The sequence below is a fragment of the Serinus canaria genome, chromosome 5 (assembly GCF_022539315.1).
Source record: "Serinus canaria isolate serCan28SL12 chromosome 5, serCan2020, whole genome shotgun sequence".
NCBI lineage: Eukaryota > Metazoa > Chordata > Aves > Passeriformes > Fringillidae > Serinus > Serinus canaria.
In genome coordinates this window covers 22,967,813-23,087,585 of record NC_066319.1, presented here as the reverse complement: position 1 = coordinate 23,087,585, position 119,773 = coordinate 22,967,813, and the positions used below count along the sequence as shown (strand labels likewise).

At 41.5% G+C, this 119,773-nt stretch overlaps 6 protein-coding genes across 25 annotated transcripts; 3 read left to right on the top strand and 3 right to left on the bottom strand.

Annotated features, from left to right (window-relative positions):
• Positions 1-3,736: 3,736 nt before the first annotated feature.
• CELF1 (CUGBP Elav-like family member 1) lies at positions 3,737-61,578 on the bottom strand. 15 transcript variants are annotated; one of them, XM_050975645.1, is made up of 16 exons: positions 61,492-61,571; positions 50,716-50,800; positions 45,880-45,920; positions 31,925-32,112; positions 31,058-31,140; positions 30,605-30,653; positions 27,345-27,479; positions 27,069-27,148; positions 26,520-26,681; positions 25,104-25,185; positions 21,972-22,100; positions 15,646-15,759; positions 15,269-15,454; positions 14,259-14,402; positions 12,447-12,615; positions 3,737-6,725 (listed from the first exon to the last, which is right to left on the bottom strand). In XM_050975645.1, the coding sequence occupies exons 4-15, from the start codon at positions 32,100-32,102 to the stop codon at positions 12,488-12,490; spliced, it is 1,470 nt and encodes a 489-aa protein (XP_050831602.1). In that variant the 5' UTR covers positions 32,103-32,112; positions 45,880-45,920; positions 50,716-50,800; positions 61,492-61,571; the 3' UTR covers positions 3,737-6,725; positions 12,447-12,487. The 15 variants fall into 15 exon arrangements, with proteins under 15 accessions (XP_050831602.1, XP_050831607.1, XP_050831608.1 ...); XM_050975650.1 differs by having other exon boundaries at positions 3,737-12,615; positions 25,104-25,173; positions 61,492-61,578; XM_050975651.1 differs by having other exon boundaries at positions 3,737-12,615; positions 15,646-15,756; positions 25,104-25,173; positions 61,492-61,578.
• A 94-nt stretch (positions 61,579-61,672) lies between these two features.
• PTPMT1 (protein tyrosine phosphatase mitochondrial 1) lies at positions 61,673-64,017 on the top strand. The gene is made up of 4 exons (XM_018908025.3): positions 61,673-61,977; positions 62,048-62,128; positions 62,640-62,831; positions 63,708-64,017. Exons 1-4 carry the CDS (start codon positions 61,807-61,809, stop codon positions 63,837-63,839), a joined length of 576 nt encoding a protein of 191 aa, XP_018763570.2. The 5' UTR covers positions 61,673-61,806; the 3' UTR covers positions 63,840-64,017.
• Positions 64,018-64,131: 114 nt separating this feature from the next.
• On the bottom strand, positions 64,132-77,345 carry KBTBD4 (kelch repeat and BTB domain containing 4). Of its 4 annotated transcripts, none has more exons than XM_050975644.1 (4): positions 76,851-77,345; positions 70,035-70,655; positions 66,174-66,280; positions 64,132-65,771 (listed from the first exon to the last, which is right to left on the bottom strand). In XM_050975644.1, exons 2-4 carry the CDS (start codon positions 70,624-70,626, stop codon positions 64,911-64,913), a joined length of 1,560 nt encoding a protein of 519 aa, XP_050831601.1. In that variant the 5' UTR covers positions 70,627-70,655; positions 76,851-77,345; the 3' UTR covers positions 64,132-64,910. The 4 variants fall into 4 exon arrangements, with proteins under 4 accessions (XP_050831601.1, XP_018763318.1, XP_009100375.1 ...); XM_018907773.3 differs by lacking the exon at positions 76,851-77,345 and adding an exon at positions 73,154-73,294; XM_009102127.4 differs by lacking the exon at positions 76,851-77,345 and adding an exon at positions 73,092-73,237.
• Positions 72,412-77,601, top strand: NDUFS3 (NADH:ubiquinone oxidoreductase core subunit S3). 2 transcript variants are annotated; one of them, XM_050975657.1, is made up of 7 exons: positions 73,217-73,356; positions 73,475-73,537; positions 74,322-74,419; positions 74,677-74,826; positions 75,634-75,759; positions 76,039-76,158; positions 77,352-77,601. In XM_050975657.1, the coding sequence occupies exons 1-7, from the start codon at positions 73,311-73,313 to the stop codon at positions 77,517-77,519; spliced, it is 771 nt and encodes a 256-aa protein (XP_050831614.1). In that variant the 5' UTR covers positions 73,217-73,310; the 3' UTR covers positions 77,520-77,601. The 2 variants fall into 2 exon arrangements, 1 of the variants encoding a protein (XP_050831614.1); XR_007777791.1 differs by lacking the exons at positions 75,634-75,759; positions 76,039-76,158; positions 77,352-77,601 and having other exon boundaries at positions 72,412-73,356; positions 74,677-74,825.
• Positions 77,602-77,731: 130 nt separating this feature from the next.
• Positions 77,732-86,885, top strand: FAM180B (family with sequence similarity 180 member B). Its single transcript, XM_009102128.4, has 3 exons — positions 77,732-82,666; positions 84,444-84,511; positions 85,093-86,885. Exons 1-3 carry the CDS (start codon positions 82,474-82,476, stop codon positions 85,534-85,536), a joined length of 705 nt encoding a protein of 234 aa, XP_009100376.2. The 5' UTR covers positions 77,732-82,473; the 3' UTR covers positions 85,537-86,885.
• A 1,294-nt stretch (positions 86,886-88,179) lies between these two features.
• C1QTNF4 (C1q and TNF related 4) lies at positions 88,180-108,665 on the bottom strand. Of its 2 annotated transcripts, none has more exons than XM_030240838.2 (2): positions 108,601-108,665; positions 88,180-89,713 (listed from the first exon to the last, which is right to left on the bottom strand). In XM_030240838.2, exon 2 carries the CDS (start codon positions 89,706-89,708, stop codon positions 88,605-88,607), a length of 1,104 nt encoding a protein of 367 aa, XP_030096698.1. In that variant the 5' UTR covers positions 89,709-89,713; positions 108,601-108,665; the 3' UTR covers positions 88,180-88,604. The 2 variants fall into 2 exon arrangements, with proteins under 2 accessions (XP_030096698.1, XP_030096697.1); XM_030240837.2 differs by lacking the exon at positions 108,601-108,665 and adding an exon at positions 89,936-90,050.
• Positions 108,666-119,773: the final 11,108 nt, after the last annotated feature.

Sequence of the window (119,773 nt, the reverse complement as noted above, 5' to 3'; positions counted from 1 at the left end):
CCTCAGTTGGCATCATGGACTGTTTTTATGGACATAGGTCAGCTCTGTCACAGATTTGCTGCAAATACACCTCTGACTTCCTAATTTTAGAGACAAGAAGCTAACCATGCTGAAAACCTTTGCTCTTGACTGCATGTTGCTCTCTGTCATCAGATGAGTGTGGCAGTCCTCCAAAAGTTCCCAACAGAAGTTGTCAATGGCACTGCTTAAGTTCTGCATCCAGAACTTGATCATTTATGATGAGTAACAATAAAGACACAGAACAACAGGTATCTGCACTTTTTGGTTGCAGCAGAGGTGTTAGCCCCATTAAAAGATAGCTTTATGTTTCCCACACTCTGTTGAAAAAATCAGACTGGTTCCTCTAGGAGTCACATTTAAGACTCTCACCAATGTGCTGCAGCCTTGGTGGTCCAGAGATTTATTCAGTCCTTCTTAAGAAGTTACATAAAACCTGGGAGGAGGGGGCAGGTGGAGAATGCTACAGGGATATTGAATGTTTTTCAGATGGAGAAGTTCCAGGAACCAGTTTTGTGATCCTTTAACTGGGCAAAGAGAAGCAATTTGAAGTTTTAATAGACCTGCCTGCAAAACCAGTCACGTCTCCAGCTGTCTCCCTGATTCTTGGTGAATTTGGTGGCAATTTGTCTCCAAGCAAAGGTAAATACCTACAGAGTCACCTCAGAGGGTACCAATCAGACTATCATGGTCTGTCAACAAAAACCCAAGGGAGCCTTCCTGAGGTAATATCTTAAGGAAAGCAGGACACAGAATAAAGAACGATAGGCTACCTAGAGGCTTTTACATCATAGCACTCATGATCCTAAGGGATTACATCTGTTCTTTATCCAAAATTCCCTCAGAAAAATATTTCAAAAAGAAATTGTAGAAGGGTTTTGCTACAGTAAGGCTGATTCTCTTTTTAACTTAGCTTTGTTTTTCAGAGATGTAACGTGATAGATGATATTTCAGCATAGACTATATGTAGTCTCAAACTCTGGAAGTAAAAACTATGGAAAAATCTACAGAAGCTGAAGTAAACTAATGGTGAGGCACTGCAGGTTAATGTGCAAAAATCACTTCAGCAGCACTGTTGAAATTATTAGCTAGCTACTTTATGGATTTTAGGACTTGCATAAAAGTCTGATTCAGAATATTAAAAAATCTCTCTTCCTTGCAGTAATTCTTTTATGTCTCTCTAGATGTAGGTGGTGGGATGGAAACAAGATGCAGAAGATCAGTCCCCATGGAAGGCATTGATAATCATAAAGCCATTCAGATTTCCAGACTTAGAGAAGTTAAGAGGCCAGGGGAGCAGTCACTTGGAGCCTGCTCTGTAAGAGAATCAAGCCAGGACTCAGGAGTGGGGAAAACAAAAATTTTATCATTCTTGGTAGATCAGACTATGCAAAATTAACCTCCCACAAGTGAGCTGCCTGTAACACAAACTCATCCTGAAATTCTTTTGGACCATGTCAGCAAAGCACTGCTCCCTTCCCCACACAGCATAGCCAAAACAAAGAGGGTGCCTTGCAGCCTGACAAAACCCATCTAACAGAAGATGATCTGCCCTGCATTTTGTTAATCTCACTTTAGCTCCTTGCTTTTGAGCAGTATGAAACAGTGCTTAGTTTCTTAGCAATCAATTTGCAACTCACCTGTTGAGGTAAAAACACCCTAGTAAAGTGGGGGCTAAATCCATCAAGTTCAAATGGGTCATTTTGAAAAAACCAGGAACATGCTCTGATATGGAACATACCACGCTGAGCCCAGCTGCAGCTGCCTAAATGAGGAGGGATAAAAGATCAACATTGCCTGCCTGTGCTACTTCAAAAAAAGCAATGGCATCTGTCTGTGGCTCAAGATAGCTGTAATTCATTCAAGATTCAGGTACAGCTTCTACAGTTAATGAGTCACAGTTTCTCCTTCAGGAAGTGCAAATAAATGAGCCTGAATGGTGCTCAGCAACATCAAATTAGGGAATCTTACCTGTCATACATGCAGTGTGGCTCATCATGCACTCACTTCTTCAGAGTGACCCCACTGACCTGCTTCTCCTCCTCCCCCCTGCTCTCCGTAATGCCCCCGGTGACTCCTGGCCACATGAAGAGAGCAGAATGTGGTGGGTAAAGTCAGGAAGACTGGAGTCAAAACAAATAGTGAAAGGTGGAGGTGGATGTGAGAGGAAAAAAGTTTCTCCTAGAACACTGAGCATCAGGATTTCATCTGCAACTTTGTGTATTTCCTAGAAATGCTGATAAATGTAATGTGAAACTGCTGATTATTTTCAGAGATTAATATACTGGCTCTTAGGTGCAGTTTGATTGTGTACAGATTGGTGGTGGCCTTTTAAATTGAAGGAAAAGCCTTGCAAAAAATAAAAAACCCCTCTGACCCTAGAGAGATCTGGTGTCAGTTCTGTAAGATGTAGCTGGCAAAGCTTTGATTGTGTGAGACAAGGTGAGTGAACTTTCTGCACAAGCTGGAATCTTCCATTCAGCCTAAACAAACCCTTTTTCTGATTCAATTGTTTCTCTCCATCCTTGGCCTCAAGTTGTATCTAAACTGAAATCCCTCCAGCCTCTCTGCTCAACAGCTGCAAATTAACTGCAGGGATCCCAGCACAGTCTGCAACAGGTGGCTCCGTGCCTCGTGCCGCAATTGGTGCGCTCAGGGCAAGGAATGCATCACTGAATCCTGCTGCTTTGCAAGTGCTCTCAGATTTACAATCATGTAGGAAGTGATGGGGTGAAACAGAGTATCCCAGATAACACAGGAAAAGGACATGGAGGAGAAACATAGCTGTCCTGAAAACCCTTGCAAATCTCCAAGATGCAAGACAGCAAAAGGGAGGAACATCAGGGAATTTTAGGAGCTCTCAGAAATGCAGCAAAATTATGGCCATTGTGGTACTTTCCTTCTGAGAGAGGCAATATTCATGTCAAACTTGTGGCAGGTTTCTAAATGCTTTGGCTACGCCAAATACTTTTTATTAATTTGAAATGAGATATCATAAAAGATATCTTAGTTCTAAGAGCAAAGGAGGTAGCCTTTGCTTATCACTAGGAAGTAATCCAAATCCATTTGCAGTTTCCCTGTGTAGTGCTTCCAGGATGAGGAGCGCTGAGGGCTGCAGGTACCTTGATGCTGCAGAACCAGGACAGATTCAGCCAGCTTGGCTGTGTTCCTGGAAGGGGAAGGAGGTGGTGGCGAGTGTGCAGCTTGTGAGGGTGGCATAAGCTGGTGCCTCTCTAACCCCACACAGCACCACGCACTGGTGCTGCTCCTGCAGAGCTGAGGGCTGCTGCTCTGCCCAAGGTATTGAGCCCTGAAACACCCTGAAGCACAAGTGCATGGACAGGGAAGTGGCTGCATGGAACCAGTTCCGTGAGGCTGGATATGCCCACTCCTCACTCCCAAGTGCTGCACATATTTGCATTATCCAAGATCCTCAGCTTTTCCAAATCTAAGGGGGACTTGACTGTCAAATGATCCAAAATGGACGTATATCAACCAGAAAACCTTTTCTGTTTCTACCCAAAGTAGCTAATTTACACGGAAATAAAAGTCCAGGGTGATATTGTACATCCAGAACAAGTGGTACTGGGCCATGAATATTTTTGTGTCTCACAGCTAAGAAACTGTAAAATAGTTCTCTCGTCTTTCTCTTCATCTTCTCACACCTGGACCCCAAAAAGAACCTCAAGCTTAAGACACAAATACAACACACAAGGACTCTTCTCAAACAGTTTAATAGCAAATAAACAAAGGAAGGTACCACACTTGGCATATACAAAATGACTTGTTGTCGGTGTGTCTGTGCAATTAAAACAGCTTTAAGTTGCCCTTTGGGACAAAAAGAAAAAAAAACACACACACAAAAGGAAGAAAATTCCTTTAACACATACTCGCTTGTTCCAAACTTGTAACAAATCTTTTCATTTTTAAATCCACTACACAAACTCTGTGATCAGATCAGAAAAGCAACACGCGCTCCTCTGCTTTTTAAACCATTAAAGTAAAATCTGTAATTCTCTACAGAGTACAACACAATTTCACACAAAAAGACATTGTATTTTGCAAATCAAAACAAGAAAAAAAGGAACAGCTCAAACAAGGTAAAGAAAAGCAGTTCTACGACTGAACCACGACTTCGAGTTGATTAAATCCCGTTAACTGCAGAACAGACTCTACATTTGGTCATAGTGGCAATTTGTTTTCTCATCACATTGTGAATCACTTTACATTGTTTTCTAGTAGAAAAGGCAAAAAACTGTACAAAACCCCTAGTGTTAAATACAATGTTTGTACCAATAAAAAAGCCCACAGGTTTGTCTCCAAAATGTAAATTTTCTTTTTAAATTATTCACAAAAAGCAGCCAAAAATCAGAAAGGCAGCTGCTGCTCCACTGTCTCAAATCCATTAAAACCACCACAGAACAATTAAAACGACCAAAGGAAGAAAAGGAAAGAAGAAAGGAAAGAAACACCCAACATTTGGCATTTTGGTTTTCTTCAGATATTTTTCCACAGGTTTCCCCAAGGTTCCTTACGGAACCAAATGCACACGTACAGAAACGTACTGGCAGCTCCTCCACACACTGCAGGGTATCAGTGCCCCCTGGCACGCAGCCCTGTGCATTCAGACTGTGGGACTAACAGCAGCCAGCCCCCAACCCTACTTCCCAAATAAACCAGTCTCTACCCTTTTTCATTCAGCCTCACGATTCACTCCCAGGTACATGTATCATATTCCAATTGCTCTCTTTTGTAAGCAGATTAAGGACTGTCTACACAACTCTGGTCAACACCTAGTCAGGATACAGTATCCTCAACCAACTCAGAAGTAGGATAGAAAACAATCTTTGCATCTTTACATTATCCCAAACACTGGACAAAATGAAGATTTCTATCCAATCAAACTCTACTTGTTTTCTCAGCAAAACCCCTTCTCCTGGAATTCCATTTCACATTATTTCAACTGTTAAGATACCTACACTAGCTTGCTGCTGCTTCTGACTGAAATTTCATCACAGCACACACTCTTCAGGTGCCTTCATCTAGAAGCTACTTCCCAGTTTCTACCTGTGCAGATGGTACGTAGGGCAGGGAAGCCTGCTACCCAGAGAGCAGTAACCTGTTCTAGTTCATCCTGCAAGCCATCAGAACTGCTCAGCTCATTACCCAATTAAAAACAAAACAAAAACTAAAAAAATCTCCGCAGAGATTCCCCAGCCAAGGCCCTTGAAAAGAGAGCTGGGGATGGTACCCTGTTCAGATAACAGCTCCAGAGGCTGTTGTATTGTGCTTGTCATTTGGGAAAAGAGCCAGCAGTTGTAGGACCAGTGTTACAAATGCTTTCTCTGGGAAATTTAAAACACTTTTTCATGAGCTAACCTGGATCCTTCTAGAATCCTGCCACCAAACTCTGACTGATGGTATTAGACTGGGGCTGGACTTCACAGAAATAGCCCTGAGTTGTGCAAAATGCTCAGTGTTTGAAATGAGCCCTCACTTCAGACAGCTTTGGAAACAGAAATACTGTGAGTTCCCCCACCTTCCTGCTCCCAGCTATCCCCTTCCACCAAAGCTTCCACTAGGGGAACAGTGTAACCAAGCACCCTCAGAGCTTCTGACAGCACTGGAGATGGAGCAAGGTCCAGGTGCTCTGTCAGGCAGACAGTCTAAGTGCACAGGTAGATGCCCTCAGGTGGCTTCTGATCAGATATTTGTCATACCAAAACCACCAATTTAAAGGATACCTTTGAACCCATCAAATTGCTCAGTTTTTGCACAAACTATAGAAAACAGAGAGGTGAAGGTGATATATACGAGGGTGTGAAGAAAACAGCAGGAAACATGCACAACATTTTTGGGCACTATCTTAGTTTGAAAGATTAAAACAAAAACATCACATTTTGCTGAGGAGATTGTAGTTACAAAAAAAAACCAAGCATGCCAGAGCTTAACAAAATACAACATCAATTTTGATCAAATTTTCACTGCAGACTGATAATCACACCGGGAAGCAGGGGAAAAATAAAAATAATAATTAAAAAAAAATCAGTAAATGTCAGGGCAAAAATGTAGCTACAATCAGAGGAAAACGTAGTTCAAGTGTTTTCTGTTGATGCCACTTCAAGTCACAAGTTTGAACTCATAAAACACATGCTGTCTCCTCAAGCACAGAAACCAGATCAGCAAAATGTGACTAGGAAGTCTCCTGAAAGATTGAGTCACACCATATAATTGACTTTTTCTTTGAACTGTGTTTTTAAAACTAAGCACACTGAAAAAAACTAAGCCTAGAAAGTGATTGGCTGTATGTTCACAGAAATACAAATACTCCACAAGGTATGCTAGCAAGGCTGCTCTGAAGACAAATTACAAAGAATCAGATTCACAAAATCAAGTGGTTATCTTACGAAGGTCTAGAAAAATAGAAATTCTTTAATATTCAAATGCAAGTTTAAATATTCCCCTTCAGCAGTCTTTCTAGCAAAACCAATTTGGCAGCACAAAAAAAAAAAAAAAAAAAAAAAAAAAAAGAAAAAAAAAAGAAAAGAAACAAACATAATAAAAATACACATCAGCATCAAAGGTCAACACAAGGTCAAAGGTGAGAGTTCAAGCATCAGAGAAGCTGAAGAGACAAGGATTTGGACGATGTACTTGAACGCCACATCGACATGCTTTAGGCACAACGATGAACAAACGGCAGGAATCTAGAAAAAAAAACAAACCAGAAAGAGGGAGACCCACTGAGTTACACAGAGCAGTACATCCAAACACGGAGAGAGAGAACAAGAATGGGCACTGTACAATGAGATCTCCTGGGGAAGGGAGTTGACAGGGAAGGGCAGTACATGCCAACGATGGACAAGTAAAAGTCAAAGTACATGAAGGACACCAAGTAAACATCAAACTGCCAGAAACCAAATGGAAGCAGAGGCCTGGATTTCCCTCTCAGCACCCAGTCTGTGGAGCATTCCACAGCCTAGTGACACACTGCTTAGAATGCAGTCACCTTGCCCCATGCCCAGTGTGTCTACTACCTCTGTTTAGAACAGAGTAAACTCCCTCCCCAGGAGACCGATTCCAAAAAATGTGACTCCAGGGCAAACACTTGCCCACAGAGACTGAGACCATGAGAGACAAGACAGAGGACACAAGGGATTCACAGGTGGTTTGACGTTTGAGACTTTTCTTGCACTCTAACATGGGAAATTCTTAGGCAGTAGTAGCCCAGCAAATCCACTTTCTTTCCTTTAGCTACAGTTTCTTCTCATTCCCTAGGAGCCCATGTAACTGGGGGTGGGTGATTTGGAAAAGGGAAAAAAAAAAGATTACACAAGACAAAAAGCCCACACATCAGAGAAGAATTTCTTAAGACTTGACTGCAAGTTAAGACTTGTCCTAGCTGAGCACTTGTCATACCATTAGACCTGCACAGGGATTTTCCATTCCCAACCTTTTATGTAACAGCCCTCAGCTCCCTGGCTTCATGAGGAGGAGATTCTGGGCTCTGAGAAGCTCTACAGTCACTGTTGCCAGTTTGATGAGCAGAAAAAAATGTGTTTCCTGAAATTTTTTTGAAGAGTTTATAAAAAATAATTCTTATATTAAGTGACATAAATACCTCTGTTCCCTCCCTTCATGTTGTCAGCTGCAAGTATCAAGGAACATTATGGGATGAGAGTAGGAGGCAGAAGAGAGAGGATATGGTTTATTTTCTTATTCTGCCTCCCCATACCCCAACTCCCCTTTAGCTCCTGTTTGGCCTTAATCTTCATCACATCTCAAAGCTTCTGGTTACAGACCAGAACAAGGTGAGATTTGCATATTATCTAACATCATTTGAGAATAGCAAGTGTCGCATTCTCATTCCACTGCAACAAGAAACACATTGTCTACTAAATCAGCAACACTCCTCTTATTAGAACTGCTGAGATTAATTTGCTTTTCATGCTTTCCAATAAAGGGAAAAGGACTCCAGAATAGAGTTTAAACCAACTCCAGCAAACAGAGTACAATGCAACTCTTGCACTTGTTTCTGTATTTCAAGAAATACTGTAGATAATTTGCAGATAGGTGCAAGATTTCACTCTTAAACCAGAAAAGCAAATTCATCATGAACTGAGGGATGAGAAACAACAAGAAGCATGAAATCAAGTGACATCTTAGCATGCACCACTGATAAACTGTGTGATTTGTCTGGGGATTTTCTTGATATGGGTTTTTCAAATATTCCTCTCAGCTATGTTGAGGGCAAAGACTGAGTTTTATCTAAGCCCTATGGAAAGACTGGCCTAATAAAAACAGAACCATGAGATGCTGGACAAGGTCTTAACGACTTGGAGAAAGTTATTCCAGTTTGTCCTTGTTTTATTCTCAAAATAATAACAATTCTGCCTTCTGTGTTTTATATTTTGTGGCAGGTATGCTAGGGATATCAATCATCTTTAGGTTTAAAAGTCTGCAACAAGAAGCTTTCAAAGCATTTTACCTGTTCATAGTTGCACCCTTCATTTGCAATTTCCTTTATCCAAGTTGGTTTTAGGTATTTCCAAATAAAATAGGAACAAATTCATTCTGCTTTGTTGCTCTTCCCTAATCCACAGCCATTACCAGTTCAGTTAGATTCAGTTTGCATAACAGAAGTATCATAATAAGTGACTTTCAGTATTCAGGTGAAAAGCTTTTTCCTGATAGATGCATTTGCCAGCGAGATTCTTCTGAGCTGGAAGTTTTTAATAATGCCAGCTTTGTATTATAAAAAAACTAAACTACAAAGAGCTACCCTGTTTTGGACTGGTGATTATCTAGGGGACTGAAGAAACGATGATTTCATTTATTATAGTATTGACACTAAGCAGTATCAGACTAAGTTCATAATTCTTTCACCTTGTTACAGCAGTAAAATCAAATATCTCCTGAGAAAAAGAATAAATCTATGAAGTAGACCATTTCCACCTCGTAAACTAAGACTATTTGAAGTATTTCCTGGTGGCACATGTAATAAGGAATTCTATTTTATCAGAATTTCTTTTAGGTTTTCTTGTAGAAAATCAGGTTCTTTGGTTTTAAGCATATAGTACTCTTTGTCCATGTGGCTGTATCAGCAAACCTTCTGGAGTTTATTTGAACTCCCCCAATTCTTATCTTACTGTCCAGGAAATAGAGCATTTGACACTGATTTGATTTGCACTTGAATGAGAGCATGATTTGATACTAAAAATTTAAAAGCCCCAAGTCCCCAGAATCCCAGACTTTCCTGCTAATAAGTGAGGAAGAAAACTGGCTTAAGACTGAAAGGTAAGAGCAGCCTAAATCCCCACAATCAGCAGCAGCCACCAAACAGACACAGAAATGTTGACTTTATCTGATCAGTTTTGTTATTAGAAAAAAAAATCTGCCCAAGTCACAAACTTGATACATTTATTAACTTTGGCAATATACACATTGATACACCAAGAAAGGGAAATCTGAAACAAATACACAAAAAGGGCAACATCTTCAGCTGGTGAAAATGGATGCAGCTCTACTGCATTCAGAGAACTGCATTGATTCAAACCATCTGAGGATTACATCTTTTAAAATTTAACCTGCATAGATTTCTTTTCTTTTTCTTTTTGGCAATACTTATAGTTACGCCAGTAAGGCACAAGAGCTAGCCCAAGTTAGGTGTCTTATGTCTGGTGAAGGTGATTATGTCTGGGAAGAGTCACTCATCAAACTAAGCCACAGTGTAAACTGGTGAATCTCCTAAAATTAATAGGAGTCACATCTATCTGCAACAATGCCAAGCTTGATCTGTAAGTTACAGTATTAAGGATGCAGTATGGGATGAAGAAGCTAAAATATCCAATTTTGGGCAACTGAAATGACTAGTAAATAGGCCAGAGCATCAGGTTAAAAGAAAAACAGGACAAAGGTCTTGGATGGTACAGTAGGGTAGGATGCAAAGAAGGTAAGAGTGACTGTAGAGACCCCAGAGCACAGTGCTCTCCTCCACTGGTTCACAGCATTCATCTTCCTCGTTTAGCAGTTGTTGGGCTGCAAACAGGCCACTGAAAATCAGTAGTTTCAATCATGCACATCATTATGTGTGTAAAACAATCACATTCAGGATTCTACAAAACCCTGGCCTTTTTTTCCAGTGAAATAATTTAGGTAATAAATATTCTCCACCCTGGAGCGGTATAAAACTTCTATAAAAATAGAAACAACATTCTTGGTTACAGCAGGTTGCACTTGGAGCAGTTGCTCCCAACTATGTTTTTTTATGTTTTTTTTTTTCTTTTTCTGAAAAGTATATAATTTATATATATATTTATATATATATAAAAAAATCCCATTATCACCCTGGAGGCCTTCACACTCCAACACTCTTTTCTCAGAAAACCAGGACACATCTTTCCTATGGTGCAGAATTCAAGTGTACATGGTTCACTTCAGTGTATGTTTACGTTTCTAGAGAGATTCAAATAATTAACATAGAAGGGTACCACATGCCAGCATAACTGGGAAATTTGGCAATCTGGCCTTTGAAACTTTGCCACCACAAAATTATATAAATAATACTGAGAGATTTATCTGTCTGCCATCAATATGGACAGACTGACATCAACTGTTTGATTTTCAGTCTAAGAACTGGAAAGGGCTCCCCCTCAGATGTTATCAGGCCTTGAAATTCAGAGGTTTGAGATCCCAGGGGGCCCAGTCCCTGGAAATGCCCAAGATTCCCAACGGATCACAGCACACAAGTGGGGATTTGGAACCGAGATCTCAGGTTTGATGGGTTTAGTGCTCCTCCTGGTGGAGCAGAACACGAAATCCTGACCCCAGGTCTGACCCCCACACATCATTTAGCAGCTGGCTCCCAGACTGCAGCGTTAGCTGGAGCCCTGGGAAACAGCCTTACAACTCAGGCATACAAAGAAAACAAGGAAAAATAAATATTATGAGGTAAATCGAACTTCTGTTAAAGACAGAAATTGTAAACTTCCTCTTGTGACAGAGGTGGATTTTGGTGGTTATAAAATGGAACTCTACACAGATTTCTTGAAACAGCTCAGGCCAGAGTGTCAAAAGTCCTTTGAGCCCCCTAAACCCAGTGAATATCAAAGGCCCTTAGCAAAGCACTAGCAATTTCACTGGTGCGGTGGAGAAAAAGTGTGTGTTCAGTTAAGGGGTGAGTTCCATTTCCTTCAATATAAAAGATAACAGCTTGTACCAAAAGGCAGAAAAAGACTGAATGGCTCAATACTCTGGTTCTGCAGCTCCTGGTTTAGCCTGTTTTGCACTGGTACACACCACCTTAAAGGAAAACTGCAGCAGAGAGATACACCTTATTACTAGACCAAGTCACTGCATGAATTTTGTTCATTAAAAAAACCCAACAAAAAACCCCAACAAAACAGGAAGTTATCATTTCAATAAACAATCAGCACTTACATTATGCTTATGAAAAGGAATTCATAGCAATCTCTGCAAAAAAAGGACATTATTCCACAGAAATGGGCAATGTGATGTGTCAAGAAGAAAAATCATCAAAAATTTCTGCAGGTTATCAGGGATCTAAAGTTTATTGTTTTCAGACCCAGATGTATTCATCCAGACTAAGCTGCCTCTACCTTTCCACAAAACCTAGATGAAGTACACAGGTTAAGTTTTCTTATACATGGAGAAATTCACTGTATCTCATTAATATTCCACTGTAGACAGAGAGTGAAATTTTCTGGGCAGAGACATCATCTAATAGTTTTATAAAGTGCTGTGTACATTCACACTGCTATATAAAACCTAGTTTATATACAGCAAAGAAAATAAAAAAAAAATCACTGCAGTTTTCCTTTGGCTTGTTAATGTGTTCACCCATTTAGCCCGTCTCCTGCTTTAGAGATGATTTAATAAATGCCCACTGTGGCATATAGCTAAGGAAATTTCAAAGAGCGGATGGGGCATGACAAAGGCCACGCGGAGTTGGTTCTTTCTCACCCAGGACTCTGTTCTCCTTGCCCATCTTTGTTTTCATCAGCTGTTCTCTGTTATTTCTGCTTTCCCTTCTCCTCTCTACCCCAAGGCAGTGTGGTGTCAGTTTCTGCTGCTCCCTTTAACCTTCTCTCCCCACCCCCAAGGAGCTGGCATTGGTCCTTCTCAACACACACTCGTTACAAACACAGCAAACTTCAAATAAGGGAGGGAAAAAAAAAAAAACAAAACTAAACAAAAAAACCTCAGCGATATGGCACCTAAACTCCAAAGTAAAACACTGGAAACAAAAGCACAAACTTGTCCTCCATCCGAAGCAGGATTCTCAGCAGAGGCTGCAGCAGAGTCTTCCAGGGAAGATGTGCCAGATAGAAGGCATGGATCAGCTTCCAGGACTGTAAAAACACAGCCTTAGGGCTTCGAATCACTAAGTGCGCTCCTCTCCAACTTACCAGAAGATCCTTCTCACTCCAGTCCCGGAGGGGAGGGGTGCTCAGTATGGCTTGCTGTCGTTCTTGGAGCGCTTGAGCTGTACTTTCAGCCGCTTCATGCCGATCTGGAAGCCGTTCATTGACTGAATGGCAGCCTGCGCAGAGACAGGATTGTCGTAACTCACAAAACCTGAGGAGAGGAAAACGCACAATTACTCCATGCCAGAGCTGCCCGCAACGGCTACTCACAGCTGGAAACACAGGCACTCACAAGGTCAGAGAGGTTTGCATCAAGTGCCATTTTCAGAAGCTCACAACTGTTTCAGACTCCTCATAATAGCTTCTAAAGGCTCTCATTGCTTTCTGACAAATGGAACTTTGGCCAGAAGATATACACAGCTCAGGAAATTAACATTTTTTAGTCAATCAACAATATAAGTACTGCTGTTTATAAGAACTCATACGTGGGAGAAAAACAAACCTGGAAAATGTTCATCCAGATGCAAAAGCTCAATGAAGATACAAGATGGAAATCACCCTCATGACATTATGGGAGCAGATTGGTTTGGGTTGAAACAGCTGCTAAGGAAGGGTAGCACGGGTATCACTATTGTGTTTAGGTTGCTCTCGGATGGGAGGTTGCATATCATTCCTGGAAATAATTATCCTGAAAATAAACTTCTCCAGTGTTATGAAGGAGCCTATTTTAAATAACTCCACTCAATGTCTGGAGTGAGAATAACTCCCACTCCAGTCAATGGCTATGTGTCCACATATAAGTGTTATAAGTGAATGATCAGCATATTTTTGTGCTCACACAAAGCATCAGATTGTCCACATCTTTTGGCTCAAATAGGAAAAAAATCAGGATTTTATGTAGACACAAAACTATCAAAACCAGAGAGAAAGGTGCACCTCTCCTATTCTATCACAAGAAATCTCCATCTATCAAAACAGTCATGAGAGGTTACAGCACCACAAAAATGCAATATGGTACACACAATAATTATTTATAAAGATATTAATAGAAATAATTCATAATAATAATGTACTAAGTAATTTATACAAATTATTGAAAAAATAGAAAGAGGTAAGAGGAAGAACTATCTCAGGATTAGAGTCTGCAAGCACAAATAATAATCACATATCATTCTGAATTAGAAGGGATCCAAAAGGATCAAGGAATCTAAATCCTAAGTGAATGGCCCAAAAGGGGTTTGAATCCACAACCTTGGTATTATTAGCACAGTGCTCTAACCAACTGAGCTAATCTCAGTGAGAAATATCTAGGGCCAGAACACTATAATAGGGCAAAATAGAAAGAAATTGTGAAAAGCAAAAAGTCACATTGAAAATCAGGAAAATACAGTTTATTGCTGGAAGCATTTGGTTTATTTATTTATTAGGAATACACAGTGATTGCCTACTTAATAGTTAGACTAGACAATATACTGAAAAAGAGATTACTATTAAAGCCACCTTTTTACAGACAATGATTTATTAGAATGACAAAATATCCTGAGTTGAAATGGATCCATAAAGATCACTGAAGTCCCTGCACAAGACACCCTGAGAATCACACTGCTCATCTGAGAGCACTTTCCAAATACTTGTTGACCTCTGTCAGGCTGGTGCTGTGACCACTTCCCTGGGGAGCCTCTTCCAATGCCCATGCACCCTCTGGGTGAAAAACCTTTTTTTTAATATCCAGCCTAAACCTCCCCTGACTCAGCTTCAGGCCTTTATCTCAGGTCCTGTCATTGGTCACCAGAAAGAAGAGATCAATGTCTGCCCCACTGCTTCCCCTTGAAGGAAGCTGTAGATCCAACATACCAAAACACTTGCTTAGATTGGTCTGCTTGTCAATGAAAACCTTGGCAGAGACGACATTTCCAAACGGCATGAACATCTGCAGCAGATCCTGATCCCCAAACTCCTGGGGAAGATGGTAGATAAACAGATTGGCTCCCTCTGGACCTTCAAACAAGTAGGAAAATAAATTCAGAAAGAGCATGGATACCACATACCCACTGCACAAATAAAGGTGGAAGAGCCAGTCAAGACAAATTTTCTAGATAAAACAATGAAACTACTATTTACAGTACTGCAGAGCACCTGATTCCAGAATAATTGAGCATGACCCTTTGCTGGGATTGATCACTCAAATAATTCTAGCTCTTTCTGGCCACTTTTGTTTGTACTTTACACATTGTGCCAAAACCAGTTCACAGATATTTGCTGTAATGCCAGCTGAACAGCAAGTTTGAATGCTAGATGTTGACTGAACAAAAAATGGCTATGCAAAAATTGTGGTCCCAAAGCAACTAAGTAAACTTCCAAACAAAATACAAATGATCACATTGCTTGTAATCTGACAGATTCTCTTCTAAACATTCAACATTTAGCTGGAAACCTACTCCTACATTACTTTACATTACATATTAAATTTAACCTGAATCTGTAGAGTGAAAAGACTGACATAAGTAGCTGTTGGAAAAGGTGAAGGACCCAGAAAACAGCATTAACAAAACCACATCTGCTTCTCTGAAGGGATCTGTGGGATCTGTCAGGCTGTGGACTCGTATTCTCCTTCCCTCTGAGAACATGCAGGAGTGCAATTAAGGAAGCACTTAAGACTAGACAAACCCCGTGAGAAACATCCTGTATAAAAACTACTATGGGAAGCCCTTAGTAGAAAGATCCCACAGACCTTTTTTATCTTCAGTAACTCCTGGATTCTAAAATATGACACCAAATGAAAAATCTGCAGGTTAAGTAGGTGCAAGGGCTAAGCCTGCCCTTTTGAAACCCATCTCAAGTAGTTTCTACAACTTTCTGCCTACCTTCTTTTTGACTTCCTGCTGCACCAATACTCTGCTGTGTTAAGAGACTCTGGTTATAGAGTGTGGGCAGTGCAGCAGCAGCATATTGCTGGATTCCAGAATAAGCCTGTGTGAGGGCTTCCATTGTGCTACCTGTCCCATTTGAGAGACCACCACTGCCAAGTCCTCCATTTAAGGCTGCCATTCCTGTATAAGAAAGAGGAAATAAAAAAGGACTGAGTGCTTCCACTGAGTCAGATCAATAACCTTTCAAATGCTCTGCACAATTACAGAAAGCAGGGAGCAAAAAAAAAAAAAAAAAATCACCCCAGAGACCTATCACAGGCTGAGGAATGAGAATCAGCTATTCCCCCAAGGCAGCACTACACATAACTTACCTGCTAAAGAGCTGACGTTGAGGCCTGCTGTAGCACCTGCCAGTGTCTGCAAAGCTCCAAGAGAAGCCATTGGATTAACAGAGGAGCTGCTACTGGAACTTGGTGAGGAACCTGCTATTAAAATAAAACAATTAAACTTCAACTAATATTTTTTAGTCCTGATGATTCAACTTCTTCATTAAGTTATTCCAGTAGAAAAAACTAGAAAGGAACAGATCCAGGCAACACAGGATTCTTTATGTAAAAAAACCCCCAAACCCACACAACTTGATTGATCATACTGCTTGTATGTTCTTATATAAGAACATATACGTTATGTTCTAAGCCCTTCCTTATACATTTTTAAAAAATTCTACTTCATCCTAACATCTACTCTTTGTAGCAATAATAATGTCAGTGGGTGTAAGACATGTATGATTGAGACATTATACAAATGTTGGCTCTGTATCTCAACATAAGGTAACCAGCAGTGATGCCCTGTTTCCTGCTGCCTAAAATAAGAGTCAGTTGCTATGTATTAACATATATCCTTGAAACACCACTCAAAGTGAAAAAGACCTGCAACATAGATACTAGGGACATTAAAGAAAGCTGGACATATGGTTTTCCCATACTCCCAGAACAGGAACACTACATGCTCAGATTATTTGGACACATTTAATAATTTTCTATTAAAAATCCTGCTGCCACAGCTGGGGCTAGGACTGAGAGAAGTCTTGAAATGTACATCCAAAAATAGTCTGTCCTCTATTCCAGAAACATCATCAACTACATTGACTCAGAGAAGTCTACCAATATAGTACCTAGGACAGTAACAGCTTACATGGCTCACCAAATTCTACACCAGGTAGAGTTAGTTCTACAGAAGTCAACATCAAAATCATAAGAAAAAAAAGCTGGTATATCAAAAGAAGTTCATATTGTGGTCAGCTATAAAGATTTATGGACATGATAAAATAAGAAATGCATAGTATTTTTATGATTGCATAGCAGTGGTTTTTTTTTACAGGTTTGTATACTACTGCAGAAGAAAAGCTATGTGTATTGCTATTAACCAAGATGTTTATATTTGCTGCACTAGAAAATATTTATGGCTGCTAAAAATTAAAAGATGGCTAAAAAAATTAATTGAAGACTGATGCTGTAGAGGCATCTTGTAATCTGCTTGCAAGAGGAATTTATCAGTTTGACCAAAAAGGTAAGAGAAGAACTGAATGTGAGGCATTTTCAGTTTTCCTCATGTTTTTGTGATTCTCAATTATGTGGCATACATACATTAAAACTTTTAAAAGACCTGTTAGCATCTTTCAAGCAGTTTCACACATGCTACATATTTACCATTTCATGTTTGTAGCACAAAGTCTCTGCTGGGGTGGGATACTGGAACAATTTAAATGGAATAAAGCCTAACAACCCCCTAACTAAAGTAGCTGTACCTAACCAAACCGGGGAGCTGCACTTCATACCTCTTTTTGTAATAGCAGATGGAATGACAAACCTACTCCAGTACATGTTAAGACAAACTGTCCTAATAAATCAAAAACTGAAAAGCAATGTCCCAAACTATTTTAAGATGCTTATTCTGATGAAAGGAGACACTTCCTGTCTTATTATCAGTAGTATATTAAATGTTGGGAAAACACAGGGAACAAGTTACAGTAAAACCCTCAAGCTGGTAGAAAAATTAGCACAGCTGGCTGAATAAAAGCCAGAGTTCAGAAATCATACAGTTACCTTGATTTTAGAATATCATTTGCTTCTGCAACATTTCATTGCTGATCTTTATAACTCAAAAAGATACTATACTTGACAGATGAGAACACCATTTTAAAAACCCTTTCAAACCTATCCCAAATAAAATACCAGCAGCTAGGGAAAAAAAAGGCTAGAGAATAAAGTGAGAGGGAAAATGGATATCTTCCCTACTTTAAAAGGTTGTGATTTTAAATAAAGTTAAACCGCTATAAAAAGCTGATCACACAGTTATTTTAGTTTAGCTGCCTTTATCAGAAATTTCTTCAGGAAAAACAAGAAACGTTTAAGTACTGAAAATGCCAAGAAAACCAAAGACTTGTCTGTATTTTGTTTATCCTGTGTACACAGGAATTGAAGATAGCATCCAATTTCTGATGATGACAAAAGGCAGATAAGTAATGGTAGAGCAGAAATACAGGCCAATTACAAAGGAATGCTTCATGTGTATAGCCTATATAACCAACAGAGCCATCTGTGAATCTAGGATTTTTTCAGCCAAAGGCAATGTCTTTGTAATAAAGTTACAATTTTCATTCATTAATTTCAGTGCAATGTGAAAACCAAATTTCTAACGCACAACTTCTGCAGTTTATTCATGCACTATGCTAAGAAAAATCTGGTTTTTAGTTTTAAATGATTAGGTGACTTGACCTGATATCCTGCAATTCTGTTCTTGAAATATCTAATGCCTGTTTTTCCTTATTCATCTTCATCACACACTAATGTATTTGTAGGCTGTAATCATATCCTTCTCACACATCAGTCTTCTATTTTTCAGAGTATTCCTAATAGTAAAGGAGTTCCACTGTTCTAGTCATAATTTCTGTTCTGTGTTTTTCTTTGTGTTATATTTTAGATCAGAAAAGAGAACAAAGCAATGGGGAAGGGAAATCAATATTGTTTTATACATGTTTTTTACTCTATCCCTAATTCTTAACATTGTTTCTGGTGCAGTTTTTGGTGCGTTCTTGGAAATTTTTCTTGCTACTAAGGTTATGTTTTCTTAGACCTATATACTGAGTTATATCTAGTAAAAAAGTGAACTCCAACAGAAGTAGCTGAAAATGCTTAAGAAGGTTTTAAGAAAATTTGAATATGTAATAAAGAACAGCTTTGTAGAAAGATAAAGACATTATTAGAAAGAAAACGAAACTCAGACAAGGACATCAAGTAACAACTTGTGGAAGTAGGTAAACTGAGAGAACACTAAGTCTGTCCTAATTCAGTCACGTAGCATCCAATCAATGACCTAAAGAAAAGTTAAATTCAGGCGATGAATCTGACTGAGCTGTACCTGAACTAGTTCCAGTAAAACCAGAAACATTCTGCTGTCTCTGAAAACAATTTTGCCAGAGACACATCAAGGCCAGGAAAATCATCTAAGCTTTGAGGTTGCCTTTAGAAGGAAGAGAAATAGAAACATACCTCCGTGTTTGCAACCATTCTATTTTCCTCTGAAGCAGATAATTGTTTATTGGTGCTCAAGTCAAAAAAATGGCAGACAAGAGAGCCCTAACCTGAGATACTTCTATAGTACTTCCTTGGATGTTACTTTCACAAGTTATCTTGTGATCTTCAGCAAGGTTGAAGGTTTTACTTCACCCCATCCTACATCAAAATACACAACTTGGATAGTGCTTGGAACTATCTAAAGAAAATTGTCTGAAATGGGTAGGAAGGCAGCCCAACAACAATAGATAACACCTCTGAGTTCCACCATTCCAACATGTAACCCATCTGTAAGTCCATGGACTGCACTGTGTAGACTTCCAAGCTCCCCAAATACAAATGGTGTCAGTGCAGATGAAAGAAAGTCAAGAAAGCAGCTGTTCAGAAGGACTGTCTGGGTTTTTTCACTAATTATGCAATTTGAGCAGAGATGTCCAAATAAGAATCAGGTGAACATTTGGATGACAGATGGAGGGAAGTCAAGGAGTTAGTCATCTCATCTGCAGTTAGGTTTAAGAGGTTATCACAGTAGATGTTGCCATATGTCCCTCAGACAAGGCAGGCACTTACTAACACATGGTACTGAACTTCTTCAGGAGGGCTAGATGTTCTCTGTGTGTAGCCCAACAGCCTTCTATGTGAACTTATACAGAGTGAATGCACATATGAATATTAATCAAAACAGAATCTCAAGTTTACTTGAAGACTAAAGAGTCAAAAAGCTGCATAATTACAGGAAGTATCATGGGATTGAATGTGTCTGTACACATTGAGGCTTCCCCTCCATCCCAGTTTGAGTGTAGTTCTAAAAGGTGAAGCATATTTATTTATATCTCTAACAAAAGGCAGTAGAACTGTTTCAGAATTTGATGTCAGTGACTATTTATAGACAACATGCCCTCAAACTTTTTATTTCTTTTGAACAAAGCTAATTTTTACTCTTTAAAATTATATTTGAAATTAGGTTTAAAGAGCAATGCAATAGTGCCCACTTCATGTTACAGGCCTGTGAAGAGTTAATAGATAAATCTGTATAGGATATTAATACAAATGATCCACCATGATAACTGAATTGTTAACACACAACCATTTAGTGATATTACTGATGATCTGAAGGTTATTTGAATTCAGCATGGAAAATGGGCTGCTTCCCATCCCTGAGCCCCTTCATGAGCATGATTAAAAATGGAACAGAGTCCTGAAGTATGGAACAGACTCCTGAAGTATGGAGTTCTGTGGAACAGCCAAAATTCACAGAGGGGAAGCCAATTCCAAAGAATCATTGAACAGTAGCATAACTTCATTTGAAAGTGACCTCTGTAGATTATCCTGTCTAACAGTCTGCTCAGAGTTGATCTAACCTCTGAATTTGAAAATGTCCTTTCCAGCTGAATTCTCAGTCTCTCAAATTATGGAGATTTCACAGCCCCTCTGGCACCTTGGTCCTAAGCTTGATCACTCTTGCCAATAATTTTATTTTTCTAATCAGAATTTTCTTGGCTGCAACTTGTGTCCATTGCCCTTGTCCTTTCACTGCACACTTCTGAGAAGAGGCTGTCTCTGCTTTTTCTAGCACATCTGAAATTTGAACTTCACAACCTGCCAGCCCTTCTCCACCTCAACAAAACAGAGAACAAACTTGCTGCAGTCATCAGATGAGACAGCCAGTAAGGAAATCTTAGTTCTAAATGCCAATCTTAACAAATTGTAACCTGACGAAGCATGAGGAAATATAGGAGAAACTGTCAGATACATTCACCTTCATGCTTCCTTTATGATGAAGAACCATTAGTGGGTTATGAATGCAGCACTTCTGTAGTATGAACTCTTCATAGTTTTTTGTTTGTTCTCTTTTGTTTTTTAATTATAGAGTAGGATACATAGCTGTGAGTCAAGATAAATTTGAAAGTTTCAGTCTTTTAATGATTGCAGACCACAAAGTTTTTATGTAAAAAAGGTCCTGCAACAGAACACTCTTTGGACTAATCCTTTCTTGGGAATTTCTTTAAGTAGACAACTGTGCAAAGCACCCATGGTTTAACTCCCAATCATGTGACAGAAGGTTTTCTAAACAGCTTTTCTTTGTAATCTCATTATAATCTCTTAGACCGGCTCCTTGGTCCTCCTACACAACACAAAATTTACCTGAGGACATTTAAAACCCCCTCCCTCCAACCCTCTCTGGTCTCTCACGATCACAGGTGAGGATGTCAACTCTGTAGGACAGAAGCCAGAGATGCTGGAAAACTGACACCCTGAAAATACAGGGTCTCCCTTCTCATGCCACGATTTAGTAATAACTCAAAATAGGATAGAAATAAGTGAGCAGAATACTGATCCTCATTTGTGATAAAAACTTAGTATGTCTGCCATAAGCACAATTGAATTTACTTTTAGTTTTTTGCTTGTTGCATTTAATGATCACATTTAACAATAAGGCAGCAAAAGAATACTACTTGGACATTCTAGTATCTCTGGTTAATGTATACAACCTAAAGTTTAAAAAACCCCAACTCAAACAAAACACAAAAAAGGCAAGCAAAAGAAAGATACTGATTTTTAAGAAAGATACTGATTTTTATGTGCAACTCATACACTAAATTCTAGACAACTACTTTCCAGTAGAAGTGCTAGGTGTCTGTTTATTCTACTTTTACAAGGAAGTTATAACATCCTTGTCTTCATTAATGGAATATAAAATGTACTGTTCTAGTGCACAGAATGCTTTACCTCATGCTAAAGGCATTTTCTCTTTCCATATTGAGAGGAACAGGATGTATTTACCTGTGCTTGCTTAAAATCACAGATAAACCAAATATGTGATGAGATTGTAATAATATGACTGGAAGGAGGTCAACAACCTTTCTGCTTCATGATGACCTCAAAAATTCTTTTTACTCTAAATTAATCTGACCATTTGGAGGAAGAGACACAGCAGGCAAAAAAGCTTTTGCTAGTGGCAAAGATATCTATCCTAAACAGAGGCCAGTGAATCCACTAGTAAACTATTTCTCTACTAAAGATCAACATGGAAGTGACAAAAAGCGATAGACAGGTGACATCTATCCTGAAAGGACTTCCAGAGCAATGCAGGTCAGGCTAGAGCCGGGGCAGTCTCTTACCTGAGCTGGTGAGCACACTCAGGGGGCTGCTGGAGGAGGTGAGCGCAGCGGTGCCGCTCGGTGTGTTCTGCGCCGCGGTGGCCGCAGCTGCCAAGGCAGCCAGGTTCTGTAACTGCATGGCGTTCAGTCCTGCAACACAGGGAGCAATGCGAGTGTCTCCCGGCACAGCGCCGGCACCCACGCCTGACACACACAGCGAGCGCACCACCAGGGACGGACGGGAAGGCGCTTAAAAGCAACAGGCCTAATACAGGTTACTGATTTTTTCTACATGGCTGTTCCTTGCTATAACTGAAGATCTTTTTCTTTGCCCAGACAGATGTGATTCTGGAAAAGGCCAGGCAGTCATTATGCCAGATGGAGACTCCAAAGGACAGAAATTTTCAAGCAGTGCTCTCTCCAGCCAACAAAACATAGGAGTTAAGCCAGTTGAGCTGAGAGCTCATGTGCAAGGTACAGAACTTGCCTAGACTCCAGGCCAATAACTTCTCCCACTCTTATGTCCCTCCACACTCCTTGTATATGGACAGCAGTAACCGCAAAATTCTTTCCTGAAGGCCTCACATCACAGAGGCCACAGTCATGGCTTCAACCCACCATCATCTGAGCATCAGCATGTTTTGTTTGGTCCCCCTGGCAGCCAAGAAGCAACTGTCAATTGTGAGATAATTGTTAAGTGACAACTCTTGACCACAAGATCAATCAGTGTATGTGTAGACTGGTCAAACCCACTGGAAAGGAAAACAGGAAACCTCAGGCATGTTGTGTGTAGGAAGCAAGGAATACTGCAGGGGAGGAAGGGACCCCTGTGTTTATGAATTTTACTGGTCAATTTATTCATCCGACTCACCTTCATTTTGAGCCACCATTTTTGAATGAAACCATTTGGTAAGTACTGACTGGATTTTGCTCTCTTTTTCTGCCAGAGGATCCATTAGAATGGATCTCCTCCTGAATTTTAACTATCCTTTGGTAGACTAGCTCCATTCTTCCAATTCTCTTCACTTTTCCCTTGTTTTACACTTTTTGTTTCTACCTTTGATTATTTAAACAATTCCTCCTCTCTTAATCTGACTTCAGACAATCCCTAATATTTATTCTCAACATAATTAGAAACAAAACTAAATTAATCACCCTTCCTTTAAAAACATCAGAATATCCTAAGCAGAGGTGGTATCTCATCTCTTAGATCAGTAAGATCTTGAGAGCAAAGCACACATCTCAAATAATGAAAACCTCAGTTTTGTAATTTAAGCAGTAAACAGACAACATAAAAATGTGACAATGCATTACAAACAAATTATTTTCTAAACTACTTCTAATACCTTTAGTATAATTTGTTTGGTTTTTTAAACTCTTTTTCAATTGTTATCTGTTTGTGGCAGGATCTGTTTCCTTCGGCAAATTTAGTTCCCAGAAACAAGTGGATTCTGCCTGTATTTAGATTCTCAATATTCCATTGTAACATAAAAGCATGAAGTTAAAATCAAGATGTTTTCTATTTTGCTTTTACTGTGCTACAGAGGGTTAAAAGTGCAAGTGTTGAAGCTAATGAAGAACAGAGCAGCTTGCTCTTTACTGAAGCAGTTTGTCATGTGCACACTGCACCTGTCCTCTTGTCATCACACTGTTTTCCCATCTGCTTTCAAACAGCGTTGAGATTAAATTTTGTCTGCAAAGTCTGATAAAGTGTGGGATCTAATAACCTACTTAATTTTTCTTTCTATGAATTTCAAGAAATGAGATCAGCTGAGATATTATCAAGACCTTAAAACTACAACTTTTTTGGTAAGGAATCACAGATTTGGAATAACCATGCAACATACTATTTTCAGTTTTTGAGGAGTGGTTTTTTTGTTTGGTTTTTTATTGTTTTGGTCTGGGTATTTTTTTTGTTTGTTTGTTTTTTTGTTTTGTTTTGTTTTTTAATAGTGAAGAAAGAATTACCCTGGAAACTTCTCAATCTCAGATAGTTATCCCCTTCCCTCTCCCCCAGTCCTTACTGCTGAACTTCTTTATTACATCTTGTTTTTAAGCAGACACAAGAGGTGGGAAAGGTAGGATCATGTGCAGAGCAAAACCATTTATAGCTCACCCCCACACAGGATATCAGTAAAATGGTTTTTTAAAAAAAATTGCTTTTAATGAGTCTTACATATAAGAGCTCTGAAGAGGTCTAACATGAAAGAAGCCAATGTAGCAAGCTGAATTTAGAATCAACTTCCAGTATAAATCAAAATTCTTACAAATGAAAATATAACACTTTGCAAATGCTTGTAATTGTTACTGATGGGTGCACCAGCCAACACAAGTCTGATCTACAAAGACACTTTGGGATGAACTTCTGCACAGAAAGGGCAGGTGATACTGGCAACTACCATTTAACTCCAGGAGGCAATTTGAAAAGTCAAAAGTCTTCAGTATTAAAACCAAAACTATAGATTTCTCTGCCAGCAGAAGAATTTAGAGAATGTGGTGAACGGAGTCGCCAACGTGTTTTATTTTTCCCAACTGTGTGAAGGCAAAAGGGACAACCAATTCACAGCTCCAGGACTGCTATACTCAGTGAAGGTTCTGACTAGCAGCCCACAGCAAGGAATTTGGCTCTTATCTATGAAGCTGATTTTCAGTAATGGCATAATGAACTGTAATTCAAATGAATGAATAAAAGAATCTGAATGAAGCACTAGCTCACATTCCTAACAACAATGTATTTCCAACTTAAATTCTTTGTTCTTAAATGCACTGAAAATGGGAAAACTAAGAATCCAGAATCACTGAAAACATGTGCATAAGTGAGTGCATATTTCAAAAACAGTTGTTCACATATGCACCTGTTTGGATGAAAACAAATACAGAGAGCATTCTTTATGCTACCCATAAGGGAAGATAATTTTAAATGCCAGAGGTTGGGGAGATACCACCGCTTACCTTGGGGACAATAGTTAAGTAAGATAAAGAAGGAACATCCACACTTGTAGCAGAGAATTCCTGTCATTTCAAAGGAGTAGGCAAACACAGGACTAGTTATTTCAAATGAGATTAAAATGCCTACAGACTTTCGGCTACTTTTTCTACCCTTGCTCTCTTTTGTTTGGCACTGAATTTGTCTTCTGGTGGAAGAAAACTCACCTCCCATTGGGTGGAGGCTGCTCAGTGTGTTCAAGTTCCCAGATGAAGCAGCTGCTGTCTGCTGAAGGAGCTGCAAATAAAGCTAGACATTACACCAAAAAACAAAACAAGAGTGAGAGTGAGGGCTGGCTCTGCTTCTGGGAGAAACTGCATCACACCACAGCCAGAGCGCCGTCACAAATGAATTCCTGCAGCCCATGCACCACACCACAGCAAAGCATAAAGAGATTGCCTGAACAAAACAGCCAGAGCACCACCACAGTGAAGCTCCACGTAGCCCATGCAGCACTTTGCAGCCAAAGCAACAACACAATGCTTTCCTCACTCCACATCAGCAATGCTGAGGGAAAATTATAGCCAACACACCAAGACAAAACCAGCAGAATCAGTAGTGAGAGAGAATTCTTATTCAAAGCACCTAAGGCAGGATTACCAACCCTAAGGATATGCAACCTCAAAACAGACTGTACAGCTGACACTGCCAGCATGGGCCAAATGGCAATGCCAAACCAAAATGAAAGAGCCACCAGGAGAGGGAACCTCCTCTACTCTCCTTATGCACAGCAGACATAAAAGACATTTCAAGCTTCAGCTCAGAAAGTTTTTAGAGATTTCCAAATCCTTTTTCTATTAACTGGCTGTTATTAAAAAAATTCCAATCTACTAAAACTAAAAGGGTAGTAAGAGAATTGTCCCATTTTAACTGTACACCATACCAAGAATGAGATGAAATTTTCCTTTTCTGTTCCTCAGACTTAATACTACATGAATACAGTTGTCAGAGCTACTCTGGCAACTCTCATGAGTCACAGCACATCAGTTTTTGAAAAGTTCATCCTTTAGGAACCCAGCAAAATCAACTGAAATGAAACTGCAGTCTCCCCTCTGTTACATTATTTTTGCTAAACAACATAGCTCCTCTCTATTTTTTGTAGGGTTTGCTTTTATTTGGTTGGTTGTTGTTTGGGTTAATTTACTCTGCTTCCACTCTGATAATCTTTTCTATTTAGACAGTACCAAGTACTGTTCCAGGTTTCACTGGAAGAGGATGACAGAAATAAAGGAAAATGATAAAGGAATACAAGAACTATCAGATAGATATGAAAAGGGCATTTATATGGTAAACGTTGAGCCAGTACTATATAAAGAAAAAGCACATTCTATAGAATGCAGGAGAAAAACCCAAGGTTTCAGTAATTAGGGCTACTCTGACTGGGGCTGAAATCCTCCTATAAAAGTATCCCAACTAGATGAGAACACATAACACGATTTCAGCCTTCTCATCCACAAAATGGGGATAAAGAACCCAGCTCCCATCTACCAAGTGCCTTCTAAAAATGAAGATATTAAACACTGCAAGACAGTCAGACACTTCAATCCCTGAAGAGATGAAAAGAAGCCAAATCAGAAACTCACTGCTAAGTACTGGGGTCCAAGTGTGTTGAGACCAGCCAGGTTTCCCCATATTGAGGCAGCACTGATCTGTTGCATTTGTTGCTGAAGTTGCTGAGCAATTCGTTTCTGCTCTTTGTCCTTCTGCGTGTCTGCAAATTTTACAACAATGGGAGAAGAGCAACCCTGCAAACAGCAATTCAAACAATTACATACTTGCTATCCCCAGCAGTCACAAAAATACTGAATTAAGACCCAGTCATTGGAATCATTTCCCTCCTCCTCTATGCATACATACAGACACATATACATATATTCAAACAGAACATTTCATCAAAGGCTCAAAATCTTGTTTGCTTTTAATTTTATTTCGTATTTTGGTATTTTCTCTGCAGATGAACTTTCTATCTCCAACTCTAAAAATAGAGCAAAACAAACACAAGGATCCTGGAGCAGTTTTTGTGAAGAAACACACAACTGCACTTGTCCTTCTCTCTGCTCTCTACTCCCTTAAACTCCATAGTGACTGCCTGACAATTACATCTGCTCCTGACACCCACTAACTTGTTTTACCTCCATGGTTTGTGCTTGGTGCATTGCTTTGATTGCTGTTTGTGCCATGGCTCTTGTTGTAAAAGTCACAAATGCACAACCTAGGGAAAGAACAAAAAGGAATCAAGTTATTCACTACCTCCACAATTACTGAGATGAATACAGGAATGAAAATGTTTACTGGATAGGGAGGTGGTGTAGGTGGGAATCACAGAAAAAGCTGAAATGCCAGGCTGAGTTGCAAAAGGCAGCATCCAGCATCCTCAAACTGCCAAAAAAGCTTCTTGCTTTGCTTACCTCGGCTCAGGCCATCCGGGCCCCGTAATATCCTGCATTCTTCAATCTGCCCGAAGGGGGAGAACATCACTCGAATGTCATTTTCATTGCACTTCTTGGATATCATTCCAATAAACAACTTCCTATCTTCTACTGCTAAGGAAGCAAAAGTTAAAGAGTATTACCAGCAAATATGTGCTTACTAGATCTTAGGTCTTCTCCATTAACCGCAGTTCTTTCCCTTGTCTTTAGGATATGGGCTTATCAAAACCAGATTCCCAGTAATGGACTGTCTTCAGTTTAAGAGGATGCATATGAGGTACTTCAATGAACCTGACAATGTCTGTTTTATGACTTTATGTTTATGATTTGCTGACTATTTTTAGCCTGTTGAGTCTGTGAACAACAGGAATGTAAAAAAAAAGAAAAAAAGTATGTCAGGTTCAGCACTTCCCTGTATCTCTTCAGTTCTGGGTGAGGCAAGGCTTGAATGTGATTTATTGTACTACTTTCATTGTCTTTCCTCTGTTTATTCTATCTTTAGACTACCAACATATACCTAACTGCATATAAACAAGCAAGTGAACTGTAGAAAGCTTCTTTTCAGCCTCATGCCAATCACTTAAATTTAGATATGCCCATTTCCTCATGCTCCTCTCTCAAGAGTGGAAGCAACAGCAGTTGCTAAAACCGAACACTTTTACTTCTGTTAGTGATACGCCCATTCTGATTTGCACCAAAAGCACATAAATAACACCTCAAATCAAACCATGGACTGTGTGGTGGCTCTAAATACTGATGCTATTAAAGATATTACAGTTGAAGAATAACTTTCAGTGCGTAGACTATTTAAAATAAATGGTTTAGAAAGGCATTTATCTTAATTTTTAATCTTAATTTTTCAGTTAGTTGTTACTAATGTCAGCTAAAGGTCACTTCAGTGAGTGGGGTAAATCTAAAGTCAGAACAGATTTTTATACTCTCAATTTACTTTATTTAAGGACGCTCTTCACCTCTGAAACACTTTCTTTTAAAGGATGAAGTGAATTATCCACAATATCACTTGAAAATATAAAACAGTTACACAACATTCATCACAATACAAAATGATGAAGACTAGCACATTTTAAAGCTTCAAAAAAGTCTTCTCCTATTCAATGCTATAGTGAAGGGAAATCAGGAGTCTTCTATGATGCTGGAAGACACCGAACTATTCCAGCAGACATGACTTTAACCAGCCATTAAATCTTAATGTTGTACCCAATTACTTTTCTGGTCTTAGAGCAGAAAGCTGCTTTCAAATCCTTTTAGCTGACCATTTTAGTTCAAGAGATCCAGAATCCCTTGTCTTGGTGGCAAGTTCAAATACTCTCATAACTAATGCATTCTTATTTATTGTTGTCACCTTCACTTTTTATTAACACTCAGAGTTAAATAATAGCCTCAGAAATAACATCCTAAAATTCCATTGAATACTTTTTAAAATTTTCCATTATTTTTCCAGGATATTTGTATGTATGTTTCTGCGTCATGCAAGGTTAGTTTTAGTTTAGAGAACCCATTCTGTTCTCCTCCCAAAAATTCTTCAAAAGAATGACTCCTTTCTAGATATATTTACACAGGAACATGTCCTGTATACCCATGGAGGAATCTGCAGATGGAATTACTCCTACCACATTACAACTCATACATTCCATCTTCTATTTTTCTATTATATTAAGGGATAAGCTTTCCCAAACCAGGACTATCTTCTCCATGATGCAACACAAACTACTGCAAATGAAGAAAATAAAATTCAGCTGAGCCTAGAAGGGCTGAAACTACAGGATGCTAAATGCTTTCTTTGCTTTGGTTGCAGCAATACAGATACACACATATTTGAACATCCACATATGTAGGTACATAAAGGAAAGGCATTTCTCATAAGGAAATGCATAGATAAATGATCATTTACCCAGTGGTAGATGATAAATTCTTAATCCATCCGAAACGGCCAATGTGCAGAAATATTCAGTTTTTCTTCTCTACTGAACTGCTGTTAATTCTCAACCTCTCTTGTATGCTACAAGAAGTATTCTGACTCCCACCTTAGCTGCAACAGACTTTGCTTCACATTGGACAAACACTTGAAAAAGCATTTCTAGATTTCATAAAATTACAGAATAGATTGGTGCAGAAAGGACCTTAAAGACTACCTAGTTCCTTTGACTAGACCAGGCTGCTTAAAGACCCATCCAGACACATTTTGAATACTTCTAAGGATGGGGCACCCACAGTTCCTCTGGATATTGTGTTCCAGTGTTTCACCATCCTCACAGGAAAGCATTTCTTCATAAAATCTAATCTAAATCTCTTTCAGTTTAATACTGTGATCCCTGTGCTATCACTCCTAGACAAACAATCCCTCCACATCCTCCTTGTAGGCCCCCTTCAGGTACTGGAAGGCTGCTAGGTGGTCGCCCTGGAGCCTTCTCTTCTCCAGGTGGAACAACCCCAACTCTCTCAGCCTGTCCTCATAGGGGAGGTGTCCATCCCTATGATTATCTTGATGGCCATTCCCTGAACATGCTTCCCAGGTCCACGTCTTATGCTGGGGGCCTCAGAGCTGGATGCAGCACAACAGATGGGGTCTTACAACAGCAGAGGGAGAATCACCCCCTCAACCTGTTATTCCCTCCTTTAGATACAGCCCAGGATATGACTGGTTTTCTGTGCTGCAAGTGCACACTGCATGTTTATACTCATTTTTTCAGCCACCAGGTCCTTCTCAGGGCTGCTCTCAATCCGCTCATCACTCAGCCTGTAACCATGTTTGCAGCACCTTGGCCTTGCTGAACTTCATGAGGTCGACACAGGCCCACCTCTCTAGCCCACCAAGGCTCCTCTGGATGGCTTCCTTTCCCTCTAGGGCATCAACCACAGCACTCAGCTTGACATCACCCACAAGTTTGCTGAGGATGCACTCAATCCCACTGTCCATGTCCCCAACAAAGATTTAAACCACCTTAGTACAAAGAAGAACTCACTGGATGTTTCCCTAACTGACAACATGGTTCTACCACAAGCAGCAGCAGCAGAGATACTCTGAGTCATGGAATTTGAGAGACATCACTCACACTACCTGTCATTAAAAACACACCTTTCTGATTTCACTTTTTTCTTTTAAAAAAACGGGCCTCCAATTCAAGACTTCATCAAAAGCCGTTAATCAAAAAGGAAATCCTCAAGTTTCCTAACTAGCACAAATGATGACACCAAACTGGGACTTTAGTAAAGCTTACCATTACTCTTTTCACTGTCAGCTGGTTTCATCTGGATAGGATGGTGCATCTAAAATGTAAAAAGATTATTTAATCCCAGATACATCCACTTCATACTATATGAAATGCATCCCATAAGAATTGTGAAAGAAAGAAATTATAGCCTAAATTGCCTCAATAGAAGTGCATATGGAACACTGCAAAAATTCCAAGAAAAGGCTTTTCTAATTATATGTCATCATTCCTCCTCAGAGTATTATAAAAGCCATTTTCACCTACTTCACTGCCATATCATTCTTTTATATACTCCAAAATTCCCATAAGATCTGTTATTATATAGATCTCATAACACTGATCTTTTGAATAGTTTTTTACAACATTATTTTAGGGCAACATGATGTGTTTGTGCTTCAGTGGTGCTGGAGCTCAGAGAAACAAGACAGAGCTGTGAAGAAAGCAGAGCTCTGCTCTTACCCCTGGGAGGATCTTCATATTGTGAAGAGCATTCTGTGCTTCTAGTGCAGCTTTACGGGTATAAAATGTAACAAAACAGCACCCTGCAATTGAAAAAAATGTCAGCCAGGAAAGAACACCCAATCTTGGAGCACTGTACAGAAATTGCAAGCCCTACTTCCATCCTTCCAGTGCAAAATGTATGGTAAGTAGAAGAGGTTAGGTGCTGAAACAGGTAGGTGCTACTGTCTGTGACAGTTTAAGAAAGATTTCCAGGTGTGATAAAATAGAATATGCTCAGAACTGACCCAACATCCCTACTACACCATTAAAACAAACACTTAAATACATCTGTTGGCTACTTCATTTTCAAACTCAATTATTTCCTTGTACCAAAACCCTACCTACCTTCACAGGAAATATTGCATATAACTGAACTGCAAATGTAGGCACAAAATTTAATAAGAATTTAACGTTTACAAGTATTTGATTAACACAAATGACTAAAACCCCAATTTCATATTTATCTGAAACTGTGTCCCATCCAGCCACATTTTGATCATATCACAACATCACAGTGATGCTCTGGAGCAACACAGTATTATTGGATGTTCTGCTTTGCAATTATAATTCATACTCCTCAAGCATCTCCATCACTGCTGAGCTCTAAAAAAGTTATGATTTTTCTGAGCTCAGCTAATGACTGGATCACAGTTCAAGTATAATTAGACAAACACACTTAAAGGCTTTATAAAGCCTGGGCTTGCATGCACACCTGGTCACACAGAGCTCCTACAGGGCTGTTTGAATAAGCACACAGCTAAGACTGCAACTATGAGAAAGTGGCTGAAACCCCAAGTCTCACAAGAGAATTACAGAAGCTCTCACCTTTGCTTTGAGGAGGGTTTTGGCTCCTGTCCCGCAAGACATTGATTTCATAGACAGCACCATACTGTTCAAAAAGTTCTCTTAGATCCTTCTCACACCAGCTCCGTGGGACTTGACCCACAAACATTTTGATAGCATCTAGATCAGGTTGGTCTGGATGATCCAGTGTGCCATTCATTTTCTTTGCACTAAGAAAAACAAAAAGGAAATTCTGGTTTATATCTTCCTACAAATTCTAAACAAAAGCATGCCTATGGCAAAATTAAAGAAAAATTAATTTTCTACACATATATAAATGTGTATGTTGAAAATATACATATAAAAAGGAACTCTTGCACATTCCCAGCATGCATACCCGAGTACATTCACATTTACTGGCAAGCTAGTACTTTGAAATGAAACACACTCTACACAGCTGTTTAAAACTCTGTTCCCATAATGTAGTCAACATCTGGGATTCAGGATATAAAATCTGCTGAGATAACTGAAAAATAACACTAGTTCAGCCATGTTTTACAGAAAAAGAAACCAGAACTGAAAGGAACCTAAGCTCAGTCTACCTGCAGTCTACCAAAGTTATCAGTAACAACCAAAAATGAGAGGATGTTATTACTGCATTTTTAAATGAGACTAATTGTAACTGTTTCCCAAAGTGAAGATCCATCTTAAAACAGAGAAACAGAATAAACTGATCCAATGGTAAGTTTCTTTAAAGGTTTACAAGGAAGTACTTTGTGAAACTAGGGAGCTTTCAACAATAACTGGCAAAAAAACAGGCTTAAATTGTACATGAAAAGGCTGGGATTGGGCAATACAGTTAGTCACAGTGATCAGGTCAATATGTCAGGGCTCTAACAGAGAAAAAAAAAAAAAGTCATTTCTTATACGACAACAACACCGAAGTTTTAAGTATGGGAATTCTCAATAGGTTCCAAGGCATTCTGTCTAGCCATATGAGCAGTTTACACCCTATTAATAAAAGCTGTGTTATGCTCCACCCAGCCAGTTGACAAGTCCTACGCTGCTCCCTGTATTGACTCCTCATTATTTGTTAGGTGCAGTGTGATGTCTGTTATCAGTACTCCCAGCCTGGTACATCAGAGCACATCTCCCTGCAGAAGTCTGACTGTAACGACACCCTATTGGAGCTATAGTGATTAGTTGGTTAAAATTGCTGACCAATCCCTGCCTAATCTAGAAAGGACATGGAGAGTGGAACAGCAACTATACAATGATTCCCCCCACCCCCAAACTCTTGGCTGAAGGTGGTCTTCTACCAGAGCAGTCAGTTCTCTTCATCTCTGCTTTGTTCCTTTGAAGATGGTTTGAGTGGCTTTTTAACAACACATGATAGTAAAGAGTATTTCTCTCACTGTCCACCTGAAATCGTATTTTCCCCTGAAAATAATTAAAAAAAATATCCAAGCCCAGTACTGTTTAGTATTTTTCCCCATCAATACACTGCTGTTCAGAGCCTAAGGAAAAATTGATGCTAGGGAAAGCTCATAATTTTATAGCTGTATAAACAGACCTCAAAAACAACAAAGCTTCTTACTAGAAGGGAAGGGAATCATCATAAATCCTTTCACTCCTCTTCACCTTTCCATTCAGAAAGGGTCAGCACCTCTCCAAATAGCCAAGGGAAACAACACCTTTTACAAATAAGTAAACTGCCTCTTTTCATTTCAGTTAAGAACAATTGGAAATTGCTTACCCTATCCAATAATAATTTTCAGCCCTGCCTTCCATGGGTAGCTTCAAGAGCACAAGATGGCTCCTGCTAACTGGGCAACTTTTAACATGACTTCAACAATATTCAAGGAATATTTTACTCCTAATTAAAAGGTTTAGTCTGGAGTCATTAATAGGGAAGAACAGAAACAGTTCTTCCCACAAATGATTTCAACAATCCATGTTATAATATCAGTACCTGTAGCATACCATAAACAATATCATCAAACAGCTTTATTCCTCCTTAGTCCTTATCACCACAATTATCAGACCATTTTCCCCCATCTTGAAACCAACATCAATCTTCCATGACCACTAGGATTTCTTCAAGAAAACAAACTGCAGGCTGTCCTGCAGACAGCAGGGGCTCAAGGCAGCAATTCCAGCTATCATTTTAGTTACAACTTAGACATGAAGAGTAAATACTTACACAGGGCTTGCATTCAAGGAGCAATGGTCCACCATCATCTCTGGGAGAAAATCCAACTTGAACGCGGCCATCACCTCAGTCTCTGACTAACTCCTAACTCTAAATCAATGTTCTGCCTAACCCCCCACAATGCCACTTCCAAAAGTCCTGCAGGTCTTAACACTCAGCCACACAAAAAACACTCAAACCACAGAAACAGAAGCTCAGGGAGACCAGCAATAGACACCACAGAAACAGGCTGGACTGGGAAAGGGACATGGAATCCCAGATTAAAAAGGGGATGTGACCATGTGAAGGGAGGCTCAGCTTAATACACAATGAAAATGCTGATGCACTAGGCTTGTTTTGTGCAATTTTCCCTGGCGAAGCAGTACTGAGCGCACTGTCAGATAAACAGAGTGTCAGATCCATGAAGATAGCAATGGGTAACAGAGCAGAAAGAATACAAACTCCAGTCTTTCCACCCCCAACTAACTCCTTGTCTCCCAAAATGGCAGACCAAGGCCTTGAAGTTCAGACAAACACTTTCCAAATCAGCAATACTAAGGTGTGAAGTCAAGAGGTTCCTCCACCATAAACATTTTAATAGCTGATTTCATTCTCTTCATCTTGTGCTCTACTATTGACACTCTCAACTTCTATGACACAAAATCCCAACTACAATTTTTCGCCAAACTGGCCAAAAAAATCAAAGCTCAGATTATTCAAAAATTCCTTAACAACCACAGAACATCAAAACCAATTCCTTTTATAGAAGCAAAACATACATTGTTCTGGAAACAATACTTTGTCTAAAAATCCAGATATACAGAGTCTATAAATGATCAAGAAAGGGAAAAAAGCCAGTGATTTATTGAAAACCATTTTGTAATCTTTGAGAACACTGATCAGAACACCTCAGCTGCTTCATCATTAAACCAGACATAGCCCGTTGATCAAGGAACTGTGAGAAGCATTTATATACTTGATGCAGGCTTCTTGTTAAATCTCTAATACCCAAACTCATGGGTAGATAACGTGGATAAAACTGGATACACTGTGAAATGCAGAAATATTTGACTGAGTGGAGTGAGTGCTGCAGAGGCAGCTGGGTGTGCTGCAGAACTCCAGGAGGAATGGTTAATTGGAGTCTAACATGAGACCAGAAACCTTCATATACAGTCGTTATAACCACAAAATAACTCTCAGGGCATCAAGGACTGTATGTTGGAGCAGCTGTGATCACATCTTTCTCCTCTGTCAATGGCTGCAATATGTATTTGCAGTTATTCTGATTGGCCAGTATACACAGCTTTATTTAAGCTTCCACAGTTACAGTATGTCAGTTTGTTTTTTCATTAAAAAAATAATTTAAAAGAGAACATTTCTTAACTTTTGCCAGCAGTGAGGTAGATTAAAAGGAGCTAGGTCTTGTATTACAAAGAGATATGCATACACTGCAAAATAAGAGAGGACATGCATTTCTCACACATCAGATTTTCAACAGTAACTACTTCATACATGCTCTTACTATGTGATAAATGCAAGAAAGCATTCTCTTTAAAGAAAGAGGTGTAAGCTATCTGTTAAGCACCATCGTTAAGAACATGAAAATAGGCATTAGGGAGCACAGGTCAATTTTTCAGCTTTCAGTAAATGGAATTGTTTCGTCTACCTTTAAACACACATTACAGGCTTCCTACTTAAAAAATGCTATGCTGAGTAAAGCCCATCATATTCATCATATTCAAATGTTAAATTGATCCTAGAGCACATTTCATACATTTGTCTAAAATGAGACTGCAGAGAAAAAACTTTTCAGATTTATATGATTGGAACAACAGATTACAGGGTGTGATTCCTAGATGAGATGAATCTATAGACCAACGCTGTAAATTTTGGACCTATCCAGGAAGACCAGAACTCATTCCTTCTGGTCTTTCACTCATCTTTAGCTTTTTACAGCAGCCAGTAAAATGCCCCAGCTGCCATGCTCACTGTAAGTTAGAAGAAAGACAATGTTGGCAACACATTGTCTAGAAAATGGGTTTTAAAAATGTTACTGAGATTGATTAGTTTACTTAAGAAAATCACTACACCATTATGATTTGATCCTATGCCCACCCCTTCCCCCATCTCTCTGCTCCTCAAAATCAAAGTCCTGTCTTCTTGTTCTATTAAGACAAAACTGCAATGCTATAGGCACAGTTTGCTGGAAAGGAAGAATCAATACTAGAATGGTGAATAAATACCTGAAGATATGTTAGCCAACACTCAGTGCCTCTGGGTGCCATACTTCTGAAGTAATGATGGCCACTTCAGTGACAAAACAGTGTAGAAATGGGTTTGGTTTAGTGCTATTTAACTGAAGGCTTCAAGGCTAGTGAACTAAAAAGACTTACAGACTTCACTTGTGAAAATACCATCTTTTTCTACTCCTTCTGATATTTCACTAATGCACAAAAATAAGAATTAAATGAGGAAAAAGTGTTTCTTTAAAATCAGAAAAAACCAAAAGTCGTCCTAACCATTTCTCACAAAGAAAGAAAAATAAGGGAGCTAAACACACTTATTTTTTGCTCAAATGTCAAATTCCTGCTGGCTTCCAGATCCATTCTTTGACTGTTTCTATTCAAAGGATAACAGAAACAATGTCTGAAATTCCAAGCTCCATGGACTGTAGCTACACATTTAAATGCAGCACTCATATGACAGTAGGAACATTAAAAAACTTCTATGTACTACACACTAGATCTCAATTTTTACACTTCTGAAGCCCTAGATGATGTTGCAGAATGTGTCATTATATGGGCTCCTCAGAGACTGCAGAGTACAAATGGTGAAAGTTATTTGCTTTTCAAGTTTACAGAATTACATCACATCCTAGGGCTAAAAAATCCTGAAAATTCACCACAAAACTGAAAATCCTCTATAATTTTCTTTCCTAAGAAAGCCTAGTTTTAATGAGCAATTAATTCTGAAAGCTGAAGATAATACCATCTTTTATTTTATACATTCTGTACTCAGACAGCATACACAAATCTGAAGCTGAGGGACTACTGGCATGGTGAGAGCAAGCTATGGGAAAGGATGTAGGCTATGGGGAAATCAGACACTGTGAAGCTCTGAAGGAGACAGGTCATAGAATAAACTTCCCCTTGTATTATCTGTGCGTATCGAGATTCTTACAGTGCTGCTGAATTGCAGTTTTGTTTTTAAACTGATAGCCCCTAGGTTACATGCATCAAAATACAGTAGTTGCTTGTCAATATTTTGTTGTTTCATTGTTGATCATGTAAGCATATGGTCAGAATATTTTCTGCTTGTGTTGAAATCTAAACTGTCTCCCCATGCCTCACTGGGTACAAAAAGCCCCTTACCTAGTTGCCAAAACTGCAGTTTCTTCCTCTGCCAATATCTTTGACTATTATGCACTGTGGGTACACAAATCTGACACATTGAGAATATTGAATTTACCATCAAAATACATGAAGTTTTTGGGCTGCCTACAATTCAGATTAAATTAACTGAATAACATTTTATTTATGTGAACTTTGGTAGAAGTTCCCAGAAGGTGGAGAAAAGGGATAGGAGGGGAAGACAACTGCCTTTACCTTGGAATTACCAAAGTTTTGCAGTGCTTCCTCTTATGCATTTATCTGAGAGCAGATAAATGAGATGTAGATGTAGATGAATTTTTACAAATCAGGTAAATAAATTTAACTCTAAAACTAGATCATACTAAAAGCTTTTTTTCCCCTCCCCTTCCTCAAAATATTTCTGGGAAAAAATTTTTGAGGTACATCAATACATTCCTGATCTACTTCTCTGGCTTGTGAGTGAAGTCCTCTAGCTTCTACTTCAATTAATTCTGTGAAAGCTCAAAAGGAATGAATTATGAACTTTCGTCTGACTGAAGAATCCCCAGGACTCCCAACTCTCTGCCAGCAGATGAAACAGCAAGTCACCCAGCCTTCTGGCTTACATGATGAGGCTTTCTCTGCCTAAGTAGTCTTAAGAGAAAAATGAAACAGCAGCTAAACATACCTTTTTTGATAGTAAAGACAAATTGTAGCAGTAAATTGTATAAAATTTATTTTGAAAAATCAGGGAATGATTTTTCTTGAAAAAGGAGACAAAACTTGGCACTGAAGTGAGGAAATTTGCTATTCTAATTAATTCTAAACAGTGAAGCTTATAAAAAGACAGACAAGAAACACATACAGGTACATTTTTGTCTGAAATTGTTTATGGGCCTCCTCAAATACACATGACTGTCTGTTCTTCCTGCTATACGACATATACTTCACACAGAATCTCTGTGAATGGCAATGATAGGCCTAGAACATACCAAAGAGTGGGAATTTGCCTATGCATTTGTATTAGGATAAACCAAACCACACTATGTAAGGGGAAAAAAAAAAAAGAAGAAGGAAGAGTTGTCCTGTTAAAGCTACTCAAGAACTGAACTGTACACACATGATGCAAACGCTCATTCAAAACATCTGCACTATATTCAATTGCTTTAGTAAGTAACATTAAATCCTCCCCAAGACCTCCCCCAACACCAGAAACTACACAACAAAAAACCCCAAACCCCACACCTCTGGACTTCAGGAAATGTGACAGCACAGAGAGCAATCAGTATATACACTTTTCCTTCTTTTTATAATGCCTTGCAATTGCTTTCACTATGTCACCACACAACTGATGAACAAATTCAATCTGTGATATACTCAGTATCTGGCTCACTCCTGAGGACAACTTACACCAAATGGCAGACAGCAGCTCTGCAATATGAGAGTTTATCTACCAGGAAACAGGTTACAACATCTGTTCAAATCTGAGAAGTCAAAATAAGCCCACCCCAAACTGCAACTAAGTCCTGCTCTGCCAGTAACTGCTACTGACAGCACATCTAATGAGAACTTGGAGGAAGCTGAATTACCAGTCTTAGGACCCTCTTGAAATACATGTATGAAGTTCACAAAGTTTAAGGCAGTGGCCTACAAACTTTTCCTCTCATCTTCTGATACACTGCCTCTTCACCTGCTTGCCTGCAAGGGGCCACAGGACTGTGCTGTGAATATCCTGACGGGGCTGTGGCTATTGGAATTCTGCCATGAGAGCAGCCCACAGCTCTGCAGACAATGTTCTTCTCTAGGACAGAACAGCTGCACAAGGCTACCCTGAGTTTTACCTTCTTAGTGCACAGCTGAGAGCTAACACAGCAGCATGAGACTGCTAACCCAGTGCTTGACCAGTTGTAGCTGTGTCTGCTGCTTCAGTGATGATGCTACAAAGGCTTGCACAGGCATTACCAAAGAGAGAAAAAGGGAATAGCCTGGCCATGAGACTACCTCCTGACAGGGACCTAAAGCATCCATCTCTGACCATAAAATTTCTCATTACCCTACTGTCAATATGGAGTATGAAAGCTGATAGCCTTCACAGCATTACCTTGAGGTATATCCAACTATCCCTTCCAGAACCTGTATCTATTTAATTTTCTTATTTACATAAAAAACCTCCAAAGAATTTCAAATACCTCAGTCTGCTATAGTGCTATGTACAGAGTGATAAAAAACTTCAGTTAGTATATGTGGATTTTTCCAAAGGCATACAGTATGCACTCACCCTGTTTTCAAGGAAGTACTTGTGCAGCACTAGGACAGCAGACTACTAAATTAGCAAAGTGAAATAGGGAAAAATATGCCTATATGTAAGTAAAATCTTCTAATTAAGACAGTTTCCTAGAAACTTCATATTCTCTTCGGTGTTTAATTATCTCCATATACCCATTCCCCAACGATATATTACATACTTACATTCATCTTCATAGAAATATAAGAAGAGGTACCTGTATTGTTTTCTTTACCTTATATTGTAACATATATTCTTTTGCTAGCTGAAATTTTGTAATTAAAGTTCTCAACTGTTACCTTCAGAACAGTGATCTGAAATTTATGTTACATTTCTGTCTTTCCCTGATACATTTTGTTTATTTTGCAGATTTCTGTGTCTTTTTCAGACTAAGGGAATGCAGAGAGTTGTGAATGCAAATCGTAGTAGTGAATTTAAAACTAAGGCACAGGACACAGGAAAACTTACTGTGATGCAAAGAAGACAACAGAAGTCTGGCTGAGAAAACACTGTATTAAAGGTACCAGACACAAAGCATATAAGCAAACAAACTGCTAAAAGACCAAATAACAAATTTGAAGCAATTAATGCAGGACAGCCCCTTAGAGCACCAATACCTGTAGAAGAGATAACAACAAGCCTTAATGCAGGTTCCCTAGAAAAATTAATTTTGTCAAATCACAGACAAGGAGTAAACATCACATGCTTAACCCTCAAGACATTTTACAATTAATAATTGATATTAGGAAAAAGCATTGATGTATTTCAGGGCAATTGCTTTTAAAGCAGACATGTACAGGTTTCTTCCCCGCATTCTAGTATACTAGTTGTAGTATAAGTTCTAGTATACTAAAGACAACAATAACAGAAACAATTAAAAAAATTAAAGGTCTTTATCCTTACCTCTAGATTCTGTTTTGTTTGTTTTTTAGTTTTTTTTATCAGTATATGTGAAATATCTATTTCAGGTACTGCTTAAGCCCTACAGTAAGGTATGTAAAGAAAATATCACTTTAAATTTGTACTTTTTTTAACATATCCAAACATTCCAGTAGTTTGATTTTGAGAAGCATTTTGAATTTTTCTAATCACATTGCTAGAACATAAAAATTCTTGCACTTTGCAAGAGACAAAAAACTATGGAAACCATAAATACCTAAGAGAGATCGGAAAGACCTGTAGACACTTTGGCACTGCAGACAAAAAAAAATTCTTGAGAAAGTAGGAAAAGTGGCTTGGTCACAACAATAGTAAGAGGAAATGAAGGGAGCTGTATGACACAGGAGACAAAGCAGGAAATGAGTATAAGAGGAGAGGACACACATTTCTACCCTGTGGAAGGACAGGGGATAAGATGAAACATTTTAGGGAGCGACAAGGTTTGAGTTTTCCCCTTGCACCCTTTCTTTTTGTTTATTGACTGAATTCAGACCCTGAGACACAGAAATACAGAGGGCATTTCACACCTGCACTTCACTGCTCAAATCTTTACTGCAAGAGAATAAGAATATAAGGCTTGCAAGCAATCTTGTGCTGAAGGCAAGGTACAGATTTCACTTAACAGCGTCTTTGCCCTCTTTCTCTCTCCTAAATGTTGCCTCTGAGTTTGGTTTGGTTTGGTTTTGGTTTTTTTCTTTTTAAGATGGATATAGCTGAAGGTAAACTCCTGGCCATCTTTTTGTGCAAGAAACAATCCTGCAAGCAGCTCTATGGAACAGAAAATTTTGTTTCAACTTTATTTATCTTGTCAATACCAACACAGTACTTACAAATCTGGTTTCAGATATTCCTGTATTTTCCTGTCCTTTCCTGTATGACACGAATCTGAAGCTCTGTACTTAGTCAAAAAGATACACTGGAAAAAAACGTTTTGCAATCTCTACAATATTCACCAGATTTTTAAGGACTCATCTACACATTTTAGGACAGTCTTCTGACACTGAAACAGAGCCAGAAGTTATTCCTCTAGTAAGGACCTGGAAATCCAGTCATTCTTGGAAAGCTCTTAACAGTCTGCTTGTACTCAAGCCAAACATGCCATAAAGCATTACAGCAGGCAAAGCAACTACATTTACACAGAGAAGGCTGTGTGGTTGCATATTGGTTGCAGGGGAAACAACAGAACTAGCTACACAATTCCAAGACAATACCATGTACAAAGATTGTTATATTTTTATATTATTTATATTAACCTGGAGGAAGAGAACCTCTGAATCAAAAAACTCTTCTAAGTTTATGGCAAGCAACACATTTTGTGCACATGTAAACTAAAACCTTAAAGTAAGAACTGGCCAGAGTCAGTTTTTTTTACTTAAGAAATGTAATTTGTTACCTTAACTCAAAGGAACAAAATACAAATTATTATTCTCCTCACTGAAATGTCAGAATAGCACTTAGACACATTTAAATTTTTTTCTGATAGTCTTTTTTTTCTTCCTCTGAGTTTTGAGAGACCTTTTGGACTAAAAGCAACAAGTCTCAAGTTCCACTGTTCTTTGCGGCCACCAGAACAGCTGGACAAGGATTTTGAGAAGTCCTTTAATCTCAAATTGTTTTTATGACTAGTACCAGGATACAAACAAAAACCAGTTAATATTATGCTACAAAAAATAGTAGTACTTTTGTTGTAGTATCTCTCGCATTTCATTTTTTCCAAAGGAAAGCTTTTTGTTGCATGTTACCCAAAGAAAGTTGAAACATGGCCTAAACAGGGGCTCTCAGTTGACTGGGAGGGTCCCAGTTGACTGGAAGCTTACAAATGTTACACTTCATTTACATGAAGGGTTGAAAGGAGGATCTGGGGAACCACAGGCCTGTGATCCTGACCTCTGTAATGGGGAAGGTCATGGAGCCGATCATCCTGAGTGCCATTACACAACACGCACAGAACAAGCAGGGGATCAGGCCCAGCCAGCAGGGCTATCTGAAAGGCAGGTCCTGCTTGACCAACCTGATCTCCTATGTCAAGGTGAGCTGCTGAGTGGATGAGGGAAAGGCTTTTGATGTTGTCTACCTGAACTCCAGTAAAGCCTTTGACTTTGTTTCCCACAGCATCCTCCTGGACAGAGTGACTTTCCGTGATCTGAAGGGGTGTACTCTTTGCTGGGTAAAAGCTGGCTGGAGTGCTGGGCCCAGAGAGTGGGGGTGACTGCAGTTACATCCAGCTGATGGTTGGTCACCATGGTGATCCCAAGGGCTCAGCATTGGGGTCAGTCCTGTTTAATCTCTTTATCAATGATCTGAGTGAAGGGATCAAGTGCATCCTCAGCAAGTGTGCAGGCAACACCAAGCTGTGTAGGAGTGTTGATGGCCAGAGGATAGGAAAGCTCTGCAGATGATCAGGGTAGGCTGGATCCACAGACTGAGGCCAGCTGTGTGCAGCACAACAAGGTGAAGTGTCAGGTCCTGCACTTGGGTCACAACAACCCCATGTAGCGCTCCAGGCTCAGGGAAGTTGGGCTGGAAAGCTCCCAGCAGAGTAGGACCTAGGAAGGTTGGCTGACAGCAGCTGAACGTGAGCCAGCAGTGCCCAGGTGGCCAAGAAGGCCAAGGGCATCCTGGCCTGCATCAGCAATGGTGTGGCCAGCAGGACCAGGGCAGTGATTGTCCCCCTGTATCCGGCAATGGTGAGGGCCACACCTCAAGAGCTGTGCCCAGGTCTGGGCCCCTCACTACAAGAAGAACACTGAGGGGCTGGAGCACATCCAAAGAAGGGCAATGGAGCAGGTGAAGGGTCTGAAGCACAAGTCTTTCAGGGGGGAACTTGAATGAGCTGGGGTTGTTCAGCCTGGAGAAAAGGAGGATGAAGGGAGACTTCTCTTCACAACTACCTAAAAGGACATTGTACTGAGGTGGGGGTCAGTCTTTTCTCCCAAGTAACAAGACCAGATAAAATGGCCTCAAGTCACACCAGAAGTTTAGATTGGATATTAGGAAGAATTTCTTCACTGAAACGGTTGTCAAGTATTGGAACAGGCTGTCCAGAGAAGTGTTAACATCTCCATCCCTGGAGGCACTTGAAAAATGTGTAAATGTGGTGCTTAGGGACAGGTTTAGTGACACTTGGCAGTGTTAGGTTAATGGTTGAACTCTGTCATGGCATCATGTCAAGAGTCTAGTCTCTGTCTAGACTCCAGTCATTGAATCTTTAAGGTTGGAGAAGACTCTTAAGATCACAATCTACAATCTTTTAATGCCCATTTTTATCTCCATGCCAAAGATTTCCATTTTGGAAGGGGCTCATATCTCATATGCAGAAATTTTACTTGAACACAGACATGTTTCAGCATGGTAAATGTGTATATGACAGCAGTCAATACAGAGGTAGGATTGACTCCTCATCTCAAAGCAAAGCTGACTCCTCCTCATTTTTATTCTCCGTACCAGACCAGAAGCAGAATACCATCCGTTTTATTCTGATGTATATCTCTGTATATTCTGATATCTATCTCTGTAGTGTTAACCATGATGAGACATTTCATACTGGAACATATACAAACAATTTTACATACCATTATTACATGTTCAAGAAAAGCCTCCATCCTCTTCAATTTGGTCACCTTTCTTATTCACATTTAGGCAGATTAATTCAACTTTACATTGCTCTTAAGATGAGAAACCATGGATCTTGCACCAAATCAAAGCAACTTATTTTCATCAACCAGAAACTTGGCAATTATCTTGCTATTTAAATATCTGATTGTTTTGTTATTTAAGTAATCAAAATATATTGATTCTGGACCTGGGTTTTGTAATTGGAGAATCCCATGAGTTTGAAAAACTAGACCAAATCAGTTTAGTCTGTCTCAAAAAATGGAAATTCTTCAGAAAAAAGCCATAAACATAATGATCAGTATTCTCTCTTTCCAAGCTTCTGGACACCATAGGAGCAGGAAGCACGAAGTACACTGCACCAGTCGTTGGAAAAGAAGCTGAGTGTTGTTGTGTTGAGTGTTTTGCAACCCACACAATGCCTGGAGACAAATGTCCTCAAACCGGTATTTCCAAACACAGAGGTCAATCATCAGTTCTCTAAAAAAATCACTTGAAAATGAAGGTGTTCCTGGATTTCTTAAACCAACTTTAGATGTTTCTACCCTGATAAGTAACATATAAAGAGACAGGATATCCTGCACTTTAAAGACAAATTTGTTTTTCTTTCTGATACAGACATAACTAAATCCATCCCAATGTATTTATGAAAACTGTAACAAATGTCTGTCCATAGCAGAAAACAACTCTTTCCTCAAGACAGTATGCAAACTCAATTCTCCCTGGTTGTCTACAGACTACAACACACCTTAAATATTTCTGCCATAGCAAAGGTAATTCACTGGCAGAAGAAAAACCACCAAACTTTGGTTGTGGTGATACTGACAGCGTTACTCAACACAGCAGTTACAGGTCAATTGTCTCAGAAGTGAACTGAAACTCTTGAGGTGCACAGTACAAACAGTCTGATACGTTCTTTTGTACTCCTCTGACCACATAGTAAATCATTCCAACTTCCTACACCAGAGAAACAACTAGATCACAGAAGAGCTTTTTACTGGGTTGTCAAGCTGACTGTCTATAATGCAAGCTACCATGAGAACCAAACATAACCAAAGGACACTGCACTAAACTCTCAGCTGGAAGCTGAAAAGGGGCAATTGTCTCAGCTGTCATATGAAATACACCCTTACTGAACTTCTAGCAGGAAGAAAATTGCACAAAAAGATCCTCACATTTGACTCAATGCATTTTCATACTGGACTATGTTCTCATTCTACTGCACATAATCAAATCTGTCTCAGCCCAGAAGGAATTGTACCACTAATACTCACCTTTAGGATTTCATGTACTACAGAATTCTGCAGATTTGTTCTGGTCAAGAGATTACTATGAAGACATGCATGTCTACTTTGCAGTTATGTTTCTAAAATTATTAAATTACAGAGGGAGTTAAAGATGTCTATTGACTCAGTACTCACAGCCCTGAACTGTTAACACTCCCAACCCCCTCTGGCAGTACAAAGGCAGGAAACTGCAGAGTTTAAGGTTCATGGAGCACTGCTCACTGCAGTGGAAAATGACTGCTTTCATCACGGAATGTAAAAACAACATCTCTCCAAACCTTTATAAGGAAGCTCTACTATACAACTGAGGGATACAAACTTTAGCTGGTTCATACCTGCAGCTACGCCCCTCCGTCCAGCTGTTCCAGTCTTCACTCTAAAAGATAAGGAAAAACACACGTTGAGGACTTCAGAGTTAACATCAGATAATAACAAGCATTACACGAACACTACCTGGCAAAGCACTGGGGACTGGGAAAGTAAGCATATTTCTAGTAACAGAAGTCATAGTGAGGTGGTAACAACCCTCAATAGCACCAAAACTGAAGCTTCATATTTCAAACAGACTGGAAACACAACATGGCTGAAAACAGAAGTCTTAGAGCTTCCTAGCAATGTTCAGTGGACTTATGCCATCTCTCTGGCCTTTTGGCTGTCATAACAGTAGCAGCTACCAACAGCAGTAGCCACAGTCCTAGACTCCGATATTACATTATTTTGACAGCTGCAGCACTAACAGATGACCATGAACCTGCAGAGGGGAACTCTGATGTATGACTGCATAAATGGAAATGTCTCAAAAAGTGCTGAATTAGGGATCACAAAATTGAGCAACACAAGGAAAAAATGTTATTTCTACATCTTAAGCAAATCATCAGCCAGGAACCATACAGATTTTCTGTTCTAGAACCTCATATCTAGGGGATGCTACTTCATGATTCAAAAGTTCTCTTTTTGCAAACTCAGTAACAGACTCTCAAAACAAGCTAGTCTGTATTTAAAAAAAACAAGCTTGGGATATTTTATTTGTGAGGTTTCTTGACTTCCCCCCCCCACCTTCTTCTCTGCCTCCTCCTGGATTATTTTAGCAGTATTTTACAGAAAATCCATATCTATTTACTTATCCATAGTTACCAAACTAAAAACTGCATCCACCAGCAAGCAGAATTATACAAGGCTATCTGAGCTCCCACATTTTGACTGCTTAGTAGGCCCTATTTAACTTTTGTTCTATTTTATTTTAGTAAGTGAGAATAAACGAGCCACATCCTCTTCTAACTTGCCATGTAATATACTTGGTTATTTACCACATGTACTCATTCCCTCTTTCTTAAAGGTAGATTTCTTGAGAAATTTCAATTCTTCTAAATTCTTCCTATTTGTTCAATTTATTTAATAAAGTACTTAAGCCTCTAAAGGAATAAAGAATCCTAAACACAAGAATAAAATCAATTTTCTTATAATATTTGTTGAAAACAAAGCCCAAACTATGAATCCTGACAAACATAATTCAGTTATCTGAAATGTGTATTTTCAAAATTATGAATTTTTCTTTCCTAGAATATTATTCAAAACTGACTATTGTTCAGAGAACACTTCACATATTTATTTTTGTTCTGTCTCACAACAACATTCTGGATTATGAAGCTCCAATTCATGATTGAGGCAAACGTTACCTTAAGACAGTTCTTCCACCTCAGCCAGACTCCTCTGCTTTTCTTTAGTTTTATTACAAAATGGCCAAAAAAAGGGTTTTAAATTTGGCCTTTTTTATGGCCAAAAAAAGGGTCTTAGATTCCTGCTAACATACCTTCTTCATGCCTAACTTCTAATGTCTTCAAATCAACATGTAACATAAATTTTCTGCTTATATGCTAAGTTATATTCCTTATAATCAGCTTTCAGATAAAATGAAATATACAGTTACTTGATCTTGTGAATGCTTAAGAATCTCTCTATAAACAACTTTTTGATGTTAAAAAGAAAATCTTCACTTTGCACATGTAACTGTAACACCCTAGTGAATTAATTTAAAAACTTCAAAGAAACCAAAAGTGCAGCTAACATACCCAGAGGAACCCATAACTCTTTCCCATACCTTTGGGAAAAAATACACTTCACCAAATCAAAGGCAAAATCCAAGACAATAAAAACTTCAAAAACCAAGCAGCAAATCTGACAACCACCTGTAGAAAGCCTGAGAGAGTGCTATTAAATCACAAATTGTTTTAGTATGGTTTATTTAATTGCATGCAGAACATGAATACACTGAATAATTTATCCAAGTTTATACATCAGACAAACCTGGCCCAAAGGCCAAAGAATCAGACAATTGTGTTTGTTCTCAGGAAAAACTGGGTCTTGGATCCCTCAGACTAAGGTATACACATACACACAGCTGGGTGCTGCTAACCATGTGTGCAGCATGGTCACTTCTGTAATTAACTGATGGGGCAGTAAGCTCTTGTGCAAAGCAAGTTCTCCCCAGCCAGCATTTGATGCAGATAACCAACTGTTTTCATAGCTCCACACTCATGCTTAGTATGGTCAACAAAACAATTAATGGGGTAAATTCAGATCTCTTACCACAGCTTTCATAAAAATTTTCCTGAAGCCATCCCCTGACTAAGGTGCTGCAGCTGAGTACAGCTGACACTTTCAACTACTGCTCAAAGCTGGGAGGAACTACTGACACTACCTGAGTACTCCATGTAAAAAACCAAAGGTTTCATGCTTAGATTTAATGGCCCTGCCAGATCTAAAGGTGACAAAATATACTCTTGCTGATGAACAGTTGCAACTTCTGATATGCAATATAATATAAATAGAACTGCAGCTGGCAATGAAAAGAAGTGGCTCTATTCAAGTACCAGACAATGGATATAAGCCCTATAAATCAAGTAATATTGTTTTTCTACTAAGTGGTAAAACTTCTCTGCCACCAGCACCCAGGACCATCTAAGAGAATACCAGATCATTTAATGGATTCTGATCAATAAAATTACTGTCATAGTCAGCACTTTGTCTAGACCAGTTAGTTCTGATTTCACATAATGCTTTCCAGGAACTAATGTTTATGGGATTGTCAAGGTTACCATTAGCAATTAAAGAGGCCAACAGATCAAACAGACCACATAGGTCAGCCTCAGATACATCCTGGCGTCAACAGTCTCTCACATAAATCCGTGCTCAGTCTGGACTCACTGCAGATTTACATACTTTTGGGAACCCATGTGACCAATAATGAAAATTTGAAAATATAGAAAGAACTATTTCTTTGGAAGAAGTACAGGGGGGAGATAAGGATGCACCAAAGAGCGAGCGAGCAAGCGCACTACACAGATTAGGAACCGAGAGTCCTACAGAAACCAGAGGAAGTTTCAATCACTGCACAGCCCAGGCCACAACCCACAGAAATGTCACTTTGTAGCAACCCTTCTAATGAGGCAACACACAACAGAGACAGCAAGGGGAAACTCCTGCCGTATAAAAACCCTACCAGAGAAGGAACTTCTTTATCTGAGAAGTGCCCTTCTACTGCTATCTTTACACCACCTAAACCTCTCAGCACCAGAAGCTACTTGTTCAATGTAAGGCCACAGCTCAGTCACTGTGCCTGCTCAATTTATTTTGGCAGACAGGGCTGCCAAATACTGTTTTTTCTCAGCACTGCCAGCGCAAAGGGTGTACAGGGTAGCAGACAAACTATACAGTTAGCAAGTTGAATTACTCATGACAGTATGTTCTACTATAAGAATATAAGTTTTTTCAACTTCAGATGTAACAGGAAGGACAGGATGAAGAACAGAAGAGGTGCACATTTTGGGACCACTGCAGATGAAGATAAAAAGACAGGAAAACATTTAAAATGCTATGCTTCAAGTTACTCTAACCAGGACATCAGAAGTTACTTAAGATTTGGGAAGTTGATATTATTTGCAAGGTCTGTTCCATGTCTAGTCAGCATTTACAGCCCAAACACCTGCAAGATTGATCATTAAGTCTTACAATCCAAAATGAAAGCGTTAAAGACACTCTTTAACAATACAAACCAATCCCATGGCCTACTGCTGAAAACATGTGACTGAGGCTTAGAATTCATAACTTGTATTATTAACTATGTGGCTGAATAGCAACTTTTTGGTCCCAAGAGTTTCCATTTGTACGATATGAACAAATATGTACAAAGAAATAATAATCTTATTTCTTTGTGAAAAGGTATTTTGAAAACTAGTGACAGAATGTACTTAATCAGAGTCAGGGGTATCATCACATTGTTACAGTTGCATCTCAGCTAAAAACCTCATAAACGACTTTACCAAAAAAATTTCCAAAAAAATCTGTCTGTTAATAAAATCCAAAGAATCTCACCAACAAAAGACTTTAGTTTGCTCTCTCTCTCCAGATTATGGTATTAAGGAACTCTCAAAATATACCAGGAGTTGCAAATAGAGAAGGTACAAACTAAAGCGACATTTCATTTACTATTTGGATGAAGGTCAGAAAGCACGCATTCATGTTTTGCTTTATGAAGACTCTACAAGCCACAGAAGATCTATCACATACAGCAGAGCTTGGTCTTCTTTTGGGAAAAGATTGAGTTTTAGTGAACACAAACAAAATTTTCAGGTTAACCACTAAGCCTACTCCTAGAAGGAACTGAACTTTAGCTGAACTTTAACAACCTCATCCATCTCAGCCACAAGATTCAAACACTAACTTACCTATCTTTAAAGGCAAGATAAAAAAAATCTCAATGGGGAAACCACCCCTGTGCAATGTTTAGACAGACACAGCTTGCATAGCTCTGTGTTAAAAATTCAAGATACTAAAACACTCTTTTTTTCTGATTGTACAAAAGGGAATAGATTCAAAAGCAAACAGAGAATAAAGATGTATTGCAGGTCTCCCATAAAGATCCTCAAATGCAATCACTATTCTATATTACCACACCTAAAATGCCAAAGGAGGACACAGTGTAGATGACTGTTTCCAGCATCCACTGCTTGCTTCAGGAGGAAAATAATTTTGAGGTGTCCCAATTTTGAAAGATCAGAATTGAACTGTATACAAAATTTTGAGTAGGTCTGAAATTCTGTATTTGAAAAATGTTGAAGAATAAACATTTATATTTTATTTCAAAGAAGCACAACTAAGAAAGACTGATTTACCTGAAGCTTGTATGTGTCTTGCTTGCCTTATATTAGACAAACACTTGCCATGAACTCTACCATGCAGAATCTGCCATTGCCACGCCTGCAAACCAAAGAGTAAAAATATGCTCAATTATTTTATCTTTATTTTGTAACAGGAACATGGTAAATCCTTTGCAGAAGTAAATGCAAACAAATTACACTCATTTATATCTGCAAAGAGTTGGAGTTACTGCTCTATTATAACCAATGAATACTGATTCAAATCACTTCTAACAGCAAATAATTTTCATTAACACTTGAAGAGTTTTAATATTGGGTGTACAGAACTGAAGCTTTAAAAATATTTAATACTATTTCTTTTTCTCCATCAGAGGCAAATGCTGGCATTGCTGTGGGAACATCAATTTAGGAATGTTCTACTTTTGCTTTAAAACACAAATTTAATAAAATGTAACCATTTCAGAGCAAAGCAGTTCTTACTAAGCTTCTAGTTCAGTTCTCTGAAGGTTTCTCATTTGTCATCATTTGTAACATCATTTGTATATACTTTGACTTCTTTTTTTGCAACATTTATTCCCCTCTTCAGTATCTTTATATAGTAACTGAAACATACAACTGTAAATAATACAGAAAAACTTATTAAGAAAAAAAGTGCATTCGTTTACAATCTGCTGAAAACACATGAATACATGAACACATGCCATGAGGCACCATTTTTGTGTGACTAGCAATCACAAATGTAATGCCACACCTCAGATGAACTTTCCTCTGTCTGAAGAAGTTTTCATTCCTTGTGACAAACATGTGAATACAACTAACAGAATGCTTTTCCTGCTGGTATTAGCAGCTTTTTACTCCACAAACTACCCTCCTGGTCAATTTGTGACCCTGACACATCCTCTCCAGGCTGCTCATCTCCAGTGGTTGATGCTCACTGATTCTTGCATCAGCATAGCAAACTCTGCTTGCTTCTTTCCCTTCCCAAGGCCTCAGAAACTCTCCCTACTGTATAAAGCTGGATCCATAACTTGATCTTAGATTTTAGTTGGATGGGTGGAGAAGGATCAAGAGTGTCAATGTACTTTGCCAAGAGCTAGAGGTTCAGTCCTTGCTTGAAGTCTTATTCATGTATTTTCAGAGTTCTTCGCTTACTCATCCATCAATCCATTTCCATCACTCTTACTGGAAGGCACAGTATGACACCTCCAGCAGGAAGAGACTCCATAAACTTTATGGCAAAAACAAGTGCTATAATACAGCTTTGGCTGCATAAGCATACAGAATGGACATAAAATAAATACTTTTCTGAATTCTGTATACCTTGTCCCTAGAGTCTAGAGGCACCTTATACTTCCAAAACCTTACATGTGACAGTCTATGTGGCACATAATTTTCTCTCTGCCCTCACATAAGAAAAGCTCACCAATTTTTTCCCAAATGAATAGCAGGCTTTCTGTAGAGCAGCACCAAACACAGCGTGTACCAAATACTGCATTCATTAAGAAGTATGTTAAGACAACATTTAGGACTTCCCTGTCTAGAACCAAATTATATGTGCCCTAGCAGGCAACACAGGCAAACAATTCTCACTTAATATTTTCAGGTTATACAACTGAGAAGACTAGATACAAGCTCTCCATAAACATTCAATAGAAATGGGGAAGAAATACCAAGGAATGGATTGAGATACTCCTGCTATATACCCAGTTTAAGCTAGTGCTATTGCCAAAAGAACAGTGCACAACTCTTTCCTCACCAGCTGTCCATGCCCACCCTCTGTGTAACAAGCCTGAGAGAGGAAATGGTCAAGGTGTGATCTTGTCCACTACCAACAACAGGAAAATAATAGTTTTAACCCAGATGTGCTCCTAGATTCAATTCACCCCACAACCACAACCACAGATGTTTTTGGTAGCACAAAGGAAAGGAAAACACATGAAAAATGGTACAAGTCTCTTTTAGAACAATACTGGCAGATGCTCATTTAAATTACTCATGGAACTAGATCATCAGATTTAGGTACTGAATTTCACACAATTAAATCTCTATTGATTGATCCTTTTTAAAGGTCTCAAGTGATAAACAAGGCATCCACTGCTTCAGTTAAGAAAACACTATGTTTGTTTGCTTCCATAAAAGCATCTTCACTGTTCCAATTCTTTGCCAGTGGACTGCCTCAGATATTAGAGACATATCACTTCATATTCTTGATGAAATTATTTGATTTAACTTCTTAGAAATCATAAGTGAATTTTTTCCAACTTTCAATCACTCTTCCTGGAGTTGTAAATACTTCACAATAGCAGTTTTAAGTTTCATCAATTTGAAATGCACACTGGACTTAATTTAAAATTCCTGTAATCTTCCTATATGTCCACCCTTAACCTAACTTTATTACTCAACTGCATATTTATAGTGTTTTTTAAAAAGGGCTTATTTTTGTAAAAAAAAAAAGAAAAAAGCAAGCAGCAGGGCAAGAAGAAAATAAAAAGTTATGCTTTCCTGTGGAATTTCAGTATCTTCAAAGGACATCAGCCAAAAGTTAAATTTTCATTTGTTTTGTACCCTGATTAAACCTCTTCTGCAGACAGGGTAACAGTCAAGATACAATGGATTATTGGGTATTCTCCCTTAAAAACAGAAGTATATACAGCAAACAAGATTTCTTGATGGCTTGGCTTAGCTCTGAACAATGCCTCTTTCTCATATTATTGCCTTTGGGAAGATTACAACAAAATGGTATGATTGAAATTCCCCAGTGCCATTCTACTGGGGAATGCCTTTGGTGCACATATATTTATTATTTATTCAGAGTTCTATCCATTTATCATGGCATCTTTCACAGAACAGACACACAGTAGTTTTAAACATGCAATAGTGTACTTCCAAGAGGCCTTTGAAACTGCCTAATTATATTCCTGCTCCAAGACTACTTGGAGGAAATGGTGAGTATGCTATAAGAAAACATTTGAAAGCTGAGGAATCATAAAACTCCAGTCACTGGCCTCCAACAGTACCAAGAATTTATTTTAACTGGTAACTCATATAAATGAAAGGTTGTCAGCTAGGGAGTCAGCAAGTGATAAAGTGGGAAGAGAGGTGGGCAGAAGACCTAATTCTAGCAGAGGATGCCAGAATTAGGCAAAATACCAAGACACTTCAAGTAACAAGCTTAACATCCCACAGGCTGCATATTTACAACAAATTCTGCAAGATTTCCACATGAAGAGGGAAAAAACTACTGCAGTGTGCCCCCAATAAACAAAGACTGATCAGAAAACAGCCACACAACAAAGATGCTTGAGTTCAACCAGTTCAAGAAGATGACCCTCTGTCACACATCAATGACAGGTTCCTGCCTGCAGACATCAGTACAATCCTGACACTACCAGGTAGCTGAGATCCACCAATTTGCCTCCAAAATGTCCTTCTTCCAAATCCAAGAGACACACAGCTCTCTCAGGAGCAAATACACTGAAGACACTGCAGTGGTAGGAAAGAAAAATAATTCAAACTGAGTTTATAGAACATCATCCTCAACAAAACAGGCAGACTCTAGCTTAAATCAACTTCACAACTGAAACAATGTTTTCCTCTCTCAGATTCCAGAAACAAAAGGCTGATGCCTATTTGCGAAGATATTCAAAAGACAGCAGAATTTTTAAGGGGACAGTATTTCTTAAAATTTAGAAAAAGTACCCTATAAGCAATTGCCCTCTTTCTCCCTCTCAAAAAATTATTGCCACAGTTAATGGTGCATTCAATTGCTTCCACTATTTTGAGCACCTTCCTGCTACTCGAATATTGTATCAACAGTTTACTACAGTGTAGCAGCTAACAGACATTGGCAATATTTGTTCACCTGATTTACTATTTAAAAAAACAGTTGTGAATAGTAATCCCAATGCATGCAGTGCCTTAATACAAAGTTTATGCAAGCAGTGAGGGAAGTCTTAGCTGCAAGTTTTTCCAACCCTTCCTAACAAGGTATTTCCTACAAGCCCACTCCCTGAACACCAACTCCTGATTCCAAACTAGGCAGGCCAGGGTCTAGCTCCTCATTAATCCCCATTGCCCATAACAAGCAATCACAGCACTCAGATCTTCCAGGACAGGATCTAGCTTTCATTAATCTTCAAGGCAGACAGTGCAACAGACCTTTTATGGAAGGACACAGGCCTTGGCTAATTACTCCCCAAAGCAGGAAGGGAGATTAAAATCCTCATCCCAGAAGACAGCAGCCCTTTTGGAGGTTAAGTCTGGGTCTTTCTGATGCCACTGGCACCCACTACAAATTGCCCCTGCAAGACAACTCCTCCATTTCCAGTCCCTAGACTCCCAAATTTGGATGAACTGCAGTTTACAAAAAAGACAACGACCACAAACAGATCACCTTTCACCTGGAACACCGGTCATACCCAGAGACGCAGAGACAGACAGATAGATGGACATAAAAGAGACCCTAAGCCCTGGCTCTCAATTCTGCTCAGCAAATGCCCACCAGGCCAGCCACACTGCCTGGTGAGCCAGTGTGCTCTGCTGGACAAATATAGAAAGCAGAAAGTGGAACAACCCTTTCAGCAGAAGAGATTCTGCTCAGCTCCCTGAGAGGGAGGAGCAGGAGCTGAACCAGCCGAACTGCTTTACCCATACATGGTCTCTGAAAGAGATCATTGCTAAGTTCCTTTACACATACACACCCTCACTCACTCTCACACAGTGCAAGGAGAGAAAATAATAAAGTATACAAGCCTAAAAGAGTTCCTGTTTTGAAATGAGTTCCAACTCCACTTTTCCTGCGCCCACCTTAATAATGCACAAACTCCTAACACTATTAACCAACAAAATCTGGGCAGCAGCTCAGAAAAAAAGACAAAAATCTTCCTCCCAGGGAATCCCCACATCCACCAGCATTTCAGTAACTAGTGAAGCTTCCTTGTTGCTTTTGGACACACACAACCACATATTAAGTTCTTGGTTTGACCTTCTCCCATCTCCAGCCCAAATTGAATTCAAATTGAATTACAGAAATCTTTTTAAACCTTCTCCCTTTTCAAGTATTGTCCTAAACCAGGAAGCATGACCTTTCTCATTGGTTGATACTAATTACTATGGTGACCTGCCATATCTTGTCTGCTATCCCTGTGGTCCTTTTTGCCAGTGTTTATACCGTAACTAAACCTTTTCCTATGCATTCTTCTTAAAAACAGAGGAAATGCACTTCTGTGCAGCATCCTCTTCTCTCTCCACCCACCCCACCCCTTTCACATTCTGGCACAGAAAGAACCGAGTAAGTGTAATTGAAGACCCAAATCCATAGGTCTTCACAGAAAAAAAACCTACAAAAACTATAGAAGGGGCAGAGTCTATTTTTATTTTTAGTAAACAAGTAAGACAGTTTCATTTACTCAAAAGCAGCTTCACTTACATAAAAAAGCATCATTATTCATAAGTGATTTATTACCACATGCTACTGCCTATTGCTTCTCCTTGGTGTATCCCACATTTATGTGGTGATACCAACCTACCTTACAGGAGCTATCAGAAAAGTTCTTCCATACAAGTAAGTTCTTCCACAAGTAAGTGGAAGCTGCAACTTCCAGCTCTATCAGGAATGCAGCAGGAATTCAGAACTCAGAGAAGCACACTAGTCAGGGAGTTTTGTTAACGTCACGTGCAAGTAGACAAAAGTGCTGGCATTAAAATGAACAGTCCCAATATTTTTTCAAATTTCTCATTACTGAGATAATTGTTTAGGCTCCCTGCAAATTCAGGAAGATAACAGCATATGCAGAATTAGGTCTACACCTAAGCACAGCCTAAATTATTTTCCTTACAAATAAGGATCAAGACTATGTGTCCTAGTCTTGCTCCCCAAGAAATGCCTGTTAAACTTCGTTTTGAATTAAATGACAAAATAATTTTAAACCTAAAGAAAATCCAAAGCAAATTCTGCATCAGACAAATAGTGTCATAGCAGCTTCCACACTGTGAAATACAGAGAGTACCACCTACAGCCAGTCTCTGATAGTGATCAAATTCTGGCACTGAATGCACAATTCAGAGTGTAACATGGGTGATTTTAGCCCGTAAGTATCAGAAAATACTAACTTAACTTTTCCTAAGTCTCCAGTGCATATAATCATGGATTTCTGAGCAGTCAAAACTGCTTTAGAGAAGGAAATATATAATCTTTTTCCTTCCCCAGAAAGATTTTGATATTTTCAAGGGTGTCACTTCTAATGTCACTTAGGACTGTGCAAGCAATTTTTACTGTTTCAACTTGTCCTCACTTGTGCTCCACATTGTAGTCATCAAACAGTCACGTGCAAGAAAAAACAACCAACAAAAACCCAAGAAGAAATAGAACTCATCACAAAGTTGACCTGTCATCCAAGAATTTTTTTAGTTCAGAATTTAAAATGGAGAACAAAAAGTTTTTGAAGACCAGTAACTAGAAAATACAGGTAAGTAGGCAAAAAATATTTCAGAAGGTGCTCTGCTTTGGAATACAAAACTATAAATTAGAGAATTACTGTTACACTGTGTTGTGCCTACACAAAATGCAAAAACTAGATGTGATGCTCAAAATACATTCTCTCTTCCTGAAAGATCAATATTTCATTGCCTTCTGAAGAAACATTTATCAAAACTCTATCTTGTAAGATTTTGCAGAGATAATAAGATGCCTGGTGTCCATCCTGCAAATCTCTACCTATACTAAGAAAGAGGCTACCGTTTTTTGTATGTAGACTTGGACATTGTCTGCTAAGTGCTTGATTTGAATTACAAACTCCTCTGCTTTGGAAAAAGCAGACATGAATATTCCCTTTCCAACAGAGTCTAAAAAATTTGTGGATTGCATGCCTGCATTGGAATATCTTTTGAACTGCATAGTTTGGGACAAAAATAGCAGAGAATATGCATGGGTTCAGTGAAAGCCTGAATTTTAAGTGATGTTTGAAGGAAAACAGTTTTACTTTGACATGTGAAATACAGAAATCTAGTGGATAACAACTACATTATCTTTGTGAAAGGTGCAGTACAAAACAGCCAGCAGACAGAAGTGAAAGCTACCCAAAAGAACAGTTTTGATAGTGGTGAAAAAAAGAAGCCACGGTCCTGAAAAACTCAAATTATTTTAAAGTAAAAACAATTTCAGACAGTCACCTGAGCTCTTATATGAGCTGGGAGGGCATCCAGTTCTGAGAGAACACAGAGCATGTCAGCATTAAAAAAAATGCTCTGCAAAGGAAAGCCTGCCAGATACCACACCAGCATGACACCAGATATTCAACAAACACCCATCCTCTCATCCATGTGCTCATTCAAGATCTCCTTGAGGTGTGCTGCTGAAAAGGACAAAGCACCCAAACTGCCTGCTCATTTGCACGGATTTCAGCAATACTCAAGCTAGTTATTCCATGCTATATTACAAGCAATTCGGCCAAACCAATGTAAAAATTCCAGAATGATATGGTTTTAAGCCCAGTTTACATAAACTTTAATCTACCTGGGACTTTACCTATACAAGCCAAGCCATTAAATCAGTTATAAATCTACTCTAAATTGGCAAAGATTCATTATCAAAACCTGCAGTTTGTCAGTTTGTCACTATTACTCTGCATCTAACAGAGCAGCCAGAAAGCCAGCACACCTTTTCTAAAAACAAAACAAAAAGACAGCCCATGCTATACTAAGTATACTGAAGATACAAAGGTAACATGTATACATGGGACAGACAAGACAGCTTGTGGACAAGGATTCCTCTTCTGGCATAAGGCTTTCACTTATATATACCTGTGACACAAACCACATCATCTAAACTGAAATTCTTCACTAAGAGTTGGAAACTACTGAAGACTTCTGTTCAGCTATCTAGCTGCTCATTGTTCGTCCTGAACTCAGCTGTCAATGATGCATTTTCTTTAGCACAGAGCTAAGACAGCTGGGAGTTTGAAGCTACTCAAGATGTCAAAGATGACTTCCTTTCCTTGGGATGATGACTGTGCTGCACTCTATTGCTGTCACACAAATAAGCCTGCTCTGTCCATCACTGTTCAGACTCGTGAGCTATTCCTCCCTACAGCAAAGCACTTGTAGTCTAAGCAGCACTGCAGCTTTGACCCAACATGTATATTAGTTCTACTTGCTTGAGTCTCACATCAGGTGCAAACAAGATGATGTTCAGTTGGTATTAGGAAAATCTCCTCTTGAAATGTTTGTGGCTGATGACTCAGTAACTGATAATCAATAGCCACAATGCCGAAAAATATGCAAGAAATAGTTAAGGAGCAACCTGCTCACAACAAAGTTTCCCAATAAGTTCAATTAGATGCTGGATTTCAGGTAGAATCTTACTTAACTCAAAGTGAATCTAAATATTTAAGAATCACAGAAGCTTCTACCTTTTATGAAATTCAACAAATACATGATACTGTCAGTGATTTTAGAAGAAAATTTACACAACATGATAAATATTTCTCTTATTTCAAAGCATCATATTTTGTTTTAACCAATAATTCTTCAACTGATGTACAGGTTGCTTGGCAGGACATGGATTTATTATTAATGAGATAGACAACTATTGTTTGTCGATGATCCTGCCACATTTTTTGTTTTCTCCTTTAGAGAAGTGGTGCCAGGGACCATGTTTTCAGAACCCCTACTTGTAGCAGAAGAACTCAAAGAACCTTCCCCATGCCATGCAAAGACAAGTGCATCAAGTTTTGGAGGCCTAGCAGAAACATGGATACAGTAAGAAGTACACAACAGTGCTACCATGGATTTCTTTACGCTGTCTCTCACAGTGAAAGATGGGTACATTCTTCTCACTTTGTAGGCAATTCACTTGCAAAACAAAACTACCTAACACATAAATCTTCATGTTTTAGTGTTCATGACTTCAGAACAGTCACTTTTCAATCGTCTGCTTTTCTACAGATGCTGTGTTCCTGCTCTCTTTTGCATTTAAACAGAATGTCCTAGGCTTGCATCAATTATTTTCCTACCTATTTAAAAAAAAAAAAATACAAAAAAGGGGAAACATGTAACAGAGCAGTTAGGATCGGGCATTGATTTTCCCCAATGTAACATTAGAAATTTAGACAGGGAAAGGAAAACCAGAATAAAGACAGCCATGAAAGAATGAGCATTCAGAAATGGTGAATGCACTCCACAGAAAACCCTATTTAAAAATTCCTATTTAGGGATTTTAGTAGTATATACATCTGCACCCATGTCTATGAGCAGGTATAAGATTTGTGCTGCTGTCCTGGGGACTCTTCAACAGCAGGAATGGAACAGAACATATTAAGCTGATAGATACAAGCTGTACCCACCCTAATACTTCCTGGCTCAATCTAAAGACATACAGATTAATTTTAAACATCTACCACAGCAGCAGTATTTCCAGCAATGCTGCTTCTTCAAGACTTAGGCCCAGACACAATTCTAGGAAGATACAGTATCTCATATTATGCAGAGATCCCAAGAACATAGCCAAGGGGAGTGGAAAAAAGAATAAAAATGTGATGGGTTTATTAAGGCTGTGCAATGCCAAGCCAGTGCAGTAAAACCTATCTGATGAACTAACCTAGAGAAAAACAATAGAGGAGACCACGAAAGACGCTAGGAGAGAGTTCAGCATTTTTTGTGATCACTGGTACAAATACACACACAAAAAAAAGCACAAATTCAAGACAGTCAGAAAACACAAGCTCTTGTAAGCCAGAAGTCAAGTGTGCTTCATGATATAAATCCCCACCAAATACTTTTCTAAATCCAGCGAACTGGTGAAACACACCCAACGACCACATTCAAGCAGGACCTACAAGAAAGCTGCAATGCTTGAAAAATGTTCCCCGACAACTTCTGGCAGAAGAGAATGCCTGTGCCTTAAAGGTGAAAATGTCTGGGCCACAATTCCTCAGGAATTTAAAGGAGTGTATTCTAAGGTTGACTCTCAACTTCCTTCTCGTAACAGTCCTATTAAAAAAGCATGCTATTAGCAACCTTCACTGCTTCTTCACGTATTTATCACCCATTTTACGCTCCGTCTCTCCTGGTTTTTATATTCTTCTTCCTGCTTCATTCCAGCAGTGTCCGTCACGCCTTCTCATACTTGAGGACTGTAAATCCTCACTCTGTGCTGAACTCCAGTTCCCCTGATCTTGCTTCCCGTACGCCTGACTCGCCTCCACCCCTGGTGCACCAGCACGCATTTCACTGCTCCAGCGGACAGACCCGCACCATACCGACGACAACAGCAACCCCACCCCGGGTTCCTCCAAGTGCCCGGGGCGCCCAGCCCGGCAGGCTGACGGCGGCCGAGCCCGGGGCAGCCGCTCCCCCGCCCCGGGGTCCGCCCGGCCTCGCCGCAGCCCCCCCGCCCCCAATGGCGCCGCCGCCGCGGGCCGAGCTCGCACCCGCAGCGCCACCGCCACCGCCCGCGGCGCTGTCAGCGCTCGGATCAGATACGACACCCGGCAGCCTCCGGCTCCGGGCCCCGGAGGGGCTCCCGGCGGGGCGGCACCGCCCCGGGATGGCGCGCACGGGGCTGCGGCTCCCCAGCGGGCGGGAGCGGGGCGGCCGCCTCGGCCCGGCAGGAGCGGCCTCGCGGCGGGAGCGCCAGGGAACGGGGGAGAAGGGGCAAGGAGCCGTTACCTGCGCGAGGCAGACCGCGCTTCCCGCCGGCTCGGCCCGGCTCGGCCCCGCGCCGCGCCGTTCCTGCCGTGCCGTCCCTGCCGTGCCGTGCGCGGCCCGAGCTCCTCCCGGCGGCACCGCCCTCACCTGCCCCGGGATCCGCCCGCGCCCCGCTCCGCTCCCTGCGCCGCCTCGGGCCGGCTCTGCAAGATGGCGGCGCTTCCGGGAGAGACCACGGCGGGCGCGGCGTGGGGGGGCCGGGGCGGTGCGCCCGCCCTCCCCGCGCCGCCGGCCCCGCCGCGCCCCGCCCGGCCCCGCCCCGCTCCGGCCCCGCCGAGCGCCTCCCGCCCGCGACCCGACCCCGCCGCGGGTGTCCCCTCTGGTGACGCTCAGTACGCGCGTCCGCGGCGCTCCCCCGCCCGTCGGCCCAGCCCGACCCGGAGCGGCGCGGTCCCAGCGCGCATGGGGGTGGTGGAGGCGCTGGGCGCCGGCGCGGCGCGGCTTCTCTTCTACCCGTCGCTGCTGTACACGGTGGCGCGGGCGCGGCTGCCCGGGTCCCGCCGGCCCTGGTTCCACCGCATCGACGAGGTCGTGCTGCTCGGGGCGCTGCCGCTGCGGGGGCGCATCAGCAGGGTAAGGCGGGCGCAGCGGGGCGGGCCGGGCCCGGAAGAACGGAGGTCCCTTATGGTGCCTGTGCCCGCAGCTGGTGGCGGAGGAGAACGTGCGCGGCGTGGTCACCCTCACCGAGGACTACGAGACCCGGTTCCTCTGTTTTTCTCCCCAGGTGAGCACCGGGATTGCTGGCGTATCCCCCCGCCCAGCTCTCTCGTCGCTGTCTGTCCCGGCACCGGGGAGGCTTTAGCCGCCTCCTGTCATCCCGGCAGCCACCGCCAAGTCCTGTGGCAGCAAAGCCGGGACTGCTCGTACCTAAGCCGACTTTAAAAACGATGCGACAAACCAGTAAAACGTGAGCATGCGAGTGAACTGCAGCTGCAGTGACAGGGAAATACAGGGAGCACGGAACCCACGTACATCACTATACAGGAATGCCTTTGGGTTGGGAAGAGATCCCAGCCTCCCTCTTTTCCTTTAGCTGAAACACATTTTTTCAGTCCCCTTTAACTACTACCTTCTGATGACCAGGACTGAAGTTTTCATACATCTGATTTGAAGGATTGATGTTCAAAGTCTGTTAACAGCCTCTCTGAATTTCCCAACTTTCTCAACAAGTTCTGAGTTTCTTTCAGTAAAAAAACGCACCCAAAAGTTCACTGACCAAATCTGGTCTGTTACAGGAATGGGAGGCAATGGGAGTGGAGCAACTGCGTCTTAGCACTGTGGATCTAACTGGAGTCCCCACCTTGGAAAACCTGCACAAGGGCGTGGAGTTCATCCTGAGACACAGGGCCAGTGGTAACAGTGTCTATGTGCACTGCAAGGCAGGACGTTCCCGCAGTGCCACCATGGTGGCAGCATACTTAATTCAGGTCAGGAGTCTGCTAAGTGGGGTGAATTTTCATTAAAGAATGGAAATAAAATGCAGACAACCTTAACAGTTTACTCTTGCTCAGGACACCTGAGCATGTACAGGTTAATATTCCATGATTTTACAGAGCTGGGACACCCATTTTAAGAGAGGCCTCAAACTTACCTTGTTTTGAATGCAAATTATGAATTATTTTTCTTTTATTAATTCTTTCTGTGGGGGAACAGATTGAGGTGGGAATAAGTCACTCATGGGCACAGGTTCACTTAGCAGATAAACATACGTTTTGTTGTTTGTATTTTCTCCTTAGTTCACTGGAGTAGTGGTGAGCCTTCCTACGCTTTTCCATAAATACAAATCAGGATCAGGAGAATTAACTTGTTTTCTGAGTTCCTCTACGAATGCAACTGGGGAAGCCAGCACTAAGAACAAAATCCCACCTGTGGATTTTTCCCTTGCTGTTACTAAGTGCTCCCTGGATAATTTTCCATTACTGTTGAAAAGAAAACTTTCTCACTAAATGCTGAAATGCAATGGCAGTAGCAGTAGAATTTAGAAAAAAAAATTTAAAAAGCAAGTTGCATTTTTGCTCTGGCCTAGTGGGGCTAGGTCAGGAGACTGTTCACAACATGAAGAAAGAGTGAGCAAGATGGAAAATGGAGGGCCCAGGCAGCAACCATTCTTCTATAAGTGAGGGACACATTTCATGAATGCGTGACTTGCAGGCCTCTCTGAGAAGAACATCAAGTAAACCTAAGGGGCAAAGCAGCAGCAAGCTTTCTAATACCTCTAATATTGCCTGTAGCCTCCAGGAGGGTTCTGTTAACTGGTGCAAAGATGGAATGGATTTTCATTTGCTGGGTTTCTGCCTTTTCAGCTGCATCACTGGAGCCCTCAGGAAGCAATAGAGGCCATTGCCAAGATTCGTCCCCACATCCTCATTCGACACAAGCAAGTCCAGGTCCTGGAGAAATTTCACAGGAACATGATCACTGGGACAACTGCATAACTTAGTAAAAACGAATCAAAATCAGAAGCAAAATCCTCATTTCAGCTGCTATAAAAAAAAGGTTTTATGATCTAACAAAAGCTTAAGGGTTTTCGTTCTTGACAGTCAATAAAGAACATTTTATAGTAAAGGGGAAATAGGGCTGTTTCATTAAAGATTTCTTTCCTTATGGCTAATATCCTAGATCTCTTGGAGTTCCATAGTTCTTTTCCACACATCAGTGCTGAGCAGAACTGCAATCCACAGGAAGTTCAAAAATATTTGTATTTGAAGCAAAGAGAAAAAACCAAAATACTTTGTCTCAGTAGAGACTTTATTCAGATTCTCACCCAAAGGGTTACAGTGCCAACAGAGAGGGGTAGGAGGAAGTGGTCTTATTTCTGTCTTTTCACCAACACTATGTTATAATTACATGTGGAGATTTCCTGTACAGTAAAGCCAATGCTCTAAAAACAATCTCCCTCTTCTCTTTACACTAGGTGATGACAGAGCAGTAAGCAAGTACTCAGTTGGTTACCACTCCTCGAGGAGAAGTGCTGAATGTAACCTAAGGGTCCTGGGGTCAGTTCTGGAATCTGTCTGCCAGGCCCTCCTTCTGCAATAGGACACAGGAATGTTAAAATAGGGGCATCCCTGGGGGACACAGTGCACGTCTAACTCTGTGACTGACACAGCAGCAACACGCAGTCTCCTAGGCAGTTAAAACTAGCAGTCTGGGCCAAGAAGAATGTTCTCCATATGCCACAGGATTTTTTAGTGGTGGATTGGTTCCAGGCTAAAATAGCCATTTGCTGCTGTTTGGGCCTCAAATGCAAGCAGCTTATCATCAAGGAATCAAAGTAAATAATATTTAGTCCATCTGAAATCTAAGATACGGCAGTTCCATACGGTTTCGATAGTGCTATGTAAAAGAATAGGCCCACAGTCAGAAAGCCTGTACTTCCTCTGCACAGGTACAGAGGATGGGGTCTTTACTGGATGTTGTGAGCTTGTAGTAATTGGGACTGGTGCTGAGGGTCGTGGGTGTAGCACAGCAAGACAATGTTGCTGTCTTTCTATCACTGGGCCTGTTTAGGCCAGGACAAACTGCAGGTTAGTGAGCAGCACTTTGATGCCACTTGTGACTGTTACAACAGAGGTGGCTGGGTTAAGTTTAAAAGTATTTGCATCGCCCTTTTTATAGCGGTCGCGAAAGACATAGATGCTGCCATTGCAGCTGGCAATTTTCCAGAGGGATGGTACTGAGCTCCAGGCATCTGGGAGGCACAGCCGGGTGAAGCTATCCAACAGGGGATTGTAGCAGAGCAGTGAATCGCCCTCGGCCACAATGAACACCACATCCTTGTGCACAGCAGCGTGCATGCACCCAGCAAAAGGCAGTACATATGGCTTCACGTGGCATTTCTCTGTGTTGGTATCATAGCACTGAATGAGCCGAGAGGGCTTGGTGAAGAAGTCTAAGTCATTTTCCTCCCCACCCAGCAGGTAAATGACACCATTAAGGTTCACCCCTGCAGCTCCAGAGACTGCCACTTCCAACTGGCTGGTCTCTGTCCAGACGTTGTCTCGTACTCTGTAATATATGACAGCATTAGAGAGAGTGTCCTGTAGCGTTTTCCCCCCCAGTGAATATATTGCATCCTTGCTCGGCACAGAGACCAGGGTGTGCTGGAGCCGGTCACGGGGCAGAGGAGCACACCATTCCCAATCTATAGTCGCATTGTTGCACTTCCACATGCGCCGTGGAATGGAGCCACCAACGACGTACAGGTCACTGCCGTGCTTGCAGGCTGCGGTGATCTGGTGACACAGGCTGTTCTGGCCACTCACACTGATGGAGTCATCGTCAGCACAGTGCAGAGAGACAGCGAGGGAATGTGTACGTGATGACTCCTTTCCAATCAGGTAGATGTGAACATTTTCTCCAATCACCTGAGCGAAAGTAGAAGTGTGTCAGCAAAATTAGATCTGTTTACACAAACATCAGTGCTGCTCAAGACTGAATTTTTCAGTTTAGGACCCTCCTGTGGGCCTGCCACCCTAGAACATCCAGGATTCAGAGCCTCAAAGCCTTTTCAAGATACCATTCATAACTGATGCAGTGAAATAGACACAGATGTCACTGGAACACAAGTTTAGATAAGGGCCAATTACATCACTGATGGAATACAGTTGTTACCAGGGGAATGCCAAATATGGATTTCTGAACAGTTTATTTGGTAAATGAGGTGAAAGAAGTTATTTGTATTAGACCTGTGAGCAGAATACCCTGCCCTGAGAAGTGTGAAACCAGCAAGTGCCACATCAGCCCCAGAACATAAGGTCTTTTTATACCTTCAGACTGGATCGCAGAGTCTCCGAAAAGCCTGCTCGCTCCTCCTTGTTGAAGTTTATCCAGGTTTCTATGGCAACTGTTGGATTCTGAGAACACGGAACGCCATCTGCAGTTCGGGGACAGAAAGGCATTTATGATATCTAGACAAAGGTGTTTATACTCAGCCCCTTTCCTGCGGCTGCCTCCCCCCACTCCCACCACAAAACCTATTTCTAGAGACAAAAAATAGACAGAGGTGTTTATAGATTTTGTCAGGCATGATCAGCACTGCCAGCCAGCCAAATACATTAAATTAATTTGGGTAACTGTAAGAAGACAGCTGCAGATCTTAAGCACTTTGGATGAAGTTTCAGCAATCTATTCAGGAATCTATGTCCAAGAGAAATAGGACAGGAAAGAGAACTTACACGCTGTGTGATGACGACAAATACTTTCTTATTTAATCATTTAGGCAAAAAGATTCTGTTACTGAGAATCTCAGCACCTGCCTTTCTTTCTGGCTGGTCCTAGAAACCTGTCTAGCAAAAGTCATCTACAAAATACGTCTGAGCACTGTCAGGCAGCTGACCCTCATGACTGAACATCTGGTGTTGCTGCTATCCTCTTAACATTTGGAAATCCCCAATGAGCTACTAGAGCTTTTCTTAGCTGTGTGGCAGTAGGAAACACTCCAGAGAGTGCATCAGATTTAAATCTCTTTCAAGACATAACTGGAAGTTTTGGTTAAACCACAAAGTCTTGCATCATCATCGTCAGTACATTACCTAAAAGATTTTAGGTATTTCCTTCCAGTTTGAAAGCCAGCAATTATGCCTGTGTTCATTGAGAAGCTTCCCTATGAAGACTCTGATTTTGTAGTCTGTTCTCATGACAAACTCTGAATTCAATGATGCTGAAGGCACCAGACAAATTCCAATTCTTTTCTCTATAGTGGAAGGGAGCAGAAAAAGTGTGGCACAAAAGCAGGTATTTCAACTTTGTTTAAAAGGATTTGCATAAGCTAACCATCACACATAGTGACTAAATAGAAAAAAAATTTTGAAATTGGTCCTAGAGTGCAACAGAAGGTAAACTTAATAAATTACTATTTCATTAAATTAATCTTAATCCTTGCCACTAGAAGTTTCCTCTATTTAATTCCCCATTAACTAAATGAAGATGCAGGAAAGGCAAAATAAAAGGACTTTTCCTCCCAGCGGTAGGGATAGTATTTCAGATTTTAATCCATTTCATGAGCTAAGTTGTGGCAAAAATACTGCGTAATGTGATTCTACATATGAAAATAGATAATGCATGGAAAAAAGTTATACTGAGCAATTGTTTTAATTTAGGACCACAAGTCCTAAAACTGTTTTTATGTGGAATCTCTAGGAAATGTGATTGACCTCTACAGTTTTATTTCATGATTTTAGAGGTTTTTTTCAAATGATCTTGCAACTTACTTTAAAAACTTTAGCTAGGTAGTTATCAAAATTACTCTAAGTTTATTACGGTTTTTGAGCTATCAGTACATTTACTCAATAGGTTCTTGACTAATCTAAATTTCTTTAGATGCAATAGAGATAATTTAATGCAGTATCTGTAGAGACTCTCATATGGACAGCATCAATGTGTAAAGGCTAATTTAAGTCTTATGATAGATTTGCCAGTGCTCCAAGGAAGCCAGTCATGATAGGTTTATTTTTGCAACTGCATATAAAACACATGACACACAAAGTCTGGTTAGTTACTCAGTTACAAAGAGTAATTAAAAGCAAGAAAGAGACACATTTAGATGTATGAGCTGCTTCTACCTTCTTGCTTCCTCTAACAATGATACATAACTGCAGAAGAATGGACTTGTGTCATGGTTTAAGCCTGGCACAATACCAGTGCCCCCATGAGAACACCTACTTCCCTGGCACCTATTGTGAGATATGATCAGAGACAGAGCAAAGCAGGCTCCAACTTAAGGTTAAAAAGAAAAAAAAAAAAAAGCATTTATTAACCTACAACTACAAAGGAAGACACACAAAACACAATAGAACATAAGATGAAAACCTTCCAAAATTCTTCCTCCTCCCCCCACCAAATTTCCAATTTCATTGCCACCCTTCAGACAATCGATTCTCAGTCTCTTGAGGAGAGAGAAGTCCCTCTTGCGCCACACGCCTTCCATGTCCAGTGCTCTCACCACTGCACATGGATCAGAGCTGCTTCTGGGGTTTTTCATTTTAAGGATACTTTGACCAGTTCCAAAGGGAGCACAGTCCTTCTCTTTTTGGGACACCTGTCCCCCCCAAATTTCACCCCCTGGGGCCGAGGGGTCTCTTGAACAGAGATCGTCTTCTTCTCTTCTTCGAGACGGAGGGCACCACCACACCCTCCTCACCCGTCGTCTCTGTTCACTCCTCCACATCACTGCACTCTCTTGGCTCTGAGCCATCGCCTCCCCCTAGAACGCAGTCTCTGTGGCACAGAAACACCCGTGGTTCTGCTGTGGCTACACAAGAAAAGTCCAGCCCAAAGCCACTTCATCATCTCCTCCCACCTAGAATTTTCCTCAACATCTTCTCAATCTCAACATCTTCTAAATCTCATCAACTTCAGGAGGACTCAGCTTTTGCAAGGTTCTCATCTTCCTCAAAGGGGTTAAAAGTCCCGAGCTCTCTCTCTCTGCCGGTTTACTTCGTCAACTCCCACGCCTGTCTGCCCTGCTGGGCACCCCCCCCTTCTCCTTCACGCCGGGCCATTATCACAGGCACCACAGGCACCGGCTCTGTCTCTCTCTCTCCCTCTCCGGGGGGGGGGGGGGGGGGGGGGGGGAGAATGGAGGATGGCTGCCCGAAGCCCTTGCAATGTTCTCCTCCACCCTTGGGCCCAGGCCTGGCCTACCTCTCTCTGGCCACATGGCTCCCCTCCCCCCCCTGCCCAGCCAAAGGAGCTGGGCAGGGGGGTCTACTCACTCTCCAGCGGGACTCCAAGAGGAAGTTCCCCTGGGAGATCACAGCTTTTAACCCCTGTGTTCTCAGAGGCGTATCCTGCCCTCAGTGGACAAACCAGGTGCCAATATTAAATCTGAACACTGATTGGATTGCCCACACCATCACAAAAAACTTCATTTCCTTTCAAACCACGACAACTTGTGACTGCAGCTTCCTGGAGAGGTAACAAGTACTGACTGTACTTACTAGGGCAGCAGATCTTTCAGGATTGGTAGAAACTGGACTAAGTTGTTTATGTGTTGACATGTCCTTCACAGCTCTGAGTCATGGCATCCATTACTGGGGAAGGCTATTACCTTTACAAGAAGGGCAATTATTGCACTACTCAAGATGTTACAATGCCTCTATTTCAGTCACTTGAGTGCCTAAGTAATCCTAACAATTATATACAATTGTAAATAACACTAAAATAGTCTAAAATATGTGCTCATTCTTACAGATGTTGAGTTGCTGCATTGCTATGTTAAATGGTTATGAGCTAAAGGGATAAAAAATACTTTCATCAGATGTGTATTTCTGGTAAGGCTTCTTTGTTTTACTTCTAATGCAAACAAAATTACAACAAATTGTTGGAAGTTGTGTTTAAAAAACGTGTAACACTTCTAACCTGTTGACTAAGGAACTGCTGTGAATTTCCGGCATCCTGTATGTCCCTTTTCTATAGCTTAGATGTTTCATGTCCTGTAACAATTAATAGTTTGGGGCTTTTTCTGATAAAGGCATCCAGAATGTTTTGCTCTGCCTTGCTTAGCTAAGTCTCTGAATAGACAGTGATTATGAAAGTTTGTATCTTTCCATCTATTTCATTCACTACCTGACCAAACTCTGAAAGTCTCTTTCTACATCCACATCGTAGGTAGTTTCAAGAATCCTTACCTGTAAGGATGTCTGTCAGCAGGCGGAGAGGCAGGTGTAGGAACTCCTCTGTCTCCTGCAGCTGAGACAAATGTGACTTTGCACAGTGTTTGGCAGCTGTGTAGAGCTCCATGTCACTATGCTGATCTGCCAACCACATGACCTGCAGACAGTTTCTAACCTGCACCGTACGGGCCAGAAAACGGGAGCACTCTTCAAAAAGGGCAGTCAGCTGGTACATGTCTGCCACTTCATAGGTTTCCTGCAACTCCTCTGCCCTCAGCTTTACAGTTCCATGGTAAATATAGTCCACAAGGAGCTGAAAGACACTCTCACTAACATCCTGCAGCTCAATCACCCGGTTGTGGGCCTCCTTTAGGTTGGAAGTGAACATGGAACGAAAAAAGCAGCTCTGAGCTGAGAGGACCAAACGGTGCAGCTGGAATTCTTTGCCTTCCACTGATATTGTAACATCAGCAAAGAGCTCATCCTCCAAGCATAATTTCATAATACCCTGGGCCACGCGGCCCGAGTGGGAGCGATCAGTGAAGGTGTAGTTCACAAAGTAGTTTTCTTCTGCAGAGGAGCCTCCAGTCTCTTCTGACGAGTCCATGGTGCTGCACAAATCAGACCTCCAGCAATCTGTAAAATCACAATAATTATACGGCTTTCTCTCACCACTAACAAGATTATGCAGTACTTCAGGGTACAGGGAAAAATCAAACATATTGGTAAGAGTCCAGCATATTTTAGACTTAACATAAATAGCACAGCCAGAAACTTGTGCATGAGCTTCAGAATCTCAAACAGCAAATGAGAAGCTGGCATAATTAAAATTATAATATATACCAAACTTCCAGTACAGTGAACATCACATCCCAGCAGGGCTGGGAGACGTGCATATCTTTTCACCACTCATTTCACTGACACAAAGAAATGCAGCAAGTTATTCAAGTGGAAAGTCCAGCAACTGCCCTAGGAAACTTACAAAGCCAAAAAAAGCAGCAGCAGCATAGCTGGACTAGATGTGAAAAGGATTACAGCATCATACTAAAAAAGAGCACAGGCAGCAGTTCATATCATCAGGAGGTGTTAATTACTGTCAAAACCCAATGATGACTCTGTATCAAGATGAACTGGTTTTTACCAAAAAGATGCACAAAGATGTTGGCCTGACATAACCACCAGTCCTTCAAACTATCCAAATGAGATAACTGATGATTATACTGTTCGTTAATGTGCCAGTCAACTTCAGCATGCAAAACAACATTTTAGATGTTATTAGAGACTGCTTCTCACGTGGAAAAGGGATCAAAATTTAAAAGAAAACATCTCTTAGCAGGTACCATGGATTTTTTCAGTGCTCCAGGTAGTTTGTGGGTCAGAAAAGTTTCTGAAACACAGAAAGACTACTACAGCAAGGAGCTCTCTTTTTTACCATGACCCTTGACAGCATTAGGAGCAGTTGCCTACCTGCATTCACTTTAGACTTATTTTTACAACTGAACTATCAGCCATGATGTCTAATATCAGAAATTTCTTCAATTAATAATAAACATTATTTCAAGAACAATGTTTCACAAAGATATGATTTTTTTTTCTACAGCAGATTCATAGTTACTCTTCCATTACTCTTCCATGGTTTATCTTGTCAAACATGCATTTTCTACAATTACTCTGCTTGATCAGGAGGGCTCCTAAGTTCTTTGCTCAGATTCTGTTCATGAAAGTAGTGTCTACATCCCTAACTGGCTGGACAAGTCCATCTCATCTCTGGTGATAGCCTGCCTTAATTATACTCTCATCTTGATTTTACAGCATCCTGGTCTGTCTGAAAAGCATATATACATTAGTTTGTAAGAGACAGAGGAACTGCAGTCAGCAGAGAACACATCAGTACTATTTTTCCAGCTTTATGAAATATGAGCCTATCTGGCAAATTGGCTTCCACTTTGGTTAAAACTCTTTATCCATACAGTCAAGGTGCTTAGGAACTTCAGGCCAGAATGCAGAAGAGACCACACAGAGCACGAGGACATGGACAAATGGAACTACTCTGCCCCCTTGGCAGGGCAGAACCAGCTGCCCACACTGCCCTGCACAATCCCTAGAGGACTGATGCCAAATCATGAAAGAAATGCCAAGAAGCAGCTAAAGACTACACAAATCTCACATATTCCTTGCAGACACCCAGACAAAGCTCCCCTTTGTGCACTCATGGTGTCTCAGCTATAAAGAAAGAGGCATGCAGGACAGTTAACTGTCCCATAAAGCCAAATCGTCTGCTCCATGCATTCCATAGGCCTAGCTATCAGTGACAGTGGTTTAACCAACACCTAATACACCTTCTTCACAGAATCACAGAGTCACTTCAGTTGGAAAAATCCTCTGAGACCATTGATGCCAACCTCTGGCCGAACACCACCACGTCACCTAGACCATGGCACTGAGTGCCACATCCAAACACCTGAAACACCTCCAGGGACAGCAACGCCACCACCTCCCTAGGCTGTCCATTCCAGTTTCTAATCATCTTCCTGTGAAGAAACTCTTCCTAACGCTCAGCCTAAACCTCGCCTGTTGCAGCTTAAGCCTGTGTTCTCTCGCCCTGTCGCTCGCTGGTTGCCTGGGAGAAGAGGCCAACCTCCAGCTGGCTACACCCTTCTTTCAGGCAGTTGGAGAGGGTGATAAGGTCATCTTTGAGCCTCCTTTTCCCCAGGCTAAACTAACACAGCTCACTCCGCCGCTTCTCATAGGACCTGTGCTCCAGCTTCCTTCTTTCCTCGCTCTTGACAGAGTGGCGGATGCGACGGCGACGCCCGGGATCGGGGAACCCCTAAGCACAACTGACAGCGACCCCGCGGTCCGGGGCGGGGAGAAGGCAGGAAGGGAGGCTGACCCTCGGAGAAACGCAGACTCCCACCAGGGCCGCGATGATGCTGTGCAAGGCTTAGCGCTGGCTCAGGCCGGCAGCTGCCGGGGTCCGCCGCCCTCCGCGCCCGCACCTCCCGGCTCTCGCTGCTCCGTCCCCGGGCCGGCGGCCGCGCCGCTCCCCCGGCCGCGCCGCGCGGCACCCACCTGCGGCGCCTCCCTTCATGCCGCCGCCCCGGGCTGCCCCAGCGGCTGCTCCCGGCCCTCACCCTGCGCCAGGCGCCGCCGGGCAGTCGCCGATTCCGCCCACCGACCCGGAGCCGTCCCCGGGAAGCTCTTCGCGCGCTTCCGCCCCCGGGGGAAGCGCGGCGGTGGTGGCGCTTTCCGCTTCCGCCCCGTGCCCTTGCCCGTCCGTGTCCCGGCGGGATGTGGGCGGCGGCGGCGCGGGGCCTGGCACGGGCCGCGGTGCGAGGTGAGGCTCGGGCGCTGTGCCGGGGCTGTGCCGGGGCTGTGCCGGGGCTGTACCAGGGGCGCGGGCCGGGCCGGGCGGTTGGCGGTGGTCGATGAGACGTGTCCGTTTCTCTCCGCAGCTGGCGCGGCACCGGCGGCGGCACGGGCCCGGCTGGCTGGGAGCTCCGCCGCTGATACTCGCCGTAAGTGCGGGGCCGGTTTGGGGGCGCGGGGCGGAGGGGGCCCGAGGCGTGCGGTTGTGCTGCTGCCGGCCGGCGGAAGCGCACCGAACCGGCCCACGGACGTTCCTGGGCAGCGGAACCGCTTCAGTCCGCCTGTCGGGAAAGGGTTGGTCCGGTCACCCGAAAACCCCAATTGCGCAGAAAAGCGGCTGCGTTGATAACCGTGCTTGCTGAGGGTTCTCCTGCTTGCTTTGGGTTCCTGTCTGCATCCTCTCTCAGATGCGGGGCCAAGCCTGTTTTTCTGTGTAAAGCTGTTCCTGGGCAACAGCTTCATAGCCCCTCATCTCCCTGACCCTCAAGGGCTTTCATCGTAACAGTGAAAAAACCCACCCCAAGAACGTGAGTTCCAAGAGTGTTTTGATTACAAGGGGCTTGCTTAGATGTTGACACATCCAGCAAACCCGGAAAACAAGGCCCTTCCTAGACCCAGGTTGGATGACATGAGCAGTTCTTAAGTTCAGATTGTCCTGTCATCCCTGCTGCCTTCTTTTTCATCTGGCTATTTACTTCTCCATCATCTTGTTGAACAGTTCATGCTGCTCTTTAGAGTTGACAAAATTTTAGCACTGACACAAATTTCCTTCATTTTATCAAAGTGTCTAGTTCTACCTTCTGTGTAACACAAGTATGTTGCTATAGGTGTAGTTTCTGACAAACAGCTAGACTGGTTAAAGGGAGTTACTACTTTTTCTCTAGCTTTTTGTATTCCCTGTCATAATCTTGGAAACTTTCTTTTTCTCCTTAGCTACTGTCAGACCAAAAAATGAAGTAGAGCAGAAGCAGCTATGTGCTTTTGGGGAGTATGTGGCTGAGATTCTGCCCAAGTATATCCAGCAAGTACAGGTAGGTGCTTTTCAAGAAATTGTTCTTGTGTGGGACACGATCCAGTGAACACACCACTTTTTTGATTCCTGTTCAGAGAAGTTGTTTTGGGGAAGAAAAATGGTCAGAATTCCATGAAAAGTACTGCTATTTTTAAGCCCCTTGATCTGATGCCTTTTTGTGTCTGCCGTGTCTCTTAGTTTGAGTGTTCTGCTGAAACCAGCATCATGTTCGGTCCTGTTGGTGTTGGTACTCCTGCATTGTTCTGTTTTCATCAGGTGACCTGTTTCAATGAGCTGGAACTTCTGATCCACCCAGATGGGATCATTCCCGTCCTGACCTTCCTTCGTGATCACACCAATGCCCAGTTCAAATCCTTGGCAGACCTGACTGCTGTTGATGTCCCGTCTCGGCAGTTCCGCTTTGAGGTAGGAGCTGCTCACAGGTGCTGTATTTGGAGGGCTTCACAAGTGCTGATGGCTGTGGGTGCTGTTGCAGCTCTGACCACTTTCTTTGGTTTCTGGCAGTGAGAAAAAAGTTTCAAGTGTTGTAGAAAGGATTCTTTAAGTCAAAGGCCTGCAGTTGCTGAAGAAGTGGAATATTTTTTTAATTCAATATTTTTCTTTCAAAAATCAAGGTAGTAGATTCATAGAAGTAATAGAAATATAGACCCTAATTTATTCATCTTTTCCAGTCACCAAGGCAGTATCAAACAAGGCTTTAAAATTCCTTATAAATTTTTGGGATCTTCTTTTCAGTCTGCTTGTAGTATGTCATAAACAGCTTTAGACTCTACTAGACTTTATCACCATAGACGTTGGAAATGTTCCCTGGTATCCAACCCACTTGCCGAAAATTAAGTGTATTTTTCTTAGCTTTCTCCCACTGATAGTAATTGCAAGAGTGATTGATGGCCATTTTCTTTGAGACAGACCATTAATTGTCAAGTGTTTCCATCCCTCCAGTAGTCTCTCTCTTTAAGATTTAGTATTTATCTTTACTTCTTTGTCATCAGTCATGATGTCTAAGTCTCTCATAACTTTTGTTGCACTTCTAAGGACCAAAGTGACAACCTGTTGGAACCTCAGTTGTAGGAGTGTCTTCTAGTGGCCAGCTCTGAAGTGCTGAATGCGATCCAGCTCATAAAGAATATTTGAAATAGCCCTTGTGTGGCTTTGCTTAGGCAGTGGTGTACTGCAAGGAGATCCATAAATGCTGCCTGTTCTCTGCTTCAGATTGTGTACAACCTCTTGTCGCTGCGGTTCAACAGCCGGATCCGTGTGAAGACATACACTGATGAGCTGACACCTGTCGACTCAGCAGTGCCTGTGCACAAGGCAGCAAACTGGTACGAAAGAGAGGTGAGTGCTGGTGTGCTTGGGAACAGTCTTTGTGGAGAGAGGCTGTATTTTCCCAATTTAAGTGATTCCCCAACACCCTCAGGAAGAAAGAGAAGTGTTTCCCTGGCCGCCTTTTCAGAGTAGGAGATAAAATGGTTGATTGGCTTTTGAATGAATTCCTGTATCAGTTTTGCTGGCACTGTACAAAGCCAGGCATAACTGAAATTTTATAGACAACACATGCAGGTTTTGGGGTTTTTTTCAAATACAATTCAACTAACTTGGCTCCCTTTCATTTAGGTTTGGGACATGTATGGTGTTTTCTTTGCCAACCACCCTGATCTAAGGCGAATCCTCACAGATTACGGGTTTGAGGGCCATCCATTCCGGAAGGACTTCCCACTCTCTGGTTATGTGGAGGTAGGAGATAAAGTCATGTCTAAAGTTACCAGGTCTCTCCAATGCTCTTTTCTGAGTTCCAGTACAAAGATGGGGCTGCTTTACAATCACTTGTCTGTATTCCAGAGGAGTTGTATAGATCTGTGTAGAAATTTGAATTATCACACAAAATATCATCCATAATAAAGGCAGCCTAAGGCTGGAGAAATGGAGCAAATGTTATGTGCTGTATACCAGAGATACTTGCCAGGCAGAGGAAGTGCTTCTGCTTTCAGCACAGTTCCTGGAAGAGTAAAGTTTCCGCTGCAAAACTGAGATGTCTAGAAGGATAAAGGACCAAACTGTTCTTGATTCAGTTGGAACTTCACTTTGTTGAATTTTTGTAGGCCCAGATTATAAAACTGATAAAACTGACTCTTGCTGTTTACCATTTACCTCTGTATGCCAACCACAGATGAAATGATAGTGTTTGGTATCTCTCTAGTTTCAAATGACTGCCCTGTAAAAGCAGGTGTATTTGGTGCAGTGTTAAGACTGAGATCAGTCTCAGAAGGAAACAGCAAAGTTCTGCAAAAAAGAGGCTGTTTTAAGAAATGTAGAAATAACAAAATTCTGCAAGCAAGGATAAGGTAGCATTTCCTCAGCTGGGGTTCAGAGATCTGGACTGGCACAGTGAGGATAAAGCAAGTCATTAAAAAGTGTCAGGTACTCACCTGCATTCCATCCTGGTTGTCTTCTTCTTCTCCCCTTGTTCTGAGTGTTATGCAAAAAATTAGAACAACTAAAACTGCACGAATGCCATATTATAAAGATTCATGAGTGTAATCCTCAGTCATGCAGGCCCAGGATGTGCCATCTTATTTAATTGTCTCAGGAAAAATTCCTTTGTCAAATGACATATTAAGCGTGCTATTGCACAGAATTTCACATGGACTGTTAGGGTGGGTGCTCCTAATTCTGGGTGCTTAGTCATGACACCTGAGGGGCGTGGCAGCAAAGCAAAGAGGAGGGTTTTCTTGGACACTCCAGAGATCTCAGTAGCATCTAGAGAGCTCTTGTTAAGTAATGAGACTGAAGCTGTGGCAGAGGCCTATGGGCCTGTGGTTTTCCCATGAAGTTGTCTGCACAGAGGGTGGTCTGGGTCATTACTGGCTCACTGAGCACAGCAGGAGCAGGGTGCAAGTGACTGGCCTGTGTCCTTTGCGCTGTTCCAGGTGAGGTATGATGATGAAGTCAAACGGGTGGTGGCAGAGCCTGTGGAGCTAGCTCAGGAATTTCGCAAGTTCGATCTGAATAGCCCGTGGGAGGCATTTCCTGCCTATCGTCCAGCTCCAGAACCCCTGAAAATAGAAGCAGGAGCCAAGAAAGAAGATGCCAAATAGCAGCAGAAGGAAGCAGATGTGCAGCACCATCCTCTCTGTTCCAATATAGTATTTATAATAATAAAAATTGGTATGAGATACATGCCTGTTGTGATCTCGTGAATAATGTTTTCAAACTAGATGAAAAGCACAAGGCCCTGAAATGCTGATTTACAGTCCTTATGATCCAGTTGGTAGATATTTAGCTGGTGCTTTGAATTGTAAAACAGGGGATTTGTCTTTTTGGTTTGCAAATTGAACAGAGTGCAGGCATTGCCTGTGGCCTAGTGTTTCCTGAACACTAGTACTACCACCAGTTCCTGCAGGTAAGCAGGTAAAAATCAGAACCTGAGCACTCCCTAGAGACTGCATTGAAGCAGCTGTGGGGTTTGGGAAATGGGACAGCAGTTTCTTAGCTCCAGGATGACTGTTGGGAAGATGGTAATAATATGGCAGAAAGGCAAAGCCTGTAAATGCTACTAATACAGTTCCTATCAGGACAACACAAATGTATGTGGGTCCAGACCAAAACAATTATAGAAATCTATTGTTTCCGTGGGAATTAGGTCAGTGCCTTTTCTCCCAACAGAAAAAGCTGCAGGTAACTTCTGATGTGACAATCCTTCAGTCTGGCTTTTTCTTCACAATCAAGTAGTCTTTATTTTCTCCAGCATCTTCAAAGTACAGCCAAAAATATACCCCTCTCTTGCTTCATAGACAAGAGTCTTTTTTTGTCAGTATTCCAATTATTTTGAGCTCTATGATACAATAGCATTACCACTTTCTTTGCTCTTGTGGAAAATCTTTTTTTCCAAAAAAGCTGGAAAAATGCTGTAGTTCCAGTCCACCCACCACCTGTTAGAATGGGATTACATTACAGCAGTCATCAATTAATAATGTCCCTTGTCCTTGGTCCAGAAAATGCATAATGCTGTTCTGCACCAGAAAGCTGACAGATCTCATTAAGATCTGAAAACTTTTGTATAAGAGATTTTATGAAATCACAGTTTGTAGAGATTCCCTGAATTGATACTTAAGCTTTTAAATTGTAAAAGCACTAATTAAAATAGGGGTTTGGGGGAGATTAGGGTATGGGATGGAGGAAGGGATACAATAGTAAATTCAATTAAGAAAAAACCCTACTTGCTGTGACTAGAATGTGATCACTTTTCAAGAATAAAGACTGAACTGTATTCTAAGAATTGGGTTTCATATTTGTTTCTGTCCCAGCCTTGTAAGCATGGGCTGGTTAACTTTTTTAAAATTTATTTTTAAAATTTTGTTTCAGCTGCTGTGCCCAGCAGTGTTTGAGATGTGACTCAAGAGTGTTCTCTGGTTAAAATAAATAGAATTTGCCACTCACCTAAAGTTACAGCTCTACGTGGGAAGGAGAAGTGAACACAGATCAGCAGAAGTTTGGGGTTTTATACAATTCTTACCTCTCTTTTGGATCTGTCTTCAATTGAGCAGATTAAATAGGAAATGAACTTTAAGTTCTTCCTACAAGATGTTTCACAGTCGGTTGTTTTCTTTGCAGTGGCTGTCAAAGCATGCTCATGCCTATTTTGCAAGACATAATTTCCTGGTGCCACTTTTATCACCATGAAAATTCTTTATAAATCATATTTCCTCTCTGTGTTCTCCTTTATCTCAGGTTGCTTGAGACACCACACCAAGATTTATGGTCTATATATTATAAAAATATGTATTTCCCAGTACAATAAATCAGACTGATGGTAGCAGGAACATTAGGAAATTTGCCTTTTAAAATTAATGTTTGTGCAGAGGGAGAATTTGATCGACATCAAGAAATGTCAGACATGATGCCTGTCAAGTTAGACAATATGCAAGGTTTGCCCAAGAATGTGTGTACTGGAAAAATCACCAGCCCTGTGGGATCAGACATTGGCTCCAGCAGGTCTTCAATATGTGGAATAGTTGCAGTTGGACCTGAATCTCTTCTCATAAGTGAAGCCTGGGAGATCAGGAAGGCTGCAATTTACTCACCTAGGCCCATTATCCCAGGGGACAAGAGGTTGCACAGCCTCACAGAATATTTGTGCACTCTGCTTCCTCCACTACTCCTGAGATCCAGAGGCCACTTTGCTCATGGAGTCTGCTCACTCTGGGATCCTTGTGGCTGGTGGACACTTGCTTCGTGCTGGACAAGGCTGTGGTCAACCTGGCCAAGCACAAAGCTGTCTTCCAAATCCTCTGTCCCCACCAGTTGTGTACTGCCAGCTTCTGCAGGGTTTGTTCACCTGGGTTGGATTCCCCAACTGCTGGAGGATGTGGGATGAGATGCAAGTCAGATGTAGCTGACTTATAGATACACCATACAGAAGAGAGATTTTCTGGTGTGAAGGGACAGATAGACTTTAGACGATGACTCACAGTCACCACGTTGAGCTTCTCCAGCTGAGTAGGTTTTGCTGGTATTTTCCAGAACTCTGGCATTTCTCCCTACAGCCAAGCAAGCAGACTGTCCTCCGTGAGTATGTGGCTACTGACAGTGTCAGGGTGTCCACCTACCTCATGTGCAGTAGGTATAGTGGGATGGGGCCCTCCCTGTCACTTTTACACAGCTCATTACTCCTTCAAGCAGCAGATGCTGCTCACAAACTGAAACCAAAGGACAAGGAAAGCGTTCTTGTAAGGACTGGCAGCACCATAGCTGGAAAATACCAGTATTACAGAGATTCTGTCTGGTTACAGTCAGTGCTTCACTCCTGCTTCCCTCAAGGTTTTCTTACTTTTTCCACTCCAGTAACTCAAACACATTTTCTGTGAGCCACATAGGTCCTTCTTCCTTCCCTTCTTTCTTCAATCTTCTTCCTTCCCTGAGCATCTGCCAGACAGCCCTAGGCTGGGGAGCAATCTCCCCAAGTTCTGGGTGAGAGGATGGAAAGAAAGGGATTTCTTCAGTTCCATAAGCAGATTTTCCTTTTTGTGAACGTGCTATCTCCCTGAAGTCCTACTTCAGAGAAACTTCCCTCCTAAAGAGGCTCTTCTGGCACCACACCTTGTGCCCCAGTCAGCATCCAACCAGTTCCTGCAGTTTTTGACCCCTCTTCTTTTGTTCTCATTTCTCATGTTCCTGCTTCAGGAGGTCATGGTGAAAAAGAAGAAGCCAGTAAACCAGTCAAGTTGTCCCTGCATAAACCTGGCTTGTAACTTTTTGAAACTGCTCCAACAACAGACGGTAATGGCCAGGGGAGTGCAGAGTGCCAGGGCTGTGCTCAGCTGTGAGTACCTGGCAAGGACAAAATCCTTCAGGAGGAGCAGGTGTGCTGCCTAACACTGCAGTTGTACATGCAGGGACTTAGTGCAGCTGTCAGAAACTCAGCCTTGTTTCTGTGCAGGTATTGCTGCTGTACAGACAGCTAAGGAATATGTTTATCACTCCAAAATTGCATTTCTTTGTGGGATAGTGAGGTAATTCTACAAAATTCCCCTAGCTCAAGGCAGTATCCACACTGATGCTTGTCCCTCATCTGCCACTGTGTCAGTCGCCTGAAAACAGCCCCCAAACCTCTCTTCTCCCTCCCACAACATGGCTGTCCTCCTCCATGCACTTCAGCTGCAAGCTGTTCCTAGGGAATTCTCCTGTTGACAAAATCATGTACAGCTCCCACAGATGTTGGCCAAAATCCTGTTGGGCAATCCTCTTCATGTCATGTGCTGCAAGTTAAAGGGAGGCTGTATCATGGCCCGCGAAACACAGGGGTTTTTCCATAGTGGCTTCTAGACAAAGTCATGTGCACCCTGTGGCCTAAAAGGGACTCTGGACTCTGACACAAAGCAGAAGGCACATCAATCTCACTGCACAGATGGGCTGTAAGTGTCTGCCTCTTGGGTAGCTTGTGATTCAGCTTAATAAAAGAAGAAAAGAATGCAAGTGAAGAGTAAGCAGCGGAAAATAATGAAAAATGAAAGCAGCGCAGTGTGACCTGAAGATACCTAAGCCTGTAACAGAAAACACAGGTCTTGCTTTGAATCCAAACTGAGAAGAAGAGTGGATCTGGAAATTGTGGGCCTCTCTGTGACTCTTCCATAATGTGCAGGAGGTAGTACCAACCAGGACATCATCCTAGCTCTTAGTACACTATCTGATGACAGTATGTCCTGACTGATGTCCTGTAACTTGCTGAGCAAGAAATGCATTTTAGCTTTACCTTCTCTCTTTTCTAGGCAGAGTTCTTTCTCCCTTTAACCTGAGAGAGATGGTATTAGTCCTCATTTATACATATTATTGCATATTTGCATAACCCTGGCTTTACATTCTGTGCCATACAGAGTAGAAATACAGAACAGTATCCCCAGTGGGGACTTGGCACTAATAAATATGTTAAGATGTATAGAGAACAGATATCTGCTGTAAAGTGAATCAGATGAAGTTTTGTCTATGTAATTTAGAACATCTGAGGCAGACCGCGTTCACTGTAATCCAGAAGTCCATTCACAGGAGAGGACAATGGGGTGCTAAAGCCTGAGCCACTTTGATTCTTGGTGGTTGTTAGGTCACTGTACTGAGTTCTCCCTCGGGGGAGTTGGATACAGAACTGAACAGTGACATTTCTTCTGCCTGTTTGTATGTTTTGGCTGCTACTGCCCTTCCATGAATCTGCAGTCTGCTAGCTTTATCTGTTTGTGACATTCCAGGATTGTTTTCAGATTTTTGAACCCAGGAAAAATGAAAACTGAAATGTGACAGAGGTACTGTGTAGAGATGGAAGGGACTAGGGGGTCCTCACTTTTTAAGAGGCAAACATATGTAGTGGAATTTCTTGCAACTAACAGCTTCCTATAATCATTGCAGTGGAAAGTCCATCTTTGAAAAGGAAGCTTAAACAATTCTGCCAAAAACATCACAACAAAGTTTTCCAAGTTTCCAAAATATGATGGAAAATATCCTTTGGGGTCAACAAGCTGAACTGCAAGCCCTTCCCAGGGCTGTGACCAGAAACACAGAAAGATGGGTCCATTCCAAGAGAGCTTGCTGGGATCTGAAGCAGCACGGGAAGACGCCCCAGGCGAGCTGCTGTGGCTGGGGGAGCGGCACTGTCGCGGAGAGGGTGGCAGCTGCTCCGGCAGCGCTGCCATGGCCCGAGCACAGCTCAGCTCCTGGCTGCTCCTGTGTGTGTTTGCTGCATCCCAGAGGCTGACAGGTAGGGAGCACATCTGTTAGCGACACGGCTCCTTGGCTTGGCAAACCTTTGCGCAATGCCGTTTGTGTGATGCTTTGCTGCTCCTTCAAATGTGGCCCGAGGCAGCTGCAGCTGCACTGGCACGGGATAGAGCTGGAGTCCAGCTGGTGGGGGCACTGGTACCTACTTGCAGGTTGAAGATCTGCTGCTGTGTTTGTGGCAAGGGGAGGATTTTCTTGGATTTCCACTGAAAAAATAATCTCCTGCAATACTGTTTGTGGGTTTTTAATATGCTTTTTGGAAAACAAAACCCCGCCCAACCCTCGTGAGTGATAAAATAAGTAAAGATTTTCCCTTCCCCAGAGGATACTTATGTTATTATTTCAATACATTATTTGTTATGCTTTGTTCAATTTTTCTCTACTCAAAAATATTTATGAGACTGCTACTAATAATGGCAGTTTGGCACCTATTCAACAAATGCACTGACTTTGCAGCCAGTCAGACATCTCTCAGGAGAGGGATCTGTGTGCCTGGTTACTAGAGACAGTACCACCAAAGAAATTTTCAGATAGTATAATGCTTTCATCTGAGCTAAAAGCCTTGCTGGTACATCTGTGGAGGAGTAGGAAAAAGAAGCTACATCCCTGCTCACATTCCAAAGCCACAGCTGGCTTGGATCACAGAGCCCGCAGCTGTGCAGAGAAACAAACCTCTGCAGCCTGTGCGCTGGCAGTGCACTTCTCCAGGCAGTTCGTGCATCTCCCTGAAAAGGTCTAATCAAAAATGGAGATTTGGAAGTGTCTTTTGGTAGCAGTCATAATACCTGTATAGTACTAAATAATTTTTCTACTTTTCATATGCACCTGTTGACTTTAACTCTGGAGTATTCAATGTAAATCCTTTTTTTTTTTAAATAAAAAAAATAAAAGAGAGCTTACTATTTTATATGAGCTTTTTCCATTTCATGTTTCTTAACCTGAAGGGTGAGTCTGTAAGAAGTAGAAGAGGGTCTTGGCTACTTCATGGCACTGATAACACAGAGGAGGGAGGGATGCAGCCTCTCTCTCACAGTCCTGGACCAAGACTGCTTGTGTCTCCTTTTTCATACACATAAAAAAAAGAAATAAAATAAATGCAGACAGTCAAAGCACTGTAAGTATTAGGAAATGAAAATCGAATGATTCTCAGGATTAATGTTACTCTCATATTCAAAAACTGCCATTCCTCTGGCCTCATATCCATTTTCCCCAGATTACATGATGTCATGCATCCCAGCAAGTAATTAGCGGGACATCAAATGAGCCATAATAGATCTGACAAGGTTTCTTTTATCCTCACACTCTTCCAGCAGCAGAAGCTTAGGGAAGAAGTAGAAAACCAGGATAAGCATCAGTTTATGTTTCTAGGAGCAGCTTGAGGAGCCTGCCAGCACACTCCTTTCATTGGGCAGCATTACTTTCTCCAGCAAAAACTGCTACCCAGCCAAACCCATCAGCTCAAACCCCATCCATTCTCCTTGCTTCCTTGCTGCCTGTCAAAGCAGTGCCTTTGCTGCTGTATGCTGTAGCTCTGCTGGCAGCACTAAGGGCCATGATATCCAAAACCTCGCCTCAACCACTGCTGCCTCTCTTAAAAAGCTTGTTTTGCTTATCAAAATCCCGTGGTCAGCATCTGTATGTAATGTTTGGCAAGCTAGTGGTAGCTCAGGAATGTTGAAGACGTTATTGACAATCAAATGGCAAAAACTATAAACAGGAAGGTCTTGTGCTACCAAGCTCTGTCTGATGTCTTGCAGATGAACACCCTCCCAGCGGCACCAGCAGAGCCCGTCGCGGCCCAGAGGACGCTGGCATCATGTTAGAGGTCTCCTGAGCACTGGGGGCCCTGGGCCGAGGCACTGTTAGTGCCCATGCTCCCACCTGCCTGCACGTAAAAACTCACCCGTTCTGTTTGCTCTCATCCCTGACGGATTTCAGGAGCCCCTGGAGAACGTCTAGGCGATGCCTACAGGCATTTGCATTCCCTCCTACTGCAGGGCGCAGCCCACGGCGGCTGTGCCCCACGGCCCGGCCCCTCACGGGCTGCCCGCGCTGGCACAAGGGACCGTGCCCACCGGGTTTGGTGACGGCCCCGCAAGCGGCCAAGCCCCCGACCCAGGCGGCCGTAGCGGGGGCTGCTGCAGGCGGGACTGCGGGGGGACAGCAGGGCGGGAGGCAAGAGCTGCACAGGTCCCACGGGGAAACGAGGCGTGGGGCTGCTCAGAAACGGGGCGTGGGGCTGGCGGAGGGGCACATGGAGCGGTACTAGGCCGGCCGTGAGGGAGCGGCCGCCTCTGGGCCCGCCCGAGGTTTCTTGGCAGCGCTACGGAGAGCTTTGCTTGCAGCGCTCGGTCAGTGATGGAGTTGTGCTGGGCTTTCCGTGACAGCGCTGCTCCTCTCTTCCAGATGCTCTGGGGAAGGCTGGATATTCAGGCCAACGGGACGATCCGGCTGCGGGATGAAGAGCTGGCCTCCCTACGCCCGGCACGGCGCTTCCTGCAGATTTTAGAGGAGGAAGTTCCCAAAACACCGGCAGAGATTGAGCAGCATCTGAGATATTATTCACTGACGGACACTCCCTTGCCTCCGACAGAGTTTGACCGTCTCCTTTTCACCAGTGTTTACAGTGCCTATCAGGTTCGCTCTGTGCAGGGTCTGGATAAAACCCCCTGGGTTGGCTTTTTCTCTCAGCTGGTTGATGAAATCTTTCGTGACCTGTGCAAGGGGCTCTGCCCTGCAAATACCACTCTCCTCCAGGCTTCCTGGCCTTGGAAGGAGAAGCCTTCACATTTAGCATCCCTGAAACATTTCTATCGCTCTAACCTGGCCAGGACCAAGAGAGAAACCTAATGAGGGAACCCCACTGTAGGACAGGGCACACCTGGCTTCAGCTGCCTCCTTGGTTATTTTCAATTCTTTCCACAGTGTCCAGGACTTGAATAAATATGCCACACCTTTTTATCCAGCTTTCTACACTGTGCTGGTAACCCTATCAGGATTTATGCACAAGCTTTTATTTTTAAAGGAAAAAAGGATGAAACTGTAAAGAGCATTTCTCCTTTTTCTGACTTTTTGCTAAGTGGGCTGTGCTGAAGGGGAAAGTGCTATGTAGATGTCTTATCTATCTTGATCACTGATGCTTAGGAGAGATGGCATGGAAGTATTTTTCCAGGATATTATGCTGGTGTCACAGCTGACTTAATTTCAGATAATTCCATTCACTCTCCTTGTATTTTCCCAGTGGTTTCAGACAAATACAAGATCTTCTCTCCAGTAGCAGCTAAGCAGGTTTTGTTGTGTTTCATGATATAGGTCACATATTTAATTTCATTTTTGTCCTCATGTAGCATCATATTTCATGTGTCAACAGCAATTTCCCATCTCAAGTATTCATTTTTCTTTAAAAAGCAACCTGAAATTGTATGTATTCCATGAAGCTTTCTAGTATTTGCATATCATATTTACACATACACACAACTTTGTTTCAGTTATCATTTTGGAATATACTTCCTAAAATCTCATTTAAATTCTGAAGGATCCTGACCTAGTTATTTCTTCAGCAGATTTTGCCTCTCTTCTGTAAAGTTTTTTTTGTGCAGCCATTGCATTTTACAAGCCAAACATAATAAATACATATTCTCTATCTTCAAAATCAGAAATAGAATTATTTTCAGAAAGACATCATTAACATTTGTCTGTCTTAAACACTGCAGTGTGGAATTAAATAAATGTAATTATCTCCTCAGGAGGGTTTTGATTTTGGTTCTTGTTTCTCTCAGATTTCCTGCTACCACTATAGGTACATCAATTTTGAACATTCATTGCACGTGCTTAGATGATGGGATCTGTAATTCCCTTTCTATCAATATAATTTTCCATGTTCAACAAAAGAGGCATGTGTGACCTTCAAAGTGGGAGGTGCAGCTTCTGACCTAGTTAATCTTTTTCCAAGCCATTGTAGCCCAACAGATGGAGAGGAGAAATGGTAAGGCAGGAACAAGAAGCCTGGAAGCAAGATGTTGCAGACAATGGTTTTAGAGGTCAGCTTAGGATTATGACAGAAGGACATAGATTTAAAGCAGGTTTTTTGTTGCTGGATTTTTGTTTTGTGTGTTTGTTTAATTTTGGTTTGTGCTTTGGGGTCCTTTTTGTTTGTTTCTTTGTTTGTTTTTCACCCCAAAGAATACAGGAATTAAAATTAGAATTGAATTTGAAGTAAAATATCTTGTCTCACCTAATGTTCTATTATTCTTAAACTGTTTTTATACATACCTCCAATCTTTACCCTTCTCCCTTTTGCCGAATATGCCCCCAGTCTTTAATGTCTAGGATATATATGGAGTGACAGAGGCAGTGAATGGATGCATTCAAGCCAGTTTTGAGCAGAGTATCATCACAAAGGTGAGCTGAGATGGCACAAGTGCATGGAAATACTGTCTTGCTGGAGAATGCACAGCCTGAGCCATGCGAATATATGGAAAAAGGCTGAGTGGGTTGGCTTGTGACTCAGATGCCAACACACTGCTTTGAACTCAGGATTTTTTTGTTAGGAGCAGTTTTAGAGCATTGCTGCCTGTTGAACGGATTATAAAGTACACTGAAGTGATGTCACGAAGCTTTGTACATGCTTAAGATGATGCACTTTTGCAGTTTATGCATTTTTGGGATACAAACCCAAGGGTTTAGCTCAGCTAAAACAACACCAGTGGTGCTGTGATGAAGCCTCCTGTGCTCCCACTACCTCCTCAGCAGATCCCGCCGGGAGCGCGCCCCTCTGTCGGACTGTAGGAACACAGCAGCGTCCTCTACAGCCACAGCAGCCTCTCCGCAGGGAAAACTCTCGCTGGAACTCGACACGTACGAAACCACTGGGACATGGATGCTGAAAACATCACCCGCGGCTCCTCTGACCCTGCCTGCAGGAGGCTACCAGTGCAGCACGGGGTGGGCTAGCAGCACCCTGGTGTTCAAGGGCTCATTTCTGGGGAAGGTAACGCCCCTGCGATCAGCAGTGCCACTGCTGGTGTGGTACTACTCACACTTGCTGTCATGAGCCTGCTCCTGATCCAAAGCTTTAGAGATTTAAAAACATTTCTTATTCTTCTTACTTACTTTGCTTCTGGGCTTTCAGAGCATGTTCCATTCACAGATTTGAGCCCTTATCTTTCACTACAAGAAGACTGCACTTTCGTTTGTTTGTTTCTAAATGTATTCTTTACATTAAACTGAAGCTGAGATTCTCGACTACAGCTTCTTGACTTCATCTACATCAGATAAAGAAAAGGGCAAACCACTGTGAAACTTGCAATAAAATTGTAAGAGGTACCAACCCTTCACATACACAAATGATTAAAGAGTGTACACAGACAGGCTCAGTAACACATCCTCAGCTCACACAATTACCATGCGTCTCTCTCACCTGAGCTCAGTACTGGCTGGTACCTCAGCCAGTGACAAGCACACAAGACTCACAAAGTAGCAAAAACTCCAAACTGAGAACGTTCTCATCTTTTGTATTTTTATTACATTCATTTTCATTACATTTATTCCCTCCCTGGATAAACAAGGAAAGTCACCACACCCTTTGCTCTCTGGATGCTGGAGATCTGCAGTAACATGACTGCAGTAGTTCTCTGATCCTCAGCATCTCACTACAGTGCCTCCCCCCACCCCAAAACTACCTCATGCTTTATGTTAAATCAAACACCAACACGGGACACACAGCTACAACCTGAAAGGCCTCTCTACGGATGAATGGCACACACAGCAGTGGCCCTGCAGACAGGGCACAAGCGTGCAGCATGAGGAAAGCACTGGACACATGACAGCATGCTCAAAGTAGAGGATGATATTCAGAGAAGCTATACCCAAGTTCATGGCACCTTGGCTCTTCTTATGCTTCTTCACTTAATCTGCATTTAATTGTTTGACCCTTGAGGTGAGCTGGCACCTGGCAGCCACTTGGGCTGAGCATCCGAATAGATGAGGAAGCCCGTGAAGGTGATGTACTTGCCGTGGTTGCTGTAGGCACCATAGCCATCATGCTGATGGCTGTAGAGCCAAACGGTGTCCCCGTATTGCAGAGGCAGCATGATGCTCTGGCTCTGCATCTCCCGCCTCTTGGAGTGGTTGTCATCATAGATCATGGCTTGCACCTCATTGTGGTTCTTCATCAGTTTCACTGACATAGTCTTAAAGGGCATTTTGCCAATGGTGAAGGAGAAATAGTATGCACCAGGTATACGGCACGTGAAGACGCCAGTGGAGGAATTGAAATCTTTTCCAATATTCACGAACTCTGTATCAAATGTGATTGGCTCGTGCTGGGTTTGCTTCTCATCTGTCCCCAGGAGACTTTGTGAGCGGGCAACTGAAAACGCAGAGCGAGGGTCTTGTACCCTCTTTGGCTGGTCAGACAACACATGTCGCTGTGAAGCTTCATTCTGCTCTCTGGGAAGTTGATGGATTGTGTGAGGGTGTGGCCCGAGCTCTTGAGAGTCAAGAGCATTCTGGAAGAAGGCAGAAGTGTCTGGATAGATCAGGTAGCCATTGAAAGTTGTATAGGGCCCCACATTACTGTAAAGAGCGTACTTGGGATCTCCATGTAAACGCAGCCACACTGTGTCGCCATAGTCAAGCTGCAGCATGGCACTCTGGCTGGCCACCTTGCGTTCCTTGCGGTGATGTTCGTCATACACAATTACCTGCACCTCATTCTTGTTTCTCATCAGCATGACAGACAAGTTTTTCTTTGGGTATTTCCCAACGGTGAAGGAGAAGTAGTAGGCTCCCGGGATCCGGCAGCGGAACAATCCAGTCTTGGGGTCAAAATCATTGCCAATATTCACATACACTTTGTCAAAGGTAATCACCATCTCAGAGCTGCCTTCCATGCTGCTGGTCCTGGCCACAGAGAAAGCAGAGCGAAATTCAGTATTGGTGTCTGCTGGGAAACCATCTGCAGGAAGAGAAATCATGCAGCAAAGGAGGCCAAAGATGATCTGAATGTTCAGTGTCATCATTGTATCTGGAAGAAAAAAGAAGCATATTTTAGAAGGAATAGCATTAATTTACAGCTCACAAATGAGTTGAAATCCAGACCTGAATATTGCTAAACAAACATGAAGATCAATGTCCAAATATTCAGAAATTTCCAGTGTGTTCTCGGAGCAGTGTATGGGACCACATTGTAGTTCAGATCCCAGCACCACTTTTATATTTTCCTGATGAGAGCTGGACCTTGTCTAACCTGTACTTGTGGAAAGAAAAAGCATCTTCTCCTTTGAAAGCCTGACTATCTTAAAGCTTGTCTGCAAAACACCATGTTGCTCACACTGCAGAGGGATCTCAGAGGCTGCTGGGGATTTGCCAGAGCTCCCTTTTGTTGTGCCTTTTTTTATTCATAAGACCAAGGATGAAACAAAGCCCCACACAAACCCTGTATTATACAAATGAGACACAGCTGGAGGGCAGGGAGAAGAGGACATAAGCTCTAGAGATTCCCATGCTCTAGAGATGCCATTGCCTTGCAGTGCTGTAGTTATTTCACAGGATGTGGAAGCTGGAAGCCAAGTAAGCTGTTAGATCCCGTTATTCCAGCATAAATTGGTGAAAAGTATATAGAAATATGAAGAAGAAGGAATGTTTAGGGAAGGAAGACAATGGAGAAAATTGCTGAAATAATAAAAAAAAGAAGGAAAACAAAAGGGTAAGTAAAAAGGAAGTCTCCTTAAGTGTACAATTTCTGAGAGAGAACTGAAATACCAAAAATGGGGAAACAACTCCCTAAATGGATAATGGCCTAGACATAAAAACTTCTTTGACCCCTAAAAAAGTTAGGAGCTAATAGGATTTTCTGCCTTTTTTTTTTTTTTGGACTGAGGCCAATAATTATCTATTAATGCTTTCAGGCTGGAAACAAAACTGCCAGTCATTCCAGTGAGAAGCTTCTCTTTCTGTCACCTCTCGGTGCTTATTAAAATATCATTCAGCCTAGGAGGCAACTGCCTGGTTTGCAGTCTGCTCCATCTGTCACCCCAAAACTGGTGCCTTGCCAGCCTGCAAACAATGGATTCACAGACCAGCAGAACAGAAGCAAAACATGAGACTCATTGGGGGGGAGGGTTGAAGACAAATCCTGCATTAAAAAGGATAAAGGGGTAAATATTTGAATCATCTGAGATGGCCTAGTAATAGAAGTAAAAGCAGACAGAATGCACATATACTGTGAGGTGACAATGGGATTCTGCTTTGGCAAGATGTGATACCTGGAATCACTCACTGGAAGGAATTCAACTTGAACCCTGCTCTTTCACACTTGAGAATAAAACTGAGATCTGAGGTACAGCTTTAATACATAAGAACCCAAGAATAAATTAGATTCTTAATTACATGAAAATGGCACACTAGCAAAGACAAAAAGAATATCCATCCATGTCCTAATTTTACCTTAGATCACTTCTCTCATAGACATCTGTAGCAGGGCTCTCAGCCTAAGCAGGCTTGTAAGTTTGTCAGTGAAGGGCTGAGCAAGGAAAGTTTGCTGTTCAGCAGAGCAAGGACGGCCTGCTGATCAGTGATAACACTGAGCAAGGAAAACTGAGTGATAACACTGAGCAAGGAAAACTGAGTGATAACACTGAGCAAGGATAACACTGCTGTTCTTAGTGCTGAAGAATGCTGAGACCAGCTTGACCAAACTCTCACCCCCACCACAAGGACACACAAGACTGAGGCTCCCTGACTGAGGCTGGGAGCAGCAAGGATGTGCAGGTCCTGATTAGGAAGTCAAAGAGAAGGAACTAAAAAGCTGCCAACACATTTTTCTTTTGCTGAGTAAGCCTGAGAACACATAATCTAAAAAATGGCTATTTTGAATGCATATTAAAGTCAATCACTTTATACTAAAAAGACCAGCGTCACTTTTGCACAGCAAAGATTTCTAGCATACCTCTCTAAGGTGTGTGAAGATCCTTCCCTTCAGTGGGGACACTCCTCAAGGTCATTCCTTGAGGGTGAGCAACAGAAATTTTCCCAGTTGTTGGTGTGGGTAAGTAACATCAATCTCTGCTTAACAATTATTCTGCTACCTTGAATATAATTGCTTTAATGTAATTGCTTCAAAAACAGTGCACTAAATCAGTAGTGATCCATACTGTGTAGTAAATAATTCTGATTACGTTTTTTTCCCCTAATTATTATTGCAATAAATTATAATAAATAATTAATTTTATTTATAGAAATATATCTGGCTCGCCATCCTTATTTTTGCAGAATGAAGTTGTATAAAAGCTCACCTATGTAGCTCTTTAGATATAAACCATTGACTAAGTCTGGGGCTAATATTGCTTCCAGCTGTACCTCAGCTCCTCTCTCAGAAAGAATTTAGAAAGTAAGGGAGTCCTTTCTGTACCTTGTGGCTTCTGTTCGTGAGGGAAGGGCTTCTCTAATAAATTTTGTCTGAAGCTCCCATTCTGCCTGTGACATCTCAGAATTTTCCTCCATGTCCCTAAATTCAGAATGTTTTTCCTGACCTAGCCTGCTTCTTCAGGTCTCCATGGGCTGCACTGAAGGTTGCTGAGAGAGCTGGGTGATGTCAATTTGAGGCCACTCTCTATCATCTTTGAAAGATGATGGAGATCAGTGGAAGTCCCTGGTGACTGGAGATAGGCAAATGTGGCACCCATCTTCAGAAAAGACAAGTGACACTACCTGCAAAACTACAGGGTGGTTGACCAGTTAGCCCCTCACTTTGGTCCCTGGGAAAATCATGGAATGTTATTCTTAGAACACATTTCTAGCCACAGGACATGCAATTTAGCCCATTTTATTTAACTGAGCATAGACTAATCAAACTGACTGCTGTCTTGTGGGAAGAGATCAGTGCATGTCACCTGCATTTTAGCAAGGCTTTTGTTTCAGTCTCCCAGAGCATTCCACTATCCAAATTGTGATGTTAGATAAGTGGACTACTGGAAAAGTAAAAAACTGACTGGATTATCAGGCTTGAGAAGTAGCGCTTAGTGTTTAATTTCAGATGTCCTCTTCAATATTATTTATCAATATCCTGAGGAGCAGAAAGAATGCCCACTGCTCAAGATTGCAGATGACATCAAAAAAGATGATTGACTTGGGTGCACAACTGCTATTCAGAGAGACCCAGGTAGACTGGTGGGATGGACTGAAAAGAAATTCAGTGGCAAGAAATACAAAATATTGTACTTGGATGGACTAACCTGTGTGTTGGTACAGACTGGTGACTGACTGGTTGGAAGCCTGTCTGAAAAGGATCTGAAAAGGATCTAGGGCTTCAGGAGAGCAGTAATTTGTACCTGAGATAGTGCTGTGCCCTGCAGGTACTTTGGAGTGCAGAACAGAGCACAGCCAGGAACCACAGACTGTGATTATTCCTCTTCAGCTGGCACTTGAGTGACTCCAGAAGAAGGCAGCCAAAATGGCTGAGGTCTGAAGTACCTGCCCAACAAGGAGAGGCTGATGGAACTGGGCTTGTTTGGCATGGAAAAGAAAAAAACTTTGGGGGGTTCTAGTAGCAGCCTTCCAGTGCCTTTGGTGGCTCCAGACAGTGCAAGGTACTGCACTGATAAGCATGGTGGAAGAATAACAGACAATGGTCATTAAATCCACAGGGGAAGACTCTGACCAGATATAAGCATTCCATGATGAGGCAACTAAGAATGTAACAGTTTGCCCAAAGAGATGATGAGATCTCCATCCTTGGGAGTTTACAAACAAGACTGGATTAAGCTGTGAGCAACCCAGCCTGCACTCAGTGTTGGCCCTGCTTTCAGCAAGAACTTGGACTAGAGACTTCCTAAGTCATGATTCGTGATCCTGTAACTGAATCCCATAGCTACTACTTCTTGCATTTAAAATTCACTCCCTAATAACCCTAGCCATGGCACTTACATGGAATTAACCAGCTAACAGCAGGTCTAACAGATTATTTTCTCGACAGATTATTTTCCATCCAGCAAATTGCAGCATATTCAATGAAACAATTAATCCATACCTAAGTGTCACACATCTGCTTCCATGCTGTCTTTATTTTTCCTTACTTTGTAGTTTGTGTTTCTCAGGGCAATGACTGTCTCTCTTCCCATGTCTGGGCAGCATTTGGCTACTGCTGCCATTTAAAGAATACTAGTAGACCCTAATATCCCACCAAGAACTTAATCCCAGACTGTCACACTTGTGAGCCCAGCTGCTGGTTCAGCAGTATTATTTTTGCAGTGCTGCATCTAGCATGGCAGGCTCATTTCAGCTTCCAGCTTAGAAAACCAAGCCCTAAAGGCAAATTTATAAGGGCTATTAGATGTTCCAAAATCATACTCATTCCATTGTTATTCCAGTGATCACCATGGTGTGGCTGCATGGAGAAGTAAGTTGACTGTGACATGGCTGCGTGCTCTTGAGACAACAAATTACAGGAAAGGATTTGGCATTTGCATTTTTAGTGACAGGCCTGCTTCTCTGAAATGATGCTTGTGCCCCAGACCTTGTTCAGCATATCCAGGAGTCAGGGGGGATACTGAAAGCACATCACTGCTGGCCAAAAAGCACAGAAAGACAAAACAGAACAAGTGTAATAAAGTGTGTAGTGAATCTGACCTTACGAGCCTTCAAATGACCACCATCCTTGTTTCTGTTTGAAAGCTAATTTCTCTGTAATAAGGTAACTTATTAAATGTTGGGTCTCTCAGTACAGTTGCAAAGACCCTCTGCTGCTGCTGTCCCTTATTTATCAGCTCTTTCCAAAGCAAGTCATTTAAATAAGGCAGTTGATTATGCTGTGCTTCCATTAGCAAGTTGTTTCCTTGACAGCTCCCACTCACCACTTTCAGCACTATTTAGGTTCTTTTAAAAATAATGTGGAAAGTATCTAATAACTGTCTCTCAAACTAAACCAGTCTAAGAATAATTTGCCAATCATTAGAAAGACACATCCAGCTAAAGGGGTTCTACAAACAGAGGCAACTCGTGACAGCTTTTGGACTTGAGTATTGTCATAGTAATTCTGAAAGATAAAGCTGCCAAAATGCCCTGTTCCTCCCCCCAAAACTGTTTATGGTGCCCAAGTCTCTTTTACTGGTATAGTTTTCTTCTGGCAGGGAAGAGATAGCACCAGGGATGTGAAGCTGGCTGTGGACACTGTGGCATCAGCCCTGAGTTCATGCTATGATCAAAGTCTTAAAGCTGAAGAGTGAGGTGAAAGACCCAGGCTAGAGATGGAAAATGGGTCTTCAGCATGTGGCATCTGTGTTATTCTCATTACATTTACACACAAATTAGGGCCCTTTGTCCCCTACCCTGCCATTCCTTATTGTTCCAACACCAAAGAAGCATGGAAGAAGCTAAGCAGAGCCAAGGGATAAACTTGGTAGGCTACTGCTTTTACTTTAGGCAGTACAAGCAGGGACAGCAGCCCACAGAGAAGAAGTTAAGAAACAAATTTTGGAATAGGAGGCACAAAACACATGATGCAGCTAAACAATCCTCAAAGACACTGGCATTAAATTAGTGACCTGAAAAGAAGGGGCTAAAGTGGTATTGACTCATGTAGTAGAACAAGAGCTGCAAAACTTTCTTGAAAAGAAAGTCATAATTCACCATTTGCATGACCCAGGAAATTTTAATAGCTTTGAGTTTGCTGGAGGTGATTTTTCTGTCCTGGAACAGAATCAATCCACCAGTGAAAAGACAATTAGTTTTACTCTTCTATTGAGACACATGGGTTTACAAAAGGACATTCAACAATAGAAAGGTCACCTCATTTCTACACTTGCAGGACAGACCTACTTGTGAAACCCACAAGGGTTTTCTTTTTATTCCAAAATATTAATTATCCAGATTCCCTAGTCCTACCTTATGCAAGAGTCCTTTAATTTCAGTGGGAGTTTTGGCAGGAATATCGCTGAAGAATGAGATATGAAACAAAATTGAAGCGGTAGAATTGGATCAGCTGTTACTAAAAGGTTTTTTAAATCCTGTAAGCTGCAAGAGCAAAGCCCTGTTCTCCCTAGCTCTCACCCTAATATTTAAGGACAGCTGCAAACGTTTCAATTATTTGAATCAGTGAAAGCCTGAGTAATGAACATCCTTCTTGGACTATAGTTAGCCAGATTTCTTTTCCCAAGATACCACATACTGGCTGTTTCACTCATCCAACACAGATTAAGAGCATCAGATAATGATGCAAATGCATCAGTTCTTCCAACATCAAAGACAAATTAATTGTAGCACATCCTCAAAAGCAAAATCTGTATAAGAGTACATGAGTAAGAAAATCAGCGATTCACTTATGGCTCTGGCCTTTCTCGACTTTTGATGAATGTGGGTTTTTTTAACTCTGGCACAATCCTGGGAGGTAAAACATTGTCTGAAGCATTCAGGATGCCTTTTGGAAACTATATGTCACACCTTGAATGACAGACATGTATGGCATTAATATAGAATGTTTTCCTGAGTCAAGGGAGAGTCCTTTAACATAATAAACCAGCTTCTGTGTACTCAAAAATCTGTGGAGAGGCAAAAATTATTTTCCAGTGCCTCAACTTCAGCCATACTCAGGAAAAGGAAATGGAGAGACTTTTTTGGTGGAATCTACTACTGTTACCCTGCATTTCAGAATATGATGAGACCTGCTATTTCAATTGAAGTCCTAACAACTCTGGTTAAGCTAAAATGATGTTATGTGAAATGATGTAAATTCACTGACCAAAATGAAAACATGATAGTTTTGACATTAAGATTTTTCTTCTTTAACATCATTTAAGAAAATTTGTCATACACATTTGAAGTGCCCGGGTGATACACTGCATCTGCCTTTTTGGCTACCATTACATTTTGAAATATATTCATTTAGACAAAATGGTGTTTTAGTAGAGAAGATGGCTGAATAAATCCTAGGGGGGAGCAAGGAGTTATTCCAGCAAACTAATGCTTTAAGATGTAATAATTTTTTACATCCTTTTCTAAATGAACACATTACACAAGTCCAACTCTCCACCACGTACACACTACTCAAGAAAACAGGACTAAAACTTCAAAGCAAAGAAACATACTCTAACACTGGCCAGAAATGAAAGAACAGAAAGCACTTCTAGAACATTTGAGTTTAAACTGTAATTCATAAAATGTGTTGAATACTGTAAAGCTGTTTGTCACACGCAGTTAAACCAGCAGTTCATAAGTAATCATTGAAATTATACTAGCAATAAGCAGTAAAAAACCACTAGCCATTGGTGGGAAGGAGTTCAGTGACAAACAGCTTTTGTGAAAGCAGAGGCCAGAGGAGACTGGAAACCACATCTTGAGAAAACCAAAAGTCTGTTGCTGTGGAGTGTTTATTTAACACTGCTACCTTTAGACATAAAACACTGAGACCATTTCAACATCTGGAACTTTCACGTGGATCCCACTACAGTTACAGTAGTGCCAAACTTAAACCATCTATTTTCTCAGCCCCAAACATAATTTCCTTTTTTAACCTGGTTTATGTGTGCATTTCTTTTTCTTGATGTGCACAAGAGAGGCTGAGACTGTGCAATAAGGTGATATTGGAACATTTCATCTCTCCAAGCAGGAATCTTACTGCTGTACCAGAAGGCAGATTACACTGGCATAAATGATTAACAAAGAGTCTGGCCTGGAATACCAGGAGGTATTTTGATAGGCAAAAGAAAGTATCTGACACTTTGGCAGAGAATACCATCAAGATCTCAGTTAAGAGAGTGAGAGAGGAAGGCCCCAAAGGCAGACTGCACACTGCAATCAAGTTCTAGGGAGAGAGGAGTCAGAGAACTCAGAGAATCGAGTAGAGGGCAATTTCCTTGTTCCAGGTGGCTGGGCTGGAAGCCATGTAGCAGAAGGACTTTCCCACAAAAGGCCTGGGTGTTTTTGCCTGTCGAGGTAAAACCATAAGAAGCAAAAGGACACTGCCAGAAACTGTACCAGCAACAGACCTACTGCGATGATAGACACTTTATGAGAAAGAATGCTGAGTACAAGCAATTCAGGCTATTCCAATGGGAAATTAGTCTTTACAAATGAGCAAGACTTATTTACGGGGTTTTTATTTTAAACTTTTCACCTGGTTTAAGATACTTAAAATGAATATGATGGATGTGGATATTAAAGAAGTTTGTATGAGTCCAGAGGAGGGTTACAAAGATAACCAGAGAGCTGCAGCACCTCTTCTATGAAGATTGGCTGAGAGAGTTGGATTTGTTCAGTTTAGAGAAGAGAAGGCCTCAGGGTGACCTTACTGCAGCCTTTCAGTACCTAAAGGGCTACAAGAAAGCAGAAGACAGACTTGTCACAAGGGCATGTAGTGATAGGACAGGAGGGAATGGCTTTAAACTGAAAGAGGGTAGGTTTAGATTAGATATTTAGAAAAAGATCTTTCCTGCGAGGGTTGTTAAGCACTGGAACTGGGTGCCCAGAGAGTTGTAGATGTCTCATCCCTGGAAGTGTTCAAGGCCAGGCTGTATGGGGCTTGGAGCAACCTGGTCTAGGGAAAGGTGTCCCTGCCCATGACAGGGCGGGGGTTGGAACTAAATGATCTCTAAGGTCCCTTCCAACTCAAACCATTACATGATTCTATGAAATAATATGGTTTTATTTCACCATCTGACAGAACTGGAATGAACAAGCAAGACCCAGTTAGTAGCACAGCAGTGCTAAAAGACAAGGTGAAGAGGAAGGCAATGACAATACCAATGAGAGACTCTTAAGAGGCAATGAGGGAGAAAACTTAGAAGTGTTTACCAAATACTTTTCCAGGTTGGAGACAAAAACTGGGAACCTAAGTAAAATGCAGATGGTTCAGCATCCCAGACTACTGCTGTAATTTTTTTTTTTTTAGTAAGAGTTTGTACAGGAAAAAGAGAAATCATTTTCCCCAATAACATAACAAGCATGGGTTCATACAGAAAGAAAAAAGTTTGGACAGCCCCACTGATCACAAGCTTATTAAGGCTTTCCTGAAGTGGCAGGATAGTTCAAATCCTAAGGGACATAAAAAAAAAAATCATCTCTGCTTTAAACTCAATTGGGCAAACTGAGCTGTGAGTGACAAAGTGGAAACACTATGTATGCAGAATGACACTGGAATCAGTACTCTGGCATCAACGAATTCTAGCCCCTTCTGTTTTATTGTTACAGCTTTTTGTAGCAGTTTTTTTTACACTACTTCCTTCTAGTGAAGTAAGGTTTAGCTCTCAGGAAAATCTCCACTCCCTCTGCTAACAAATGAAAGTCCAGCAACAGTTCAGAGAACATTAGCAGATGTTTAGTATAGGTAAATAAACCTACAGGATAGGCAGGTTTTTGACTTTTTTTGAACCACACTTTCCTCTATGGACCTAAGCAATACTTTGCTTCAGTGCAGCTGAATTAATATTTTCATCCTCCACTCACGCTCATCAGAAGAGGAGGTTCCTGGGCTATTCTCAGAGTTAATGCTGTATTTGTCAATTTTCTTTAAATCCTTAGTTGTAACAAATACTTAGAGACATTAAAGTAAAGGTCATCAAGATGAGAGTAAATATTCCAGTTAAACACAGGCTGTACAGGCTTTCCTTCCTGTTGCCTGTTGCCTTCCACTTTTATTCACATTCCCAGTCATCCAGCAGCATACTATGGCACCGTCAGTTGGGCAAAATCTTGCAGTGATTCTTTCATGTTCTTCTCATTTCCTCACTAAGAATGAAAACAACTGTTAATAGTAGGTTTATGTGTCCAGGAACTAACAGGAACCTGTGGGACCCGAGCCCCACAAAGATGCAGCAAATAGAAAGCAATTGACATTACAGGAATTTTGTGTTACACCTTTCTGTTGAAGACTGTTGTCCTGGAAATTGTTATGATATTACAAGAGATACTGGAACCTGTGGTGTGCTCTCAAGGCTTGTTCATTGTCCTCTCTGTAATGACTTTTTGTCCTCAATTTTCCTTCTGTGAGTTTGTGCTCCTGCACTTTGTATCAGCGATTTTAATTTGATTGCAATGCAAGATCCTAATCAAACAAAAACAAGTTTTAGATTTTTCTTTTCTGTTTTCTTTCACAGCTGCATAGCCACACCTTCTCTCTCTTTCTCACTTCAGTGGGCAAATAATCATCATTTTTTCCTGGAACTCTGCACCTGCAGAAGTTGTTTTCAAACCCTTCCCCCACTCACTGGAATGTTATCCTCCAGTCATTTCTCTATGACCTGACACATCACCCACCTGAGTGAAAGCTAGAGGGAATATGCTGGTTCTTGCTGGTTAATTAAAACCTCAAGTTGGGATAAAACTGAGGAGTTCAGCAGTGGTCCCCTATGGGAATTAATGGATAGCTGAGTGCCAGCTGGGATTACATGCCATGACAACAAAAACCATATTTGTTTCATCATTATGGCTGAACTCACTGTCTGCTATGAGCTGATTTAGCAGTCCAAAATTTTTCACAAGGTGGGTAAATCTGGTCTCCATCCTGACAACCTGCAGCTAACAGAAAACTGTCAGAAGGATGAGATTAGTTTTACTTTGCTTACAAATCAACTTGTAATGCTATGTTTTATACTGACTACTATTTTCTGACAGTCGGCTTTGCAAATCTATCTGTAAAAACTCTCAATGTACTGGGGCATTTTCCTACAGGAATGCTGCTTTCCTTGCAAGTTTTTTAGTGTGTCTTGACAGGTAAGTCAGGAAAACATGCTGTCTTTTAACATCAGCCACAACACTCAGCCAAAAACCCACATTCATTTCTTTTCATGCCCTGCTGTTTCATTACTGTAAAGAAACTCAGAGAACACTGAATTGCACTGCAGTGCTGCTCTACACTGTCAACATGTGACAACATCTCAATTTGGAAATCCACTGAGCTCTAGTTTAGTGAAGGTGATAAAAGGCATTAAGATCCATTTATCTTTCATCTCTGCTCTGGCACTTTCATTTCTCCCTTCCTCCTACAGGGTCAGGACACAGATCTGAATGAAAACTCTTGAGTGGGGAAAAAGGGGTGTCAGTCAAAGTCCATATGTGCTAATATTTTTTCTGGTCCCATTCTCCAACTGTCCAACTGGATCATAGAACCATAGAATGATTTGGATTGCAAGAGAACTTAAAGATTACCTAGTTCCAACTCTCTTCCATGGGCAGGGACACCTTCCACTAGACCAGGCTGCTCAGAGTCCCATCCAACCTGGCCTTGAGCACTTCCAGGCATGGACATTCACAACCTCTCTGGGCAAACTGTTCCACTGCTTCATCACCCTCAGAAGAAAGAATTTCTTCTTACCTCCATGATAATCCTATTGCTTTTGTGTCTACCCAGTGAATTGGTAGACAGATCAAGAAACAATCATTGAAAGAATAATCACTGCCTGGGACTACCCCCATTTTTGTCACCAGACAGTTGAGACCCCTTGAGACAGAGATTTCCCCTGGTATGGAACAGTTCTTGATGAAGTTCTTGATGAACACTGAAATTCTCCAATACATACAGTGACCTATAGTGACAATTAAAAGCAGCAAAGTAAATCAGCAGAGTTAGTAATTGTCATGCTTATTAATACTAACACTTCACAACCAGCAATGTGTAGTTCCCCGTTTTCAGTCTTACCTGCCAAATCCCTTGTGACCAGACCTCTCTGAGGAAGATCTGTAGACAGCTGGAACCTGAGCTCTATCAATGTTTTAGCCATTTTACTAGCAGTTATTTCTCAGAAGGCTATAGCTGTTGCAAATGAGACAAGGCTGTGAATTGATATTTGATATCTTCAGGAAAACCACAGTTTCTGATTCCACTTTTAAAACATTTAGTATATTTTGGTCCATTGATTTAATCAGCTTGTCATCTTTTTCAACAAGGAACTGTGAAGTTCCTCCCCAACACCCTGCATAAGTCAAGTTTTCACTTCACAAGTTTTTGAACCTGGACTTTTCTGGGACAATCTGACACCGGGGTGCTGCCGCCTACAAGACAGAATCTATGTCCCTGGATAGAGGGACAGAGAGAAGCATTCCTGAAAGTGCCCTCAATACAAACATACCTTTACAAGGTTTTCCCAGTATCTGCTTTCTAGCTTTATATTGCTTCCAGTATTTAAAAAACATCAGTTCTCTCATCATGGCAGCAGAAATGCTTGTGTGACTATTTCAGTAAAACTGTCTGCACTGGGGAGCTGCTGGTAAAAGGCTTTGGCATTGCCCTCAAAAAGCACTTCTGGTCACTGCTGTTCACTCATCAGCTCCTCATTCACAGGGGGGAAGTGCTCAGTGCCTGTCAAGTGCTCACAGATTCCAGGCTCATCTCGGTGACCAGCCAGTTTTCCAAAATTGCCTTTGACAGCTTGAAGCTGATGCCTCTGATTTTGCTCATAGGAAAGGAATTTTGTTAAAACACTGAAGTAACACCTGCAGCAATGCATTGGCAGGTTTTACCTGACTTTTAGACTCTAGTTGGACATAATATAAAGAACACGAAGGATATGGCTGCTCTGAACCTGGCTATGCAGATGCTTAATTTAAAGCAGGCTTGGATATCCTTACTTTGCATTAAATACCCAGCTCATACTGAAAGAAGGGCCATTTGCAACAGCCTACACAATTTCCTTACAGCCACACTGAGAAATTTCAGTCATGCACCCTAAACCCCAACATTCATATTCAGTTCATATTTCAAGACAGTGCTTCCTCTATTCAAATTCTTTCAGTTCCCTACCTTCCTTGTAGCTACTTCTGTCTAACACCTCTCCTTTTCAAGATAATTATCAACATTTTCCACCAGGAGAAACATTTACCATCTGCAGAACCCCCTCCAGCATGCTCAGTATTTTTCTGCACAGCCTGTCAGATTTCCTCACAAGTTTCCTGGAGAATAACCCCTTCACCTTGTTGTCTCCTCCTAATGGTAAAAATAGGATTTTTTTTTTTTACATTAGCTATATTTGCTTTATCTCCTTCCAGAACCACCTTGTTCCAAAGCTAAATTTCCTTTAGCACTGGATCACAGTAAGCCTCCTTTTGGATACCCTTTCTGTCTCTCAAATAAAGATTGTTTCATACACTCATCTGACAGGTAGAGACAGTAAAAGCAAGGATGGGAAGAGGAATGATGAAATAAACTCAGGCAAAGCAGTATAAGCTGATGTCAAGCACTGCTCAGTCCTTGGGTGGAAGGGATGTGAATTCCCTTTGAAATATCTGGGGCATCAAGTGACTGGCTTTCTAAGCATATAATTATTTTTCCCAAGGTGGTCCAGCAGTAATGGAAGATGGGGGGGAAGGGGAAAATCCATCACAGCTTATATGGTGGCACAGTTTGTGCTCATGTGTCCCAGAGTAAATAAAAAAATCAGGGTTTCCATCAATTTATGGATAATTCCAGTGTAAGACTATTTAAATTACAAGAGATTATTATGCTAATATGTTCACTGAGCAACAGCTCCACGAAAACAGGCTACTAAAAAGTGCAGCCTAACTCTTCATTTTCTCCTTGTCTTGTCCATTCAACACAGATTCTTTCCAGGAGTTGCTTTGCAGCCTTTCAGTCCTAGAGAGTACCTGTTTTCACAGAAAAAATTCCCTATTGCCTGCTTGCTGTAAAAACACTTCTACTGCTCTCAGTACATCTTTAGTTTCTCTAAGAGCTTTTCTTTTTGTCTGAGTGAAAAGATCTAAAGCCTGAGGAGAGAGAAAAATCCCTCTCCCTTTAGAGGATTAAGATATTATTTGGTTGGACTCAGAATGTCTTCTATCCAGGATCTTATGTGCAGCCCACCACTTCAGCATCCCCAAGTGTTGATCATTGCTCTCTTTTTTCTTTCTACCTGTCTCCTCACAAAGATCCAGGATTTTTCACCATGCACAGGGGACTGTCTGTTCCATTTATATTAAACAATATATGTTAAACCATGAGTACTACAGGACCTAGATTTTCTCTCCTGGGATAAATGCTTAAAAATATAAATCATAGGACTATGATTTATTTTATTCCTTTTCTGAATTCCATTATTTTATTTAATTTTACCTCTAAAAACCATTTTTGCACTACAGCCCTTCATTCAAGGCATAAAACAGTATAAGAGCTTGTATTTTCAGTTCAGATAATTTTACTAACTGCTAATCTTGGTTAATTTTTCTTCTTCCATAGCATTGTTTTCAGCATTCATAAACTCAATTGAGCATTTGCTTCTGGGAAATCAGAATGTTCCATTCCTTCCCTCTCTTTTAAAAAGAGAGACCTCTTCTAACTGTCTTCTAGAAAGTTCTTAGTTTTCTTTCAGGCTCTTTTCAGAAAGAGCTGGTCTATGGTCTTGGTGCTGTGCTACCCCTGGATATCAGACAAACATCAGAACGGGGCCAGCAGACTTTTATTTAATTCACATGAAATGACCATGAAATGATCTACAAATGCTAGAAGAATGGTCTAGAGGAGAACTTAAGACACTGAACAGTCCAAGGTGCTTTCCCCTTATAGGATCACTAGCCTTATTTGATTCTTCACAGATGATTGTCTAACCTGTCCTTAAAATGTCTCCAGAATCTCCCTATATCAAATATGCAACTGTTTTTATTATCCTAGGTCCTAGAAAATTATTCTTGTAGTTTAAAATAATCTTACTTTCTGCTGCTTCTTGCATTCTGCTCCATCCACCAGGAGCCTGAAGAAAAGGTCATTTCCCCCTCTATTTTTTATCTGAAGACTGTTATATTTCTCTGTCAAATTTCTGGTCTAAAAATTACAGTTATTTCAAATCATCTTGCAGGTCACATTCTTCTGACCTGTGATGAGTCTTACCGCCCTCCTCTGGTCTCCCTCTGATTGAATTGCACCTGTCTCAAAGTGCAACAACCAACACTTTGCACAGCCCCCAAGCTGAGCCTTTGGCCCCAGAGCAAAAGGATTGCTTCATGTCTTCCAGACTTCCATGTCTTTTACGTATCCTAGCAAGATGTTTGCCTTTATTTGCAACAGCATGACATTGACTCATATTCAGCTTGTGATCTATCATAACATATTCTTTTCTGTGGAGCTGCAACCTAGTCATTTACTTCTGCCTTGTGCTTACTTAGTTGGTAATTTCTGCCTTATTGTAGTACCTTGTATTTATCCCTACTGAATTTAATTCGGGTCTTTTCCTAGAAGGTCTTCCAATTTATTAGAAAAAATTTGAATTCTAGTATTTTCCTCCTGCATATTTCAAGTGTCACAGTTTTATGTCCCTGGAAAATGCAACATACCCACTCCTTTTATTACCATCCAGGTCCTCTAAGCAAACACTGAATAAAAGCAGGTCCAGATCAACCCAATGCAGCTCCTGTGTGGCCTCTCTGAAGGACTGGCACATACTAAAATCATACATATTATGAGCTCTGAATCTTCTGATATTTAAAGAAGGTTTGCCTGTTCAGATAATCATGTTTACCCAGTTTATAGCCTCCTTTACCTGCTATGTTCCATGCCTCACCAAAACAAATATTTGCATTAATGTGCTAACCATAGTCAAGAATCTCAACTTTTACATTAAAAATACCCAAAACCCAAATGAAATCTCTCACTCTTGTTCTACAAATAGCCTTTAATATGCAAACTGAACAGAAGTCAATTCTGTTAGAATCCACTGGGATACTGACAAAATAATTGGGAAAGATGTGACCGTTTCTCCTTATAGATTTAGGGGTATGATAGAAGTGCCCTAATTTATTACATTCACTGCAGTTACAACAGCAGCACACGCTTCAAGGGCAGCACCAAGGCAGCTGGTTGATTTCAATGGGTTGAACATTTCCTTTGCATCTGCTCTTGACCAATAACTGCAGGATCTTTTCCTGTGAGCTGAAACGCCAGCCGTGAGAGTCACAAGCAGGCACATCACAGACAGTGAGCCTTTGTGTGCATTGGAATAAAGATCATCTGGTATTCCTCCTGACAACAGGGGCTTAACTCTCTCCTCTAGCCCTGACTCTTATTCCAATAGTCATTACCACAGTGGACCCAAATTCCTTAACCCAATATGGACAGTTTTCCTGGCACCGTGGCTGAGGCCCTGGCACAGCAGAAAACATGCATGGTGCAAATCAACCAGCTGGAGGGTAAAGAGGGAGAAATAGGGCTTTATAAATTTTCCCTGTTTCCCAGTAATCAATTATTGGCCCCTGGAGTAGTCACTTACTGCTTGCTCTGTGATCATATGATTCTGGCAGTGTTACCTCTGCTGGAAACCTCAGACCTTTGATTAGATGCAGCAGGAATTCCTCCTTTGTTCTCTAACCTGTCTGGAGGAAACATGCAACTAGAAAGAAGCTTTACAGGGACAAGAACCCAGAGGCAGACTTGGTATTCACAGACCACCAGCAGCACAGTGCTTGTGTAGTACTGACTTATCTCATTTGAACACCACACGGATTTCCTTATCTAGAGAGGGTCAAGACAAAAGGTACAGAAAAACTGAGAGGAAAAATGAAGTCCTGACTTTACTTCTGATTGGATTGGAGGGCCAATGGGATCCATACTAAATTTCTGAATGCCAAACAAGAAGTAAGAGGCTTTTAATTTCTACTGGGTAAAAATCAGAGCCAGTATTTCAAATATTGTAAGATGAAGTATCAAATTGCCAAGTCTTAATGTGTCTTCTAAGACAGTATAAAGAACCTCACCCCTATAGATAAGTCAGTAAACTGTAATGCAGTGAAACATTATTGTCCTAAACTAGGAAGGAGTACCTTGGAGTAGAATGCATGCTTCATACTTTGGTGATTTTAAAAGGTAGCTGCATGGAAGAGTTCAGGAGTAAAACCCACCAAATCCTAACATCTGACCTCAGATGCTGGTAACAAAGCCGGAGACTTCAGCGTCTGTAAGACTATAGCAATTTAAACCATATTTTTTTCTCTAGTCTTTTGCCTGAAAGTCAATGGAGAGATGAGTATCTCTTGGAGGGAGACATTTCTCAGCTGAAAATATTATATTCTCAGAGGTACTCACCCCCTTAGAATCCTACTGTCACTGCCAGTATCAGCTCATTTCAATGCCTTCTGCCTATACCCAACCATAAGAATGGGTGAAATTCACAATGGCAGTGATCACTCAGAGGCTCACTGCCTGTCCATTTTCTGCTAGTACTGGCCTCTTTTTCTTTTGGTCTTTGTATTACAGGGTGCTCTGCACAGAAGGTTCAAACTATCATGTCTCTTTACACCTTTGACATATCATTTTTCTCTGTGTGCCTGTGTTCATCTAGGTTACTTTACACAAAAGGTTATAGGTTATTTTATACAAGTCTTCCAAGAGCTGGTGATGAACAGGCAGCCTTGCTGCTCATCCAAAATACACCTTTTATTAAAATGGAGACTATAAAAGCTATCATGCACTACATGACTACAGGTCACAGGATAATTATCCTGTTTTGTCACAAGTATAGCTGCTGCCATTGTGGGCCCACCCAGCCTTCTGTATTTGGAAAATATGAATAGTTCACAGTTTATGAATGGAGAGCACAGCACAATGGATAGATGATTACACAAGTAAAATACAAATAACAACAACATCACAACTAAAACATAAATAACAACAAACAGGGTTCTGAGTTTTGGCGCCAAATCTCAGGCTCCAATGCATTTTATTTCTGCATCTGTTTCTTCACCCACAAACCAGCAAATGTCTATAACACCAACAAACTGTCAGATTTAAACCAATTCTATATTGAAGCCATAGGTTCTCCATTAAGAACAACCAAATGCCCTTTGAAGGCATTGCTTCTTTCAGATGGAAAATACAAAATTCAGTGTAGAGCCTAGTCCATGAGCCATTCAGCACTTTGAATTATAGCTTTTTAGATGGAAACAGAAGGAATTCACTGGGTAACCGCTGCTCTATTGGGAATCCTCATTCTTCCTTGACATACCTCCTAGTGCTACAAATTAACCCTTAAAAATGGCCACACAAGGAAACAGCTGCCATACACCAAGATAGGATTGCAGCCTCACTGGTGTCTTTCAAACTCTTGTTACACATCATGTCCCTGGAGAAGAGAAACTGCAGAAGGTTGCAATAGCATCAGAATGAATAATTGAAACTCTGCTCATTCAGAATGTGCATAAACGGAAGGGTCACAATGCTGCCTTCTAGTCAGGCAGCAGTGCAGAAACTCAACAGTGTCTAATAGAAACATCATCTGGAAATACTGACCTACTTCTCTGGGAGCTTTTACAGAGTGGGTTGAGGAGACGACAGTGGGATGGCCAAGTACACAGCAGATTAAATCGTATTATCTAACAGAAAATCATACATTACAGACCCAGTTGTATATGCTACTCTTGGAAAAACCCTCGGGACTTTGTTCCACCAAGAAACCAGAGATCCATGCAAGATTAATGTTATTTCCCACCTGAGAAACTGTCCCTGTGGGAATTTGCCAGGATGTTCTTGGCAATGGCGAGTCCCTAGGAGGTTTTCCTACCTTGTCTCCATGACAAGTGGGGCCAAAATTTTATACCCTTTCCCACATAAACTCTACGACCATTTAATATTGGGAATGGTAGGTGTGAGGGAGGGTAACTCGGGCATTTCCCGCTATTGTCCAGCCGCTCGGCGGGATCGGAGGGAGTGCAGCCCGCCCGGGCGGCCGCCCGCCCGCACCCTGCCCGCCGCCCCGAGGGCCAGGGGCTGGGACACCGCAGGGTGCCCCGAGCGCAGCCCCCCTTCTCCAGGACCGCGGCGGCCGCCGCCAGAGCCCCGACGGTCCCTCCGCTCCGCACCGGCGGCCACCCCTTGGGAGCCGCCGGGGCCAGGCCCGCCCGCGGCCCCGCTCCCATCGCCCCTGTCCGAGCGGGGGATCCCATCTCAATGCCCGGCCCTGCAGGTGCAGCCCGGCCCCAGCGGCGGCGGCTCCCCCGGCACGGTACCTGCTGCGCCCCGCGGCGGCGGCTCCGCGGCGGCGGGGTCTGAGCGCGGTGCGGAGCGCGGTGCGGAGCGGGGCCGCGGCGCTGCCTGCGCACTGACAGCTCGGGAGCCGCGGCGGCGGCGGGGGCCGGGGCTGGGAGGGGGGCTCGGGCACCCGGGGCTCCGGCGCCGAATCAGTGACGGGAGGAGGGCCCGGGGGCGGGCGGGAGCGGGGAAGGGGAGGGGGCGGCGGGGCGAGGGGCTCGGAGCCCCCGTCACCGCCGCAGCCCGGGCGGCCTCCGGGAGGCGCCGGCGCCCGCGGGCGCTGCGGGCCGGGGAGGCGTGTGAGCGCCACACGGACAGGGGTGACCGAGAGATGCGGCGCTGTGACACGGCCGGGCCGGGCTCCCCGCTGCCTTCCCGGGAGGAGAGGGCGCTGGGGGACGGGAGCCGCGGGATGATGCCCTTCATTCAGCACAGAGGCGGCTGAGCGAGGCGGGCGAGCTCCCCGCGCCGCTCCCCGCACGGGGCACAGGGCAGCGGAGTGGCCCCGGCCGGACCGCTGTGCGGCGGCAGCGCAGAGCCCTCCAGTCCCGGGCTGAGCCAGCCGGGACGGGGCTCCCACCCCGGCCGTGCTCGGTCAGGCCGATGAGGGAGAGGAAACAGCCTTAGCTAGACCAAAGGATGTGACTGGGGGAAGAGACAAGCTTTTGGCTACCCAAGATCATGTTCATGTCTGACCTTCTGCTCTGGAGATCTCTGTGAGTCCCAAGGCATGTCTATAGACTAGCTGTGTTATTTGGTTTATCAAAAGCTTGTATCTTTCTCTAGAAAGCTTGGCTTGCCTTAGATCATCACCTAACAACAAAAAGGCTACTACTTGTTCCTTTGAAGGCTGGCATTGATTTTTGCTGACAGCAAAATAGTAGGCTTTTCACATTCCTGATCTGACTTGAAGAGCAAATTTGGGGTTTTGTAAAGCATGTTTATTATTAACCCTGTAGAATCTAATGTTGACTTCCAAAAAGATTTAAAGATGTGGATGTTATAAAATGTTCTGGCTCTCCAACACTAAAGGTCTCTTGCCCTTCAACACCCACTTGCTATGGGAGGAATCTAAATGCCAGTGTACTCACTCAGAGTACAGATGGGGCAGCTGGTAATGTTTCCCCTTGTGCATTGTCCAGCCATTGTTACCCTGTGCTGGCATGCTCTGCTATGCAATCTCCATCTCCATTTACCCTCTTGTGGCAGACACCAGGACTTTCTCCTGTTGCAGCAACAGACACATTTGAATCAGTTTTCACATAAGACATGTACCAATCACAAGGCTGATTCTTACAATAGACAGAGAATGGAGAAAAAAGAAAACAAAAAATCTTTCTTCTGAGACGAAGAGGACTGACAGATGGAATGACCAGAAAGTAATTTACTCTTTGGGGTGAGGATGCAATTTATGGCATAACAAGGACTTCCTACTGCTTGTCTAACGTGGTGTGCATATCATATTAAATACCTGCCACCCTGCAAATCCTCCCTAGCTCTGTACCCACCAGGTGTTGCGTTGTCCCCATGTTATATCTTTTTCCTTCCCTCCTACAGAGCGAAACAAAGGCGTCGATGACAGGCAGAATGAGACATGAGAGAGTTAGAGACTAACCCTCATGTGGGTCTGGTAACAGCTGTCAAGCTAAGCAGAGTATATCCTGGATGGGCTCACATCCAGCTGGTACTGCTGGCTAAACATATTTTGTGCTCTCTTAACAGCTTCTTTACACATTTCAAAGGACAGATTACTCAACACTCAATTCACTGCTTCTGGAGGAATGAATGGACCACTGACTCCCAGGATATGAGAATGCTCATCTTGGACATCAACTAGGCAAATGTATTCCTTTTAATCATCTAGCAATGATAGCAGTGATGAGTAATTATCAACAGTACGATAAACTATCCTTCTAAATATCAATGTTGCCACTGGGGTCAAAGGGATTGAGTACTAAGATACTACAGTATTATAAAATAGATGTATATTTTGCTTTATCCTGTGTAGTCTTGATGAGCTGTGCTCTGTTCTGCCTCTGCCAGACAGTTTTTCTTTCTCTGTGGGGCAATGCTAGTACATGCCTCCTGTGCCCCAGCTGAGGAGAGGCAGAGGGCTGAGAAGACAACTGTGCTTCCATCCAGTAGCAGCTAGTGGATTTAACACATCTCCCTGGAAAAGTGCTAAAACAGAGCAGAGCTGCCTTATCTGTGGGCTCCCAGGAAAGAGGCAGGAGAAGGTGGAGGTTTTATGGGGGGAAAGGAAAACACTTCCCAAGAACAGAGAGCAGAAAAAGAGCTTCTAGTCCCACCTCATTCTGTTGCCTTCACTGCAGTTGATAGTCCTCCCCACAATGACATGAAGCCCCATGGGTGCATTGGAATACTTTTTCTGTGTCAGTATTCTGAAAATTCTCATGGCATAAGTAATTAATAAATGGCAGCCTTGAAAGTATCAGTGTTATAAAGCTCAAGACTGTGGAAGAGGATGCTTATATGTTTTTAAAATGAAACTGATTTCCGTCACTTGTACTCATTCACTCCTATTTCACACATTCACTCATAGTCACAAGCACCAAGATATGTGTGTGTGTGGTCTGCTCATGGCTCTGTGTGTATGGGTGTGTGTGACACAGAGGACAGGGGACAAAGCTCCTGAGTCCTTGGCATGCCTTTTAGGTTTGTCTTGATCAGGCATAACAAACCATAATTTTGACAAGCTATTTTATGACCTCTGGGAGTTGAGATGTCATGGCATGACTATGACCTTGGTTTCGCATTTTTCATCCTCCCTAACTCTTAGGCAAGGCTGTTGCCCATCATCTTTGTTTTCTCATTCTGGGTATCTTTATTGCTGCCTTCCTGTTGAGAGAAAAGGTATGGGCCATCTTTGATGGCACTGTATCAGAGCACAGACCTTCTGGTCTTGTATATTCCTTATTACCTGGTTTATTGTTTGCTTGTACCCTTGTTAAAAAATATGTGCCATATTTTTAAGCCTCGATCTTTACTGTATCACTATAAAGATACAAAATATCAGAGTAAGTAGTGATTCAAACAAGCCTAAGGATTAAAAAGAATACCTCAAGAATATATGAAGACTCACTAATACATAAACCAACTTATAGTGGGACAGTGTAAGGCTAAAAGAAATAAGTCTTTGTGGTCCATGTGTCAAAAATCCTGCATTAGGCTGCTGCTGTTTACTTATTTATTACAAACCTGGAAATGGAATGATCAGGTCTTAGCAGATATTATCACTTGACTTATAGTGGAGTCTCTCAACAACAAAGGACATAATTAATGACTACCATGGGTGAATAACTAAAATGATTATTTGAGACCCCACCTGCAAATTCTGTTCTTGGAAATGAAGGGATTTGGTGAGCTTTGTTGTGGTTTGTTTCTTTTCATGGTCTGGGTTTCTATGATTCTGAATAGCCTACTTAAGAGTCATATGTGTACCATTTCCCTTAGAAGAATTTAAAGCTTGAGCCTTGAGGGTCACTGGTCATATCAAGTGTCTGGAGTGTGTTGTAATGGCAGAAAACCAAGTGTAGAGAAATTTTGTGTTGAAATTTGGAGTATCTCCATCTAGAAAGGTAGATCAGAGGGCAGCTATGATCATGTCTCTAGAGGAGCAGTTCTGTGCCACGTGTGTGAATGAGCAGGGATCAACAGCTGTGGTCAGTGCTGGGTGTGCTGTGTTTTCCTTTTCTTGCCAGTACAAAGAGATGCTGGGTGCATGTGGTGCATGCCAGCAGAAATGCAGCATAAGTTATGTTCATGTGATTGAAGTGCAATTCTGTGTACAGTGAGAGCAGATTGGTATTTCTTGAAAGACTACTTTGAGAGGCACTGGCAGGGGTCACAGAGAAAACAGCACCATGAAAATGTAGAAAACTTTTGTGACTGACTGGAAAAAAAAAATCTGGTAAACACTCAACTTACTGAATAGTTATTAGGCTCCCAGCAAGACACCTACTGAGGAGCTTGTCTGGAAATATGTAACAGAAAAATTCAGGAGATATCTGATGGAAGTTCTTGCAAGAAGGTGAGCAGTAGCTGTTGGTGACTCCATGAAAAAAAAGGACAGATGAAGCCAACAGCACAGTGATAACAGGGCAGAATGCTGCAATTTTGATGCACATGACAGACACAAATGCTGATCTTTCCACCAGAGAAGCAGCCAGGCACACAAAAAATTGACAATAAAAGAATGTAGAAAAATACATTTTCAATTCAGTGTATGGAACACAGTAAGGTGTCAAAGAATTTAGAGAAATATTTCACTTGTTTGTCTCCTAGATCCTGAGAAGAAAAATAATAAAACACAATACTTGAAGATAAAGAGAATTTTGATGTAACTCACAACATAGGAATCCCAGAATGTTGATGGTTCACATAACCTCTGTGGGAAGGAAGGTGTGCTATACTTTCATGAAACTTAAAGTCCTGACAAGCATTTCACAATGACCAAGCATGAAAAGAATGTCAAAATTCTCCTGGAAGAAACAAAATGTTTTCCTTTATATTTGAGGAAGCTGACATGTGTCAGAGAGATGTGCATCTCTGAATTCCACTGGGACACCTGCAGACACATATTCAGGTCTTGTATAAACTCAACAAGAGATTGCCTGACACCGCAATCAAATCTATCTCACCCAGTTAGGAGAAAAAAGCCAGCAAGCAAACAGACAAAAAGAAACCCAAACAAAAATCACTTTAAAACAGTTTGCCTAGCAACAAGTTAGTTCCTATCCAACTACCAAAGAAGAAAACCATCTTTACAGGTATAGGCTTTCCTCTTTCCTCATGCAGTCTTTGTCCTTTTTCCTTACAAATATTCTGGAAAATTCAGTCCTTTCACATATGACTAGGATACAAGTTAAATATCACAACCAAGATCTTAATGTCCATATTCAATAATACTGATTCAGTATCAGCTTCTAAAGATGAAGATCAGTTAGCTTATGCAAGCAGGAAATCTTAACAATACCATTGTAATTGGATCCATTCAGAATCCCAAATAAAACCCTAAAATTTGTAGATGGTAGCTACATAAGCAGAGAAGCAATTATTTCCTTAAGTTATAAATACTTTAACTAAAATGGTATCCACTGACAGCTAAGTTCAAAGTTTTTTTAGGGATAATAAAATCTGCCTATTAAAAATGACTGTTTTTTTTCCCCAAACTATCTTTCATATCCAAATGAGGACAAGATAATTCTCTATTTTAGGTCAATAATAAAATGATTTTGAAATCTTTCTTCCACAGTGTGTACCTATATCTATGTATCTCTGGTTTTCCTCCATGTCCCTTAAATTAAATTCTGAATTATGTGGGTATTTAGCCACAACAGATAAAATTACTTTTCATCTCTGAGCTGTGTTCCTAAAAATATGAATATTAAACCCTCATCCTCACTCCAAGAGACTAATCAGAACATGTGTCAAAGAAGCTGAGAAAAATCTTTACAGGGTTGATCAATCTTTTCAGCAACTAAGTTCTTCAATGTTTCAATTTGAAAATGTGCATCTTCTCAGAAATCCAACATGTTCCTCATTTCTATGTGTGTCTGAGTTTTCACATTTTTAAAATTCTGTAAATTGACACATTTTTATCACTATCAGCTCTCCTTCAGGCTTGGCTCTCCTTGGGATTTACAAACTCTCTTTATTAGTGTAAATTATAGAACAAACACGTTGCCAAGCTATTTTTACCAAAAACAACATGCTTGGAAATTCTGAACCTCTGTGAATATAACTGAACAACTGTAAACAGCAGTGGTCTGAGCAGTAACCTCTAACCTTCTGCAATTTTTTCTTGCCCCTCAATTGTGTTGTTAAATATTTCTGAATGAGTACATAGACTGCCATGTGGTAAATCCAGATTAGGAAATGGATATATCTGAAAAATGGTCAAAGAAGAAGAGAAAATGCAATTCATCACCTGGATGAGGTTCCTGGTCCTGTTCATTGCACATTTCCACAAACGATTGCCCTGTCATCTGTCAGGAGTTGGACATGGCTGTTTCTTCTACAGCCTGAGGCAGTAGAAGAAATGTTTGTCAACCAGCATCCTCAAGCACATACACAGCCTGCTGCAAACACTGTGTTGGGTTTCTTCACAGGGCTTATATAACCTGTCTGTGCTGGGTAGTTCCTTCAGCTGTCTCAAATGTCAGTAAAATCCCCCTTTCTCTAAATCTGTGCACAGCCAATAATCATATATAAACACCCCAGCTCTTTGAGATAGCCTTTTTCACTTCCATGGTTCTCAACTTAGCACTTAACTGTGTCTGTTGAAATAAGCTACCAGTCTGCATGTGTGATAAGTCACATTATTTTGAGTGAATTATGACACAACAGAAGTGTCTGCAATAAATCACCCATCTACACTACCCTGCCCACTCAACAGAACACAGCCATAAAATCTCATTTCTTGAGTGATGATTTCTTCACTATTTTTTATTTCAAACAGTGTTGGAAAATAGCAGCCTCCTATTTTCATTCCCTGTTAAAGCCAGCTTTGACTGAAGCCCAAATATTCATAACAAAGTCCAAGCCATTTACTTTATGTATGTTTCTGAAAAGAATCAGTGATCAGAGAGCAGCAGCGTCCTCAACTAATTTTAAAAAAAGAAATGAACAGCATATATTTTGAAGACAATTTCTACATTTGGAAACCACCTTCTCTGTCACTCTTGAGACAGGTGCTATGGAAGATGACTCCAAGTTGGTTTTATCACTCAAAAATTAATTTTCCTTCAAAAAATTTCCTACCCAACTGCCATCTGTGTTAAATTATACGTATATAACTCAACAGACAGAAGAAGGTACTTTTGCCTTTCCATCTGTGCCAGGTCCTTTGTCTGCAAACACCGAGCTTTGCTGTTTGAATAAAAATATTTTCCTGATATTCACGTGTCTAATTGAAATTATGGTCTGAACCTAATGCATATTCAATTCATTATAATATATGAGTAATTTTCTTTTCTTGTTACTCCTTGGAGCAGATATATTGGTGTACAAAACTGTATTCCATTTTCTTCTAAATACCCTACATAACTGGACAGAAACTCTCATCATGCCCTACTTTCTTTGCAACTCTGCCTCCATTCCCTGCTTCTCTATAGGAAAAGTAAATTCGATCAGATTTCGACTATTTGGTAGTTTCTAACTCTGTAAATACTCTTTCTTTGCATTAAATTGTTTAGAAAATCTACAGTTCTTCTTGAGATCCCAAACAGTCACATTGTAATGTGTAACTTACCCAGTATGCTCCAATCCCCCTGAAGTCTCACAAGGGAATCATGCAGTGTTGGATTGCTAGCTGTATGATTTGCTAAGTAATTTAGGCATGCAGAGATTGCATACAAAAGGAAGTGATAGAAATAAAAGTTTTTGTACTTTTATTGTGCACTGTTCAAAGTGACAAGGAACCTGGAATTCCTTCGGAATGCTAAGTACTTAATATTGAATGCAAGTCTTCTAAACCTTTTTCTCAGTAAAAATTCAGTTTCTCCTAAAAAAAAAAAAACCCTGATACCTTGAAAGAAAATCCTTCCACATTATGGCCATTCTAGATAACACCTCCTGGGTATCTGCACTCCTGCTAATTGTTTGGAAATTAATTTCCCACTATCTGCCTTTTTGGGATGCATCTTTGTTATACCTAAAGGTTTCTCCAGACTCAGGAATTCAGCCCAAAAATTCATGTTTGTATACCCTAAAGCTAAATAATTTAAAGGCAAAATTGTTCTGCGAAACTAAAAAATACCCAGCTTAATGCATACAATGCAGTGCACATTCAAAGCTATGCCTACTACTGAGCCCACAACTTTATGGAGGCTGACTACAATGCTTCTTCCTGATTATCAACACACTCTAAACCTAGCTTCCCCTGTAATACTTCAGATTATTGTTCCAAATTACTTTAATATGAGGGCCCATAAACCTCATCCTTTTAACCCAAATGTATCCAGTGAATTAAAAACAGTCCTCACAGTAGCAATCAAATGTCTCCTGTGCATACTCATCACAGGAAGCAAAGTCATCCTTGATGAATTCTATCAAGCTAAGCTGCAGCAACCAGCAGCTTCTTTCCCATCATCCAGCTGTACTTCTATGTTAAAATCTCTGTCAGTTATACAAAAGGTCTGCCCCTCTCCGGGGTGTAGGTGTATCAAAATTCAAATTAAAAGAAAACAAACCCAGTTGTTTAATATTTGTCTCCCCAGTTCTATGGCTGAAGGCAAGCTCCCTCTGTGTTTTCTCATTCCCCTTTCTTTCAGATTTCAAGAAAATGGTTTTTATGTCTCTTGCTTCACAGAGGCAATCACTGAACAACAGAACACAAATATTTCTATTAAGCCCTCCAGCTCTCTACCTAACAGGTCATTGTGGTAGGACCTTACTTAGATTGCTAGAGGTAGTGTTCAACACTTATTCTCTACTTCAGTGATTTACCTCTAACATTAATATAGTGTCTTTACTACATTTGCATGAGGCTCAGGACTCACACATCACAAAACCAGATTTCAGGCTGGTTTCTGCCCAAGCAAGTGGTTCTTCTTCAAGGGAAAGGAAGTGTTATTGGCTGAAGCATTATTCTTTCTCTTTTCCTCTCTCATTTCCTCTTCTTCCCCTTGCACATGGTCCTGGAAGTGTGTTTATTGGTGACTGATGCCAGGGAAACAGAAAAAACTCGTGTGACTCTTGTGTGGTCTTTGTTCTATTTGCCCACCCACTGATTTCATGTTTTCCTTTGCTTTAATGACTGCACAAGAATCAACTACACAATTAGTTGTATTTGATTTACAGGAATAAATAGGCTTCTGATAAAGGGTTTTGTGTTGATTTGCTTGTAACAACATTTCCCCTAGCTGTCACCCTAAGACACACAAGCCCTAAGGCCTACACCTGGAAGCCCTGTCTGCTTCATGCCCCAGATGATTGTTGGGCAGCCTATTCTTAGATCTCCTCTATGCTGCCAAACTCTTGCAATACAGTTATCAGCAATGGGTTTTGCCTGACCTTGAGCCTGCTGCAGAGTGACATGAGAAGCTTCAGTTTTCTCATATAACTCAGCCCTCCTGGGGGGAAAACAGTATAAGAAAAGCCAAATGGTCTAATTAGTCTCAGACTCACAGTCTGGAAAGGATAGACATCAGCCCTCTGCACTGCAGGAAGCAAGATGGTTCTTTTTCCTTCTCCTCAGGGGCCCATACTTTTCCCAAAGGAGCAGAGTTAAAAAATAAAGAGACAGAAAAAGAAATAAAGGCCAAAGAAAGACAGCTCAATTTCCTCTTTTCTATTTTTATTTTCTCCTCAGAAGTTGAGATGTGGTCCTCTTGGCCCATCTCCGAGTAGTGCAGCAATTCAGGCGGCAGGTAACAGGATACCATGGCTGGAAGGACCACAAGTGCTGGTCTGCTGGTCACTGGTGCCTAGCTTCTGGAGAGGGCTGGTGTGATCCCACCACTTCAGAGAATGAGGACAAAACTGATCTAACAAAGAAAATTCCTTTTTTTTTCCCCTGCAAGCACCTTGGAAAATCTGTTCTTTATACACTACATTCCTTTTAGCAGCAAAACATAAAAAAATATCTATAAATGCTATGCAGGTACTGTCACTCTGAAAAATCTTGGGCTCTGATATATATGATTAGTAGCATTTTCATGCCTCTGTGGAGGCTTCTTGTGAAATTAGGAGCAAGTCTCACTGAGTAAGAAAATCAGAATACATCACAAGGTAGAAGAGATTATAAAGCTTCCTTTTATAGTCTATAATTAATGTGTAGTTTTAGATTAGAAAGCTGAGTACCTGGAAGATTTGTGGAAACTCAGTTCTGCCTTTCTCATTCATATACATGAATGGTGTATTTCCCCTTCTAGTTTTTGTCTCCTTAATGCAAGGATTTGACTTCACTTATTTACTGCAGTCTGAAACCAGGAATAAATGCTTGACACAGCAGAAAACCTTGTGCTGTATGTCACAAAAAATGAGTAAAGAGATAGTAAATATAGCCAAAGGACTTCTGAAAATGGTCAAACATATATCAAACACACTGGAATGTCAGAGGGTTATGAAAGATTGGTGGGTTGATACTTGAAAAGGTCAACCTTTAGTAACAAAAAGTTTTCAGAAAACCAACTCATCTTGACACACAGGCTCATGCATTTTAGGAAATAAAAGAATTAAAGAGGACAACTGAAAATTTTTAAGAATACTTGGCATGTGACAGAGCTACAGCTGGTAGCTGGTCATCTTTGCTCTAAAATTGACCAGAGAACAGTTTGTAATACATTAGCATCATCTGCTGGATAGTGCAAAGAATACAGTTTGGAAACTGCAATACTAAGTATTATACATACCATTATTGTATTTGGCAAGCCACACAGAACAGGCAGAACAGTTCAGACTCCTTCTGTTTTAGAACACTTCACATTTTCTTATATTTCAGGAATGTTTTCCTCTGGTAAAACCTGGGGATATCTGCCTAAAAAGTCCTAGCTTCATGTAGCAGAAAGTGCTGTGTAATAACTGTAGGAGCAGGATATTAGTATACAATATTGGCACTTAATTACAAATGTAACATTTGAAAAAAAGGTCTTAATTATTTTAGCCATAGGAAAATTTGAACATCTTTACAATGAAACCCAAAAAAGAACTTATAGTTCACAGGCAGCAGTCCAAGTCACCTTAAAGAGGAAATATGAATTAGGATGGTGCCAGAAAAACATATAGCACTGCGGGAAATCAAAGTCTTGAAAGTCTTGGCTGTAAGAGATGCCAGGCATTAATTTGGCAGAATGGGATGCACCTCATATGCATGGAAAAGGCTGTTCAAAAATTACATCAGCAGTACTCCACAGTGATTGTTCTAAAGCTCTCCAAAACTGAACAGACGTTGAGAATCATGAGCAGCTATGATGACACAGATGAGTTACTGTTTATTTGACTCCTGGCTCTGTTTTTTTGCAAAGCTGGTGCTGCACGCTCAGCAGAAGGCTCGGTGCCTGCAGCAGGGCAGCTGTGCTGCAGGCTGGACAAGAGCCACCCTGGGTACCACCTGCCCCTCTGGAGCACAGCAGCATGGGCTGAGCCTGCTGCAGCATGAAGGTCTGCTGATACTACAGAGGAGCCCCA

What these genes read in the sequence shown, in the direction of transcription:
- CELF1 (XM_030239864.2), bottom strand. Translation starts at nt 32,102, where the DNA reads ATGAATGGCACACTGGATCATCCAGACCAACCTGATCTAGATGCTATC. An exon ending in TTGGACCCCAGTACTTAGCA is followed by an intron (nt 25,186 to 26,519) that starts GTGAGTTTCTGA and finishes TGTAATGTCTAG; the next exon opens with CTTTATTTGCAGCTCCTTCA. An exon ending in CAATCTAAGCAAGTGTTTTG is followed by an intron (nt 12,616 to 14,258) that starts GTATGTTGGATC and finishes TCCTCTCCTCAG; the next exon opens with GTTTTGTGAGTTACGACAAT.
- C1QTNF4 (XM_030240837.2), bottom strand. Translation starts at nt 89,960, where the DNA reads ATGCTTTTTCTTTCCACAAGTACAG. An exon ending in TTTTCTTTCCACAAGTACAG is followed by an intron (nt 89,714 to 89,935) that starts GTTAGACAAGGT and finishes TTTTTCTTCCAG; the next exon opens with ATACAATGATGACACTGAAC.
- PTPMT1 (XM_018908025.3), top strand. Translation starts at nt 61,807, where the DNA reads ATGGGGGTGGTGGAGGCGCTGGGCGCCGGCGCGGCGCGGCTTCTCTTC. An exon ending in TGCGGGGGCGCATCAGCAGG is followed by an intron (nt 61,978 to 62,047) that starts GTAAGGCGGGCG and finishes CTGTGCCCGCAG; the next exon opens with CTGGTGGCGGAGGAGAACGT. An exon ending in TGGCAGCATACTTAATTCAG is followed by an intron (nt 62,832 to 63,707) that starts GTCAGGAGTCTG and finishes CTGCCTTTTCAG; the next exon opens with CTGCATCACTGGAGCCCTCA.
- NDUFS3 (XM_050975657.1), top strand. Translation starts at nt 73,311, where the DNA reads ATGTGGGCGGCGGCGGCGCGGGGCCTGGCACGGGCCGCGGTGCGAG. An exon ending in AGTATATCCAGCAAGTACAG is followed by an intron (nt 74,420 to 74,676) that starts GTAGGTGCTTTT and finishes TGTTTTCATCAG; the next exon opens with GTGACCTGTTTCAATGAGCT. An exon ending in CTCGGCAGTTCCGCTTTGAG is followed by an intron (nt 74,827 to 75,633) that starts GTAGGAGCTGCT and finishes TCTCTGCTTCAG; the next exon opens with ATTGTGTACAACCTCTTGTC.
- FAM180B (XM_009102128.4), top strand. Translation starts at nt 82,474, where the DNA reads ATGGGTCCATTCCAAGAGAGCTTGCTGGGATCTGAAGCAGCACGGGAA. An exon ending in TGCATCCCAGAGGCTGACAG is followed by an intron (nt 82,667 to 84,443) that starts GTAGGGAGCACA and finishes GATGTCTTGCAG; the next exon opens with ATGAACACCCTCCCAGCGGC. An exon ending in ACGCTGGCATCATGTTAGAG is followed by an intron (nt 84,512 to 85,092) that starts GTCTCCTGAGCA and finishes CCTCTCTTCCAG; the next exon opens with ATGCTCTGGGGAAGGCTGGA.
- KBTBD4 (XM_009102127.4), bottom strand. An exon ending in GCTGACAGACATCCTTACAG is followed by an intron (nt 66,281 to 70,034) that starts GTAAGGATTCTT and finishes CCCGAACTGCAG; the next exon opens with ATGGCGTTCCGTGTTCTCAG. An exon ending in CTCTGCGATCCAGTCTGAAG is followed by an intron (nt 65,772 to 66,173) that starts GTATAAAAAGAC and finishes ACTTTCGCTCAG; the next exon opens with GTGATTGGAGAAAATGTTCA.